At 41.0% G+C, this 105,176-nt stretch overlaps 3 protein-coding genes across 8 annotated transcripts; 2 read left to right on the top strand and 1 right to left on the bottom strand.

Moving 5' to 3' along the window:
• Positions 1-14,355: 14,355 nt before the first annotated feature.
• Positions 14,356-16,087, bottom strand: TIGD4 (tigger transposable element derived 4). Its single transcript, XM_088526483.1, has one exon. It carries the CDS (start codon positions 16,085-16,087, stop codon positions 14,570-14,572), a length of 1,518 nt encoding a protein of 505 aa, XP_088382609.1. The 3' UTR covers positions 14,356-14,569.
• Positions 16,088-23,938: 7,851 nt separating this feature from the next.
• Positions 23,939-55,574, top strand: ARFIP1 (ARF interacting protein 1). Of its 6 annotated transcripts, none has more exons than XM_010217634.2 (8): positions 23,939-24,056; positions 32,493-32,607; positions 35,131-35,226; positions 36,707-36,816; positions 40,457-40,678; positions 44,131-44,288; positions 46,856-47,030; positions 53,967-55,574. In XM_010217634.2, exons 1-8 carry the CDS (start codon positions 23,964-23,966, stop codon positions 54,120-54,122), a joined length of 1,125 nt encoding a protein of 374 aa, XP_010215936.1. In that variant the 5' UTR covers positions 23,939-23,963; the 3' UTR covers positions 54,123-55,574. The 6 variants fall into 6 exon arrangements, with proteins under 6 accessions (XP_010215936.1, XP_010215951.1, XP_010215944.1 ...); XM_010217649.2 differs by having other exon boundaries at positions 35,131-35,202; XM_010217642.2 differs by having other exon boundaries at positions 32,493-32,601.
• Positions 55,575-63,126: 7,552 nt separating this feature from the next.
• FHDC1 (FH2 domain containing 1) lies at positions 63,127-95,587 on the top strand. Its single transcript, XM_088526534.1, has 12 exons — positions 63,127-63,144; positions 63,975-64,536; positions 71,536-71,597; positions 72,140-72,242; positions 81,090-81,175; positions 81,256-81,356; positions 83,985-84,055; positions 84,157-84,264; positions 84,755-84,825; positions 87,072-87,189; positions 89,301-89,465; positions 92,302-95,587. Exons 2-12 carry the CDS (start codon positions 64,105-64,107, stop codon positions 94,348-94,350), a joined length of 3,366 nt encoding a protein of 1,121 aa, XP_088382660.1. The 5' UTR covers positions 63,127-63,144; positions 63,975-64,104; the 3' UTR covers positions 94,351-95,587.
• Positions 95,588-105,176: the final 9,589 nt, after the last annotated feature.

Below are 105,176 nucleotides of genomic sequence, written 5' to 3' on the forward strand. Positions count from 1 at the left end.
GCATCAGGGATAACATGATTCAGCCCTCAGAAGCATCTGTGTGGGAAAGGAGGGAGTAAAGCTTTTGCCTGCACTGAAAATGTGGATCTCTAACTACAGCTTCTCAAGGAACAGTTGTCACAGTCCCCGAGATTATGCCTTTGCCTGTTCTAATAAATCACAGTTGAGGTATAATAGTTAAATAATAATTTAATTCATTCTAACTTAAAAAAATCATTGGAAAAAAGAAAAAGAAGGCAGATATTTTGGATGATGAAGAACTAAATTGTCACAGCATAGCAGTTGCCTCACTCTGGCCCCACTAAAGTTTCCCCTCTGAAACACTTTCAGCAAGCTTCCTTTCAGCTATCTGAAAAAAAAGTTTAGTCCAAGTGCTTTGGCTTTCTTCTTCAGCTCCATTCTTATCTTCTCACAGTACAAATATGGAAAACAAAAAATATAGTGATAATCTTGCCACCAAACAAACTTGTGCATTTGGAAACCTGAATGGCTCCATTCAGAGGTGACATGAGAGAGATGGATTATAGCTGATAATTTCAATGGCCTTAGGCTATTTAGTAGATCCACAATGTAGCTTAGCAAAGAGAACTGTGTTTTAAAGATGAGAAAAGTAAGTTTTCTGTGTGCTTGCAGTGTGTGTTACCCAGCTGGAAACATCTGTGTGCGTTTTAGGTAGAGTTTCAAAGACTTCAGTGCCATAAACATTTCTGATTACCCAACTAGGCTCTTTGCTAATGTCCTTCTCTAGTCAGTGAAATGTTTGCATCACTGAAACTACAGGATGTCATTAATGTAACATTGCCAGAAAAACAGAAATGTTTTGTAACACTGCGGCCAGTTGACTCAGGCCCTCCTTGTTCCTTTCCCTCTGAAAATGGCAGCAGCAACAACAACAACAAAACTACATTTTTGAGGGTGATGGAGCAGGTTGCTGGTTGCTTATAGGGCTTGCATCGAAGCTCATGTTCATGCAGCTTGTCTACTGCCAATGTCAGCTGCTAATGTGGCTGCTCCAAAGTGAGAATGTTAGTGTAGCTGTTGCCTATCGATTTCCTGCTGATCCTTTAATGACTGATTTCTGCTCCTGACGTATGTTGGGAAAGGACAGATAAAAAATTATCCCAGGAAAGAACATGCATTGTATTGCAATTCACCAGAAAATAAATAAATAAATAAATAAATAAATAAATAAATAAATAAATAAATAAATAAATAAATAAATAAATAATGTCCCCAAAGCCAAGCACAGTGTTCCACGAATCTCTTGGTGGCTGAAGCCAACACAAGTGCTGGTGGCCATGCTGCCACCGTGAGCTACTGAGATAAACAGGAGTCACAGAATCAAGACTAAAATATGCAGAGTTCTTTTGCAGAAACTTCATGTGTAACTGTGTCTACTATTGCACTCCGTTCAGTGCAAGCTTTGCCTGGGTGAGTTACAGAGAATAAAGACTTCTCTCCAGTGACTGCCTTCAATTCAGGATTGTCTGAAAAGATAAATTACATCTTGTAATTTAAGACACAGCGGCTCAAGAGTAGAGGCTCTCTACTTTTGCCGAACCTGTGGCACCGGTACAGACCAAGACAGCACTTAGAGCAATGGGGCCCTGGCCCAGACTGGCTGCCATAAAATAGCACAATTAAAATGAGGGGGATAATGCAAGTATAAGAACATCTTTAAGATGTATCTGCTCAGCTGGGCTTGTACATTTCTAAATTCTTCTTCCTTCTTCTCTTCTTTACTACAGGCAAAGTAGCAAACCATAAAATCACAGTTAAAAGATTTTGGAGTCTTCAGATAGGGACAGAAAGAAAATACCAAATTATACTTGGAAATATCCAGATGTTTGCGTTTAAGTTCCCTTTCAATAAAATGAAGATTAAAGAAAAGATTTTTCACATCTAGAAACTCATCTGAAAAAAAAGCTGCACATAGTGGAACTAATTGCTGGAGACATGTAGATATCCTGTTACAACAAAAGGAGGAAAAATAGCTAAATAGAGGACACCATAAAAACAAAGATGGGCAAACTTAGCTGCTAGGTTTCATTTTGAGAAACACCATGCTGTACAGTAAACCAACATTCCCCATGTCATTCATATGAACAGGTCAATGGATAAGCACAGACAGCTGCATCAGAATCCAAATGCTTAAAATTAGGGAAAATAGAGCTTAGGAAGGCAAAAAGGGAGGGAAATGGCCTGGCAGTGCATAGCTCTCAATTTCCTTTGACAGCAGCCTTATGTTCTACTCTATTTTCTTATTTTTCAGCTGAAGCGTTTCCCAGTTTCTGTTCCTCTTAATATCAGATCATGTCTGATAAACAAGATGTAACCTATTGAGGACCTCCTAATAAGTGCTGGGAGAAAAAGAGTTGAGCTTAACATTAAAATAGTTTAGCAAGGACAATTCCAAGACAATTTTGTAGAGCTATCTTAATAACTTGTGATATGCAGCACTGAGGTGGGAGCTAAGACAACTGTTCCCTCATTTGCTTTGCCCTTATTGCCACATGTAAGCTCTGAGGCAAATTAAAAGGCAAAGTTTGGAGACAAATTTTAACCTGACTAGTACGCACAGATATCACTGTCATAAGTGTTTATCGCTGAGTTAAAATACAATTTGGAAAAAAAGAAGAAAATACCACACAGGTCTTCCAGCAACAACCGGGTTGCAAACTGTATTTTTCTGTTGGACTCTAAAATGTGTTAGTTCTATGAATGCAGGAAAATGGCTTTGTTATACAGCTGTTAACTGACTCTGTTTCAAGAGCTTCAACATTTATAAATTGACCTAATAGTCTGTTAATGGCCTTATCCTAACAAGGCTTTCACTCAGTTACCAAATCAGGGTTTAAGTTCAATATTACATTTCTGAATCAGGAAGTGCAATCAGGGGCCTGGCAGACTTGCCTCAAAGTGTAGATAAACACTTCATTTCTATTTTTTTTGGTGGGGGGAAGCTGTTTCACATGCCAAAAGCTTCATAAATTATTTGATACATGTGTAAGATCCTAAAAGAGGCAATTCCTCTATTGACTGTAGTACTGATAGTGTTTTGGAATGTGCTTCCTGCTGGGGGCTGAGTTTTACTTCTGGCAAAACTACAGCTGAAGCCTGAATTCCTGAAATAATGAAGACCTTTCATCAAAGTCATCTTCTTACTTGTCTGCTTAAGAAACATATTTCTCTTATGGGAAGCTGGTAGTTACAAAAGTGTCTCCTTCTAACCTGGAGTGGAAAAGGGAAGGGCTTTTCTACCTGGATTTTATTGTAAAACCTATGGAAAGCACTCTGGTGAGTCATTAATTCATCAGCATCTCAGACGGCAACCAGGGTCTGCAAAATGCACTTTTGAGCATTGATTTTCAGGCACCTTTATTAATTCCAGCAATACTGCCACTATGGCAGGAAATCAGTTTATTAAGCTTTTACCTCTGGATCCTTAGGGAACAATGACAGAATGCAACTGAAATAAAATTAATCCATTTAAAAAGGACTCGGGTCAGTCTCCTGATCTTGTATGCATGTATTTGCAGAGTAGCAAAGGATTAGTAGTTAAAGGTTTGTCTCATTCCTTGAAAATAATTATGTAAATAACATTTACAATGCTTAGGGTCTAAGTGGGCATTAGAGACTGAAAGATTTAAACATAAAAATCTCAGAGTTGCTGTGTTTCCTGAACTTTTAAGTGCGCATTTGGCATAATATTGCCTAGATGTCCAGCATAAGTATCATAGGCTTGCCTGTTCACAGGCATTTAATTTAGCAATTCAGTTAATAAAAGTGCATTCAGCAATTCAAGCAGCTGAAAGAACAGGATGACTGTGAATTTTCTTTACATGAAACTTCATTATTGTGTGTCTCACAAGGAGATGCCTACTAATTAGTTGCCCCTTCTGAGTCAATACTAGCCTTAGGTTTGTCTTGGAAATAGAACTATTTCCCTTAAGGAGATCTTAATAAGTGGAATTGATTAAAATAATGATTAAAGTAATGATTGAAAAGCAAATGTAAATCTGCCTCCATTGTAGTCCTTGGTGAATTTAGTAAAACAGAGTAGAGAAGCAAGATATGTGGGGAAAAGTGTACTAGGTTTTTTAAAACCCTTCTTATTTTTACTTCCAGTGTGCTTCAACAGACTGCTGCAAACATTTGATTTCTCAGCTGTGAATGATTAATGAGAAAAGAATAAAATCTATTAAAGACACATTCTTGCAATAATACTCTACCATGTAAAATGCAGCAGTGCTTTACCATGCAAAATGCAGCAGCACATCCAAACTGTAATGTGAGTAGTAGCATATTTTCCAGCCACACCTTAAGCATATAAAGATAAACTTTGATGTCCTAAAATAATATTGCTTAAATGTTGCTTGATACTTTTTTAGGCTTTGTCAGTTCTCATTTGATCCTCCCAAGTGCCTTTATGTATTTTTGAATTCAAATGCGCTTCACTTTTTCCTTTGCATATTTTCATTGTAATTACTGTATTTATTTCATAAATATGGCTAATACAGAGTCCAGACTATAAAGAAACATTAAAGATCAGATTTTTTAAAGGTTCTTAGATGCCTAAAGGTGCAAATAAGTACTTATTTCTTTCTAGACTATGGGCATTGGATCTGGGCTAGGTTGGATTCTTACATTCTTTTGAAAAACGTCTATTTTTCTTGCTTGGTCATTTAAATACCCTTAAAGGATCTAGCTCTAAAAGTCCTCTTCTCTTCTAGTGTTATGAGCAGTCTTTTGAAATCAAGGAGGAAGCTTCCAGTCCAGTCTTAGTCCAGCTTTGCAAAATTTGTGCATATTTGCAAGCATGTAAGTAGTCCCGATTAAATCAAAGAGAGAGAGAGAGAGTGTATCCAGCAGAAAATCAGATATACATTAAAGAAGAAAAAGAAAGGCTAGCATTGTCTATTCTGATATATATACAAACAGGAGGCTAAATTAAGGCTGCATGCACATCTTTTGGTTTGAATTGCAAGTATGTGGTTTTTTTTAAACTTTATGCCTTTACGTAAAAATACCTCCATGTTCCTCATGGCGGTTTTGAACTGTGTTTCAGACCAGTGAAAGCAAGAGGGCTAAGCACGTATTGTTATTCTGAAAGGGGTCTAAACACATTTTGGAAAAGGATTTAAAAGATATATATTTATGGTGCTATAGTGTAAATACTAGCAGGACCATCACAGCTGCTATATATGATAACTGCCTTTGTCAACGTAGTGGTCCAAGCATACAAATTGTTACTTCTGCAAGTGATCATGGTCTTCACAATCTCAGTGACGCTTTCAGCAACTTGTGAACTTCAGTGGTAACCAAAATAATGCAGGTGCCACTCTGAAACCTTCACAGTCATGTTCTTGGCCCTCCTTTTCATTAGACCATTCAAATAGTATCTTGGTTATGATTCTTATTTCTCTGAAAACATTGTCCTGTCCCAGCACATGATATATTTAATCACTGGCCAGAGTGTTCTTGTAGGCGAATAGTATTTTCAGTGATGCTTTACACATCCATAATTAACACTGTCAGTCACAATCCAGGGAGGGCTGTGTTGGGGAGGTGTTATGGCACAACGTACCACTTCTCAGCACCCTGTGTTTAAATCTAACTCATGGCTGAATAGAACTGGCTATAGTGCTACAAGACTACCTGGAAAAAAAGTCCCTTGTGTCTTCTTGCTGCTTCATTTTTGTTTAGTTCTCTATGAAAAGTACTTTTCTTCATGCCTCATGGGGAAAAAGTGCCTATTTATTACATTGTTAAAGTAAGTTTATGTGACCATTCATCTCATCCAAATATACAGAATAGTTTCATAGTTAATTTGCAATATTGCTGTCTCTGCTGTCTCTTTGTAAAACCTTAACACTTTGGTTGTGGTAAGTTGTACAAATGCTGTCCTTACCAAAATGTTTTTTAGTGACACCTGAATAATCTGTATAAACTGTGTAAGTGTTGAGTTTGCTAAATATAAGTACCTGCCTATGTCCTCTTCCCACTTTCAAAACAACTGAGTTAGCTGAGGTGCAGTTCATCTCCAGAAATCTAGGTTTTGGCTGCTGTCTGAGAGAGCAGTGCAAGCAGGCACGCATACCCTGATTAATCTTTTTTTTTGGTTGGTGTAGGGAGCTGAAGTATGTAATACAGATCAGGATGTACTAGGAGCCCAGGAATATATCTCCAGCCTATACAAAGTGAGGTGGAGTGTGTAACCCTCCATTCCAGTTGCTCCCTGAGCTGGAAGTGTGTTCGTATCCACATTGTAATTAGCCCGTGTGGCAAAGTGTGGATACACTGGATGTGCTGTGAAGTGGGAACTTCCTTGGCCTGATATTCTGCTGAATTGCCCCTGTGCTCTTCACTGCAGGCTGCTCTGCTGTCAGTCTCTGTTTCTCTACAGGCACCTTGCGTACAAGGTAAGCAGCAGGAAAATTCTGCAGGCGCTGGCATTCATCCAGTTACAGGCAAATGCATCAAGAGTAAAGGAGGTCAATGTTGATGTGTGGTAATGGGAGCCGTGATGGAAAGAATCGTAGATAGGATTATATAAGGAAATGAAGGCTTACTGGAAGTATGATTTCACAGTTAATCCATTTTGACTCTGAGTGCCTGTAGTGTTTTATGAGTCTCCTACCGAACACACCTAGGTCAGTCCACAGTTAGTCTGAGTCTCAGAGGAGCTGAGATGCCTTGGAAGTCATGGAGGGCAGATCTCTGCCTGGTATAAATTCTTATAATTCTGTACCCACCCAAAGGGGGGAATGCGGAGTTCATGTGAGGTCCACAACTCACTCTTTTCCCATTAGGGCTGTAAATGTCTTCACAGAACGCAAATATCTGCTACTCAAAAAAGCAAAAAGATGTCAGCCAAGTATGGGAGGTATTTAAAGCCCGCACATCAGTTGGGTGGACGGCCTGTGTCTGTCTCAGGTTTCTGAACCAGGAGACCGATCGGATTGGGCTGGCAGCTGCAGGGAGGTTTAATCTCCCAGGAGCTGGAAGGGCAGACAGGAAGCAGAGTGCAGGATAAATATTAAAAGCAAACGAGTACCTGCACTTCTGCTTTTTGTAGATACAATCTCACAGATATGGGCCTTGCCTCAGGAGTTAGCATCCTCCTAAGAGGCCGGCTCAACCCACTTGGGAGGCTGAGCAGCAGCTATACCTCCCACTGGCTGTTTTCCATACATTGCAGCGTTTCCTCCTAGTGCTTGTAGACTAATGCACTTGCCAATACTCGCAGAGTCTCCCAGCGAAAGCAGTTCAAAACGCTCATGCTGCCCACAGCGATGACCACACCAGTTACTAAGTTCTCCGTTCGAGATGAAGTGAGAGGACAAGGAAATACTAAGGATTTTTAAAATGTATAAAACTCCTTAATGTCACTCTAAATAATCCCTTAGGAAGCTTGTATGTGTGCAAATTTCATATAAGCTCATTTTCCAAGATAGTATCTTCCAGCTCAAGAGACCACTATGAATACAAGCATTTGGGCAGGAATACGGGTTTGGAATTGCACATGCGAATCATGGATGCATATAGACAGTGCTGGGTTTTGTTAGGGAATGACCAAGTTCTGCTATTTTCCTAATGCCCCTTGGTTACTATCTAACCATGAATATTTAAGAAGCAATTGCATCCAGCATTAAGTTTGCTGAACACTCTTCTGTTAGCAGCAGTGGGCAAGTTGAGGACATTAAACTAGATTTTGAGAAACCTTTGAAAAGGCTGTAGGATGAGACAGTAGGGGACTGTGCAAAGGCCCCTTCTAGTAAAGCTCCTAATTCCATGTGGGCTGATTTGAAGTCAGGTGAAAATGTGACATAATGTGTCTGCTTCTGCTGCTCTGGATGCTGTACATGCACCGAGCCTCATCATGTTCAGCTCTCACAGGGCGGCCTGCATCTTTGCTAGAATTCGTACTCACCCATACACCCCACGCTGTCTAGCTCTGTAATTTTTGTCTGTGCCATGCACTAAATGCACATCTCATGCTTTTTTCAGAGCTGTAAATGTGGCATCCATCAAGCCTGCTTTTCAGGAACAATTAATTTGTTGTTGGGTACTGCCCTTAATAAGTATCCCCTTGATCAAGAGATCATTAATCTCTGCTACAAAGTGTCTCTCAGTGATGTCTGAAGTGCCACGCCAATTTCCAAGAACACCCAACTCTTCCTGCGAGTTCTAGGTTATACAGAAATATTACATTTACACAGAAATCCTGCTTTAGTCCTGCTTTGTCTCTCAGCAGATTTCTCTTTGTTGACTGAACGTACAGAGCCCTGGGCAGTGCAGTGACATAGCATTTCACATTATCAATTTTTGTGCTTACTTTGGGTTTGGATGTGGACTTTTGGAGGATTTTGAATAAAAAGTTCTGCTCAAACTGAGTTACAGGTTTCCCTCAGTTTCCTGCAGAGGAATCTCGAGTGACCAAGCCTAACCCTTTAGACTCCTTTTTATGATCCACCTGCTTTTCTCCAAGACTGCTAGGCAGCACAGACTGGCTGCAAAGGCATGCAGGACACAAACTGCTAAAGACTTACAAACAGCTGTTGAAATAAAATAAATCACAGAAAGAAAAACAACAGCAAATTTAAACTCAGATTAAAAAACAAACAAACAAACAACTTGATAAAAGCCAGCTAATGTCTGAGTTGGCTTTCAGTCTGATTTATTTATGCAAAAATTGTAACACAGTTAACTATGTAAACAAATGGCCCAAAGCTCTTTCTTTATGCAGGTTTTGTTTGTGAGTTTATATTTTTACAAATGTAGAAAATGAATTGTACTCATGATGGTGGTCAGGAGCACAAAAGAAAGGCTTGAGCAAAGGAAAGTGCTGGGAGTAAAGAATGTGAAAAGCAGTACGCAGCAAGGTGAGTTAATGGAAAATAACCTGTTCTTTAATAACACTTAATCTTTGATCCAAAGGTATCACGAAAATACACTGAGTAGAAAGACAAAGGCAACAACTGGTTGTCTCCAGAAATAATTAAATACTTGGTTTTGGAGAAGAGAAATAAGCATCAAATCACTTAAAGGAGGCAAAGGGAAGGCTTTGAAATATATTTTAAGCAATATATGGGGCCAGTAACAGAGAAGGGAGGAAAGATCCAAAAAACTGATGCTAGATGTGTGATATTTAGAAATAGAAATGTAGCAATGAATTATGGCAAGAATGTTATACAGGCATATAAGATTAAGAGATGAAACAGCAAAAGGGATCGTTTAGATGAAGACATTAAATGTCAAGCTGAGAATCACAAAACTATAGATGTGAAGGAACCACTGACAGAAAGAGAGAAAGAGAGAAAGAGAGAGAGAGAAAGAGAGAGAGAGAGAGAGAGAAAGAAAGAAAGAAAGAAAGAAAGAAAGAAAGAAAGAAAGAGAGAAAGAGAGAAAGAAAGAAAGAAAGAGAGAAAGAAAGAGAGAAAGAAAGAAAGAGAGAAAGAAAGAAAGAGAGAAAGAAAGAGAGAAAGAGAGAAAGAGAGAAAGAGAGAAAGAGAGAAAGAGAGAAAGAGAGAAAGAGAGAAAGAGAGAAAGAGAGAAAGAGAGAAAGAGAGAAAGAGAGAAAGAGAGAAGAGAGAAAGAAAGAAAGAAAGAAAGAAAGAAAGAAAGAAAGAAAGAAAGAAAGAAAGAAAGAAAGAAAGAAAGAAAGAAAGAAAGAAAGAAAGAAAGAAAGAAAAGAAAGAGAGAAAGGGAGGGAGGGAGGGATTAAGGAAAGAAGGACGGAAGGACGGAAGGACGGAAGGACGGAAGGACGGAAGGAAGGAAGGAAGGAAGAAAGGAAGGAAGGAAGGAAGGAAGATTATGTGTTTTATTAGCAATTCTCCTAGGCATCCTGGACAACCACTGGAAAAATCGCAGCTCTCCAGGCCTTCATTTCTTCATCTATAAAATGAAGATAAAACTAATCTAAATCACAAGGTTGCTGACAGGATTAGTTTAGACCTGTTTCAAATGCATTTAGCAGAATGTGATAGAAATACTAGATTTGAAAAATACACTGAATGAAGAGACGAAAATAAATATGGACATGCTAAATGTTCTGGGCTAAATGAGGCAAGGATTTGGGAAGGCCACCAACTTCAGCAATGCAGAAATTAGGACCTGAGATTGTGTGCATGTGTACCAAGGCTGAGATACTGGCTGACACATGAGATGGTTCAAAAATATCACCTACAAAACATAATACTAGAAATAGGGAGACTAGGGAGAAAAGGTGCTTGTCAAAAGATTGTTCTGAAGACCTTAACATTGCTAGTGTTTTCTCAGAAAGATGACAGCAGGTTGATTTCCTGCCTTCACAGTTCTAACTGCTTGCTCAGGCAGGCTTGCAGAGCAAGGCAAGCTCTGTAAGAAGCGGAAGACGCAAAGCAGGGCTGCAGATTACCACCCTGGCCGTGCAGGGGGTGGTTTGTGCACAGGATGGCAATTTGCATGGATATATAGTGATGTACAGGGGGTTTTTCTTCCCTCGGGATTATTCAAACACGGGCTGAAAAGCTGATCGGGACGAAGGATGGTATGAAAGCTTAGGAAGACGCAGCCTACAGCTTACAGTAACACTGTAAGGTGTTACTGGGGTTTTGAATGGTTGTAAATACCATTCTCCCCACACAACAGATCTGAGAATTCAGTGTGGTATTTGCTCACTCTGCTGATCACAGAAATTTATAACTTGTACTTCTCCACTACACTCAGAGAACCATGGTCACAAAGTTCTGAAAAGTTCAACTGCACACTACTTGCTTAAAACTCTGCTTTAACTAGAATGGCACATTTTGTTAACAATGTTGTAGGAGAGAACATACATTTCAAATGGAGTAGCTGTGCCAGCAAAAGAGCAATGAGCTGTGTTAGATTTATTAATCTAATATTTTATATTAGATTTTAGATTTTAAAATGTTTTATATTTTATATTAGATATATTAATCTAATATAAAAATGATGTGGTTATTTCACAGTGTAGTTATATCCGTAAGGGTAATCACATCTCTGCACAACCCAGCTCTAGCAATACAAAAGCTGGGGGTAAAACCAGACTGTCAAATATTAAATAGTTTTCTTTCATTTGTTGCAATGATTTTTCTATTGCTGGTGAAATTATCAACAAAAAGTAAAGTGTCACTCATCATGTTGCAAAACTTCCAGTTACAACAGATTTGTTTGCCTATGAACTGACATAGAATCTCTGGATTTGATTCAGATTATCAAGAAAGAAAATCCCAAGCAAGCCTATTAAAATAATCAGTAAGCGTATTGATGCAATACCATTACTGTGTTCTTAACAAAAAAAAAATCTGGCATGCTCCTTTAACAATTGCTTCCCATAAAGAATATAACAGGTAACAGAATTTTTTTATATTAATAGAAGAAAATAATGTCAAACCATAACTGTATGTCATGGTTGCTCCATCATCACACAGTTTTTATTTAATTGTTGAGTAGACCAGTATTTACTTCTACCATTTCAATGAATGCAACCATAAAAAAAACACTCAAAGGTGTTTTAGTAATATTTTAATGTCACTATTTAAATCAGGTTTATAAAAACCTTATAGAAAAAATGAATAAATTTGTACTAACTGTTCATTAAAAAATTGGTTGGCTACCTGAACCAACATACTTCCCAGAGTTGTAGAGTGAATAAATGAACAGTATCTGAAAATAAGTAAAATTAATACTTATATACAACTGATATTTTCTACTATAAGTATATAACTGAAAGAGTAGTGCAGCTCTTTAAAACTGAAACTAAAAAATGTGCACATTTGAGAATACTATTCTCAAGATTCACCCAACAAATAATGAAAAAATGCCTACTTATTTATTTCCTCCAAATTACTTAGCCATGAAAATGTCCAGATTTGAGTATGCAGGACCATGTGGATTGCTCTTATAAATCATTTACTGCCCCCTTTCTTCTGTTTTTGTTTAAACTCACAAAAACTTCATAAAGTAATTCCCTATGACCCCTTGAGGTGAACAAACTTCTTTTTTAAATGTAAATGCAGTTTGATAGATCAGAAAGGTATCCAGAGCCATATACAACTGCAACACAAAAATAAAATAACAAATAATGTAATTTTTATTAACATTTTCAAATGCAAACATTATTTTGAAATGAATACTTAATTTTACATGTTACTGGTTTCAAGAACCACTCTTTGAGGTTGTTCTCATTGTATCAAGAACACTTTTATTTTTTTCCCTTTTGGCCTTGTTTGGAGGGCTTAATCTTGTTTACATGGCCTCATATTTTTGTTCATAATTCCAGCAATAACATTGAGGTGCAAAAAGTGACCTCCTTGACTGGAAGCTAAAGTATATAATTTCTATCTAAGTGTAGCAGGAAGTCAGAAAGTGTGGAAGAAAAATAATCACAGTTGTCCAAAATAACACCTGAAGCATTAAAGAAAGCCACCACCCTATTAATCTGCCTTTTGTAGAAAAGAATCTTGTTTTAAATATATGTGGTCTAAAGCCGTGTTCCTCATCCTCTCTCCCTAGCAGATGTCACCACAGACGAGAAGAACTAATGTCTTGAAGGTCTACCGAAACAGTGTATATGAATAAAATAGCTCAGATTAAATTGTTAACATTAACACATTCTTTTTCAGTGTTAGCACTTAGGATGTAAGGAGTCTTCATTTTGCCTATGGACAGACATCTGAAGTAGCATCAGTCTTCAAAGATGGCTCTCAAATTCTGCATTTAACAATAAATGTGAACTAAATCCAAGTAAGAAGAACTATTTGGGTTCCTAAATAATTTTGAATGTTATAATGTTAGAATATAAAGTGGATGGCCTAAAAATTGTTTTAGTGAGGGCATTTTAACGGATCTTCTCAGAATGAAATTGAAGGCTAGGAAAAAAAAAGTCTTGTATTCTGTAAAATATAAGTCATCTTGCCAACTTGTGTGTTTGTTTTATAAAGTAAGTTCCACGATTCACCTTGAAAATCCAGACACAGTTAGTATATTCTTCCTTTTATTTCCACAAGAGAGTATTACATCACTCACTAAATATCCAAGAATCAAATCCCTTAGTCATCAGCTAAGTAGGTTATGTCAGATCTCCTGGTCTGGGAAGCTGCACCATGCACAGACTACAGATGTTGGAGATTAAACTCCTGTTTAATCAAGGTTTGCTGCTCACTTAAACAAGCCTTTCTCATCTGATCAGCACTTCACGCTCTGAAATCTCTTAGAAGGAAAAACAGCGTCTCCTCCTTGGGATCACAGGCTGGTCAAGTTCAATCTTAGAGAATACAGGAATTTACTATATGGAACATAGGAACTTTACTTTTCCCTAAATTCAGCTTTAGCAAGAGAAACTGCTGAGTAGAAAAACATGGGCTTTGAATCATAAGATTAGTGGAATAAAAATATCCACATGGTTCCATGGGATTTATACAACTTAAAATAACCTTAAACCCTCCCACCTCACTCCACCCCACCCCAAAAATAAAGAAGGAAAAAAAATCAAAACTCAATCTAAAGTGACGTTTAGTGATTGTTTCCATCAGAACTTCTGAATTTACAGAAGTTCATATTTGTATTTTAACAAAATAGTGAGATAATGGAGAATACCTCTTTCACAGACTCTATGAATCTCTGTGCTCTGTTCACGTAGAGGCATCTACGTAAGCATCAGACAGAAGCATCTCTTCAGAATATGTTTTGGGTGGAATTCACATTAGATATTTTGTAACAGGAAAGCACAAGATAAGTTTTTTAGAGATTCTACTAGAACTTGCCTACCCATTAGCCATAAGAATTTTCTCACATAAAAAGCTTGTATTTTCCTTTTCTTGTAATATTTTGATACAATGTGTTCCAAAAGACACGTTGATAAACTACTCTCCATCAGGAAAGCTAACCAAGCTTTAGCCAGGCCATTTTCTTGAAAACTAAACATTCAAATAATCAAGAGCTCGTTTCTCATGGCTTAGCCCCATAATGGGCACTTTTGTTATATAGATTTCCTAAAAGGCTTCCATAGAACGTTCTATTCTTCCTCTAAATTAGAAAAATGAACATCTCTAACTTCTGAAAAGCTAAAATTGATAGATAATGAAAAAAAATATAAGAAAGGCTAAAATGTATAAGGTTTTGAAAAAAAAATCCTGAACATATGTATGTATTCAGATTTTCATATGTATTCAGATTTTTCGCTATGGTGTCATTCATGGATTGAAACACATACTTGAAGACTTGTACTGTGATTCACTTCACTCCAACTGCATTAATACAAACAACCCCCCTATTAATGGTGCCTATAATAGTGAACTGCATTGGTGTGCGGAATCCTACAGAAAGTCTCCATGCTCTATGGCACTGCACACGTATGAAGATAGGCTTAAGCACTTTGTTTTATTACTAGCTACAGTTCACAGCCCTTTTTGGGTAATTTCAAATGTCATTTATTAAGTACAGCTTGGCAAATGAGTAAGACATACTAGAGAACTTTGCAGCAACACCTGATATAAGGTGCCATATTTGTGTTTGCTGAAGTTAAATTCCTGTTTCCAAATACATGTTTTGTTAACCGCATTTATTTACATGCTACGTGTTGAATAAAATCCTCCAGGAGGGCTACGGAATCACAAAGAGAATCATTCATGTTTTGACTCCTGAGAAACCTTCGGAGGGTATCTAAAGCACTCAGAGCCTCTTCTTTTGATGGCAAAGGTTGCTCGGCTGCCAGAGATCCTTCATAATCACCTTCATCATCACCAAATGTCCCAGCTTTATCTGAAGTGCTGTCTTTGACACTTCGAAACACCCTTTCATAACTTGTGGACATGTCACAGGTTGCCAGACCATCATCCAAAGTTGCATATTCCTCCAAGGATAAACCCTCCGGGAACTCCACTCCTGCTGCCAGCGCATGTGCAATCACATCACAGTCACTTTCAACCTCCATGTCTTTCTTACCACTTTCCTCTGTTTCTAGCTGGAATCCTGCTTCCTTATAACTTTTAATTATAGTCTCTGGAGCGATTTTTCTCCAGCACAGCTGCAACATCTCAACTGCATCAAGAAGAGTTAACACAAACTCTTTATTGCCTACCACGCAGTCAATGAATCTCTTGATCAGGCAGTGCCTGTATTTAACTTTCAGGCTTCTGATGACCCCGTGCTGCATAGCGATACACGAAGAAGCGTCTGGAGGCAACAGCACCAGCTCAACAGCCTTCAGGCCCTTCACCTCTGAGTGAGCCGGCAGAGGATCCACAAAAATGACAACTCGCCGCTGCTGTGCTTGAAATCGCTCATCGAGTTTATGCACCCACTGCTCAAACACCTCTGTGGTCATCCAGGCCATCTCATTCGCTTCATAATCCACCGGGAGTGACTTTGCACCTCTGAAGCAGCGCGGGCTTCTGCTCTTCCCAATAACAAGCAGAGGAAGCTTCTCGGAGCCGTCTGCGTTCGTGCCCACCACAACGGTTACCCTCTCTCGGCTGAGCTCGCCGACAGAGCAGGCTTCCCCTCTGAAGGAGAACGTGCTATGGGGCAGCATCTGGTAGAGCAGCCCGGTCTCCTTGATGTTAAACATGTCTTTCGGCCGGTACTCGTTCAGGTAGCGAGGCAGAGCGCTCCGGTACCAGAGCGCGAGCGCGTCCACGGCGGCGGCAGCGGCCGGCTGCGCCCGCAGTGCGCGCCCGTAGCGCGCCCGGAATCGGTCCAGCCACCCGTTGCTGCACCTGAAGTCGCCGTGGCCGAGCTGCTGGGCCAGCTCGTTGGCTTTGAGGCGCAGCACGGGGCCACTCAGCGGCACGTCCAGGCACCGCGCGACGCGGCACCACCGCACCAGGGCCGCCTCGAGGTCAGTGCGAAACGCCATCCGCAGCCGCTTCCTTTTAGGGTCGAACCCTAAGGATTCGAAGGCTTCCAGAAGCCTCTCCTTGCTCTTCATGATGGCGCACAGTGAGTTCCTCTTGATGCCAAACTTGGCCGCCACCTCCGCCTTTCCCTCGCCGCTCTCCACGGCGCTGATGATGTCGAGTTTCTCCTCGATGGAGACGCTCTTCTTCCTGCGCGCGGCGGGCGCCGCAGCGTGCGCCATGCTGCCCGCCCGCGCCCTGGCTGCTGCCCCACGCCGCTGCCGCTGCCGGTTTTATTTAGCCGGGTGTAGCCATGGCCCCGTGCCAGGACATCCCGCTCGGGAATCTTGGCTCTGTGAGAGCTGCCAAGGAAGGGGCACGGTGGCCGAGCCCGGAGCGGGAGCACCGCCTACGGGGGGACATGTCCCCTTCACATGAGGGCTGGGAAGGGGCAGAATGAGGAGCCACTGCTGCAGTGGCGGGTGCGCCTGTGGGGTCATGGGGCGTTTGGGTGATTTTGAGTTCTTTTTCCCGGGATTTACACCCCGTTTCCCTCCGTGCTCCCTGCGTCCCTGGGAAGGAGCCGGGAGCGGCCCCGCCGGCCTCTCCCCGCCCCGCGGCGCTGGACGCCGCGCGGGGCCCGGACACGAGCGGGCGGGGCGGGCCGGAGCCGCGCGCGGAACGCGGCGCAGAGGGACTCGCTGCCGGGCGGGCGGGGAAGGCGGGCGGACCGGGCGCGGCGGGGGAAGGTGAAGCGCGGCGGCCCCGGATGTTGTTGCCACGGTTACCGGCGCGGCGACCATAGATAGCGGGGGCCGCGGGCTAGAGGGGCAGCCTTGCGGCGCGTCCCAGCGGGCTCAGCGTCGGCCGCGCTTCCGGCCAAGCACTTCCGGCCCAGCTGGTACCGGAGGAGGGAGGAAGTAGAGCTCGGACGGGCCCGCCCCGCGCCTGGTGCTGCCCCTCCCGCCCTCGCCCCCGGCGGGACAGCGGCGCCGGCAGGGCCAGGTGAGCGTGGCCGTTGGGACCGTTGCGGCCGTTGGGGCGCGGTTGCCCGCCCGTGAATGTCGCCGTGGAAGCTGAGGCGGTGTCTCTAGTACGTATGGTGTGTGCGCAGTGTGTGTGTGCAGTGTACGTGTGGTCATTTCAGAAGTGACGCGAGAGGTAACCTCCTTCTATAGAGTGAGTGTTCGCGGCGGTGGTGGTGTCTCTGTGTGTGTGTGTGTCCCCGTTCTCTCTGTCTTCCTGTACCTAAGGACAACCGAAAAAGCCACTTATGTTGATTGCACCTTTCAGCAGCAGGAGCATCAAGAAGAAGCCCTGCTGTGATTTTCAGTGGAAAGTGTGCAATGGAGGCTTTAAAAATACTTGTAAAAAGCACTTAATCTTGATAAGACTTTGAGTTACAGCTTCATGAGAAAACCCTAAATTAAGAAAACATGTATGAAATGGTTATTTTCCATCCATACTTGCAGTGGCTGCAACATTATAGGACTTGTTTGGTTGCTGGCTTTAGTTTATGTCAGTGTAAATCAAGCACTTTCTTCTACATGGGACATCTCTGGGTTGTTTTCTGTAAGTGTGTTAAGTAATCTGCCTTCTTTACAGCCTTGTCAATCGGGGCAGAATTGGGTATTGACTCAGAGGAGTAGTGTGAAAGAGTAGAACTGCTGAGACTTTCCCCAAGCAGCATCTGCTTGGGTCACAGTGCCTTTCTAGGCTTGAAATGCTCTTTCAAGAAGTGTGGTGAAAGAAAGATTAAAATTCCTCTGGGAAAGGAAAAATTCCATCAAAATCCTTTTCAAAAACAGTCCCTACCCCAGCTCTCTGGTCCTGTGTCAGTTGTGGGTGCTGTGTCGAGTTCTTAGAGCCACATAGGACTTGCTCAGTGTTCCTCTTGGTGCCTGTGTTTTGGGCTTGGTGCTGCTGGTTGATGTCTGTAACGCGGACAGATTTGTAATTTACGTTCTTGGTTGTTGCTGGAGAAATCTCCGTCAGATTAGATGAGAAGTTACCCTTTTCTGTCTTCAGGACAGGCCCATCAATCATTTATTTTGAAGTAGGCTCTTCCCCAGAGGGAAGTAACTTATTTTGTTAACTCCTAAGTTAAAATGTTTAGACCTGAATTCTGTCCATGCAGTCTCAGGATGGTCTTAGAAGGTAACGGGTGAAAAGGAAAGTTGTGGTTTTGTGGTTGTGTTCCCCCTGCCCCCCCGCAGTGTTCTGCTCCCTATGAGTATTTGCAAGAATGGCTTTTGGCGTTTAGCTCCATTAGGGTAGTGGAGCAACGTTTGAATGGAAGGAGGAGCCAGATGTGACTGAGATCTTACAGGCTGCTGCAGCCATTTAGCAGAAGGCCTTGGGGTGCTGCTTTACATGATCAGATGCTTTAGTTCTGCTTAAGTGGCTACTGGCTATATTGGAACAAGGAAAGAAAGATCTATATGCATATTAATTGGAAGTTAGAGGAAAAGGAAGCTGGTGGATATGTCTTGTCTTTCATGTGACTGCTCAGACAATCTTGCATGTGTTATGTGTTAAGTCGTTGAGTTCTTGTTTCTGCCTCAGTGGTGATGTAGGGACTGTTTTGTAGGCTTCTTTGGTTACGGCAGTAACACACACACACACAATATATATATATATTTTCCCTGCTGTGAAATTGACATTGTGTAATCTGAAAGTCAAAGTGTGAAAGTTTGGACTTGAAATTAGTGCCTGGAGGAAGAAAAATGCTTTGGGCCAGTGTCAATGGGTAGTTGCAGGTGATGTGCGATAGATGGCAAAGGATGTGCTGAAACAGACTGCTTATGTGAGACAGTAATCAATAGTGCAGCGTTCATACTGTGCTGGAGGTGAGCAAGCTGATGGGAAGTATAGCCCTTTTTCTGATACCTGCAATTGAAAAATACAGTACTATTGGGATATAAATGTCTATATTTCTGTGTTTGAACTTTAAATAATGTGTTTGCTTTGTAAAGGTGATGCTTGTTATAACTTTCATCTGAGCATCTTAACTTTGGAGTGTTCATATGCACATGAGGGGTTTTTGTCCTTAGATTTAGGATCTGATGGTTTGTTTACATCCGAGTTCTGGGTATGGAAACTGTTATTGTGACCCTCTTAAACTCAGATGTACCAACTTTACTGTTTTCTACAAAAGCCTCTTTTGATCCTTGGCCTTCCAATGGTTGTGTTTTAGAATTGGTCAGATTGATCTTACATAAGTATCTTGAAACTGTTCATACAACTTCTAGGAAAAATAATTACAGGAGGGGAGGAAATTAAGGGGATTGTAATTTGGACTTCTAAAAATGCATTTTTTGCCTTTACATAAAGGCTCTGTGTGCTTGTGAGGTGGCTCTCATCTCTAGGTTATTAAGAATTCTTGAGATTACTAAGAATATCAATAATATTTTTGCTGTTTATAGCATTGAAAAATTTTAATTATCATTGCCACTGTATGTATCTGAGGTAAAAATGGAAGTAGGGGATCAATAAGGTCATACAACTGAGTTTTGGATTGTCTTAATCATGACTGTATTAAGAAATGAAGTTAACCTCTTGTGATTTATATCCTATGTGGCTAAACATTATTTTCCTAGTCCATAGTGGTACTTTTTAATATATAACCTCGGAAACCTCTTCAACCAGAAACAGTTTCTGTGCTATGTGAAAGAGCAGCTGCCTCTGCTGCCTGGTCTTTCTTAATCACAGATGATGCTACTTTCTTAACTAATTTAAAGGATTTCTGTATTAGTAGGTAGAATAAAAATCCTGCTTGATTAATTTACCACTGTGAATTGGTTGTACTCAGTCGGGAGAAGTTTCTTGTGTTTTACGTGTTTGCTTTTCCAAACTGCAGCAACAGGTCATCTAGTGCAATGTGATCTAGATGGCTCATTTTATCATCCTTTGTTTCCTTATTTTATTTCCCCATATGAGTTGCTTGCTTTATTAATTACTTGATATCATTACATGAGAAGTTGAAAATCAATATTAAGATAAATAGTGGGCTTTCTTCTTCCTTTTTTTTTTTTTTTCTCTTAGGGCGGTATGTGGCTGAATATACATACAATTGTGTAAGGCTTAATGAAGTCATGTGTGATTATAGTCAACACTGACAGTCCTTGTTTAATTTTTAATGATTGGTTGTCTCCTCTTCACAAATGGATGAGTGAACTGCAGTATCACCTGTCATTCCCAGCCCTTTGAAATCAAATTTCGGTTATGTACCTAATGTAGCTTAAATCTGAAAAAACAGCCACATGACTGCTCACTGACATGTTCTTCTTGTGTGTGTATTCAGCACATTGACTTGCTTTGTCTCCATGGCTGAGTTTTTTCTTAATCTTTCTACTGAGAGTATAAAATTAAAAGAATTTTGTTTTTCATTGTCCATATCAGATTGGACAGTTTGCTAGGTTTCAGTGACTTAGCATGCATTGAAACTCATTGAATATTTGGGTAAATCTCATGTCTTAACAAAATTGCAACCTTTCCTGTGGTAGGATGACAATGTATTGTTGCAGGAGACATAAATAAGGTGAAACTGAAGAACCTCCCAAGTGTGGCTGCCTGTGTAGTGAGGGTTGCTTGGCCGGAGGAGGTGCTGCTGGAGCATGCCTGTAGCCTTAGTCTGTTTTCACAGAGATAAAAGACCTGATGGTCATCCAAGCAGGGAGGTTTCTCTTTGCAGAAACTATGAAAGATTTTTTTTTCCTTCTTTTCCCTGATGCCCTCAGGTGCAATGTCCAGCTCCTAGCATGTGAATTAATGCATGCTCAACCTATTTTGTTTTCAGCTATGTCAGAGCTCAGCACTGAACCCACCTCCCTTGATGAATCCCATCCAGCTGCAGAAGAGGTCCAGTCTGATTGAGGTGACTGGGTGATGGTCCTATCAGTGCTAGATCCACCAGCGGCAGCTTCAGGCTAGCATAAGCACTGATATTCACAGCACACTGAGCTTATTTTATGAAGTTATCTTAAAAGGAGGGGAGGGTAGTTTTGAGATATGATTAAGAGCAATGCAATTATGTCAACTGTAGTAGTCTGCTGCTGCGCTGAGCTATTTAGGTTTTTAAGCTGAACAGGCTTAGGCAGAGTGATAGCTGATGTATAAGTGCTGTAGAAAGACTTGGTACTTAAAAAAGAGCAATTTTTGTGACCTCACTGTAACTAGACTCTCTATCTGCTGCTGAAATGGTGGATCTTTTTTTTGGGGGGGGGGGGGGCAGGGGCAGGAGGCAGTTGCAACTCCATCATGGAGGAGTCTGTGGCTTTTTCTCATTATGAACAAATGCTTAAAAAGGTTTCAGTAATATTCAGCCAGTCAAATGCATTGGGAAGGCAGTTTCAGAAAGGTAAAGAGTGCATGTTTTGGTGACAGCTAGAGAGAGAACTATAAAAAGATTTTAGTTTAGTGCAATAAATTATTTTCTGTTTTTTTTCTATTTAAAAAAATGAATAGCTGGCTCCGTAGACAGTCAGTACATGCAAGCAGTGGTGCACTTAAGAAAGCAGTGATTAAGTTACTGAAGGATCAATAGCTTTCTCTAAACAAAATTTCCAGCTCTAACTTCATTATTTTCTTATTTTCTTTCTTCTTGCTCACTCCATTCATATCTGGTACTTCAATACAAATTTGAGAACTTGTGTAGATTTACTTTAGGTTACATCTGATGGATTTTTTTTTTCTGAGGGTGCATATTCCTTATGTGCTTAGCTGAATGCAACTGTGAGCTGCTGTTGCCAAAGGGGCAACATGCTTTATTTAGCAATTGTAGTCACTGACATAGCAGAAATAAGCAAGCTGATCTGAGAGAAAACTAACCCACCAAAACACAAAATCTTATCATGATTGTGTGAGGTAGCAGAATTTGCACGTAGAGATCAGACAAGGAGAAAGGAAAATCGTCTTGGCAGTAGCCTGCAGTTTAAGCATTTTGAGAGAGAGTGTGCTGGTGCTGTGCCTGAAGACAGTTGCCCTTTCCCAACAGCTTCTGATTTCATTATCATCTCCTCTGTTCTTAGGTCCAAGCATCCTGCAGCAGCGGGATGAACTCTTTTGGAGAGCCAGTTTGAGTAAAGAATATTGCATCCCTTTTCTGGGTGTAGGTGACCTCTTCACCTCCAGTGTTTCCGCAGTCCTGTTTGCTCTGCAAACTTGTGTTGTGAAGCAGGGAGGAGCTGGGGGATGAGGGAAGTGGAGCAGAGAAGAGGTAGGGGCAAAGGGCATAGAAATAGGGTGGCAGAAGAATCTGCTCTTGGGAGCAGTGATGGTTTAGACCCTTCACTGAAACACAGGCTCTAATCTCATGCTACAGCTGAGCCAAATTAAGTTTACTGCTGCTCGGTAAAGGACATACTACTTGCTTTCTCCTGCTGCCTACTTCATGTTATCTTTGGTCTTGTCCGACCACATGGTGGACTGATTCTGCTCACAGAAACTGGTTGGGGGGAGGGAAGAATTAAAATCTGCTGAGAAGGATTCATGCAGGACTAGAGTTGTGTCCATTAGCAACAATCAGATGAGTAGCAGGTGCATGTTGTGATTGAGAGGGGAGCTCTGCATGGCTCTTAGCAAGGACTACAGAAGGGGACTAGTGAAGGTAGTTCAGCTGTAAAACAGCCTTTAGTGGCTCTTTTTATGCTGTGGCTTGCTTTTCTTTTTTTAACGTTTTTATTATAAGGGATACCAAATAATATTGAAGTTTGAATAGTAAGTTCTGCTTCAGAAGACCAATTGAGGTAAAACGTCTTAGTAAATTAGAGTCTTTGTAAGAAATGCTTATTATGTTAACTTAGCTTTGAAAGATCAGGAGTTAGAGCTTGTTTATTGGAGTTCACAAACAGTAGTTTGGAAAAAACCTTGGGAGGCCTCAGGGCTTTAAAAGAAGGTTCCTTGTCAGCTACTCCAGAAACAAGTATGTAAATCACTGATGATGCTTGTATGGCCTTTGGGAAGGAGAGATACCAGGAGCTGAATATGATGGAAGATACTTTGAGAGTGATGCAGGTGATCAAGTGCCACAAAAAAACTTCTGTATGTATATGGATGTTCTGCAAAAGTGAAGAAAACTATTCTTATTAAATACCTCAGTGGTGTATCTTGGGCCAGGTCCAGAGGCTGGTTGACAATTTCAGACATGAATATTAGTACTGCTTTTGCATGTGTGTGTTAACTACACTATTGTTACTAACCAAACTACCCTGTGGAATTAGCAGTACTTTTTTGAGGGGACTGATTTCTTTGAGGGGAAAAAATAGCTTTTTATGATGATAAATTCTTGGGTTCTCTGTCTTAATTTGGAGAGTACTGGAGTAATGTTTCCTTTTCAGATGCTCATAAATATCACACATTTTTCTTTTGAAAATGTGTCTTCTAGGTTGGACGTAAGCTGTGGCTTCACAGCTGCTTCTGCTGTTCATAAAACTGCTGTGTTTTAAAGCTAACTTTGGCTCTTATATTGCAATCATACAGTCAAGAGCAGGCAAGTTAAATACAGAAACAAGAACTTACAGTATCAGAGTTGCCTTTTTAGTCAGAAGGTGGCACTATGTGATGTTACAAAAGGAAGCATATTAAGCTAATTAAGATTGGAATTGTGATTTTTATTTTTGTAATAAATATTTGAACTCATTGCACTTCTCTGTTTCTTGATTATCATTAGTACTATGTGTAGCCAAGTTCAGTTTTTTTTTTTTTTTTTTTTACAGTTTGAGATAGGTAAACTAGTCTAAGGATGCATGTATGGTAAGTATGTGTCTGACCCCGTGTGCTTTAAGGTTATGAAGATTTCTTTCCTCAAGTTTCTTATTCCTTGATATTTTAAGCTATAAAAATATATATTTAAATATATATATTTAAATGTTTCTTTCTCTCTTGCCTCTTGAAACTTTTAATTACTTCTAAGCTGTGCTGGAATATTAGTTTGATTTGATATGTGATTAAATGAATGTATGCAGACCTAGTATATCAGAGTATTACAGAATGGGACATTGAAATAAAACCGGCTGTTACAAAACCTGTAGATAAATATTTTAATACAGATGATTCATTGTAAATATAAGGCAAATGCTAACCTGTTTTTTTTTTTTTCCTACAATGTAGCAAGGGGCAATGGCTGAAGAGTCTCCCAAAAATTCAGCAGCAGAAATTCCTGTGACTAGTAATGGACAGTTGGAAGATTCTCATGAGCACAACTTCAATAGGGTAAGAATTTTCCTTGGCGCTCAAGAAGGTGCTGTTATTGCACTGCATTTGACACAGTTTTGTAGAGCTTTAAATGTGAATTAATTTCATTTTCAGGAATAGTGAACAAACTCTACTTGAGTATACAGTGTACAAATAACTTCTTACAGATAATTTCTTACAGAATTCCAGCCTATTAGTTGACCAATTTCAGATTTTTTTACGTGAAGTTTCAGTAAATGCTTTAGCTGACTACAGTTGGGTCTTGCTCAATCTGAGTGGCTTGCTACACCAAATTTATTGATCCTTCTAATATAATTAAATTACAGTATTATGTATGTTTTGTGTGTGTGGCATACACATAAGGTATGTATAGAGAAAATAAATTAGGAAGTTTTGGTAGATAGAGCTTATGTAGGTTTGATCACTTTATTGTTATTGCCATTACTTTTAAGAGGAAGACATCTTTTCTGGGTTACTTAAATTACTTTATTTGTATTTGTCACAACTGTAAAAAGTGCAAGACTGGTTTACAAGACAGTGTCTGATAATCTGCCAGAAGAAAAATAAATATTATGTAAAATATACTTAATTTTGGCTGTCTTCTGAGTAAAGCTTTAAGGGGAAAAACTTTGCAGCAGATAATTTAGTGTTCATGTAATTAAAAAAATGAAGGAAATTGCACATTGCAGGAACCTTTCACATCATGAGTATATTAGTACTGGGAAACTTTTCTAGATGTGCAATAATACACACAGTGTCCTCTGTAATGCACAGTTAATGCTGTCAGAACCTACACACTTTAAGCATTGAGGATGTACTATTTTCAATCCCATGATTTTATTCATTTCAAACATGGGACTGTGCAGGTCCTATAAATTCAGACGTCAAAATCCTGCAAATAACTTTTTATTGGAAGTATCGGATTGCACAAAGCAAGCCACTTCTGATGGTGTGAGCTTTGAAGACAGCATGTTTGGGATTTTTGAAAAGCACAAATGCAGTTACTCTTCTTGTGTTGAAATTGAGGGATTACTGCTGTTCTATTGTATGCTGTATAGATAGGCTATATCAAAATGTATCATATTTTTAATATATTGAAAAAGTTATGTAATGACTTGTATGCACTTCTCTTCACTCTTGAATGTCTTTTATTATCAGCCTGCCTTGTGTTTGACTGTGTGTCCAGCAGAGTGTGCTATAGTATAACTTTACAGAATTGGAGTGTTTGAGTTTTTTGTGTATGTGGTAGTTGCTGTTGTTCTGCCCTCTATCCCTCCCCCTCCCCCCCCCAAAAAAAAACATGCTTTTGTTTTCCCCATGGTTGGAAACATAAAGGCTAATTAATTTTCCATATTTATTTGGCATCTGGTGAAGTTTGATTTTTAAGGAAATCTATAATGTTTAACTTTTCTGCGCTTGCAGTGTGCAAGCGTTGAAGGTGCTTGCAGTGTGGTGTTATTTGTGAAACACCGAACAGATCTTCAAATGAAAACTTCGTGCTTTCCGACTGAAATACTGAATGGAGAAAAAATCCATATGTTAAAGGCAATTATGTGCAGTATGCCGAAAACATCGTCTGACACTATTTGACTTGGAGGGAGGAGCTATATAGTGAGTGTGGCAGCAGAACAGGATAAAACTTCATGAGACTGAAATATATCCATGCTAGAGCTCATATTAAAGAAATACTGTTCTTGTTACTGGGCACTATATTCCTACTGAATGGTGTTTGCGCATATGTGTTTTGAAAGCACACTGCACTGAGGGAAAAGCTCATGTTTCTTTAGATTTGTTGCTGGATAGGTCTTTCAGTAATAGAAGAGTAAGAATTAGACTGCTGTATAATAAATTAAAGTTCAAACTAAACTTTGATAAAGATAGAATTATGTTTAGGTGGAATAATGTATCTCAAAGTGCTCAAAGTGAATGAATTTGGGTTTACCTGGAAATTGAAAAGCAGGCTAACTTTTTTCCAAGTCTGATGCTTTTGATGCTGCAAAGACTTGACTACTGTGTGTAATTCTTTTTCCTTTACATAATGATTGCTCACACAGTGTATGTGTGTCCAGGTCATGATTAGTAGCCATAATAAATGGACCTTGCACTCTTGTTGGTTTGGTCAGAGCCATCATTCAGGCTGTGGAGAGCTGAAGTGTTAACCTCAAGTAGTATTTGTCTTTAACCACATATAAAATTTGAGGTAAGTATTTGCAAAATATAATTAACTTCAAGTCAGCAAAATAATTAGTATAGCAACTTCCACTAAATATAAAAATGGGCCAAATATTTTGGTCATATTGCCTAAAATGGATTCTATGTTCACATTACTTGAGATTGCAGCTGTAAGTTCTTTTAATGATATTTATTCTAGAGCCAATAAAGACTAAATGCACTTCAAATACTTGTAACAGTCTTGTACAAGTTTACACTTGCATGTATGACCTAAACTCACAATGTGTTAATAGGGGTTTTTATAAACAAGCGAACTATTTTGGAAGTAATGTCTAGATCTGTTTACTAATATGTTAATCTCAAATTGTAATATTACCCTATTCATCTTGCTTCATGTTTGTTTTTTAGTACTTAAGCTCTACTTTCTCTTTTTCTTTGCCAGTATTTTTGCTAACATTTTTTTAACCTAAAGGAACATGCATTGTACTACAAAATTTTTATGCCAAACTTTCAGGGTGGGAGTGGAAGGATCCTATCAGCTTACCGCTTTAAATTGCACTCTTACCACAGTGCTCAGTTACAGTCTGTGACCACAGCTTTTGGTCTACCCAACTGCCAGTTTTCAGTTATGCTTTTAGGGGAGCTGGGGCATAAGATAATTTTAGTTTCTTAATAGTGTTATGATCAGGAATCTGTTCATCTAGTTTTTATATAATTAAGATGTAAACAAAAAACATGATTTGTCCTGTGTCTTTGATCATGTAGAATTATTTTTCATGAGTACTTGAGCAACCTTGACTCTGTTTTGGATAGACTGAGTAAAAATGTAGTTGTACAACTTTCTTTTTGGGTTGTTTAATTACAAAACCGAACTTTAAACTCATATCCTTTGTAGTGTTAGCCTCAGACTCTAACTATAACCATAAACAGTTCAGGTGTGAGAATTTTCATTTCATTTATTTTCAAATGTTCATTTATATTTTATTTCTATGTACTAATGTATAAGAAGTATTTAATTTTAAAAAACAATATAGTGCAAATACTTGCTCTTTTCAGACAAAGGTAAGGTTGCCAATTCCTTGTAGAAAAATGTGATTAAGTATGCAACATCAGAAAAGATTGCTATAATGCCATTTCAGAAACATTAAGTTACATTACATCATATTCCCACAAAAATTGAGTTAATCTATCTTCAGTATATTGTTGGTTCCTTATATTAAGAAAAAAAGTAATTACAACAATATTTAAGGCTACTTAAGCATTTGTTCAGCAGTAAAATCTTGTTCTGAAATGTGCAGCTATGTTCTCCCTCTGTCCCACTTGTAATGCTAAGAGATACCTAAGGAATTTTGACAGGTTGTGTCCTGCCCATGTGATTTTTTTTAACTAATAAGGATTGTAGCTTCAATCCAGTTGTCATTGGATGAAATGTTTAATGTCCTTTTTTGTGGAAAAAGCTTGACTCGGAGCCTTACAGCTCTCTAAGCACTGATGGAACTTGATTAAGCTTTAAAATTTGTTGTTTAAGAAAATTCTGCTAAGATCTGGATGCTTGTCAGTCTATGCTAATAGAGAATTCCCTCATTTTTTTCATCAAACATTTCTCTTTAGTTGTATAAGAAAACTCACCAGACGAGAACTCCACTGGTTACATGCTTCACTGAGACATTTCACTTGTTCCACTCTCTGCTTTTTTGTTTTGTTCTTTTCTCCCCAAAGGGATAGGGAGTTTAGGATTGGGAGGAGGAGAGTATCAGTTTACTATTCCTCTTTCAGTAATGCTTCTTCTATATTGCTAAATCTGTTCAGGAAAATTATTTGTTGCTTTTTTTTTTTTAAACAGTTTTCTGGGTGTGCTTGTGAAAGTATTCAGGCAACTATAAAGCTACTTGTTATGTGCTAAACTTTGTACAAAAAACAGTATGGAATTCTTATGGCTGCATCTCTGAAATCCTCAATTACATTTATTTCCCTTGAGTTGCAATGTAGACTCTTCTGGTTCTTCTTGTAGTCTTAAGTCTTAGAGACAAAAACATTTGTATAAATTTCTTTGTATAATTCTGGTAATAAACTGAGTCTGCACAAAATGATGAGATTCACTATGAGCCTTCATTATGTCATGTTAAATCGAAAAAGCTTTGGGATCTGTTGAATCAAAATATTCAGTATCTTGTGTTGTAGTTTTGTCAGGGATAACAGACTCCATAAATAGGTAAGATCAATATGTTTTTTTTTCTTTTACTTTCCTATGAAAGTATCCAATGTTGTCTTCCACATTTTACTTGAAATTTCTGAGTTCCTCTCTCTTGGGCTTTGCCTTGGCAACTTGCATAGCTAGATTTGAATTTGAGCAATTATACTTTATTTGATGCAGCCTAATTTATAGCACTTCTCTGGATGTCTGATGGGGAAAACCATTTGTTTTTAGGATATGGAAAGAAAATAGCAACAAACAGGCAGGCTAAACTGGTCAGGTGGTTTGCTTCATTCAATCTCAGCAAAAAATTATGGATGTTATTTTTTCTGTTCACCTCATTGTTAACAAGTAGACTGTAGTATGACATGAAGTCAGCCGAGAGGGGAGCACTAGAATAAAGCGTCTTCTGAGTGACATGCTGGCAGAAGCAAGTAGGAGAAATGCATCAATCCATGTTTATCACTTCATCATAAAGTGTAAGTGCAAAAATAAATAGGATGGGGGCATAACTTTGTATTAATTCAGAGATTAATTGTAGTGGGTTAATTCATGGGAGTAAGAGTTAAGTGAGGAGGCAGCGCTGGAAAGGAAGGAGCAAGGAAAATGCAGCATGAAGGCAGGGAGTTTCACTTGCATGTCGATTTTAGGATAAGATGATGTCAATTCAGGATCTAAATGATGGTTAAGAGCCAGGTGTGTTAATAGGTAGACGTTTGATCTGCTCATCCCATTTTGTTTCATGGGACTCATAGTCTGGGTGAACTTTAAAATGTGTGTTGCATTTTTTTCCCAAGCATAACTTGAATGATTTCATTAAAAATGCACTTTTGATAACTTCCCCTCTTCATGTTAGATTAGTGTGAACAGCAGGGATGGGATTGCTCAGGCTGCCAGTGGTATGTCAGCTAGATAATCTTTGCAATGAATTGTTTAATAGCCCTGTTATTTAGCACTTAAAGCAGATGAAACTTTCTGAAATGTTTAGCTTAATGTAATGATTTACACTAAGTTAAAATGCAATTATAACAAAACTAAAGTGACTTAAATGCCCTATGCCACATAGTTTTGTGCTATAGACTAAATAACTATGTACTCTTTCCTTTTTTCTTCTTTGAGCATTTTTGTCCAAATGGGGTGACTAGTTAGATCTTTTGGATTCACAGGGGCCTTCTGACTTTCAGTTCTTGCCCAGCTAGCTCTGTGCTAGGTCTGTGCCTGTAACCTCAGTGAAGTTACAGGGTTAGAGCAGCTCGGCTGCTGTGCTCAGGCTGGATTCTCTCTGACCATCAGAGGTAGGGGCATAAGCAAGCGGCCTTTTCCCTCTCATACAATTGCAGGCGGTGAGTGAAATATTCTTATTTAAACTAGGGGTTTTTTTCTTTTTTTGAAGTAGGGTTAATTTCTTAAGAAATTGGTTTTGAGATGAACCCATTTGTAGGAATTTTAACAATGTGATGTCCCTATTATAAAGAGGGAGAGGGAGTGGAAGTCACTTAAATTTGAAAGCAGATCGTATCATACCTGCAGATAGCTGTAGCCATAACTAGTTGAAGTGGAATCACCCTGTTGCAGCAGGGGACTTTGACCTCACTTCCTTGTGTTGTAATAGCAAGCTTATGTTTTGGTGGAACGAAAGTGAAAGCTGTTGATGTGCTTGCCACTTGGGAATCTCCCTCACTAGTGCCATACGCTCTCTTAAATGGGAAGTTACTGGCACATTTGTTCTGTACCCTACTTTAAGGCTGTTTCCAGGTTGTCTTTCCTTGTAGAAGTAACAAATTTCTTTCAGAATTACTACAGATTGTTGTGTGGCCTTTTTGTTTAGCTGTGCTTGTCATGAAGTGCAATCAGCTGCAAGAATGACATTCCCCAAACTAAGATTTGCCTTCAGAAATATGTCTCCACTGAATGGTATCTTTTGTGTTAATAGACAACAAAAGAGGTAGTGGCCTGATGATCACTGGCTTTTCGGTCACAATTGTAGTCATGGTATAAATCAGCAAACAATCTTTTTAAAAATTTTTATACAAGACTCTTTACAAAAGTATGTTTCAGTTCATTAATATAGGTGTTAAAAAGATGCTTGACTGCAATTCTTCTTCACTTCAGTAGTGCCTTTTTGCCAGTGAAAAAACTACAGATATCTTTGAACATATGTGTATTTGTAATAATGCATTTTCATGATTTGATCATCAGTTTTTATTTAAGAGGGATATGTTGCAATATTTTGAATAATTTCTTTAACTCTGCATTGTGTTCAGTGTTTGGCTACATTACAAGCAAGTGCAGTTAAGTTGAATGTACAGAGGTAGTACAATTGCTAGTACTAAGAACTTGTACCAAAACTTTATTTGGGAAACATGTTCTGCATTTTAACCTTAAATACAGATGATGCTTAGATTCTTAGTTCAGATGTGCTTTGGCAGGTTAATTGTCTACGTTTCTTTAGCTTCTGATTCAAATATTTTTGAAAATTGCGCCAAGGTGCCTTCAAGGAGGGCAAAAATCATGTCATATCCTTTCTGTAAAAATCAGTTCTTCCTCAGCCATCTGTTTATCTGTTTATCCTTTTGCAATCCAGTGCAACCTTGTTGCTGTCGTTGAATTAAATGGACTGTCCTCTTTTGGTATAATGCTTCAGAAGCATATAGTTTAATTTATTAAGTTCATGTGATGTGACAGTGTGGCAAATTGGTTACTGTGATCAGAATAACTTCTCAAGTTGTTATATACTTGGATTTATAGGTTTGTAGCTTTTTCTTTTTACTCCTCCTGGAAGTTGTCTTAAATTTAAGAGTATAATTTGTGGGCACATGATCTGAAGCCACTTTTTGATAGCTTGAGCCTCTAGGCACTGTCCTCCTTGTGCACTAGCTTGCTTTTGGTTTGTGGATTGAGTGGCTACACTAATATGTCAAACATGTATTCGGTAGCAGCGATTGTATTTTATTGTTAAAATGCAAGCATTCTTGCATCTATTAAATAGTTACAGCATAGGTCCAGGCATAGACACATTCAGAGAAAATCAATATTTAGCTTTAAAATATCTCTATTGCCCATCTAAGCTTTAATGGTTTTTCTTATCTGGATAGAAGCAGAGGGGATGTGAACGAGTACCTAAGTGTATGGCCTGCTAGTTTTCCAATTCCTAACCCACAATCTTTAGTCTTTGTAAATGTATTTTACCTTTTTCCTTTCATTTCCCTAGGAGTTTTTTGTTGCCGCCTTAGTTTAAGAATTAATGTTTTTAAACTGCTCTTTAAAAAAGTACTAAATACACTTTTTAATTCACCATGTGTGCCTAATTCATAATGCTAGAACTATATGCTTGAATAGAAAAATTGTAAACTTAACTCTAATGTCTTTCTGAAATCTAGTTATAGAGGAGACTGATGGCAATAATGTGCCATGCAGTATGTAAATTCATAGTCAGTAATAATCTATGCTGGTTTCTCGTGAAGGCTTTGATTTTGTAAAGTTAGACATACTAGTAAATCTAGCTGTAAAAAGCAAGATTATTTCAAAGAGCACTTGTGATGAAGCATTGCCTGTCTGGATGCTTCTCCCTTGTCAAATAACACTGTAAACGATGCTGCAAATTGTAAAGCTATTTCTTGTGTAAGGAGTGAAAGAACTCCTTGTCCTTAATATCTTGAGACTGTAAAATGTTGGCTGCTTTTATTCTTAACACAAGTGATTTTGTACCTGTGGTGTTTTAACTGGAGACATTAAACTGATATGATTGCCTTGATCATGCTGTTGTTGGCCACTTGGTTGGTAAGCAGTGTGAGTACACTGGGGGGAAGAAGAGCATATTTAATTAACACAGCAGTGTATTCCTACAACAAATACAGAAGTGAACTTAATGTTTCACGGTGATAAGTGTTTGTTATTCGTGCATCGCAATAGAATCCTGTGACACCATAAGGAACATTCCAGGCTAAAGGCTGAACTACCTTTGAGAGCTGCTGAAATTACACTGTAATACCCAAGAGTCACTTTTGTGTTTTTTGTCTTTTGTTTTGTTTTTTTTGTTGTTTATTTTTTTTAACATGAATCTTCCCTTTTTTTCAACTATTTCTAAGGACTTGAAGCGCTCGTTACCAGCTGGACTTGGACTCTCTGAAACCAAAATAACATCTCATGGCTTTGATGGCACCAAAGAGGGAGTTGTTGAGGCAGGGCCATTTCCAGGTAAAGGTATTTGCTTGGTTATTTTTTAAAGTAATCTCTGTAGACATTTTTTACATAGTCAAGAATAAAACTATGTAGCTGCTTTGAGCATTTTGGTGTTAATGCAGAAAGGTGTGCATTTACAAATGTATTCATCCTCTTTGACATTAAAGTAGATACTGCATTTGTAGCTGTCAAGAGATTAGTGAAAAGTATTCATGTTAGCAATATTAAATTGATCTTCATTTGCAGGAAAGAAACTCTTTACCTTGAACCTCTTGAAATCATTTCATAATGAAATATTTCATGGTCACTTACATTAAAAATTGTTTCCATGTGGATACATAAATTGCAACTATTATTCTGAAAAGTATAACTGGAGAGACTGCTTTCATGATACGCAGTTCACTTAGCGGAAACAGATTAAATTAGTGAAATTCACCTTTGTTGCCCCTGAAACTTGTTTCTCCTTTTTTATTGTGCTGTATATGTATTTTGTGGGGCATGATTATGCTTTGCCTACTATATAATGAAAATACGTCTATTCTCATATCTTAATGAGCACGGAGTTTCAACTACTTGTAGCAAGAGGACTTTAGTCAATATTTAATATGCAGTGCAAGTCTTCAGAATATCTTTTTTAAAGACTACAAGCTGATTTAAACATTGAGAAATACAAAGTGATAATAAAGTTGGTAATATCAATGTATACCCTCTCTTAAAATGGAGTGTCACAATATAGGATGTGCAAGTGAGGTTTTCATAAGCCATTATGTTGATTATTTCTTCTAGACAAAATCAGGAATTTGGAAGGTTTGCAAAGATCTCAAATGAGCTGCTGTGAAAATGAGTGTCTTTGTGGTCAGATACTTAATTTACATTTTGCTTCATTTCCTGTTTTGTACAGTGTCATGCCTATAAAAACAATGATTAACATGCTGTATTTTACATATATTACAAAGCTAATACCTGTTTTCTACCATAAGTCTTCGAAATATAGCTAGCAATATAGCTAGCTAAAAAACTGGGCAGATGGAAAACAGCTCACCATGCCAGCCTTTCTGCATTCGATTTGCAATGTGGCTCTGCAGCTGTGTTAGGTGCATTTAGTCTTTAAGAGAAGAAGAAAAAAAAAAAGGCATTGAATGTACAACTTCAACTCTTCCACTATGCTGGCTTCCTTACAAGGATACTTTCTTATTTACTTTTGAATTATTTCTAATCTTGTAGCCAAAATGGAGAGAAGCTCTAGAAGCTCGATCTTTTTATAAAACTGCAGACAAAAAGAGAATGAGAGCTCTAATAGTAATAAATAATAATAAAAAACTCTCTATTTTCTGTTTCCGTTTTCTTATTAGAACTCAGTTTCGGAATGCAGAGTGGACAGAAAATTGGAAGGGAAAAGGAAGGGTTTCCTCAGCCTGGGAGTGTTGAATAATGAAGTGTGCATAAGGCTGCATTAATACTGTTTCAAACGATAAGGACTTTTTTTATTTTCTTTAACTGCTTATCTTAGCTCACTTGTTGAAGCTGTTCAGCCTCTTAGGCCTTTAGCAGCCTCCTGCTAAACTTCTGTGCCAGGATGAATCCAGTTTCAGCTCTTATGTAACTGTCACTATGACAGGACGGAGCAAGTTAATTGTCTTCTGCCTCTTCTTTCTGTGTGATGTTCAAATGCTTTGCTGTTGCACACTGGATTCATGTGCCCCACTTTGCTAGTACTCTGCAAGATGTTTTAAAGGCAGAAGGTGGTTGCCTTTGCTTCAAGGAACATTCTTGGTGTTACTGATAACAAAGTTTTGTGGAAGTGGCTGATGAATAGTGTTCCGTTTGTTTCCTAATGGCACACTGTCAGCCTTGATGAATTGCAGACTTTCTCAGCAAGAAAAAAATAAAAGCCTTTTGAATAAGATGACTACTTATCACAAAGGGAAAAAGCTATTTTTTAACCTGAATTGAAATAAAATTTTCTAAGATTATTGCTTTGCATTTGATATATCTTTTGGAAAGAAAATAACAAATCTTAACTTCTGAAGGGTCTCAATCTTCAATATAGGCTGTTGCTGTGCTTTTTGTATACACATTTAGGAGTAGACATTAATCACATATATCTCAAGTTGGATTTCAGAGCTTAATTTATTGCTTAATGTTGTAGATGCCATTCAGTGACAGTGCAGAATGAAATTTAACTACGACTGAAAAATCAGGTTCCAGTTGAAGCAGCTATATGGAATATTTATATGGAATTTTCTACAGTTCATGCTTTTCTGATGAAGCTGCTTTTCTTTTTTTTTTTTTTGCTTGCTTCCTTGTTGTAAGAGTAATAAAAAGTTTGGCATCATGACTTAAAAAGATTGTCAAGAGAACTTGGAGCAGTTCACATGAACAGCTGCACCTTTTAAAAAGTGTTTCCATCAGAAATTCTAGTGACTTTTCATAAATGCTTCTGTTTGCTGGTGAAGAGAATCTTTGAAAAAACTGTGTGAAAGTGCACTTTGCCTTTTAATGGAAGATAATGAATTTTCATGGCTAAATGTGTCCCCGTTTCAGGTTCCTCAGCATCACCCAAATCATCAGTTATATCTCCTAGCAATGCAGCAGCTAGCAGACTGGCTGGACAAGGTTGTGATTTAATTATTCCCACAGGTATCGCAGCACTGAGCAGATAACGCCCTTGTCTCTGCTGACAATGTACTAACTCCTTCCTCCACACTTCTGCTACTTTGATTTGTTCTTATTTGGAAATAGATTTTTCTGGATTGTTATGGTGGTTCTCACTTCTGGGCTTTTGCAGTTTACAGAGTAATGGCTGTGTTCCTTTCTATCTGCTGCTGCTTATTCTACAGCATTAAAACTAATCTACCAAATCTTAATACTAACAAACAGTAGCTGAAATAAGGAAGTAACAGAAATGCCTTATTTAGGTTAAAGCCAAAACTTCTGCCATTCTTTTTGCCAAAGTGGTCACATATTCCAGCAGAACAGAATATGAGCTTAGGAATTAGGAATTCACAACACCCAAACTAGGCCTTGCCACTGACTCATTCTGCGCCCATGGGCAAATTACTTAACATCTTTGTTTCCTCCTATGTAAAAGGAGAAAAGTTATTCACTTACCTCATAAAGGTGTTGAGAGGATTAATTACTTAATGTTTGCGCAGCATTTTGAAGAAGTAAAGCACTTAGTAGAGCTCCATCATAAAGGAGTATCTTGAGGCATCTGAACACTTTTTTCTTTTTTCTCCTCCAAGCCCTTATTTCCATAAATAGTCTGGAAAGGCTAAGGTGACTTTAACAGGCTGAATTATTCAAAACATGAGAAGCAGGAGGCGTTGAAATTGTGCACATTAAAATATTGCTTAAAGAAAAAGGTGTAATGCTTTGCCAGTCTTGGTGTTTGGAACGCTAGGAATTATTTTTCAAAACAAGAAGTTAGAATCTGTGCAGCATAGCCTACTAGCTTGGATACTTGCTCTGTATTGGCAGTGAGTAAGTGCTGAGTGACTCTAGATATTTCAAGTTGTTCCTTGCAATAGTTTCTTTATTGCCCTTTTACACTGGTGGTTTATAGAATTAATTAGCCCTCATATAATGAGGCAATAAGGTTGAAATGCATAAATGAGCTGAACTTTTGGTAATGATGGCTGAATATCTTTCTAGAAAGCATAAGTTTTATTGGAAAGGATAACAATTTTCTGAAGTTTTGTATGAGCTCTACTCTAACTTGTAGATGCTGATAATGCTGCATTTAATGGTATACAGGATGTAAAAAGACTCTTAAACTGGCTAAATCAGAGAGGATGTTTGACTGTCAGACTCTTAAAACCCAGATTAAGTAATAAATATATCTCAAACTTTAAGGTCCGTTAGTAAAAACTCCACATGTTCAGGTAAGCCTTGTTATTCAGCCCATTACTATGTGAAAGTATCAGTATGTCAGCGCACTTGGTATCAGCTGTAAAATAATTGATGTCTATTTCTTAAGTTGATTTTTGAAAATTTTCATATTCATATTAATTACTACTAGGACTCTTCTGCTTTTTGCATGTACACTTGCACAAATCTTCCACATATACTTAAATACAAAAAAAGAAAGTCTTGAAGACTTGCTTTGTGTCTGACACAGGGGGCAGAACTCAGCAGAAGAGTGGACCTGTTGTATTAGCAGATGAAGTAAAGAATCCAGCAATGGAGAAGTTGGAATTGGTGAGAAAGTGGAGCCTAAACACTTACAAGGTTTGCAGATTATATGTATATATTTATATATGCATGTCTGTGTATCTAGAAATGTTTGCTACTGATTCAGATTAAAGCTTTTAAAGTATTGTACAGCATGCATGTGAAAGAAAATAAGCTGTTGTTGCAGCAAGCATAAGCAAATATGTATACAGAAAGCTTTGTTTTCTGATCAAGTGTAATGACCTTTGTAAGCCTTTTTAAATCCTTGAGAGAGATTTGTAATAAGTATTATTCATTTATCGAGGTAAGGAATGTTGTTTTTATGTCCACTCCAACATACAGGAAGTACAGATTTCAACAGTAATGCTTTTTATTAAATCTCTTTGCTATTTTTCTTGCTTGGTAGCTTATACAGTAGATTTTCAGTAAATAGCAAAAGACCTGCAAGTTCTGAAACTTGTTCATCACTAGTTTACTTCTATTGTGGTCTGAATCTTTTTCTTCATGGTGCAATTGTTGCTTTATATGTGTGTGTGTTGCTTTTTTGTGGCACCTCTTTGTCATTGAGGTTAATCCATTTGAATTTGGTGAAATGGAGAAGATGATAAACAAATAAGAGGTGTTTAAACCACACCAATTTGCCAGAAGTGACTCTCAAAGTCATAAGGAAGCTGAGGAGCAGTTGTCAGGGAATAGATCACTATCAGTAGTTCTAAACAAAGACCAGTTTTGAAAAGTAGCTTTTTGTTGTGCCTGAAACTTAAACAGAGGTGTGGACAGGTAGGTGTGTGTCAGTGGGATCTGCATCAACCCCTAAAGAAATGAAGAATCTGGAAAAATGGTTTCTTGCAAAACAAATCTGAATCCCTAGAGCTCCTCTTCCTAAATCCAGGTGTGGACTTTTTGACCAGTAAGGATGGGAAATAGGAACAGGTATGTTTTGCACGCTCGTAAATGTTCATGCTGCCCTTTGTGATAGGATCAGAAGGAGCTTGCATCTTTTTGTCTAAGTAAATTGCTTGTAGAATATCTTCTTTTCATGTGATCTAAATATTGTAGCAGCTGCAAAAGTCTGTCAGCTGCTCTTCCAAGCTCTTCCGGACTATGGTCCAGTCAGTCAGCATCATGAATTTGCACACTAAACAATTTTTTTGTGCAAGGTAATTTTTGCTCCTCCAAAAGTTCCTGTTGCCCCTGTGAGTTTTGGTAATGATGGAGGTATTGTTTGTTAGCAAGTGACTCATGTGCAGCCTCATCTTGTGGCTAGTAAGAGCCTGAGGGGTGTACATCTTCCTCAGCTGATGTGCAAGGAAAAGTGCCATTTTGTTCTTGGGCACTGGCTCTACAGGGGAAATGAAGTGAAGAACAAGTCTTGCACCATTACATGGCTGCAGTGCCATCAAATATATGTCCTTAAACAATGAGACAGGACAGATCTGTCCTTGCCTATTCCTTTTCTCCAGGCTATTCACTGTAAACCATTTAGAATCACTGTTTGCCCTGTGAAATGGCTGTTCTTAAATGGGGTTTATCAAAAGAGCTATTTCTTGTCCATGAACCTTTTTCTCATTGGCGTGCGGCCTGAAATTGTCTGAAGGTGAGATGACCTATGTCCCTTTGGGTTTTGTCAGGTTGAAGCTCTAGGGATTTGAGTATTCTTGTCAACTATTTTGTCTTCTAGCTTTCTAGTTTCAGGTATTCTCATTGATGCCAGCCAGCTCTTCCAACTTTTGGAGGCATCACTTCTTAATACTTAGACTTTTGCATTCAGAAATTATACCCATCTATAAATAGGTGGCCAAGTAAGTGTTGGAACGTTTTGTGCATTTCTGTCCTCTTGTCCTGTATCTGTTTCTGTGAGACACCACTGCTTTTTCTCCCTCTTTACTTCATATTACTCTTTCAAGCTGCTAGGTCCAGTTGAAAATTACAGGGGATTAAATCTGGTCTTCCCTCTAACCAAACCATGAATTTAATGGACTGTTTTTAACTTCCTCCCTGAAGTCATATCTTGATCTTATTCTGTTGCTTTTGCAACTGTTGTGCCTCTTTACTTTCTCCTGTGTCTTCTTCTAGTAACCGTGAGTTTCCTCCAAAAGGAATTGCCCTTCCTCCAGTTTTATGTAATCCAGTGGCAAGAGCCTTTTGCTTAGTCTTTGCATAGCAACTTGTGCATCTATACTAGTACACTTAGAAGCTGCACTTGTCTATTTTCATTCTTTCTGGTTCTTTCTCAATTGTTTTCATACAAACATGGTGTGTTCAACTTTGGTTTTAGGTACATTTTGTATTTAGGTATAATTTAACAAAGCTTATGTGTTCTCTCTAACTGTTTTTCTCACTTTTCAGGGTTGCTTTTATTTTTGTCAGTTAGAATTTTGTGTCCTTTCTAAATTTAACTGGTTAAAAGAAATACATCTCCTTTGGATATGTCAGGACTGAATAAAGCCAAATTCCTTTAATTATTCAATACCACTCTGGAAAAATCTACTGCTGCTGTAATATGTTTCGAAGATGTGATTTTTAAAATGGGGTTTGATTTCACTTCAGCTGTTAAAATTGAAAATTTGCACCTAGGTTCAATCTCTTCAGAGCAGTTGCTACCTTGACAGTTAAATTAATGTAAATTCTATTTTCACTAGCACATCTTCATCTTTTTAACTTAGTTGTCTTTCACCTTGTGGGACCACAGATTGACTTTGCATTCCTGCTTTACGGAGAGAAACTGTAAGGCTTTTTCCTGCATCTTCCTGCACAGAAGGTCTCTCCTGAGCCTCAGTGGAGGGCAGCCCAGGTGCCCCTCTGGGGACCTAAGTTGGACTCCAATCTCTGGCAGAGAGACTGTCACGGATACCCGGAATGTGCGAGCATCTGGAGTCGCTGTCAGAGCTGTTGGCCAGATGAAAGTGCCCACAGCCTACACCTAAGAGCAGGTTTTGCTGTTCACCACATTAATGAACTATGAATCAGTTAAGAAGTCAAGTTGTGACAGAAGAAACAAAGCCTTTCTGCAGCAATCGGCTCCATTTTATGCAAGGGTGAACAGACAATGAGAAATGCAAGGCAGCTTTATGTACTTATCCATAAGACTTACTAATAGGCTTTAAGCATCCTGAAGACACTTCCCATGCTGTCCATACCCGCCCCCCCCCCCCCCCCCCCAAACAAACAAACAAACAAAAACTGAAAAACTTCAGTTAGGATCATTTAGGATCTCTTTTTGGAAACTCCATAAAATAACATGGGTTATAGCTCTGGAACTGGATGGTTAGTAGATGAAGCCCTAAAGATTACAGAGTAGATAATTTTGTGCAGAACTTGTAATACTCCCAGCAACTCACTTGAAAGTAGTGGGGTAAATAATTGCTTCTTCAGACTTGGTGAGATCCACCAGCCCTTAAAACAGGTAAGCGTTCTTTCACTTGAGAAACAATTAGTTATGCTCTTCATTTACTAACTTGAATATTCATATTGTAGGAGTTGAGACTTGTCCAACTGTTCTTGCTGAGTCCTGATAAACTTCTAAAGAGTGTGATGTTTTTGCAGTTTGTTGTGCAAACTTATATTGGGAGGGGCGATTGTGAAAGAATTGTGTGTAATTATATGTCCCTTGAAGCTGAAAATGGGTGTATGCTGTGCTGTCTTGGATGTATTTGAATCTTTAGAGTGTTTTTTTTTTTTTTTTTTTTCCTCTTAGTGTACACGACAGATCATCTCTGAAAAACTGGGTCGTGGCTCCAGAACAGTTGATTTGGAACTAGAGGCTCAAATAGACATATTGAGAGATAACAAAAAAAAATATGAAAATATCTTGAAGCTGGCACAGACGTTGTCCACACAACTCTTCCAGATGGTACATACCCAAAGGCAACTAGGAGATGCGTTTGCTGACCTGAGTTTGAAATCATTGGAACTTCATGTAAGACTTGCATAGTGTTTAAAAATAAATAAGATGGCAGAGGTGAAGATATGTCTAATTGACTTTTTCAGGGTATATATTAGTTAACCACTAATTTTTCTGGATATTGTAGTTAATTTAACACAAAGAGCATGTAATATTCTTTATGTAATTCACTTCCAACTATAGGAAATGGTTGGAATTATTATAGTTGTAAACTGTTTCTAAACGCCTGTCTTCAATTAAAGATTGGGCTCAAGAAGTGACATACAGCTTTCACTTATATGGTGAACACATTTTTGCTGTTCCTTTTGCATCTAATGAAATGCCATCAGGAGTGTTCCAGAATATTACTTCATGACAATTACAGGATGCCTGTGGGGAATATGCCTGGGAGTAAGTAGAGTAGGGCCCATTACTTCATTTCTGCATACTGAATACGAGTAAAAGGTTTCTCTGTAGTAGGCTTAAGCATTGAGCTTCGATATCAAATTTCTCATTATAAATCAGACCTTTGCAACTGGTAGAACTAAACAGTACTTCTATGCTGCTTGAAGGCTGTCATCAAGAGAGACGATCTTTAGATGCCTGCATTTGGGTTGTTAGTTCTTGCTTTAAATGTTTTTAACACTTGCACTTTCTGCTGTTAATTATGATAAAAATATGTTGTAAAAATGAAAGTTAGATATAGCATGAAAAAATAGTACTTAGTTTACTTCTACGTGGATTGTAGTGTACTTCAAGAGAGTAACTTGCTGCTACTGGATGGTAGGAAAAACTGAAGGCAAAGATTTGTAAAATCATAGTTATGGAAACAATCCCAATCAATTTTGTGGTTATTAAATTTTAAATTTCTGTCTCTTCATTCTTCTCTCTCTTCCTGGTTGCCTATTCCCAGTGAGCTTTTTGGGAGGGACTGGAGCTAGTGTTTGCACAGACTGATTTTTAGCTGTTAGCTAGTTGGAATGATTTCCAGCTCCTGCAGTGGAATATGGAAATCTTTAATATTGCAGTCTGACAGATGGAAATCGGTGGAAAATGTAGCACTTCTAGCAGCTGAGCAATTAAATTATCAGCTAAGAGGGCTTGAAGTTTGTTTTTTAGTAACCGGCATACTCTTGACACAAATACAGGGCATATAGTTTGTGGTAAGATTTACTGACTGTTGTGAAGTATGTACTGAAGCTGGATGTTTTTTCTGAAACTGGGATTAAATCTGGCATCCTTCTCCTGTTTTAAGGAATGCTTTTCCACGAATAGCTTGTAACTGCTAGTGGGAATACTGTTTCTCCAGGTTCTATCAGCACCTAGGAATCTGCTTCAGTCATTCATCTCTTGTGTAGATTATTGAATGGGGCTGTCCATGAAAATCAAATAAAGGTTTCTGCTGCTGTAATAAAATTTATCTAACCTTTGCCTCTTGGAGACTTGCCTGGTGTTTGTCTCTTTCCTCTGTATTTTCTCTTTGTTTAATCTGAACTGTTACTGGCTATTGCTTGGTCTGTTCTTGAGTGTTTGGATAGCATTGTTGCCTCTAAAACTTGTGCAGAAGTATAGGATAATGCCTGGAAAGCTTGTCTTATTGAGCATCAGAAAAAGCTACAAAACTCAAAAATTATGTATGTTAACAAAATGAGATCTTAAAGGGTTATTATTTAGGTGAACGTCTTGCTGTTTCTCTTCTGGATGCGAAGATAACTCCTGGTTCCAGGCTCATGTGCCTCTATAGGCAGATGAATTCCCATTTTATTCGACCTGCACATAAAGTGCACACCCAGTGTAAGCTCTCAATTCAGAGAGGGCTGCCTGTCTCTTTCAGAAGAGACATACATAGGATGTGGACAGAATTTGAGGTCCACAGTTCTTTGAGGCATGATATAGAGCAGTGGAGAGAGTTTTTGATGGCTTCTGTGTCCTAGCTCTGCTCATGGACTGGGAGTGCTGGTTGACATGGGTGAAAGCTGCTGCAGTCCTGGTGCTTGACCCAGATCACTGCAGCCCCAGTGGACCAGCTGGAAAATTAACGTAGTCTTCCCTGCAGGAGGGAGAGGTAGCTGGGAAATGTACGGCTAAATGCTGCTGAAAAGGATATTCCTGCTTCTGCTGTTGCCTTTCCCTCTGTGCTCCCGCTTTCTCCTGCAGTAGTGCTTGTGTTGCTCCGTGGTGACGATATAGTTACTGTAGAGCAAGTAGGCTCTCCCAGAGAGCCAACTCAGCTGCAGTGTAGCTCACTGTTGGGATTTTAGCAGGATCCATAGTGATGTGGCTGCCCACTTCTTGTCACACAAGCAGCTGCTTAGCACCAAGGAGGTTGCGGGAATGTCTTTCAGCAGCGCCTTGCTCATGAAAAGTTGACGCAGGTTCTCTTCCTTTTTATTCCTTTCCCTCAAACTGCTTCTGTTTCCTCTGTACCTCTTTTCTTTTTTCTAGAGGCTTTAGCCCTTACTATGGCCCACTAACCTTAACTTCATGAAGTAATTAATATTAACAAAAAACATTGTTTGGCTTTGGTGTTTGTGTTCTCGACAGATTAAAGGAAACTGGGAGAATACGGCACTTCTGAGTCAGTTGTTGGCAGTGTGCAAGCCTAAAAAGACAAAGTTCCAGATACGACTTGTGTGTTTTACAACCACAAATTGGAACTTTTTAAGTAAAAACTCCATCTGTGGAATGTGAAGATGTCATATGGATGACATAAAATAATAACGCTCATTTGGCATCTATGTATTAAGAAAAATCTCTTCAGCCTTGGTCAGTACTTACTTTCTTTTTAAAGAAGAAAAAAGCATGGACAAATATCCAAATGTAACTGAAGTGCCTTGGAAAAAGTGGGAATCATTTTGCTTTTGCAAATTTATGGCTGATCTATCTTGCCAGTTTTATTTGCTATTCACTAGAGTACTCTACTCTTCAGTTATTTGAAGCTTTTAAAATATTACAGATTGTGTGTGGGTGTATGCCTTGTTTGTTTGTTTTCTGCATTGCTCTTTATGCAGAAAGCAAGAGTAGAACATGCTAACTCATTAATACTGTTTGCCCTTGTGAGTTTAGTTTTACTACTGTGTTTAATATGACAATGTCTCTTTTGGGATTGGAGCATTATCTGGGCAACCACATGGCGATGCTGAGTAAAAACCATGTTGAATCACAATGTAAAATTTGATTAGCACTTATTTTACAGTGAAATTAAAGGGTTTTTGGTTCAGTCTAAAACACATTATAAAATAAGATTTAACAATGCAGTAGCATAAAAATTGGAAACCATGTTTTAGTGATACTAAGGGGCTTTCACAAACTGTGACCTGAATATTGTAGAGAAGTTTTATATATTGAATCACAGTCATGCTTATACAGAAGTGACAAAACTTCGTCTGTGTTGTCATGTGTTTTTTATATAGTTTCTGATGAATGCTATGGTTTGAAATCATCTACAGTTTTGTTCTGTTTTCTTTTCTTTGCTTCTTTGTTTATAGGAGGAGTTTGGCTACAATGCAGATACTCAGAAACTTCTAGCTAAAAATGGAGAAACTCTTCTTGGGGCTATTAACTTTTTTATTGCCAGTGTGAATACACTGGTGAATAAAACAATTGAGGACACGTTATTGACTGTGAAACAATATGAAAGTGCCAGGTAGCTATTCTATGTCTTAATCTTCAAGAAATGAAGTTACCAGTTTTTCATTTGTTTCCTTGTTTTTGAATAGCTAAGAGATTAATAAAATCCCTGTGAATATAATGCAGACTTCCAATAATCGTGATTTGCAGTTAACTTATTCCATGTGTTTTAAAAATGTTTTGTAAATTTTATATTGCAGACTTGATCTTATTTGTTAACTTTATAGGTTTGTCTCTCTTTCTTGTCCCTGCCTGCTAGAGAAGCAGTGCAAAGATGCGCCTTTTAGCTAGAAATATTGTAATAAGTGAAGTAATCTTTTGCACTTCAGTTTTTATGTAGAAGTTGCAGGTCTAGTTTGTGCCAAGGAGAACCAAAAATAAACTTTCTAGTGACTGAATAGTATCTTGTATGGGTTGAGTGTCCTGGAGAAGATTATTTTAGTCACGATATTGCAAAGTGTTCCAAAACCAGGTTCCCTCCTGCTGATGTTTAGATTTGGGATCCTTTCTGGTACTGCTTTGTTCTTGTATTCAGTCCCGCTTAACTGGATACAAATTTCATTATAATTTTCCCAAAGGATAGTTTCTAAATGTTGACTTTTTCCTTTTCTTTAGACTGAAAAATGCAAGTGACTTGTGTGAAGTTCTCCCTGTGTTCTTTGTTCTATTTTAAAGCTTCATTTGTAAGCAAGTGACTCTTAAGCTATTGTCTTGATATTTTGATATATTATAGAAAGGCAAAATTAACCTGGCTTGCAATTACAATTGCTTCAATGTCAAAATACTTAAATGCCAAATCCATACACACTTTCCACTTAGTCCTTTGGGACTGCATGAAAAGTGCATCTCTGAAGAGTTCTTGCCAGTCCTTCTGAGTACGCCATTCTTCCCTCTTGAAATACCTTCATTAGTTTCTATTTGTTTTCAGTAAAATAAGTACCTTGTCATCTTGATATAGCCAATAGAATACAAAGGGTCCTCACTTATCTAGTCATTTTGTTTGTTCCACTGTATGATTCAAATTACTGTCTTATTACTTTTAATTTTTTAACTTGGTTTCTATTGCATGCTGAAAGGGCATGTGATAGGCTGTTGCTTTCAAATGGCAGAGATGTACGGGAGGAAGAGTGAGGTTTTGGCCAGGGCTGCCAACAACCCTGCAGTGATCCCTGCCTCTTGTGTGGTGCTTGGCTTGGCCAAGTGCAAAGGAGCATGAGCTGCTGCATGGAAACGCAGCATTTCTGTCTCATTGTCTCACCCCCTTTCCCTTTTTTCTTAAGTATAAAAATAGCTTAATATCTGGCAAAGATCCAGAGTTTGTTAGACTTGTATGTTATACAAGTAGAAGGTACAAGTGCTGAATTCAGCAATATTGTCTTTGTTGCCCGCATGCCTAGGCCCTTCTCCCCCTTTCACATGCTACCTATGTTTTTTGATAGAAACTAAAAATATTTTTTTCAAATCTTTTTGAGAGCATGACTGGAAATGACTTAAGTATTAGAAAATATAAAAATGAGGATTTATTTCCTAGTAATGGGGGAAAATTTGATTTCCCTCTCTGCTCCTTAGAACTGCAGATGTGACTGGTTTATCTTGAAATAACCTTCTGTATTAGATTGTACTATTTTATCAATGAAGCCTTTTGTATTATTTTTCCCTTAATGGTAGGATGTGAAAGCTATATAGATCAATTAGAATGATGTCAGGTATCTGCAGGAAAGAGGCATTAACATAATTTCGATTTCATTTTTTGCTGGCAGTGTCTAAAGACAGAATTACTTACATCATGATATTTTAGTGTTTGCTTCTCTTTGGTTTCTAATTTTCTGTGATTTTGGTAGCGGAGAGAATAAGAGTTAATTAACAAATACTTTTTGTTGACTTCAAGGCAGAATACGTGTCTTGGCGGCAGTGCTCTCTTACTGCTTACTAGGCTGGAACACTTTGCCCTGTGTCTGTCTCTTCCTTGTCTCCTTCAGTGGTGGTGTCGATCTAGAGTATCTGGCTTTCCTGCCTGCCTAGGCTAGGCTTGCCATCAAGTGTAAGCACCACATCTTTCTGCTGCTTATAGGGTAGCCAGGTTATCCCACAACTATTTGTGGAGCAGCTGTAGAGCAATTGCTGTGGATGTGTGTCAAGAAGCCTAGGATGTGTGGCAGGAACCTTGGAGTGGGGATTGGTGGGTGAGGAGTTGTGCACTGCTGCAGCGAGGGGACACACTTCTCTTGGAGCTTGCTTTGCTCTGCCATCAACTTGTTACTGAGCTGATTCAACAAGCATAAAAAACAGCTTTCGCTCACTTAATAAACGCAGATGGTGAAAGAAAGGCTTTGGCTCTCTGAAGCCAGGATAAAGCAGGATTGGGAGCCCATGGCTGAGATGGGATTAGGAGGGGAGGATAACTGTTGAGGCAGCTTTAAACAATTTATGTAAGGGTATTTTTCCTGGTGAATGGGAAGAGAAAGGTTTTATATTTTTGTTCCACATATGTGACTCTCTTGTTCATCTTCAATTGTTACTGGCCCTGCACATGAGGTCTGTTTTGAGAAACTCTTCAGACTTTTTTCCTTTTTTCCTTCTCAGGATTGAATATGATGCTTATCGGACAGACCTAGAAGAGCTGAATCTTGGCCCTCGTGATGCAAACACTCTGCCAAAGATTGAGCAATCACAACAGCTGTTTCAAGTGCACAAAGAGAAATATGACAAAATGCGTAATGACGTATCTATCAAATTGAAATTTTTGGAGGAAAATAAGGTAAGCTACAAGTTCTGATGTTGTGCTAAGGAATTTTGTATTGTTAGTTTCTGTCTTGATAGTAGTAGTTTATGTATTGGATCTTAAAATATATTTAAATTTAAAAGAGAAATCAAAGAAAAGACAACTTTTCTGAGTTCTTGATGTATCACTGGAGGATAAACTTTTAGAACAGGAAATTTCAAAAGTCACCCATCAAGCTGCTGCAAAAGACAAACATATAATGGAGGTAAGTTTCTTGGTAATATGGGAGGGTTCAAGTGTGGAAGAGCATCATGGCAGCAGTTTATCACACTTAATCGTCAATTAATTGAGTCATAATTGCTGATTCAATACTGAGTAACATTGGCATGTTTGGCAACAGTGCCACAGATAATATGCACAAAGGAAGTGAGTGAGAAAGCAATGATGCTTCTTCAAAATGAAACCTCCAAAATAATAAAATAACCTTCATTGAGAGATACAACATTCTGTAGTCAATGCTACAGTTGCGTAACTGATAATTGTATGAGCTGTCTTTTTTATAGTTGGTTTTGGAATGGGAAGAGTTTGTTTTCTAAACACTTCCCTCCTAACTAGACCTTTCTATCTCCTTTATCACCGATTCCCTTTTCTTACTTTGTCTGCTAAAAAGAAAATAATTATCCTGTAGAATGCATGTTTAAGCTGCACTTTTGTTGCTAAATAAGTCTTTCTATATTGTGTTTCCTTAACTACAAAAACTGATCAAGGCATGAATGTGGGTCATTCTTAGTATGTGAAATCGTTATAATGCTTCTCAGTAGCTGTTTTATGTTCAGAAAATATTAATTTCCTATAGAGTAGTTTATCGTTTTGTCCATGTCTACCAGTGGATTAACACTTTGATCATGAGTTAATTGACATATTGTAAGACCTGTGACTAGGTAATACTGCTTGTTAGAGAATAGGGTCTTGGCCCCAAAACAACAGCAGTAGCATACCATGCTTCCTTGAAAGCCTTTCCTACTTTAAAGGAAAATCATAGGGATAAAGTAAATTAAAAGCAAATATTCTGCATTCATAATACAATCAGTCAGTTGCATCAACAATTTACAGTAAAGATGGAGTAGGGGAAATAATTCTACCAGTGAGAAGGGGTAGCGGGAGGAAGTAGAGGGGAAAAAAGTACTTTCAATGTGCTTGGGTTTCACAAATAGTAAGTACTGAAAACAGGACTGCTGAGCACTGCTACTTTATATAGACATTTGCACTGGGACTAGGGCTCTGAGACCACATAGCATTTACCACATTGAATTGATGATTCATAAAACTCATAAACTGTTATTTTTCTTGTTCATTTATTGTTCTTGTTGAATTTTTAGCCTATTAACTCGCAAATGAAAGAATACATCTTAAGTCATTTTCCTGAAGTGAAATGCGATCTAATACCAATACCTATTTTTAAGCTGATGAATCATAAGAACTGCTTTTTAAAATGTTAGGTTGAAAACAGATATAGTTACAGTCTTTGCTTCTGGGCTTTAGTGTGTGTTTTTTTTTTTTTTTTTTTTTTTTTTTTTTTTTTAAAAAAAACTGTCCTTCTAATACATAATTTGTTACTAATACAGTTTCCTATGTTGAAATAATGCTGGATCATTCCAATTTATCTGTGCTGGAACTCTGATCCTTAAATATAAACTAGTCAGAGAGAGCACTTGCTCTGCTTCTTGTATTGCAAACTGGTCAGCTTTTTGTCTATACAAATGCAAAGGCCTTGAAGTCAAACCGTATTTACATCTTGCTTCACAAAACCCTTTTCTATTTTTTATTAGATACTTTAGGGAGCAATAAGTAGCATTCCTATTTGCCATCTTGAATTTTAGATGCATACAAAAGGTATGCGATGGCCTTAAGGCAGTTGGGTTTTTTATATATTTTAGAAGATTATTATCTGTGTGCTCAATAAGTATAGGAGTTAGATTTTCATTTCAGTTAGATTTGATATTCTCAGTGCTACTTTTTATCAAAGGTATATCATAGCATTTGCTGTGACTCATCATAATTAAAACTTGGTAAATGTAGCGTGTGTATAACTTGCAGGAGGAGCGAAAGCACGGTGGGTAAGGCAGGGTGACTAGCAGGGTCCCAGCCACTTCAGTTCTTGGGTCACAGAGGTGCTTAAACCAGAGAGAGAGTGCTGCCTTCCTGAGGGAACGGCCATCCTGGTATCACTAACAAGGTAGTGCAGTAAGCCCAAGGAGGGCGTTTCACTTAGATATGCTGCATGGAACAGGAACTAGTGTGTGAGTGTGCATGTGCGTCCAGCCCCAGGAACAAATGTGTAGTGGTGCCCATTTAAAGGAATGGGAGATGAAAATAAAGATTGCATTGACAAAATACCGCTTTGCTGAGTGACTTACCAAGACCTTCTTTGTAGCCGCTGTCTTGGAAAGCCCATGTTGTTGCAGGCTTGTTGCATGCAACGCAAATGACAGTATGGGTAGCTGTGTCAAACAAAGCTGGGCCTTAACTACTCAAATTAGTCCATACTCGAGTTTACCAGTCTCTGATCACCAGCTATACTGATGCATGTTGTCATAGTGCTGGGTCCAGACGGGAATTAATATTTGTTCCGAGTTTCCCTAGCAGAGCCTTTTTAAGAAAGAAAATGTTACAAACTGCAATAGAAAATTATGACTACCTGCAAGCCTTTTGGGTTTAGACTCTTATATATTGATACAGAGTATAGTACAGTCTACCCTCAAGCTTAGCTGTTCTTAGACATTTCTGTATTTGAAAACATAATTGTGTAATGAAATCTTGTCACAGCAATGCAATATAACACTTTAGGATATACTTTTGGATTAGTTGGTTCATGAGTGTTTCTAAATAGGTAATTCTAGGCTGACCAATATTAAAAACAGGAAAAATCTGGTTTTTTCCTCATCTGTTTAATTAATGTCACAACAGGATCAGCAATGCTACATGTTTTTAGTGAATTTAGGTCCACTAGGTCTACTGAAGTGTGTACCCTCTCAAAAGCATTGCCCTGTATTTGGTGGTCCATGGCACATGAGGAGAGGGGAGAAGATGGGAAGTGTGTTCTGTCCCTCACTGCAGAGGAGCTGTAAACCCAGTTTAACTGGCTTATGTGCTTTTATGCCTGTCTTGCTTTATATGTCATATGGTGCCACAAGCTACCTAGGCTGAGACGGGGGTAAAGTCACAGGGTTGCAGTCTCTGTGTCTATTGTGCTGGGTTCACATGTTAACGATTCACGGATTGTCTGGGGAAGTTCACAGAATTGTTACAGTGGAGCTGCAGTTGAAAGCTTGCTTCTAACACCAGGGTACCCAGGATCCCCCTTCCTTTCTTTATAATGTTTAATCTTGGAAGTAAACACTGAATTGTCTATGTTTATTATAGAAGAACTCCAAACATGCCATCCAAAGCCATGGTGTTGCTTGGGTTCTAGTAGGAATGAAAGTATCGGGAAATAGGATATCCTTAGAAACTATATAATTCTGAGCTTTTAACTTGTTTTGGGTTCCTGTTGCCTCTGCTGTGCAGTGGTGTTTGGTGCTACAGGGCTGTGTTGGTGCTGTTCCCAGCTGGCAGAGTTCTGCAGAGGTTGGTTGTGGTCTGGAGTGCTGTAATCAAAAGCTGTAGTTTATAAATAGTTACAAGTTGTTGTGTTTTTTTCTTCCCTCTATAAAGGCAGTGGCCTGTTCTTAGCTTCAAGATTTCTACCATTAGAGGAAAAAAAATGAAAATGCCTTATAATGCATCACACAAAAATGCAAAAGAAAGCTATTCATTTATGCTCTTGAGAAATGTCAGATAATCTATATTATTCCATATACTTATGAGTTGTACCTCAGGAGTTTGTTGTTGAAGTGCTTGCTTCGTGCGTTATCTACCTTTGTAAATCTAATGGAAACCCAGATAGGGCAGCTACATCAGGTAACTTCAAAAAAAAACTGCCGAGGGAAAGATTTGTGATAGTTGTGAGAAGGTAGAGACTGCCAGAAAGAAGATGGGAGCAGTCCTGGTGACAGCACTGAAATACTCTAGGCTGCATCTGAAGAATGCAAGGAAGCAAGCAGTTAATTTCTGTACCTAATGTATCACAGAAAATAGTGTGTGGAGATGGACAGGACAGCGTGTATAGAGATGAAATCTCAGAGTATCCAGAGAAAACATGAAAGCTTTGAGCCAACCTACAGTATCTTCTGCATATGAAACTTAACTCTTTGGGGCATGTGTATTTCTCTTGTTTGTTTTCAGAGTTTGGTTTTATTAGACCAAGATACTATTGGAGTGTTTCGTCAATTTATCAGTGGGAGCAAATAGGTACAATTAGCCCATCGGCAAGGTCCAGTATTTTTAAATGATGATCAGCTACAGGAAATATTGGGTACTTTTTTTGACAGCATGTTACTCATCCATTGAAACATGCATTCTAGCAGTGTAGCCTGAGCATTCTTCCAGTGCAAAGTGTTATCTTCAAATACTCATATACTGGAGTAGGTGCTACAGCTCAGCACAGTGCTGTATTCTAGTGTCAGTCTGACTGATTTTAAGACCCAGTTTACTAAGGGGAAAAAGTGTGTGTATGTGGGGAGGTCTTCTCTTCAGTGTGCTTTCCCTCACATTGCTGCCTCTGTGTTTGCAGAAGTGTTTTTGCAGCTGTGCAGAAAATCAGATCAGGGAACCCATCCAGGTTAAAGCAAATATGTAGTTGTCAGGTTGGTTTTAATCTAGATCTGTTCCCTGATCCAACCGACTGCATAACTGTGTTTTGCCAACACAAGTCTAAGGTGAAATGTAGTGTGGAAATAGGAATCAATGGCTGGATGCGGAAGCAGGCAAGGCTGAGTTTTTTTTTTTTTTTTTTTTTTTTTTTTTTTTTTACAGGAAAACTAGTTAGCTTTGAAGTTAGGTTTCAGTGAATACTTGTAGTCCTATCTCTAGCTGAAATCACTGCTTTTATTTTGCAGTAGATGTCAGGTGTTTTGAGTTGTTGCTGCTTCTCCCTTCTCATCTCTTAGCTGTCTGCTCCTCAGAGCTCACAGGAGAAGCTTAAGTAGCATTTCTCATTTCTTAGTGCAATGTCAAACAGGTTAAGTGGTCTTACTGAGAAATTTAATCTTAAAATTGTCTGAAGCCCAGAATAAGAAGATCCCACATTTGCTTCTGGGATTCACTGAGAAAGTCGCCTCTGAAGGAGGAAGACAGTGTCTTGAATCTATACAACACATTTGCTTGGGGATAGATTTTTCATGAAATAGTTCAAAACAAAAACAGAATGGTAGTTTTGAGAGCAAATCATATGACTTCGAAGTATATGCATGTGTGGCTGGGTGACTTTATAAAATTGACAGAATACTTCTGATAAATTCATAAAACTTTGCTATTAGGGCAGCTTTTAAAAGTAAACTTGGTTGCAAGTTGATGAACCACAGTTGTGAGGGCAATTTAATCTGATTATATTTTCCTATAAGCAATATGAATATTTTTTACTGTTTTACAAAATGTGCTAGAGTAGGGGTGTACATCTGTGTAAAGTCCTATCTTGAGCTGTCTGAAATATTGCTGATCTATGATGAAAGGAGTTACCTGAAAAGCAACATAGTTCTGCTTTTTTGTGCTTTTACTTTTTTTAAAAGCAAGCCTTGCACTGTCACTTTTACTTGAATGACCTGCTACAACCTTTGGGATGATAACACATCTATATATAATTGTTACATGTATCCACACAAAGTGAGAATATGGCATCTTTCATGACTGAATCTAAGCTGAACTGTGTTGAATAAGCATATTTAGTTACATTTTAACCTAATGTACAATTAAATGTTCAAAGGTCTACGTGGTGATTTCTGTCAAGTCTTTTATTTGTAAATGAAAATACTTTTCCCAAGATAGTGTGCACTGTAGACTTTTCTAGCCCTACTCACCTTCATGAGGATTTTTGTCTTGGAAAGTTGTCTGGTTGAGGAACCTGCCATTATTCGGGTTTCAGTTGGAGGTGGGTGGTAGGACACCTATTCTTTGATACATGTTAAATTAGCCTGAAATATCAGAGGAGAAAACACAGTAGTACCAGTTTTCAAATTGTCAAAGCAGTTTGGGCTAAAGTGAGTCACCAAAGAGAGCTCATCACTTCAGCAGGATGCCAATGTCTGCAAAGTTATCATTTTGCAGGGAAAAACTTAATTCATAAGATGAGTATTCAGTAAGCAAGCTATTGACTACTCATAAAAACAAATTGGAGTTTTTAGTGCTAAAGCTTCTTTATGTACAACCATATCCATAAGTGTGTACACACATACCCCTGTGCTGCACATGAGAACTTGTATACATCTGGAGTTCCCCACTGATTATAATATGGGATTCTGTTCTCATTTAACAGTCTCATAACGCCTCTGAAGCTAAGCATGGGACACGTGCTTTCAGAAATCCGTACTGCGCTCGCTCGAAGCGGCCGCAGCCTCCCCACGAGGCCTCCCGCGCTCGCTCCCTCGCTGCCGGCAGGGCCGGGGTCGCTCGGGCTGAACCCCTTTTCCTCTGACGTGAGCAAAAGCTGGAAAATCACAGCTCTCTGCAGGGGGCAAATCAGTGACCTATACACTTAGATAATGTACTTGCCATCCATACTGGCCTGGGGAAGCTGAATTGATCTGCCAGTACGTATAGTGAACGGAGGTTTTGTGTACAGCTGCAAGGAATGGGGCACTTCTGCATTTGATATTTGATAACACTTAATATTTAATATTATTTAATATTAAACACTAACAATTAGGGATCATTTTCATTTACAGAATTTTGTATTTGCTTGAAGTTTCCAAACAGTTAAAAAAAACTGTGTGAAGTCTGCATATCTCGAATCACTGTAGCTTGTAGTTCTGTTGTAGCTCACGTGTGACACTATCATTATCTGCCAATTGTACTTCACCTCTCTGTCCTTGTCTGCAGGTCAAGGTGTTGCACAATCAGCTGGTTCTCTTCCACAATGCCATCGCAGCCTACTTTGCTGGGAATCAGAAGCAGCTCGAACAGACACTTAAACAGTTCCACATCAAATTGAAAACTCCTGGAGCAGATGCTCCATCCTGGCTTGAAGAACAGTAATCAGATAAGAGAAGAGGACGCAATGTTAACCGAAAAAATCAGTAAATCTAATAAGAATTAAGGTTTGGGGTTGAAGGACTGTTGTAGTGATTCTTGCACAGACAGCTTTAATTCCCCCCCCCTCCCTTTTATAATACTGTAAAACTGAATTTGGTGGGAAAGTGGGTGGATTTAACCAAACATGATTTCCGTCATTACAAATGTAGAGCACTCCTTTTGTATGTAAAGGCTGATGGTTATTTCTGTAGTAGGGATGAGGGAGGGAGGGGAAAGAAAACTATTATAGATTTGCACTGACAAATTATGTTTGTGATTACTGGTCATTATAGTGGCTAGTCAAAATATTTCCAAAGGGAGGTTTACATGATTTGTACCAACATCTGATATTTTATATATGAATATAGAAAACATCTTTAATAATTTTCGTGTGACTTTTTAAAAGGAACGAGTTAAAAGACTATTTTGCAGATTAATAATATAAGGCCTATGTGCAATATCTGCATAAAGGCAACAGCTGTGGCAGATGGTGCATTGACTAGTGGAATTGCAGCAAATGCTTTTTAAAAAGGTTTCCCTTTCCATTATAGATTTAAAAAAGAAAAACGCTAAAGCAAGAATCACTGTCAGTCTGAGGCTTCTAAGCACACATTTTAGCTTTGCACCAAGCAGTTTGCTGAGTGAGGCCAACCATATGATTTACTAATTTCATTTTAAACTTTACTTTCTGTATGAAACAAATACCGTACTAGCCTTAATTCACAAGTATGTGCCTTTTTATAAGATGCTTTCAACCAGTGTACATAATCCAAGAACCCTTTCGACATGATGGTTTGCCAGTTCCCAGCAAGGGAAACGAGGCTGTGTATGCTGTGTTTCTTTGTACACTTAGAGCAAGTTAAAGCTTTAGTTAATCTTTGTGGACAGATAAAATTTTGAGTGGAAAAAGGGCCAGTATGATTTTTCTTCTTGATTGGAAAGCATACTTCAATGACAGGGGTAACATGGAGGATATATATATTTTTTTAATTTCTCCATCAGTAGTGTAGTCCTTATTAAATGTAAAGTTAGTTCTATATGTCAATTTTATCATAGACATTTTAAATTCAGTATATCAGAGTCCTCATTTGCACATGTTAAATTGCTTTGGGTTCTGTTAAGTAAAATGAAATACTTCAAACGTGTTATTTACAACTGTGTGGATTGTATGATTTATGTACTGTATGTTCAAATGCCTTTCAGCTGACATTCTTCAACTTTCCAGTGCTTAACACAACTATAATGTAATTGTAAATCAAACGTTTTTAATCATTCCTCATTAAATTCATATTCTGACAGCTATCTTTATTTTTTTCTTGATCTGTCTTGATCTGTCAGAGTATAAGAGTTCATTTACATTCCCCTGAATGTATATCCTTTGTGAGTTTTGTATTCATATTAAAGGTGTTTGCTGCAGTCATCCTTTCTTGGCTTTTGATGGTTAAAAGCAGAACTCTGCCCCGGCAGTGAAAGTTCAGCCCTGTTTCTCAGAGTTCCCACCTCTGCCCCCACACTGGCGGGGGCAGTTTATAACACTGGGTTATAAAGCTGATGCTTCCTGTTTTCTTCTGTCCCAGGGTGATTTAATAGTGTGGAAGTCAGAAGCAAATTTAAATGCCTAGCGAAGCAAAGCTTTTAATGTAGGTATGTTCTTTAGCCTTTAGAGTGAAATTAGCTCTAATTTGGAGCTTTGCAGAGTCCTTGGCTTACACTGCCTCTGAACGTTGCCCTGTGCGTGTAGTGGTACCAGTAAGGAGGTAGCTACGTAGCTGTACATGGGACCGGGGCAAGGTTGTGTCGCAGCAGGGCTAAGGAGTGCAGACCTGCTGAGCTCAGCCAAAATCTCAGAGTTCAGAACACTACAGGAGAAGGATGCCTAGGGAATAGGTACTGTTGGTTCCTGTCCGAGGTCTTGGTCCTCTTATTACCAAGGATTTTCCAGTACAGAAGGAAATAGTCTGGAAGTGGGACGAGTGAACTTGAATCTGAAGCTCCCTTATGCAGGAATGACCTGTGTGACTTGTGTAACCCTCAAACTCCTGCACTGGCTTAAAACTCGCAATGCCTCCTCACTTGGAAGAGGAGGTTGGACAGAAGAGGTAACTTGCCAAAATGTCTCTTTGGGGCTGGTATGCAGTGCTCAATATTGGTGAGAAGGAAGAATTGCTTCTGTTTTTCGTCAAGGAACCAATTGTCTAACTGGCCATTTCGTTGAGGATTTGGTGCTCAGATATCAGTAGGGTGTTACAAAAGCACTTGCTTTAACACTTTAACTTCCTTGTTTAGTTCCTTGGTAAAGTCTATGTGCTTACCAAGTTATTTAAATTCATGTTTGATGACCAAAGTTAGCTCCTGAGCAAATTTTAGGAATTTCTGCCTTTGGAGATAAGACTACAGCTGCAGCTTTCACTTGGAAGCAGCTGTGGTTGTCAGACTTCATGACAAAAAGGGGGGAAAAAAAAGTGAGGGGTGCTGGGGGTGCAATCAATCTCAGGGCTGCAGTGCTGGCATTCATCTAGACAGATGTTTGTTTTGGCTCTTTTTTGAGAAGCTCCCTCACTGTCTCTGAGGATCCTTCTGAAAGCCTTCCTTTCCATCACAAGTTGCGGCATTAGTGCTTCTAGTGCTGCGGGAGGCTCCTTGAGAGGAGGAATGAGACGCATTGGTGCCATTTCAGATGTGCGGCTGCAGCAGCTTTGTCACACAGGCGCAGGGACCATGATGCAAGTTACCTGCGCTCCAGGTGTGTTTCAGACTTGTAGCTTTGAGGCTTCTGTTGTTGATGCAGATCGTGGCAGAAGGTTCTTCTGGTCAGTTTGCGAGTAAAATGCCATTTGACATATTTCATACTTTAAGTCCTCACCCACATCTATATTCGTTCTTTGTTCAGTAGTCTTTTCCATGTTTCCTGCTTGATGAGGAGGCCGGGCTAGTCACTTTTTTGGCTATTCATGCTTGCATATTTTGTGATTACCTTCCCTCCTTCCCACCCATCCCAAATTATTCAGCTCTCAGTAGTTGAGTTGTATCAAATTTACTTTAATTTTTAATGAGAAGATCTGTGAAGGTGAGGACTGTTTATACCTCTCGGTGTTGCTCTCTTGATACCTTTTGCTGTTTCTAGTTCTTGGAAATACGATTTCTTTTAGATAGCTTGGGGGTTAGAGCTAGTGATGGAGGTGGAGCACACTCCTGTGCTTTGGCAGCAGCCTTGCTCACTGCACCTGTTTTCAGCCAAGTACCTTCACTGGTATCGATCTCATAGGGAACCGAGTGGTGAGGTACATGGGCTGTGTTCCTTTTTTTTGGGTGTGTATTTCATCACAGTGGTAGTTTGAAGTACTTTTTCTGTAACTTTAAAAGCTAGATGGCTTGTGCCCGCCTTGGAGATGCAGGGCATAAGTGGAGCAAGGCAAGGGAAAGGAAAACCGATCCAGGGAGCGTCTGGATGCGCCTCACAGAGCGGAGCAACAGCCTGGAGTGTAAAAGCTCGTTCTATGGTTTGCAGCTCTTGTGTTTCCTGTGACTCACGGGGGTGGCATAAAAGCATAATTTTGAACACTTGAGGTACCTTTCAAAAATTCTGCTTTTTAAATTATTTTTAAAGAAAGGGCCAGGAAAAGCATTAATTCTCCACTCTGCTACTGGTAGTATATTTTTATTAAAACGCAAATGCATTGTCAACTTCTATTCTAGTTGCTGCATGTGGGTGAGAACGACTTCACTTTGTGATTAAATGCTTGCTGTCTGATTTCTTTGAGAACCTCTTTCAAAGGTTATTGAGCAATGGAAATACTTGATCTTCTAGAAGGAGAAACAGAGATCAGAAGCACTTTTCCTATCCTTCTGCATCATTGCTTGGTGAAACCTCTCCAGGCAGCACCGTGGCAGTGTCACACTCCTTAACTGAAGTGCAGAGATCAGGAACGGCACAAAATTAACATGAAGCAGTTTTTTTAGCTTAGTTTTGCCCTGTTATTCCTGTTTATGCCAGCGTAAATCTATTGGGTCAATTGGGAGCAATTAAAATATCAGCAGTATGTGTTTCTTGTAAATGCTACTTAGTGGTATGTCTTCCTGTGATAATTTTTTTTTAAAATGTATACCTTCTTAAAGCAAACTGAAGGCTGTGAATTCTAGCTCTTCAGAGATAAAATAATGCTGAAGAAGACTGGTGTTGCCTCTTTGCTCTTGATTTGTTTTTCTTACATGCGTACGCATCGTAGTTTCATGTGAAAGTGGTAACTGACTGCAGAGTTTTGTTTCAAGAAGTTAACTACTACGCCATTTAATTTTGGAATCAAATGGCACTTAGTTTTAATGTTTCTGAAGTGTCGCAATTAACTTTCTTTCCTGCCTTTGTCCAAACAGTGCAGAAAAAAGGGCTAATAATAAAGATGACTGCACCTTTTGTTCAGATGGCATACATTGCTTTGTTCACAGAGAGAAATTCATCTGAGTTTCAGCAATTCAGCAAATCTGTGTTCAACCTAAAGCATTAGGAGCCCTTTATGCTTGCAAAAAACCTACATTTACAGAAGACTTTTTTCACTAATGAGGGGAGGGGAAAAAAAAGATAATAAGTTAAATATTTATGCTGGAAACTGTCTTGCGTGTTCCACTAACTAGAAATCTTAAAATATTGCCAGATACTGTTTTGCTACTCTACTAGCCCATCTAAATGCTATCTGTTCCAGGGAGGTGCATTTGTTGCCTATTATAGGTGGGGCTGCTAGACCTACCTATTATTAAGGTTGCTTAATACTTCCTACTGCAAAGACCTGTTTTTGGTTGCCTGCAACTCTGATGAATTTTAACCGTGTGGGCAAAATCTTTGCTTGCTGGGTGATCAGATTTTTTTCTCATTCCTGAAGGAGGATGCAGGGTGAAAAATGCAGTGATTCATGTATGTTATATGAATTTCTAACTCAAGAGAGGTCCCCTGGAAAATAGGTAGCATTCACAGACAAGGTATGTTGGGAGGTGTTGCAATAGGGTGCAAGAATCTGTATGTTTCACCTGGGTTTTGTAATGCTGCTGCACAAAAGCCTGTGTGTGGAAGGTTTAATCTTAATTTATGATGCTCTGACCAAATTTGAATTAAATTCCTCTTGGTTTCAGAACTGCTAACTTTATGCCTAATTAATATATATGCTAACTATTTATATGTGGGAAGAGGCTATACATAAGGCAAATTAGGTGCCTGGTACACTACACTGCTTTTTGAATTGGAGTGAAATGCCTCCAGAACATAATCTAGATTTACTTTGAACAAAACATTTTTTAAAAAAAACAAATATTTACATTTGACTTACGAATTTCAAAGGTCTTGTCTTAATGCATCTTTTGCATCCTGAAATACCACTTTGTGGTTTGGAATCTCCTTTGCTTCTGCATTTTCTCTACAGAAGAGGCTTTGAAGCAGTGGGTGACAACTACCCTAAATGTTGGCAAGCAGTACTTTGTAAGGGGGAAAACCTCATCTGCTAAAATAGTTTTGGAAAGGCTCTGGGGGAGAAAAAAAAAATAACACAAGGTAAGGAAAGAGTTGAGCTTAGCTTCACATGGGGACAAGTGCCCTCCACCTTTCCTACCCTGCTTTTGTGGGTTGGAGGGTTTTTTTTTTTTGCTACAAGGGCATCACAAAAGGCATCACACGAGGGTATCATCTAAGTCTCCTGGCTCTTCTTGGGCCTGACCAGGCATGGCCAGCACCCAAAGTGTGGTAGGGATGTGGTACTGGGGACCCTTTGCTTCAGTACACTTATATATGTACACTTTTTTATATGTACAGAAGGGTGCATATAAATAGATGTGCAATATACAATTTATATATTTCTTTTTAATTCCTCCCGCCTCAGCCTCTTCCTCCCGCGCTGCCGCCGCCACCCTGAGGCCGCGCCGCGGGGGCGGGGCCTGCTCGGGGGCGGGGCCTGCGCGTGGGGGGCGGGGCCGCTGTCACCTGCGGCGCCCCGCCCGCGCCTGCGCGCTGCCCCCGCCCCGCTGCGGGCGGCGCGGCCGCGGCGGCGCGGGGAGAGGCGGCAGCGCGGGGAGAGGCGGCACCGGCACCGGTCCCGTCCTGCTCCGCCGCAGCCCCGGCGCCGAGGTGAGCGGCGGGCCGGGCCGGGGTCGTGCTCGCTGCCGCGCTCGCGGGGACAAAGCGCCGGGGGTCGCGGCGTGGTGGGCGAGCCGGCAGCGGGGTCGCCGTCGCCCCCGTCCCGCTCCGGCGGCCAGGGGGGCGGCAGCGCCCGCTCCAGCCTCGCTGCGGGACCGGGGGACTGTCTCCCGCTCCCCGGACAGCGGCGGCGAGGGGGACGCGGCGAACACTGGCTCCGTGCACGGGGTCGGGGACCAAGGGACCGCGGCGGTGCTAGGGGGGCGGCCGCTGGGGGGCCGGTGGCTGTTGGGCGGGCGGCCGTTGGTGGCCGTGGGGATGGAGTATCCGTTGGTGGCCGTTGGGCGGGCGGCCGTTGGTGGCCGTGGGGATGGAGTATCCGTTGGTGGCCGTTGGGCGGGCGGCCGTTGGGGCCGGCTGGCGGGCAGGGGGCCGGAGCGGCGGGGGTGGTCGCCGCGCTGGAGCCGCCACCTCGGAGCGTGGCGGGGGCAGTGTCTCTTCCCGGCCGGGTCTCTCCGCCTCTCGGCCGGGCCGCGTTAAGCGGCGGCGGGGGCTGCGCCGGTGCCTTTATCTGCGGCGGGCAGCGGCGGGCGCGGGCACCACGCACGGCCCCGGGAAGGGCCGCGCAGCGCGGGCAGGAGCCGCCGGCCCCGGCAGCTTGCGAGGTGCCCTTCAGCGTGCCGGGCCTCTCGCCGGGGGTTTGCGTGTCCAAATATGATGTGTGGCTGTCTCGGGGGCAGTTGCTCTTTTTCTTTTCTCTTTTTGTCTTTTTTTTTTTCCCTGTTTCTCTTTAACCCGGGGAGAAAGTTTTCCCCACCCAATGTCTTGGAAATGCATTTGCAAGGAAGATTAAGTTGACTAAAACAATGTGAAAGACAAAGGAACAAAGTGCTTATTTTATGTCTGATATGGTCACAACTGAAACGTGGGCTGAGGACGTTACTCCGGAGCCCGTTTGCCTCGCAAGCTGATCCCGTAACAGCCACGCAGTGCCGAGGTGCAACCTCCCGCTGGTTTGAAAGCTGCAGCGAGGAGCCTTGAGAATTAAATCCCGCTCGGGTTTGTGCGCATCCCGGTGCTGCCAGTGTCCAGGTGACCTGCAGCCGGGTGGCCGCTGCTCCCCGCTGGGAGCCGCCTGCCCGTGCAGCAAGGCCCTCGCGGCCGCCTGCCTCCCAGCCGCGGCTTCCTGGGGCGCTCCTGGGGCACGCACGGCGAAGGCAGATTTGACCCATCTCCAGCTCTCTGGTAACCTGAGAACGGGGTGTTTCTGCTGCGAGCAAGTGACCTCTGTCACCTGTCCTGATCGTCGCAGCCGCGAGACAAAGCGTTTACGCAGCGCTTTTCCTCCCATGCCTCCGTTGCGCAGGTTGTGTCATCGTCCTTCCTGGTCCTGGGTGGCGGTTACCTCATCTGAGGCACTACAGGGTTCCCGGGATGGCTTGAAAAGAGTTTTTCCTGCCCTGTCTGTATGTGCATCGTGGCTAGGGGCAGGAATTCCTCTTGCATTTTCCACTGCTTTCACTAGGAACATACCCCATCTAACTCTAAAGCATCTTGGGTCTAAGATCAATCATTTTTGGTTCTGGTGTTGGCGCTGGGACTCCAATGATTCATCACCTACAACTTTGTTTCATTGATCTTGCCCTCTTAACACACCTAAATTTGTTGGAAGTTGCTAAATCAGGTGCCCAAGGGTATAGACACTCTTGTTCCTGCTCCATTTATCTTTTTTTTTTTTTTTTAATTTGTGGGAGCAAGAGTTAGGAAACCATAGCTATCAAATACTGCTTTGTGATGGTGGAAGACAAGCTAATGCATTTTTCATTTTCTTAAATAAATGAGAGAGAAGAAAAGGCTTTTTTTTTCCGTGTACAATATCTTTTTAAATTAATGCAATGTTTATTTGTTTTGAATGATTAATCTCTTCCCACCACCTTGCACCTGCTTTTTTAATGCCTTTGCCTTTAATGATCATGAGCTTGGAGGAGAGGATTGAACATACAGAACTTTGTAATAGCAACTGGGTATTAATGCTAATTTAATTTTGAAACTCTCTGTTCTGATCTACTTTCTTTGGAGCTCTTCCCTTTTTTATCCTCCCATTAAAATATTTTCCATCCTATGCCTTGAATCTCCCACAAGTTTTGTATGTTTTCCATTCTCATAAGTACCTTGAGAACGTAACGCGTAAGGTTAGAAGAAAACAAGTTCATTGCTGTTTGTGCAGATTTTTGAGAGAGGGAGGGAGGAAGGTGAAGTGGGTTGTTTTGTGTCACTTTCTGTTGGCTTCAGTGACGCTTTGAGTATGGGAGCCCTTACAGACCAGCAGAGAATTTGCCCTGAGGCTTTTTGCTTCCACTTGGGGCTGTTTTTTCACCAACTCTGTAATGATGGATCCCTGGCAAAAATAAGGAGCCGTTTCATCACTATTACCTGGTGTCAGACAGAGCTGGGTTGGTATCAGGTCTGTGTAAGCCGTGCTGAACAGGCATGCAGCTAAAGTGGTGCCAGATATTTGGTTTGGTGCTGTTCCGGTGCCAGGGCATTGCTTCAGCTTTTTCTGTGAATCTTACTCAGTGGTTGTTTTTCTTCAATTCTGTCTAAATTTTGAAGTGCATTATCATTGATTTTTAATAAATTCCCCAAGTCCCTTTGAGGTAACTTAAAACATGGAACTCTTAATTCGGCTATAATTGAAAAAAAAAATCAATGTGTTTTCACTGATTAATATAAAGACGGACTCTTCTTTGTCAAGGTGGTACTTTTTATAGAAATTGCACTACAGTCAATAACAGTATCTTCTTTTAGCAGGTGACATTACAAGAAGCACTGTTCAAAACCATTGTGATTCCTGTTAAGCAACTTCATGAGGTAATCTAGATATAAAAGCTTTTCTAAATATTTAAAGCTGTGTGTATGCTCACTGCTTAGGATGTGTAGGTTAATGTTCCTGTTTGTTCCTGTCTCCTCTCACTCTGTGCTTACTGAACTGGCTCTGGTAACCTGGATACTGGAGTATATTACAAGAGGCGTCTTAATCAGCCTGCAGTCTGTCTTCCAGTAGTATGTTCGGGCCGGAGCGTAACTGGGCTGGGGATGGCAAAATGTAAATGCTGAACATTCATGCTCGGTGAACATGCAAAGTCCGGGCACTACATGCTGTGTTCTCCCTACCAAGAATCACCTGAAAAACATTACAGGAAAAAAAAAGCAGTGCATTAGGCCAGACTGTTAAATTATCCCACGTATCATTCATGATTCTAATGCAGCTTGGCTTTAAACCGTGAGTTTAAAGGGTTCAAAAAGAATCTTTTTGATCCAGTTAATTAAATCCTGTAATTAATAGTTGTCTTTTCTAACTGCATATGTAAATGTCTTTCAAAAACCTAACATTTAAAAAAAATAAATCCTAAAAAAATTTGAGGAATATTTGTGTGTTTTAATAACTTGGGATAAGTACACTCTTTTATAAAATTACACTGAACAGAGACTAATAGATGGGTTCAGTAGCTACTGTGGGCCATTTAAGAGAGGTTCCTATTTGTATGTATATTATTGAAATCTGTATTTGGAAGAACTCACCCTTTTTCCTGTGAATTAAAAAACTGGTAGCCATTTTACCTTACTTTCAGTGTGTTTTCCACACAAGGAGCAACACTTAGTGTTCGCAGCCTGAGTTCCATTCCTGTTCTTCGTTGCAGGTCGCACACATGGCCCGGTGCCGCCTCGTGCTGCCACTGCACGCGCGCTAGCGTGTGAGGGAGCGCGCCAGCAATTGTTCCCGCCCAATCCCATGTTTCATCCTGCTCTCCTCTGCGGAGAGGCCATAAGATGCATGTTATGAATTGTCTCTCCTTCGTCAACGACAAGGAGAATGGGGCTCTTTCACTTGCGCCAGGATTGATGAGTGAGGGCACAACGACAACGGCGCAGCCACCGGCACCGCCATGTCCCCCGCCGCTGCCCCCGGGCGGGCCGCCCCCGCCGCCCCCACTGCCCGCGCCCAGCCTGCCCCCGCCGCCCCCGCTGCTCAATGGGCACGACAGCCACGGCAGAAAGAAACGAATGCGCAGCTTCTTCTGGAAAACCATCCCCGAAGAGCAAGTCCGGGGCAAGACCAACATCTGGACAATTGCCGCAAGGCCGCAGTATCAGATCGATACGAAGACAATCGAGGAACTCTTTGGGCAGCAGGAAGAAATCAAGCCCCAGGACCTCAGAAGTCGGTCGTTAAGGTCTTCATTTAAAGAGCCTAAAGAAGAGGTAAGAATCTCTCTTGCACAGTGTGGCAGGAACTGGTGTGAATTCTGACTGGCCTTAGCTTGTCCCCCTCTCCCCCACGGTCCATTGTTGCTGCAAATTTGTCTTAACTTGGGGGCAGGGGAACAACAGAGAGGACAAATTCTTACTGGAGCAAACTTGATTTTTGAAGAGCTAGCAGTATTTTATTGTTTTAACTTGGTAAGTGTTGTGATTTGATGATCTGATAAAATTAATATATAGATAAGGGGAGGGAGCTGAAGGCATCTGTACTTATTCTCAGTGGCTAGTCTTGAGTTTTCAGTGTGGAACACAAATGTGCTTAAACTGCAATTTTTTGTGTTTGTCTGCCTTGCCTTTTCTGAACGTTAAAATAGCCTGCTTGACTTTCCGGTGCAATGTGAAGATTGTTATTGATTCCTTTGCTAGTGGGGAGGAGATATATTCCAAGCACTTTTCAGTTTAGGCATTCTCCAGTGAAGTGATAAATAATGCTTCTTGTTCTTAAATCATGATTTATGGGCAGACTCTCTGAGATCTAAACTGCATTGTCTCAGTGATCTGTCTATGTAGAAATGCAAATTTGACCACCCATGTCTCTATGTACCTGCTGGCTTGTAAACAAAATGCAGAGGGCATAGAGTTAAGGGATGTAACTGGATATCAGGTTTTAGTGAGAAAACGGGAACTGAATCTGAGATATCTTGGAGAGTTCAAGATATGTCAAAATAACACAAAAAGCAAAGACAATCTGAGAAATTCACGTACTGATAGTGTTCACTAAGTGTACTATATGTAGACCAAAATAAGGGCTTTGAAACAGGCATGAGTATTAGCAGGCTGAAACCTGCTTCCCTCATTGGGAAGGAGCAGTTGAGGCCAGCTTCATAGGTTGTCATTCATTTCTAAATTATTGTCGGTCTATATTCATCTTGAATCAGGATATCTCTTTGCCGCGAGTGTTCTTCTTGTCCTGCATGTGCATGGAGCCTTTTGAGTATGTTTTCAAAGAAGTCTGCTTCTGGAACTGTCATGTGTTAAAAAACTAGATATAGCAAAAATGATGACAAATCCTCCAGGACAGCAGAGCGTAGTCCCCAGTGTACAGCAGTTAGGGTAGAGAAAACCCCAGTGTTCTCTAAAGTTCATGTGTTTCTGTGCGCTGGCTGAAACCTGGTGCATCCTGGGGAGGTGCAGGGTGATGCTAGAGATTCAAATTAGAGGTTTGCAAAACAAGCAGTCTCCAAGATACAGTCTCTTGGAAACAAAAGTCTGCCTTGCTACAAGTTAAGGTGCCCGTGCACATGCTGGAGCTGGCAAGGTGCTCCAGAGCACCTCTGCTGTTGCTGCCCGTTCCCCCTGCCCCCGAGGCTTCTGCAACGGCAGGGAGCAGGGCTACATGGCTTGCTTGGTGAGTGGCTCAAGTGCCAGAAAGATGTAGCTGGCTGCTGAGCTGTGCCAAGCGTGCTGCAACCATGTGTCAGGCGGTGATGAGCAATTCCTGGGTGCTGATGCACTCTGCTGTGGTGGTTGCTTAGTGAGGAAGAAGGGAGATAGTACTGAAATGCTGTGTCTTAATGGGTATGTAGCACAGGCATGCTAGAGCTTGTATTTTTAAAGTTAGTGTAGCCATCATTCAGCAAACATGTTGAGATTTGAGGCACAGGCAGGGTCTGTGATTTCTGTGGCAGAGGCTGTAAGCCACCACTCACTCACTTGAATGTTGGTTCAGCATGATGGTTATCCCTGGTTCAGTGTAATTAAATGACTGGAAGTTGAGAGGAACCCAGGGCAGACTGAGGAATAGGCAGCATCATGTGACCTTGTGGAGGGAGCATCAGCCTACAGCTGAGGAGGCTGGGCTGGTGATGCTGCTGGCTTCATGGGGAAGGTGTACAAAACACTTGGCTTTCAGTATCCCTCTTACTTTATGTGTGAAACACTATATTAGAAAGTGCTTTATTATCTGTCAGCGAGAATGCTCTTTCAAGTTCAAATAATTGAATTGACCTGGTTGCTTTAGGATGTCAACAGCAATTTTTTTTGTGATAACTTCAAGTGCCTAATTTCAAGTATCACTTAGGTCCAAACCTGAAAACAATCAGGATGTGTCCAAAGTGCTGCTCTTGTTCATGGCCAGAGGCAAGTGCTGTGTTTGCTGTGAGAGCTGTGCACCTCTCCATGCAGAGATGTAGCCTTAGTGGGAGTGGTGAAGTGTTAGCTGACAAGGAGGATGCTCCCCGAGGAGTGTGGAGGAGTTTAATGGGCTCGCTCCTGCTCCACACATTCCTATTGATTATCCACTTATCGCTGGATAAAATACACGAGCTGTTCTGGAAAATAAGTTCTCTGTCCTGGTAGGAACTTGCAGAATCCCATGTCTTTTTATTCCTCACTTTCTAGCGCTCTGAATGGAGAAGGCAGGTCCCCAGCTTACTGAAATCCAGCTCTGGAGTCCTAGTACTGGAACTTCAGCCTCATAACAGAAGTCCCTTTGGACATTTAAGCAAATGCTTTCCTTTTCAAAAACAATCCCTCATTAAAGCCCTAGGAGATTAATTAACGTGTTTCCTTAATGAAGAACTTAATTTGCTCTGTGGTTTCTTGTAGTTTGAGCCTCTGAAAAATAGAGGATGAAGAGGTTAGTTTCTGCAGCAGCTCCAGTTTACACTGAGCATCCTTGGGTGGTGGCACAGTGTGGCACAGCATATGCTGTCTAGGCTGTAGCTGCCCTGGCAGTGGAGGAGGCAGAAGCAGCTTGTCACCAGCCAAGGGAACTGATCTTGCTGTCTCCTATGAGCTTCTCTGCTTCTGTCTCCCACTCCCATCCATCTGTGTGCTGCTGCTGACACTCGTTGGATCCTCCATAAACACATTAAAATCACTAACTCAGGAGAATACCTGGGAAGGAGGTTTTTTTTTAACTAGGCGAGTTCCTGTTATTCTAGTGAGTTGAGATGGCTTATGTAGGGTCATATGAATTGTGAAGGCTGTGCACAGAGTAGGAGAGGAGAAGCAAGAAGGAAGATGGGAAGGGCAAACAAGCTCTCCTCTCTCCTCTCCTGACATGACAGAGAAGTCTCTGTTTCCCTTTGCTGGCTCTGATACTTGTTCCACGTTCCTGAAAGCAGACTCGACCTGTAAATCCAGCAGAGAACCAGCTAATGAGCTGAGCACCGGCAGCAGCGTAAGGGGGAGAGCAGACCAGGAGCGTGGCGGGGAGGAGAGCAGCGGGCTGGCCCGCTCCTGGGGTGGCAGCGAGCTGCTGGGCTCGCTCAGCCGCCCTGTGCAAGTGCGCCTTTCCTGAGCCACAGCAGGGGAAGAGAGCCCAAACTATTCAACTCAACAGCCATGGTTAGCCTTATAAAGTGAATTGCAAAATGAAGCAGGAAGTTGTCTGGATTCTTCCTTGTCTTCGGCATTGAGCCTGCATCTCCAGATAGTTCCATGCTTGCTAAATTTTGTCAACTCAGTCCCACCCAGCGAATACGTCTAATGGTCGGCTTTCACTTAGCTGTCGTAAAGCCACATTCTGATGTACCCGTGCCTTACTGACCATCTCATGACAAGAAATTCTTCTCGCATTTCACCAGACAGTCGGTACAAAGTCAGTTCTGAAACGAGGTTTCCTGGGGCTCCCAGAAATCTCCTCTGAATCTTTCCTAATGATTGCAAATTTATATCAGAGTTTTGGAGCAGATCTCTGAAAATCATCACAACTTCACCATGGTACCCAAGCTAATTTTCCCCTTCCCTTTCTTTCATATAGCTGCATGTAAAGCAGTGCATATTGCACTGGTAGATTAAAATCGCTCAGCTGATGTTATCACTGTGCTTTGCCTGATCCTGCTCCCAGTTTCAGGACTCAATGTATTGAAAAAGGCTGATATCAGCTGGGTTGAATGTGCTATGCTGGTAAGAAACCCATTCATGATTGGACCAGCTGTCCTTGCTTCAAGGTTCGTAGTGTTTATGGAAGAGAGGTGGCAAGCCTGTGGGGCACTAGCACTGGCAAGCATGTGGCGAAATGCAGGTGCTGAGGTGTTAGTAGGTGTTTGAGGGGGTTGCAGTGTAAGCAAAAGTTTGAGTTTCCTCTGGCAGGAGGGTCGAGGAAGATGTGAATGGAGAAAATTATCCTGAACTTACCTAAAATAAATCACAAGGAACTGTGGCAGATTTTCTTTGCTATGGAGGATCCCAGTGAAAGTAGGATGTTCTAGTCTCAGTTCTTAATGATAGCCCAGTGAGCTTCTTGAGACAAGTTGAGAAGACAGAGGCCACTGTTGATGGACAGCACTTTAAAATCTTTTTAGGTGCTGGAGAGAGATTTTGTACCTGCAGTGTTGGCACCAATATTGCATGTGTGTAAGAATATAAGATAGGGATCAGCTTTATTCAATCTAAGGTAGAGTTTAAAAGGTAAAAAGAGAAAGAATAAAAGGTAAAAAGAGAAAAGTTGATAGGAAATGGTATCCAGAGAGCTTCGGGTAGTGAGAAAATCAAAAGAAAGTTCAGTGGGGAGGAAGAGTAGGTGTTAGAAATAGGTGTTAAGACGCAGTTTTTAAATTTCATATGGCACGTGTTAAATGTGACACAGAAGATACCATGTTTTTGTGCAAAGAGAAGGTATTTTTGTACCATCTCCTAGATCCCCTTTCTCCTTACTCTTCCTTCTGGAAGCTCCTCCAACGTAGTTTAGTGACAGATTTTTCAAACACTTTTGATAATCTTAAAGAGGACTCCCAAGCAAAGAACGTCCAAAACCTGAGCCATGTGTTGTGATTGTGTATTTGTATGGGAAAGTAGGAAAATGCAATGTAGAATCATATGCAGAGCAAGAAGAGTGTAAGGTGCTTGTACTTGAAAGAATAAAAACCTTGAGCATTTCGTTTTTGCTACGCTGGTAAGGCCAATGCAGCATTATACATCATCTGCCACCATCTAGTGTTTTTTTTTTGTTTTGTTTTTTCAAGACAAGAATTAAATTTTTTTAAAAAATCAATTGAGATAGTGGAATAAGTCTGAGTTATGCTGTGGAAATCAAGGTTTACCCAAGGATCTTATTGTTGGTCTTACTGACCCAATTATCTTATTGTTGGTCTTGTTGTAAGAGTTTGGGATTATGGCTGAAAATGGTATGTAGAGAAGGTTAAGTGTGAGCATGTTTTTTTAACCAAAAAAAAAAAAAAAAAAGACAAAACTTACAGGCTTGAACCCATCCAGAGAAATGTTTCATCCAAAAAATACCTGAACAAGCTATAAAGCTTGGCCGAGAATGGGTTAGAAGATGCAGCATCCTTTCTTGTAGCACATCTAGATAAGCAGTGAGCGGGGCAATTAGAGAATGGAGCTGCAGTTTGAGAGGTCAGGGAGAGGTCCCTGTAGTGATACATTTGAAAATAGATTAGATAGTGCAGGGGGGCAGATAGTTTAACCTGTCCTATGTTAAGGGATTTGCACTTAATTATCTTTGGGGAGGCCACTCAGCTCCTGACATCAGGGGATGTGCTTACACTCATCTTTGTGTTGGCTGAGACCGAAGGGCTTCAAGCTGGCAATCATCCGATTAAAAATAATAATCTGATATTTCATGTGTTCTCTGATCTTTGGTAGTTTCAGGAGAGAGGCAGTTTCAAAGTTTGTTAAATTTTATCATTTATTTTCTTCTTTTTTTCGGCTGGGAATGAGCCTGTCTCGTGGTATGTGCAAAAGAATGCTGAGGATAGCGTATTAATCATGTCTTTATTTTCCCTCTCACCAGCTTGCTCCAGGCTAGTTCAATTTCTTGACAGTGCCAACATTTTATTTATATTTCTAATTCTTACAGTGTCACAAAGGCTAAGATACCTTTCCAAAACCACAAATATCATGTGAGTCCAGCAGCAGTCTTGAACATCTGTGTGTACTGACTGCTTTTATTATACTACTGTGTGACTCTGTTGCCATGAAACAGTTCTCTTATGCTAGTAAATCTCATGACTTTTGTAGCTGTTATCTCCAAAATAGCTTGTGGTGACATTTTAACCTTAAGGAAATTAAGAGACATGATTCACTAAAGCAGTGGCCAATGTCTCAGGTTTGCAGTTTTATACGGTTACAATAAGGAAAGCTATTTAGCATAAAAAGAATTAACCCTTTTATTTATTTATTTCGTGTGAAGGAAAAGATTCTTTTCTCTGCTTAATCTCCAGAACTGCACCTACGAAGTACTATAGCAAATCTTCTTTAAAATATAATGTGAAGCAAGATTATTATTTTATTAGGGGTTTCCGTTTGCTTCTAGATAAAGCAAAGAGATTTGAGCTTTATCTGTTTCAAGTTCTGACTGGAGAAGGATGTGCTTATCTTTCTGTTTGGTCAGCATGACTGCTAGTTTATGGGAGTGAAATCTGTAGTGCAGGTTGGCCTCTTGTTTATAGAAAACCATCCTGAAATTTGTTACACAACCACTGGCATACATGGAATTTGAAGTGTGATACTCACTAGCTGTGGGGCCTCTAAATGCAGTACAAGATAATACTTGGTAAAGCAAGATTTTGCAGGTACATCATTATGAAATAAGCAATAAAATGTTCTTACTTGGTAATGAAATAGAACTTGCCATAATTCCTCTTTTTTTTTTTTTTTTTTTTTTTTTTTTTTGCTTTGCTTGAAAAAGGTATTGTGGTTGGACTATATAGTTCCCTGGTAAAAATTAATTTTGTAATATATTATCTTTTTTGAATAATAAAAAAGTGACTCTGATTTCATTTGATTGTGATTTACTTGCAAATAATTTTCTGTAGTAATTGAAGGAAATCTGCCTCTCTGGAGATCTTCAAAATCTGCTTGGACACAATCCTGTGCCACGTGCTCTAGGTGACCCTGCGTGTGCAGGAGCGTTGGACTAGATGATCTCTAGAGATCCCTTCCAACCTTAACGATTCTATGATTCTATGAAAGGTATCTGTATGCTTTTCTTTTATGTATTAATAAATTAATATTTCTTCATTTCTCTCTCAGATTTCCATTCTGGATGCAAAAAGAAGTATGAATATTGGGATATTTCTCAAACAATTCAAAAAGTAAGATTTGATTTTTCATACAGCTACAACTGTGTAAAATTATCTTTACTTCTCATCAGATGTGTTGTATATTGTGCAGTGTTCCTTATTGGTTTTACAATTCTGTACAAGTTTGTTGTAATTTATTTTCTAATGCATTTAGTTTAGAGTGCCGTTATGCTTTAGGTTTGCTACTTATAACTAGTTCAAGTAAGCTTTGACTTGCTGGTTAAAGGAAGCTCTTGTATCTCATGTAATACTACGTGAGAGTTGCTTTTCACTGGCTTTCTCTCTGTATAAAGAATGGATAGTAGGGGGCAAAACTTTTTAATATTTTTTTAAGAGCACGTTGTTTCAGTACTATTTTTATTCACTGATAGTGTTACCCTCTAATAAAGACATCACTGAAAGTGGTGTCAGAATAATGCTGCTGTGGACACTGATACAGATAACCTCATTATAATTCCTTTAAGCAGCACAGACTCTTTTTTTCTCAATTTATGCAACTGCATCTATTCACCCTGCAAGTGTTAGAAATGTATATGCTCAATTGTTTTTTCAAGGTCTGCTGAATCCATCATTGAAGATATTTATCATGGAAGAAGTGAGCCCTATGGTTCTGAATTGCTGCATGAATTTCTTAAATTATTACCAGAAGCAGAGGAGGTAAATAATGGTTTTACATGGAGCTTATTTTTGTGCAGTTCTACTGCCTGGGATTCCGAGGTGAAGATCTGAAAGCAAGGAATCCCAAAGCCTTTCCGAGGTCAGGGGATAGGAAACCACAGAGTGCAAAGGTGTAGCATTCATTTTACATATGGTATTGAGGCTGCAGTGTAATCATTCCTTCACAGCAAGTAACTTTCCTTATTTTTAAGTGGCTTCTTAATGAAAGCACTGATAAGTTTTTTTTGTTTCTTTGATGACTTTTGTGAGCTTTTGTGCCATAACTTTTTCACCAGGAATAGAACCCTCCTGGGTGCTGCACAGATACCTCTGCATTGGAGGTCAGAAAACTCGGAGTCAAAGCACATCCTACTGCAGTTAGATCACATTTCACTTCTTTGGCATGTGCCTCGTGCTTCCCCATTGCAGTGCCTGCAAGCTGAGCGTTGTCAGCCCTAAGCTTCTGCCACCTCCCAGCTTCTGGCTAGCTGCCTGCTCAGCTCATCTAGGACTTGCCCACACCCGGGCTCAGCTTGTTGAGTTTCAACAGGACAGAAAAAACGAGCCACTGTGCAGCATGCACAGATTTTGTTAACGTGATTCCTGTTCCTAAAGAGGTCTGTTAGAAGGTGCAGTCACCAGCAGCACCTTGTGCCCCATCCCTGTGTCCATCATGTTCAACATGCAAGCACTGCCCCCCTCCATTCACATGATTAAGTGGGTGAAACTTCAAAGATTGGCTTGAGAGTCCTGCTTAATGGTGCACAGTTCCAGGTCTGCTGCCCTATTCGCACTGACCCATTTATATGTACTTGAAAGAACGGTATGCCACACGCCTGGTGTAATTAGCATCAGAATTGGTTGAGTGCCTCAGATCAAAGTAGTGGCTGAAACCTGGGAAATTGCTAGTTAACGTACGCATATAGATCAGCCTTAGCTCACATGCTTTACTACTTCAAGGTCGTGCTGTCCAAGCACCCTGTTTCCTCTGCAGCAGCAAATCTTACATTCAGTGTGCAGCCAGCAGCAAAACACGTGTTCTATTATTTTCCTGTCAAACATATAAGCCTAAACAGGGTTGCTCTTGCAGGGAATCTTGTAAGAATTACTGTATGTTACTATGCTGTGTTAATAGGGTTTTTAGAGTTGGAGGATATCAGCAACTTTACTGTAATTAATCTTAAAAAATGTTCAACAGAGTTTTGGGTGCTCAGTCTATTCCCTGTCCTTTTTTTTTTTTTTTTCCTTTAACCTTTGGTACATATTTCTATATTTAAATAGAACTTATCTTCTTTCTCTGAAAGAATTAGATAGAGGAAAACAGCAGAAGTACTAGCTTAAGAGAAGCTGATTGCTGGTTAGTTTTGTGAATATCGAGTATTCACAGTATGCTGAGAAAAAGAAAAAAAGGTGTTTTTTTTTCTTCTCTTGCTCTTTCTAGTTTAGATTTTTGGTGTTATTTTAACACAAGTAGAAAAACTTTGAAGTACAGTACTCCCCTGCACAATATAAAACTTGTAAATCAGGTGGAATTGTGACATAAGCTGCTGAATATTATCTTTAGGAACATGACAGTAGTGAAAACATACCCTTCTGCTAGTTATTTGTGGGTGGTGCACGGTCTCTGAATCCACAAGAGGTTGTCTGGAATACTTGGCTGAGCACTTTATCTGTCCAGTTTGTGCCGCTTACATGTAAAGAAGTGGGGTTTTTTTGCAGGGAATCTTGCTGATTTGAACCAGCTCTGAAGTATCAGCTTGATGTGTATCAAACTGAAAGTAGCTGATTTGACAACAGCCCTATCCCCCAAAAGAGGGGGGCAAAGCACTTAAGAAGTGCTTTAGAGCCAGTAGAGAAATTAATTCGATGGATTTTATGGTGGAGAGGAGTGTTAGACCTTAAAGCTTGTGATGTGGGGCTTTAATCATTAGATTTGTTGCTATTCCCAAGGGAGGGCTGGAAAGAGGCTTGTTCCCTTTGTGCAAATATTTGTATTGTATTTAGTCTCATGCTTCAGACATCTCATTACTCACCTTCAAGAAAAGGAAAGATTCCCTTTCCCCTCTATTTTTCTCTCCATAGTTATTTTACTCCTTGCAAAGTAGCTGCTTCCTTGTACCCATCTCCCAGAATTGTGTTTTGCTAAGGGGTGACATCTAAGCTGTACAGTTCCTCTTCCCAAATAAATAATCCAAGATCACTAGAGCGGGCAGATGAAGCAGGGTTGTTTGCCCTGGTGTGCCCTGTTCTGCTTACCAGCTCACAGTTTCCTTTTTTATGGTGGTCATATTGTGTGACACTGCTTTAGAGACCTGTTGTGTCATCCTCTGCTGGCCTGTCATTTGTTCTCAGCATGGACTCTCTATGCAGAGATGTCTTCTGTAGATGCATCCTCCCAATCCTTGCATAGACCTGCTTGGTTGCTGTAGGCATTTAGAAAAACCCTGGGTAGAGACTTAGGCAACCAGATCAAGAAGCTGGTTGTTCCTCAGTTACTCAGTTAGTTGTGTTTGTCCTGCCGAAGCTGTGGGTGGCCTACTGCAGCTCCCCTTTTGTGTACTCTGCATTTCAGCAGCCCAGCTATTTACAATCACATTGCCCTGTTGTCTTGCAAGTCAGAGCAAAGGGCCACCCATGAGGTGTGTGCTCCAGTAGCCGTGACTCCGGAGATGTCTTCTGCACTTCTCCTCACACAGCTGCCAGGAAAAGAAAAAGGAGGGAGGGAGGGAGCAGCACCACTGCTGCTCATAGCTGTGGACAGGGTGACTCCGGACAGTCACGTTTTTGCATTTTGACCAACAACCTTTACAGTTTATCTAGTGCGAATAAACACTGACTTTATACTCTAATCTTATCATGTTCTAGAAGAGTGGTGATATATAGCCATGTTACCTCACTATTCTCCCAGTCACCACTTTGATGTATGGGACACATTTTGCATCATTTCATGCCACATTGTATCAGGTGAATATTATCTCAAAATGGATATTCCAATGTCTTTGAGATGGAACAGTGTTTTGACAAAGGATGTGAAATGCTCAAGCTGGCGAATAAACTGAGCATCTTCTAAAATTGTTCCTTCTTGTTGCAAAATTATGTTGAGGCAACTTTGTTCACAGACAGAAATAGGTGACGGCACAAAGAATTTTCCGGCTGGTAACTGAAAGCTGTAGGGATCCTTGTACATAAGTGGTAAATATTGGCACCTTGCTGAAAGATTTTGTCAAGTTGCAAATTAGAAACCTTGTTTGAAACCTTGCGCTGTTGCAAAGTTTTTGTTTGTTTGGTTGGTTTCTTTTTTGTCAGACTGCAAATATTTGGGTGTTTTCAAACATTTGATTTGAAAACGGGTAAGTTCCTGAAGCTGGCAAACCTGGCACTTGCTGCGAGGTGCCATGTGGTGTTTTGTTCAGGATTGTGGGCGTGGTACCTGGTACCCAGGTAACTACGTTTATAAAAAGGTCCTGGAAAAAATAGAAACATGTCTTGATACTTCCAAAAAGTAAGATGAGTAATTTTGTTTAAGTCATATTTAGAAGTATTGCTCTTGGTGCCTTACTGAGAATGGCAGTTTTTAAGTGGGTAAAATGGCTCTTTGGAATCTCAGCTGCCTTTTCCTGTTACAGCCAGTTGCTTGTCCAGGGGACCTCTGTCTTGACTGCAGCTATAGCCTTTTCTACTTACATCACTTCTGAGAAGATTCCTAGCTGAGTTTCCTAACCATGCCCTGTTAACATTTCTGACAGCCGTGATTCCTGGCATCCTGACCAAAACAAAGAGAACCTTTTTAGCTGCTTTTATGTGCACATCATTGCGCTGTTCGACAGGTCCAGACTGGTAAAGGTTGAGAGACTCCAGTATTTAACAATCTAGAATAGCCAGAATCTGTACTTTGAATATATACTGAGAAAAGCATATCATACTGCTAATCAACTCACCCACACACATGCTCACTCGGGTTATCAACATCTTGTCTTACCTCCTTTATAGTGTCTGAAGCCCACGTTATCAACATCTTGTCCTGCCGCCTTTGTAGTGTCTCAAGCCTGTCCTTTGCTCTTGTACTGTTTTAAAACCCAGTCCTCTTTACCCTGCTTTGCTGGGATGTTTCTGTCAGCTCCGCTCTTTTTAAACCTCTTTCACATATTACTCTGCTCCTGTCTTCCTCCAGTGCTGAATCTGTCTGTCCACCCTCCAGAGTTTTAAGCTCCTGCTTCCTTTCTCAATCCTTATGTTAGCTATGTTTTTCTTCCTCCTTTTCTCCTCATGGTCCGGTGATAGAAGTTTACCAGTGCCCAGGCCTGTGCCTCGTGGTGTCTCTGTACCTAATGCGATAGCTGTTTGTCCATGAGCTCTTGTTTTGGAATGACACTGTAATGATTTTGGAGGGGGCTGATAGTTTTCACTTGGGTTTTTCCTTAGTAACCTGAATGTTTGCAATCATCTGGAGGAAAAAAAGAAGTTTATTTTTCTGAACTGCTGTACTTGTCTATCTTTATTTATTTGTAATGTAGGAAGGATGATCAGGGGCCTGGAACATCTGCCCTATGAGGAGACGTTGAGGGAGCTGGGTCTGTTCAGCCTGGAGAAGAGAAGGCTGAGAGGGAATCTGATCAGTGTCTATAAGTACCTCAAGGGAGGCAGTGAAGAGGATGGTGCTGGCCTCTTTTCAGTGGTGGCCACCGACAGAACTAGAGGAAACAGCCAGAAACTGAAGCACCAAAAGTTCCACAGGAACTTAAGGAAAAAAAATTTTAACAGTGAGGGTGACAGAGCCCTGGAACAGGCTGCCCAGAGAGGTTGTGGAGTCTCCTTCTCTGGAGATCTTCCAAACCCGCTTGGACGCAGTCCTGTGCCACGTGCTCTAGGTGACCCTGCGTGTGCAGGGGGGTTGGACTACATGACCTCTAGAGGTCCCTTCCAACCCTTTCCAACCTTAAGCATTCTATGGTCCTATGATTCTATGAATTACCTGATGCACAAAAGAGCATGAGAGGAACACTGATTTATAATTTCCTTCAAAGATTCTGGATTTTCATTTAAAAGAGCAACATATCTCATTTATGCTATAAAGTAAAATCAAACTACTTATAAAAAAAAGTGCTGCTGACAGCTCAAAAATATCTGAGAAACTGAGTGGCTGAAATGCAGTAGCTTTCCTGTCTGTGAGAAATAATGGTGAGTTTACAACAAGTGTATCTACTCCAATTGTTCACAAATCAAATCAAAGATCGGGCTTCTGATTTTCGGATACTGTTTCAAAACTGCTTTTAAAATGAAACCAACTTACAGATGTGAGAACATTCTGTATCTAAAATCTGATTTTGTTTTCATGGGCATGCATGGAGGTTGCAAATATATATTCTATGTACAAATATAATGAAGAATTTTATTAGTAGCTCTGTGGCCAATTTGAGTAATACAGAACTAAGCCTACAGTGTAATTACGCTTCCTTGCATGTATATGTTACTTAGCTGTATCTCGTTGCATGGTTGTATACTGTTGTGGAAAATTATTTTGTTGTGCTTGGAGAGAGGCAGTCAAGGCCAGTTACTTACTGTGATTTAAAAATAACCCCCATTTTTAGCTCTTTTGTGTTCTCAAGCTAATTATAAACCTGTCTACTATATCTGTTATCATGATTAATAGCGAACCTTTACAGTCTGCATATTTTTTAGCAGTCCTCAGTACATCTGTGTTTGGTGTTTTAGTCAGATTCTCGCGTCTAGGAGCTGCAGGGGCATCTTGGTCCCCTTTGGAGGCATTGGCCAACATGGCTGCAGGAAGAAGAGGCGGCCTTGTGGCATTTGAGTTAGCCTCACTTGGAGCCGAGGGGCAACTCTCCAGGATGGGGTGAGGAGTTTTAGATTTGGGATTCAGAAGGCATTATTTCAGGTTACAGGTAGTATGAATTAAATCGTATAATTTTTCCTTTTCTGTTCATGATGAGATGACTGTTCTCTTTGAATCATGAAATTTGTAATAAGGAGAGAATATACATAAAACTGTTGCCTTAGCTCTGCCTAAGCTGTTCCCTGGACTATTTACAGCTTTAAGATGAAGTTAATAGGAGATTTGGTCTCTGACCTGGAAGATTGAGACATATATGGAGAATCAGGCTATGCAGTGTGAAATTGAAGATTGAAAGGACCTTGCAACTCTTCTCTGTTTGATTTGTGTATTTGTGGCCTGGGTCACTCTGATTTGCCTTTCTTGGGTGTTTTTTAGGCATGAGTCTTTTGCTGCACCTTGGAGAAGTGCAGTTTCAGATATCTAGGGCAAGGATGTTGAGTGTAAGGTGGGCGATATGGGCTGGGAAAGGTGTTACCAGGCTCTTGTGAGCGGCACTTTACATTTCATAACTGACTACACTGTCTTTTGGGTGTATTTTAGTGCCCCACATACTGCACTGTGTCATCCTACCCCATCTTGTCTGCCAGAAGGCTACTTGGTGAGTGTCTTCAGTAGTGTTTGCATAGGGAAACTCCTTCCCTGGTTGAATTTTTGGGATTTAGTACTGTCTTGTACTCCTCTGGGCATTTTTTCTGATATAGCATGGTAGAAGAAAAAGGATTTCATCCAGTGTCCGCAAACAAAGATCACTTTGCAGCACTAACATTCCACCTAGAGAGCAGTGATTACTGCCTACTGTCACAGCTGAGTAGTTAAGGACACGTGGTATGAATAAATTAATGTTCCCGTGAGCTTCTCAGCTCTTGCTGTTTAGCTGTTGTGCATTTGAATCTTAAAATTGCACTTTACTGTGGTTTGGGGAACTCAACTTTTTCTATTTTTTTTTTTTTAGTTTTTCTTAAAATCTGAGTACCTGTCTCCTTTTCAAGCAAGCTTTGAGATCTGCAACATACTATAATAAGATGGAAGAATTTGCAGTATTTGGTGTTTTTTTTTTTTTTTTTTTTTGGTGTAGACCACCATTTTTTGGAAGTTAGGTTAAAAGAACCACCTGCAAAGACTGACTGAGCCAGTAGATATTTCCCACCCCCACTTCATGATATGGGGAAAAAGTGTTTATTTTGGTTTGTTTCTTGCTTGTTTAGCACCTGAGAAGTATCAGGAGTGTCAAGTCTGGTCTTTCCTGTTCTTTGTTGGCAGACTTCTTGGATGACTTTGTAAATTAGGAGTTTTCTCAGGCCATAAAAAAGTGAGCATGCAGTTTGTCTTTAGATGAAGCTCTCCTCCAAATATCTGGAGTTAAATGGGGGGGTTAAGAAATGGAGTTAGATAGTCTAAATAGAAATTGTTCTGTTAATTAGAATTGTCTTTCTATGTCATAATACTTTTGTTTTCAAATAAAAATCTTTAACTTTTAATTTTCTTTGATTTAAAATGTTTTATTTTTAAAACTGGAAGGTGTTGTTCTTCTGGATTTAATCTGCACTTTAGATTTCTCTTTCTTTCTTAAAATGTGCTCTCAACACTTCAATTTTTTATAGTGTGGGGAAAGAATGGGAATAAAGCAGAACAAATCTGTTAAGACTCTCTTTTTTTCTGCTAGATCAGATTCTTTTTTCAGTTCCCAACTTAACAAAGCCTGTATTATCTTCCACTATAAATCAATGTTACTTTTTTTTTTTTTTTTTTTTAACTGCAAATACAGAAAAGTAACTTAAGTGATGAATTTGGAATCTGACGTTTTAAAAGGCTTGTGGATATCTGGTAAATCAGGGTGGCCTGAAAATTGCTGACACTACGATATGAGGTCTCTTTCCAGGACAGCTTCACATACTTTCTAAGGCTGAAGACCAGCTATATAAATGTGCTTATGAATGGGCTCTAAGTGTAACATTGTAGAAGGGGATGATGATGGGCAAGTGTGTAAATCCGTGTTTGGGGAAATGTACAAGTGATGTTGTATGTGAAATTGCTGGTGGAATGAAGAAATAGTGTAATTGGGAGCAGGCTTTGCTTTTGGATGTGATTGCTGTATTGGAAAATGTGGAAGAAATTCCAGTTATGCTTAAACATGTGTGCATATATTTTCCAGTTTTTCCATATAAATAAATAGCAAGTATGTGGGCAGATCAGTGGCTTCAAGGCCATGCAAATATATGGATTTTGGTGGAGCTGGGAAGGGAGATACACAAAACAAATGCAGTGATATTTCCTTTTCATGTAAATGGCATTCTCACAGTACTGGCCACAAATAACTTGAAAATGCCACCTTGCTTTTTTCTTTAAAGTATTTGATATGAGTGAAAATTTTAAACTCAAGATCAAATTTTACCACTTACAAGACATTTAGAGGAAACAGTTGAAGCAAGTTTCTGAAAAAAATGTAAATTAAACTTTAGTGACATTGTGCCAAAGAACTGGAGGAGTCCTATGAAATCCCGAACACAGTTGTACTCTCAGTATAATGCGCTTGTTGAAAAATCGAGTATCATTTTTCTGATCATCACATAAGCAGCCATTGTGCATTGGACAAAAATGTCTAGAGAATGCCAAGTGGAGCAATCAGAAGAGCTAATTCTTCCAGGGAAACTGGAGTAGTGTTTTTTTTTTTTTTTTCTTCACTGGAGGAGGGTGAGCATGAGGGCCTAGTTGGGGAAGTGGAGGAGGTACAGGGTGATGATGCCACCATGTTTTTATCTGGGTTTCCTCACTAGGTTTTTGGGAGCAATGGTGATGTTACCAGTTTTATTTTCTTTCAACGGGGTATATGCAGCTTACAGAAGCTTGGGCAGCAAAACCATTCAGTCAGTCACTGAGCAGCCACTTTAATTCCTCCTGTTAAATTGACTGCTTTGGAAGGTGTTTCCTTCCAAAGTCAGGTTAATCCTGATCTTTGATAAAGTTCTTTGCTAAGTCTTTTTCTTTTTTTCTAGATAAAGAAATTTAAAGCCTTTGATGGAGATGTATCAAAACTGTCTCAAGCAGATTCCTTCATGTATTTACTCATCCAGGTGCCAAAGTAAGAGATAATAGGTTTATTCTGTTCATGAAAAACAATCTGTTTTGGCTCTCAGTTCTAAGCCTGTTTGTGTGCTCCAGTTATACTCTTAGGATCGAAGCCATGGTGCTAGAGAGGGAGTTCTCACCCTCCTGTGCTTCGCTACAAGATGACATGAAAATTATAAGACGGGCAACAAAAGGTAATTAAACATGTTGGGACATGCATAATACTCTTGTTTTTGTTAGCATGTTAATTAGTCTGCATTATGAAGGCTAGAGCTTGAATTTCAGGTACCTAGTATCTATTAAAAGGAAGCTAACTCCCCTCTGACAAATCCCCATCAGGGTGTGCCTGGTGAATCTTTGCTTTGCTTCCACAATCAAAAACCTAGAGGCTTTGGACGCACTGGCAGTGGGTTCATGACCAGAGCCTACAAACTGCGCAGCCCAGTCTGACAAAAGCAAAAGTGTCCATGGCCAAAAGTGGACAAATCTTTGTCTTTCGAGTGCAGTTTGCTCATTCATGCATCACTGCGAGTCTTACTTTGTTATACCATTTTGCTCACCCTTTCAAGGTTCCATGGAGAAAATCCCTGGATACTTTCTGAATTTCCACATGGCTACCTTTTGAGGCTGCAGTATTAGTGAGCTAAAATCTTTATTGTAGAGGCTAGTTCTATTACCATTCCTTTGCCTCTTGAACACCCCTTTTCTCCATTGTCCTAGATTTGAAATGTTGCAGCTGGCTATTCTTAACGTTATCCGATGTCTACTGCTCTGCAGGAAAATAATTAATTTCCTCATTTCATTTAAATATTAATGCTGACCTTTTCAAATCCCTTCAGTGACTATATGTACTGTTTCTCAGTATGAAAACTCCCATTTCATACCAGTAAATTTTATGAACAACTACTGGGGCACTGTCTAGACTGCTTCCAGTGGGATAAAAGGGCACAGTACTAAGAATATTCAGTTATGAGCACTAATGCTTAGGATAGTCATTTTGGTGAAAGTAAAAAGGGAATAAAGCTTGACATGTTCTTCCCAACAGTGAGTTTTGAACTGGCCCTCCCTGACTCAGAAAAATGTCCATCTACTTAAGCTAAGTTTTGAGTTTGGCCTTTTATTGGAGCTCTTCCAAATCGCTGTTCTATGTGTTTCGGGCAATGGATGTAGTGAGTGAATGGGTTGTGTGTAGAAGCAGCCATGCACAGTTGTCCTCCATGCCCTTCACCCAGCACTGGTGACCCGGTGAGCTGGTTGCTTCCAGAGGAGGTGCTTGTGTCTCTAGGTCGTGCATCAGGCCTGTCATGCAAATCAGACTGACTGAACCTCCCTGTTTTCAGTCCACTTGTGCTGGTCTCCATTTGGTCTCTTCAGGGCTTGTTGATTGCCACAAGCTGTTTAGGAATTACGCCTACTTTTCTTTTCCATTCTCCCAGGTTTCTTTCCTTGTAATTAGGCTAAGAGAATATTTACTTAAATCCTGACACTGATAATCGCTAAGGGTTAGGATGGTTTAAATACCATGATGGATCCCATCTAGCCTGCAAATGGATGTATCTCATAGGGATGCTGAGCAGGCTCTTACTGCACAAAGCCTTTAGATGTTGCCTTCTCTTCTTGGCTTTGTGAAATCAGGTACTTTCTTTTGTATTCTCTCCTCTTCCTCCTTGCTTCCTCATCTGTAGCTTATTAGATGAAAGGCTATTTAATTAGATAAAAGTTTTTAGGCCAGTAATACTGAAACCCAAAGGCACAAAGGCTGCTTCTAAAACGATAGATTATTGAATTATACTAACAGTTAAATGGTGGGTAAATTATAGAATGTGGACTTGGAAGCAAAATAATTTTAGAAGTATTTATATTGAAATAAATAACATTTTAAGGAATCCACCTTTTATTTTCATTAGTGTAAAATACAGTACCTTACATTAGAAGCAATTTGTGTTATTTTTCTTTCCATATGGGCTCTTGCAAATTTGCAGTTTAGTAGGCAATGCCACTTGTGCTAAACTTAGCATTTGTATTAATCCTTACAAGTCTAGCTTTCTATATCTCATTGCTAAGGGACTTGTCCTGGTAACTTTCAACCATGTGTATTGTTTTGTACTCATGAATGACAGACTGAAAAGGCGTATGGATTCAGACAAAGTATTGTTGGGCATTTTGCAAAAACAGAATATGTAGGAAAGAGGTTTCTGTGGTAGAAAAACTTTAAGGGCAACTTTATTCCATCTAACTCTTTGCAGCACACCAAATACAGTTTTGTGCTAAATCATCTATGTTGTGACCGAGGTAAATGCCACTCTGAGGTGATAACTATATAGAAATAAAATGTTGATTTACAGAGGGAATGGGATAAGCAAGGAAAATTTAAACATTGCATGATATCTTTTCAGGCCTGATGGCTAAGTCTCCCTATAAAAGTTATTGTTAAAAAGTGCAATTGTGGAAGATGAGAAAGGGATCCTGCCAAGTGCAGAACATTTGCTTCTCATGGGAATTTATAGGTAGTGAGGATGCTTGACCACTTACCTGAGACATTTTCAGTATTGCAGGATTAGACCCCAAGTGTTTCATGAGCTATTGGGAGTTGCCTTGGAAATACTGTGATTGCCATGCTCAAGTCTGAACATATGCCTGGGGTTTGCTAGCTGTGTTTGTGACTTCAAATTATGTAGTACTATTTTTTCCCCATGATCTTTCAGTTTATTGTATTTTCCTGTTAAAATAAAAATCCTCACCATTAAAAGCTTGAGGTGAAATGGGAATTTGGTAACTACTGTTTATTCCTAAACCAACCAGCAATTTTCTGTTCCTTACAGAGTTAATGACTTGTGAGGAACTGCATTCCATATTACACTTGGTCCTCCAGGCTGGGAATATTATGAATGCGGTAAGTGCCCAAAGCGGAGGTGGCCGATGGACCAAATTTCATTCTTAGCACGGAGGTGCGCTGGTGTCATGTGCCTTAGCTGTTTGCTTGTTCCTTTTTAGGGAGGTTACGCTGGCAATGCTGTCGGATTTAAACTGTCATCACTGCTCAAACTGGCGGACACAAAAGCAAACAAACCTGGGATGAGTCTGCTGCATTTTGTTGCTCTGGTATATAAGAACTGTTTATAAAAATGCATGCAGATTTTTGAGTTAATTTTTCACTCCTTTCAATCTTCTTGATTTAAGGAGGGAGAAGATTTAAATACTTCCCTATGTGACTTGGGTTATCTGTGTACAAACTGGCTTAAGGGATTTCCAGTCAGCGAACAATGGGGTTGGGTGGGAAAGCCTGGATTTGCCCAAACAACAGCCATCAGTAAATTGTTCCAAACCAGCCCTATTAATACATGTGGCTTTTGTTCACTGGCCGCTATTGTGCACTGTAAAATGGAAGCTGTTGCTTCAAGTTGCTACTTCTGATCCCTGTCTTTTGTTAAGGGGAGGTATCAGGATTGAACTGAAAGAAAAACAGTGCAAGAGAGAAAATTTTAAGTGCCCTCTCAAAAGCTTTAGAGCTGCTTGACCTACATGCTTTACCAAGGTAATGGAATGTTAATGGTTTGTGTTTGGTTTTTGTTTGTTGTTCTGTTTGTTTCAGGAAGCCCACAAGAAAGATGCTGCTCTTCTCAACTTTTCAGAGAAAATTAAAGATGTTCATGATGCTGCCAGGTAAGCCAGGAAAACAGATCTTATAATTGGACTATGATTTGGTAATTTCTTACTTGTGAAGTTTTGTAGTTCATTCACAGAAGTCTTGGCATGAAAACTGAGATCATTACAAATGTTTACTGTAGCTTTGAGGACTTCATTTTCATTTGCGAGCAGAAGTATGCCTGCAATGTGCCTTTGGGTATGAAGGTTTTTATGATATGATCTCCATAGTGTTTTTCTTTTGTTGTTTTTTTTTTTAATTTTACTTCTGCCAACTATATATGTTGCTTTTAAGAGGTCAAATGAAAAGCACGTTACTAGTTTTCCTTAAAACAAATTTCAGGTATGTCTGAACTGGCTGCAATACTTTTTCCATGTGTGGTACCAGATACAGGTGCTGACCTGGGCTCTGTTAGGTGCTTCTTGACATTTGGTTTGCCTCTCTGTTTCTGTCGTGGAGAGCACCTCACTTGTAGCACTTCTCTTTCCTGGATATAATGTTATGAGCCATTCAAAATAGTGGACTTCAGCATTCTGTGTCAGGTGAACTTATCACAGACCTGAGTGAACACTTCTGCATCCTGCGAATGAATGTTCTGGTTCTGGCATGTTTATTCAACTAAAAGGAAAGCCTGAGGGGTTTGGGGTTCTGTGATGTTTTTATCTTAAGGTCTTCAGCTACATAATTTTAAACAGAACCTGGTTCATACCTTGATAACTTTACTTGTTCCTTTGAGATGGGGCAGTCTGAAGCATGGAACTGGAAGCTGGTGATCCTGCAGTTCTGATGCCAGTTCTGCTACTTCCTTGTTCTTGAGCTTTGGGCAACCGATTTACATTGTTTTCCATGCTGTAAAATGGATCCAATCTCTTAGATCTGATGCAGGATTAAGTAATGTCTGCAAAGGGCTCTGAAATCTTCAGAGGGAAGGAGTGGTCATAGAGTTAATCAGAACATTTTTGATGGACCACCTGTGTGGCTTTCTGCCACGCAACCCACACAGCTCCCTGGCTGTTGGCCTACACAGCTTCCTTCGGCATCCAAGCCCCCTGGCAAACAGCAGGGAAGCAGGCACAATCTCTAGTCCTGTGAAGTTTTTTTTCTAGCCACTTTGTTCTTTGATCTCATTTGTTAAGACAGAAAAATTTGAACTGAACTCAGACTGAAATCTATATGGACAGTGTACTCTGAGATTTTGTAGGAAAGAGACAGTTTTCTACACCTGCTGAGTTCACAGCGCAACCTTTTCAGCATGCTTGAAGGGGAAAATGAAACACAACCACGTACCTGTATTACTTTGGGGCATGAGGAAGATCTTTATTAGAGAAAACTGTCATGTACAAGTTGCTCATAAATTTTTCCATGTTAGAGCATTAGAGCATGTTAGAACAACTGCTGTTATGTTCTTTTTTTTTTATCACCTTGCCTTCTTTTCTTGTAGTCCATCCTCCTCCAGGCAGGAAAATATAGCCTATAGCATGTGCCGCTTTCTTCATTTGTGAAAACATTTATGATCTGCTCAGAAAAGGGAATTGACTTTGGAGGTGAAGTAAGCAGGCAAAGTGCAGCATACTTTTTATTCACTTGTGCTTTCACTGGCACACACATGCACTGACCCCATCCTCGACCATATGCACCTCAGTTGATCTCCTGCAAATTCTGCAGCTTTCCTGGTTTAAAGCCATGCTGCTGATGAAATGTTCCTCTATAGAGAACATGTGTAGTTGTTACCTGCTTAGGCTACTTAGAAGCAGTTTTGCAGTGCCGAATGCTACTGCTGATATGGGCAATCCTAGCTGGCTCCCTTCTGTGCTAGCTCTGAGCTGGACCAACCAAACGATCCAAAAATAAAAATTTGGCAGCAAATTCTTTTGTTGTTGTTGTCTTTTCCCCTTTTGCTGGGTTATTGCTCAGTTCCCAAATGTGGCTCACATTTAGAACATGTATGCGAGCACGGGCACCGAGGGAAGAAAGGGAACACGTGGTCAGAGACAAGATGGTGTTAAGGCTGAGTAAGGCTGGCTTGAGTTAATTGTGAAACCGCACCCCGTGGGAATCTTTTCAGGTTGCAAATAAGGAGAAATGTGCTTATCTCTCTGCTCGCTTCCAGTTTCTACTCTGGGAAGATTTCCTCAACAGGCAGGTCTTGTTTGATAGCCAGCTTGCACCTCACATTAAACGTATATTTCTGAAGGATATTGTGGCTAACCTATAGGCAACTCCTTCCCCTCAACAAACATTCTCTGTATATGCTGTCTTTTAGGTTGTCCATTGATAATATCGAAGCAGAACTCCACTCGTTGTCTTTCAAGGCAAGATCTGTTAAGGACAGCATTCGTCGAGATGCCAGGCTTTTTCACCAGATGGAAAGCTTTCTCCAGGTTTGTACAGTATCCGAGCTATGGGGTTCCTGTCACCTGAATCCAGGAGCATTCCTCAGCTGGATGCAATATGTGTGGACACGTTACTAAGCAGAGGCATTGTGTTAATGTGTCTACGCTATCAATTGTACAAGGCATTTCAGCTACATGCTGTTTGTCAAGTAAGAGTGTTGGAAAGACTGTTTTTACAGGGAGGGATATTGAGTGTACATTGCCTGAGGGTTGTTAGGCAAGCATGCTTAATGTCTGCAAAATGACTGATGAAGATTAGTAGTTAAAATACAAGATTATTTGGACTGGTCTCTGGTTTTGTACTTAACATGCAGATAACATATTTTGGGCAGCTGTGCTGTTGCAGTGGAGCATGTCAGCTTTAGCTGTGACTATGCTATGCATATAAATCCTGATTGCTGGGTGGCTGGAGAGGTATTGTTAGAGTGTCATGCATTAAGGAATGGCTTTCTGTACTAATTTACCCTTAGCACAGACGATATTATTTTGAGAGTGTGTTATTTTGTATTATTGCTGGTGGGTGGGTTCTCCTGGTGGGTATTCTAGGTGGGTTCTCCTTTTCCTTTGTCATATTCCAGCAGCTTTTATAGATACTGATGTGATGTGAATGCTTAGCTTTGAAGCGGAGTCCTTAATGTTCTCTGCGTATGCAGTGATACCTGGAGAAATAAGTATCATACTCCAATTAAATGATTTTTTCTGTTTCACACTATAGATAATTACCAAAAGTAAAAAAGCAGATGTTGATCTGAAAATTCACCTGCCCTGATTTTCAACTTACATAATTAATAGTCCCTGCAGTTTTTCAGAAGATGTGAAGCTAATGAAGAAAGGGGCAGACTATGGTTGAAATAGCTGTCCTCATTCACTCTGAGTTATTGGCTTTTATCCTTTGCATCCAGACTCCTTAGTGTCATGTTTTCACATGTTCAGAATTCTTTTTTCTTTAATTTAATAGATGGTTTTATGTAACTTTACAACCTTGTTTAGGCCACATTCCAAAAGAAATGTTTGAAAAAAATCATTTTACAAATACATACCTTACATAAACACTTCCGGTTTTTGTTTTTAAATTACAAGTGATAGCCAAGCTGATTAAAAGTCAGTTCCATTATCTCATCCTCATGAATAAATTACTGAAATATGTGGGAGGAACTAATTTTCCGTGTGTTTTGTCAATTGTCCAGTTTATCGCACTTCATCTTTAACCCATCCTCTTTTTTATGGCTAACAGGTAAAGATTTTTGCCTACTCTACTGGCATAACTTAACAAGTAACTTAATTGCAGCAAGGTTGGCTTAAATAATTGTCAGTGCCTCCAACTGCCTTTTTCCCACCCTTGCGCTGTGTAGCAAAAGTATTTAGGTGTCTGTTGGACAGAGAACAGATTTTTCTGGAAGTAACTCTTCTCTCCAGATTATTTTCGGCCAGATGTGTTCCGAGGTGTGGACTAGTGCTAGGATTGGAGCGAATGGCTGGACATGCAGATAGAGGGGCAATTGCTGAAACTGTTTTAAGCAGTTGTGTTTCTGAAAGTCTAACTACAGCCTTACCCTCTTCCTCTTGAATCTTTTTCCACAAACCTGCTCCAGTCCTCCTTGGGCTGCACTTATTATTCAAAGTACTATTCTATAGGGATATTTTCTGGATGTTTTAAGAAGAATATATTTTTAACATTTCCTTATCTGGCATGAAAACCTTCCTTGTCATGGTCTAGGGTAAACTGAGGAAGGAGTTGGTTGTGTTATGTTTATCCATGATTTTTTTTCCATATTTCTTTTTTTTTTCTCTCATTTTATTCATCTAAAGGTTAAAATTTAAGTCTCATCAAGTTTGGTTTTATTTGTTTGGTTGGTTTTGTTTTCCCAGTTTGCATCCCAGTCACTAGAATTTAAATTTAGATCAATCTGTTTTTCATGACCTTCCTTTCTCACTTTCTGAAATGACAAGAGCTTCCTTCTGCCTTCCAAGTCCTGAGGTCCCTGTTCTGTAGCAGGTTCTAGGCTGGAACGTGGATTTCATTGGTTCCTAACATATGTAATATTTACTCAGGTCTTTAAATTGTATGTCTGAGTCGTAGCATATATGTTTTCCTGCAGTTTGCTCTAAGACATCTAAAGGAGCTTGAACACCAGAAACGAGAATTACAGAAAGAAGGGAATGCTCTTATTGACTTCTTCTGTGAAGACAAAGAAACGATGAAGTTGGATGAATGTTTTCAGATATTTAGGGACTTCTGCATAAGGTTCGACAAGGCTGTTAAGGTAAGAGCAGTGAATGAGTTTCTATTTATTTGAAATAAATACTGACTCATCTTGTAATTAAGTTATTGTTTCCTGCTTACTGGCCATTTTACTTGTTACAATATTTGCTGAAATGGACAAGCTGGCCTCCTACAGGCACTTCTTGTCACAAACCAACTATGAAATGGTCTTTCCACCCAGCGCCATGTGCCAGTCATCAACTTTCCCCACAGCCCTGGGCTGCTGCTGCAGGCCAACACGCTGTTGTGGGGACATGCCAGGCTGGGCCGCAGCAGCTGGGGCTCCCTAACGCCCTATGACTAGGTGCTTTTGACAAGTTAAGAAATAATTGTAGCTTTCACTTTGCCCTTTCAAATCTTTTTTTTTTTTTTTTTTTTTTTGTGGGCTAAGAACTCACAAGAGATAATAGGCCTATAGTACAGAGATACCTCATCCCTGGTGTGACCGCTCTGTTACTAAGTACCCTGAAGTGACCCCAAATCATTCTGAAAATGTCATGCTAGAGATGATCGTAGGCCAGGAGCACTTTCAGCATCAACAGGAGACTGGTTTCAGGGAAGTTTGCCTATGGTTATGTAATTTTAAGGCCTTTATCAATGAATTAGATGGACCCACAGATTTCTTTCTGCCTTTTGCGTTTGGCAGCACTGTTATGTAAAAGCCTTAGCTAGGCAAAGAGAGAACAGTGTTGCTGGGCAGCAGGCTACAGGCTATTCAGCTGGCACACTGTAGTGCCCCTGGCTTGTCTAAGCTTTGCACCCAAGGCATAATGTAGGTAGGCATGTATGTCAGTGTCAGCAAACACATGCAACCACCTGGTGAGAACTACTGCAAATACTGTAATGCGAGGTGACTTGGTGTGTGTGTGAAGTGTATGTTGAGTTATTTGTTTATATTCTGCAATTACTCTGAAGCGCAGTAGACATCTTCCTTCCTCTCTCAGTCTAACAATCATAAATTAGACTCTCACTTGCTAATATTAACACCTTCTTATTGCATACTTTTTATGGACTTACCTCTGTCCCCATAACAGTAACAGAACAATTCAGAATAAAGATTGTGACAAAGGTAACATATTAACAGTCAGCAATCTAAAAAGCTACCTATACCACAATGGTGACTTTATATAATTCAAATATTTAAACCTTTTTTTTTTCAATTTTTAGCATGTTTGTGTATTTAAAATAGTTTTTTTCCTTTAATCAAAATCTCCAGAAAAATGTTTGGGTAAAGTTAGAATATTCAGTCTCTAATACAGTGATTAGTAATATCTACAGCTATTTTTAACTGGGTCTTTTTACGGAGGAGTATTTAAAGTTGAGCTTTGGCATTTGGTGAGAATAGATTCTGTAGTTCCATTCTGGTAGGGAAAAACAAGCAAAGAAAAAAGACAAACAAAAAACACTGCAGCTCTGAACTTTTTTTTCCCGGAGTGTGAGATTTTCTTCTTTTTTTTTTTTTTTCTTCTCTGTTCAGGTCTGGAGGTCTCTAATGCTTCTTAAATTTCACAGCCCAATATAGTCTGGAAACCTCTCTCAGAGGTATAGATTAACTCGTTCTTCAAAGAGAGTAGTGGCATTAGGCTGTTTTGCTAACTGAAAGCTTTCAGGAGACACTTCTAGTTGTGCAGCTCTACTGTTGTCACAACAACAGGAGGATCAAACTACACAAAGCTGGAGACAAATGGAGGTTTTTTTCTCTTAGGTGTGTGTCGTATAGGCTTGCTGGGAACAGAATTAACAAGGCTGAAGGAATATTATGTAATTTCTCAATCCTCTGTCAAGACTACCCCTCCCCTTCTTTCTTTTTCTGCAGCTGTACTGATTCTAGAAAACCAGGTTCTGCATTTCAGAAAATAACCTGGAAAGTTCAACTGAAGGTTCAGCTAGATTAAATCTGAAGCCTAGAGGTGACAGTTGAAATGTTGATGTTCTTAGTAATTCATTGCCAATGGCTTTAATAGAAATGTATTATTGTGTTGTTTTTCAAACACAAACTATCTCTTTCTATGGCTTCCTGAATCAAAACCCCTCAACCCAGCTGCCAAAATCTCAGCCTGCCCTGGGCAACTCTTATGGAGTAGTTGCCAGTTTTTGAGGCCAACAACAAATAAGAAATCCAAAACTTGAATTGAGGTATCGATTAACGGTCCTTGTAAGGTGGCAGATGATGACAAATTGTTCATGAGGCATTGTGCCAACTTCTGTTACTTGCTTTCATGTCCAATTAAGTGGTATATTTTCCTCAGTTTGCCAATCCCCCGTGTTCGAGTTGAAGGCAGGTATCTCCCTGCAGCAGCTCAGCTTGCTAAGGAGCAGGTGCAATTATTGCAGTAATGGAGGATGGAATGACTATATTGGCTGTATGCTCATCAAGCAGGTTTGCCTTAAAGGATGAATGTAGTATTCAGTGGAAGTTTGCTCACCAGAGAAAACTGCTCGTTTTAAACCTGTTGGGGAGGGTGACTTGAAACTCTGCATCTTGCTGCAAGGACTCCTTGAATGGACTTGAAATCTAAGTGTGTTCCAAAGGTCATGTCCTTGCTCTCTGCAAGGACTTGTGTATATTTTTCAGTACTTCTTATGTTGACCAGATTTACATCCCTGCTGTATTAGTTGTGCAGGGAGCTGCTTTCCATATAGTTAATGGTTGCGGAATATATGTTGCCATGGTGATTCGTGATTCTGTGTGTGTGTGTATGTATTTTTCGGAGGGATGATGAAATGACAGGATGGCCTGGGAGGCAAAAAAAATGGGAAAGAAAGCTTTATGTAAGATTGTTTTCGTGCATAGGGCACTGTCGACTGAAATACATATTTACGCTTTTCCACCTTAGGAAAACAGGGAACGAGAGATCCAGGAGCTTCATCACCTGCAAAGACGGAAGGAGCTGGAGGAGAAGCGTCGATCCTGGGCAGCTGGAGAGCTTGGGAGCTTTGGACGAAGCAGCAGTGAAAATGATGTCGAGATGTTGGCCAAAAAAGGACTTGAAGAATTTCTTCCTTTCTTGCAGCAGAGGCCTCAAAGTCCTTCATACAGAAACCCCAACTCCAGACGCTCTCGACTTTCTCTAGGGATTACTGCAGACAGGGAACTGCAGAGTTTCCTGGAGATCTCAAAGGATGAGGATCCAAACAAGTTTAACAGCCTTCCCCGTGCAAACACTCGACAACCAAGACCCAGCGTAGCCTGGACTGAATCCAAAGAAAGTACAGATCTCAATTTAAATACTTTGCACTTAAACCAGCAGTCAGAAACCAAAGTGCAAAGTGGTGACCTACTGCATTTGCCTTCAGCTCAGTCTAGTCACTTTGGTGGTTTGGCTGGTCCTGGTGCCCGATACTCACAAAGGAGCCCCAGCTACAGCGTGCGTGCTTCCAGTGCCTCTTGTGAGGAATCCCCAGATATAAATGCTCTGGCCCTTGCGATTGAGGAACATGAGCTTGTTAAAGGATTGCATAAGTTCAATATTCAAGGCACTAAGCCTGCAGAAGACACACCTTTAATTTATTTAGAGGATGCTGGTGGAGCAGATTTGGAGACCCTGGATGACCTAAGCTTGCATTCCGTTAGCACAGCTGATGAGGAGTTGCCTCCAACTTGCAGAAGTTCCAGGGAGGCCCATGACCAGAAAGGCAAGGCAGGGGGCTGCAAGAGTGAAGCTTCAGAGCCCAGCAGCAGCAGCCCCATGTCTGTGGATACCAGTGTTTCTGGAAGTAGAGAAGATGGGCCCATGTTCTATGTGTCAGATACTACCACTGACTGTTCTTTGACCCTGGATTCTTCAGAGGGAAATGATTTTAAATTGACAGGCAATGAAATAAAGAATAAGACTGGCAAAGCACGTTCTTCTATGAACGATGCTCAGTATGGGTCTAGAACACCCTTCTCAAACTTGAATTCTGCCTCTGTGAGGGATCTGTCTCTTGACACTTCTGCAAACGATAAGGATGATGCCAATAGCAAGCACACCCTCTCAAAAGAAAAGCCTTTAAGAAACAAAGATACAGTAGGACCAAAGAGAAACTCTCTAAAAGACAGATCTCCAAGTTCCTCAAAATCTAGTGGCACTCGCCCTAGCCACACAGGATCTTCTAGATCTGTGAGAACTTTGAATGCCTCTGAGAACGAAAGCATGAGGAAAGTAGTGCCTATTTCCCGGTCAAACAAAGCGCCGAGCAGCGTGAGAAAGCCGGAAGCCAAGCCGGCCCCTCGCGAAGCCAGTGCTGTGGAAAGCCGACTGTCGCGGCGCAGCTCTGTCCGAGGCACGACAGATACTCTGCCAAGAAGCCCCTACAGGCACAGCGTATCCGTAGAAGAGCCAAAGCTGCAGAGGGGGACCTTCACCTCAAGCAGTGCCCATTTTGAGAGGGACAGAGTCTCTCTCAAGAAGCCAAGCTCTAAGCCTGTCAGGAGTACTGTCAAATCAAAGACAGATGAAACAAAGATGTGTCGCTCCACTGTAAAATCCCAGGCCCTCCCCGAGGACACCAAGGTTGCCACGGTCAGCGTTCCCAAGGCACCATCCTCTGTCCCAAACTTTGCGAGGAACACGGTGGCTTCTTCTTCAAAACGTGCAAAAGTGGATCTAGCCAGCTCATCCAGACCTCCCCCCTTCACCAGATCTGTGTCCCAGAGGCTGCCAAAAACGAAGCTGCCGGTGACAACTCCAGATGATGTGAATCCCAAGGAGAATGGTGGGAGTACATTAAAGAGAGCAAGCAGCGCCAGGGTTGTTGGAAGGGGCGTCCTTCACGGAGACACCGTGAGCACTACAGTGGAGCCTGAATCCAAGGAACAGGGTGCAGTGGAGAAGCCTTCTCTTAAACTCAAGGATGCAAACCGGACCGCGATAGGTAAAATACTGAAGCCATTGCTGAAATAAGAGTGTGGAAGAGGGGCTTTCTTGTGTTTTGGAATGTGAACACTTGTTTAAGCACTGGATGCCTGTATCATGAAATACCTTAAAACAGTTATATTGCTGATAAGCAGCATCATGTGTTCATCAAAGTACCGCACACCACTGGAAAAGGGCAACATTCTGGTCTAAATCCTTTTGTACAAATTTGAATGTATTTGAAGCTACTGTGATGGAATACAAGTGTAGCAACGCATCTTTGCCCATCTGTGATGTGGTAGGTCACCAAAAGCCAAAAAACTTTCAAGAAGTTCAACTGCAAGATGAAAGGCGTTGTGACAGAAAAATGTGGGTTAAGGCCAGTTTTTGTGTATATAAAATTCTTCCTAAGACTTCCTAAGCGTTTATGCTAGTTGGTTCCTTTCTTGATGTCAAAGTGAATCCTGTGGAACAGTATCAAAAATGAACTTAGGTGATTGTGCTTTTTGTTGCTCTTAATTCCTCGGACTCAGGAACTCTTTTTGCCTGTTGCAAAGTCCATTGCTGGCAATTGGACAAAGTGGGAGCTGCTGGCCAAAAAATAGTGAAATGGGACATTTGCTGTTTGTGGCTGTCTCTACGTTTAACGAGGAATTTACAGCATGTTTTATGAATGTACGTGTGTCTGAAGGAAACTTTCTGCTGGGCAGGAAGCTTCTTTTCCAAGAACGTGGCAGCACTGTCTTGCATGCACAAGTAGGTCTGGGTGGTGCTGCCGCGAGCAGCGCGGCCGGAGGCCGTGCCTGCTGGAAGGGCTGCCGGTAACCGTTGGGATGATGACTACTCCTCCTCTGACTTGCTTCGGTCACGAGCAGGTTTATCAGCTTTTCGTCATACAGAAGTGCCATATATTTATGATACATATCAAGGATGTTTGCAGTTCAGCTCTTGAAGGCTGCAGTATAGTGCAGAGCACTTTCTTACCATTCCATGTTTCCACTGTTTTATCTACTACCAGATTACTTGAATGTTGCAATGGCTCAGAGCAAGCCATCAGTTTCCCTGTTTCCTCCTCCTCCTCTTCCTCCTCTTCTTGTCAACATGAATATTTAGCATGACACACATAGCTTACGCATGGCAATGTTTTTGTGGACTTCCTTGGTTGCTTCAAATGTGGTTTTTAATGTTTAAAGACTCTAAAGTATGAGTGAAACGAGTATTTGATAAGCTTTTTATGAAATAAGAACACTTCTTTTTCCTGCAGATACAAATTTTAACATCCTCTCAGACTAAGGTAAAGGGAATGAGGGAAAACTTGTTCAGCATGCTGTGCACCTCCCCAGGAGAAATGCGTGTAGGTGGGGGAACGGATTGCTGGGCTCCTAAACATCTTATTTAAAGATTTGCCTTTTTAATCACTCAGCCTCATTTAAGAATGAAATAGAGAAATAAAGGGAAAATGAATTTGGATGAGCGGTATTGGCTTGCTAGTAACAGAGCTCTTGCCTGCTCTATCCCTCCGTGCTGGGGGTGCACAGCTCGCTGCGAACGAGTCCCTTCCCTGCTCCCGCGTTGCTTCTCCTGGGCTGCTCGCCGGGGCCGCCGGCCTCCTGTCTGGAATCGGCACTGGGCCCTTCGCTCTTCCTACGTAGCAGCCAACCTCCGTGGGGACATCGCACCCAGCACCACGAAGTATTACACAGGGTTCCTGACTGAGTCTGTCTCACGGGGACAATTCCTGTGGGCCACTGCCAGGCGAGGGGGCATTTTGCTACCCAGCTTACAAACTTTTGGGTACTGCCTCCCTTGTGGGTTAAATACAAAAGCGTCTCCTTTATCCCTATTTGTATCTGTGTGTATGCACATCTGCGAGAGCAGGTGATTGTCTTTTCTTCCTTTTTAAAAAACAAGAATAAAAAACTTTTATTGGTATCAAGCTTGAAAAAATAATTTAAATGTGTTTGGAATATGTAAATACATTTCTATAAATCTGTGTAAAAGAAAACATTGTATTTAATGGAGCATTTATACATTTCGGAGTACCTTGGTAGTTTAATAAACTTCCCATTTACTGGGTACGAGGTTTATACTTCTCTTTCTTCTTGTAGTTTTGATTTTGGCCCTGGAGGTCGTGGGCAGCTGAGGTCTAGATGTAGGTGACTGTGGAAAAGCCCCAGATTCTGCAGCAGCCATTTGGGCAGTTAAAATGCTGGGTTTCTTGTTGTTGGAAGACAGGGTGACAGGAGCTCAGCTCGTGAGGCAGGGCTCCCTGCGCAGGTTGGGTCCAAGGCAAAGGGCGTTAGACAGTAGCGGCAGCACTTTCTGTACGTGCTGTACGTTATGGCCAAGACAAACGTTCATGGCACTGACAGGTCTGGATCTGTCACCATCTTCATGCCTTTCAGCTTAGCACACTTTATTGAGAAATCCTGGTTTACAGCTCCCAGGGCTGCGAAAATAAAGAATAGCCTATTTTGCAGGAGCTAGTGGCGACTTTGATACTGAGGTCTGAATTTTAACATTTCATCCCTCATCTTTTTTTTTTTTTTTCTTTTTTTTTTTAACTGTATGGAAAACATCTATCCAGCAGAAAACCTCGAACCCAGCCAGCCTGCTTGTCCTCAGGGAGCACCTCCTCCCCTCTGCTATGGAAATGATTTTTAGCCTGGAATTGCTGCTATTTTCAGACTCGTTTGGGCCCTGACTCTTCCCATTTGGCGAGAGCTGCCCAGGCAGCCGGGGTGGTGAGCACCCGTCTGCCCATGCCGAGTGAAGGCTGCTGAGGGGATCTACGTGGGAAAGCCCTTGGCCGTCAAAAGGTGTGTCTCAAAAGTTTGTTTTTTTTTAGGCCTCATTTTTGTTTCAAAAGATCTATAATTACCAATTCATTATTTAAACTACCAGCTGTCAGAGACAACGATGCCCTGTAGGTTTAACTTCCCATGTCATGAAATTTTCCCAAATGCTACCAGGCCACGAGGCTGGCTGGACTGCAGTCACTTGTGCAGAAACAAGGCCTTTTCACAGCTTTGTTTTGGCAAACGGCTGCTGGTCTTGGTCGTGGAGCTGAACCCGCCTCCCTGGATGGCTTTTGGGGTGGGAAGAGGTGACAGTGATGTGGGGGAGCGCGAGGGGCTGTGGAGCAGGTAGAGATTGAGATGCAGAGGAACGAGCTGTGGGAGGAAGGGAAAGGTGCTGATTCACCCTAAGAAGAATTTAATTTCCACGTTTCATGTGGGAACTGCATACAGAGCAGGGGCTCAGTGGATCCCTCATTACAGCAGCTCATTAAACTATCAGGAAAGGCACAGAGTTCCCATCACACCTCCCACAGCCTACAAGTCCGGACTGTGTCATTCAAAATAACCCCCGGTATCTTTCCAATCGCAGGGTACGTCGGAGCAGCCGGATGCAGACGGTCACGCGCCTGTTCCCACCTCCTTGGCCAGCGCCGACCCCGTCTCCGCACTGTGGCTCCCGCCGTGCTCCGGCCCTGCCACGTGGCCCCGCAGGCCCAGGAGGGGCTCCCTGCTGGAAGTCATTGCTGCTGCTCCAGGTGGGAGTGCAATCCCTGTGAAAGAGGCCCAGCTGAGCGCCGCTCCTTTCAGATTTGGCCGCTCGATGTTTTCCATTAACTTGATACACGCTGTTTACATCCTCCTGCCGCCAGCGCCAGAGATAACTGCCTTGGGAACAGCTCCCGACAGGTATTGTTAACAGCTGCCTGAAACAAAGGAGTCTCTTTTAGCCACGTCACCCTCTCAATAGCCAGGAACGCATTGCTTTTTCATTAGCAGTAAACTAATAAAAAAATCTGTGTCGTGCTCTTGGCTGCAAGATGCATTCTGGAGATCTTGCCTGCTATTGAAGCTGGCGTTCGAGCAAACAACTTTGCAACTAGGAAAGAAAGGGAGGTTGAAGCAAAGCGTGCATGAAGCCTCCTGGTTGCAGACGCGTGTTCGTTTCCCAGCGCGCGACTGCAAGAGCCCAACCACCAGCACCAACCAGCTGCACTCGGACAAGTCACGTCCAGGCTGCTGCTGTTGCCTGCCGGGGTGCAGGCTGCGGTGCCCAAGCTGAGGTGTGACCTGCCGCTTGCAGGGAGCAGCTTGCTCCTCTGCAGAGGGCAAAAAGCTCCTTAGCTCCTGCTGCCTGTTTGCCCCTTTCTGCCCCGAGCTGCCGGGGAGCACGGGGGCCGGCTGCCGCCATGGTTGGGGCGCCGATGTTGGGGCTGAGGTGCCCAGCAGCGAGGCAATGCCCTGGCTTCCGCGGCCTGGTCTGGGAAGAAGGGCCAGGGGCACGAGCGGTTTGGGGAGAGTTTGCCCCAGCCGAAGCAGAGACCAGGGCAAGATTCCCTTTGAACAGGGATGTGTCTTCCCTGCTTTTGATCATGTCTGAACAAAAGCTTCTCTTCTTTCCTTTTTCATCTTTATTTATTAAAAAAAATTCTTTGAGGTCTCATCTTAGGGCAAGTGGATGGAAGATATGAACTCCACCTACTTTTTTTTTTTTTTCTTTTTTTAACAATGACACTTTGACCATTAAATGGAGCTAGAGAGAGCTTCAAACAGCTCCCTTCCTGCACAGGGGCACCAGCTATTTTCAATGGATGTAGTGACTGGGCAGTCAAACAGACATAAAAGCAGAATCCCTGTTTAGCCCTAGAGCACATCCAAGTGCCTGTTCCCTCTTTTTCCCGAAATATCAATCCTAGCAACGGAACAAAGACAACCTTCATTTAGGCACCCAAAGGGAGCTGCCTAGCAATGCTTTGATACCCCTGCTAAATAATGGTTTAGGGGGGATTTTACTTTACATTTCTCGCCCATTTCATTGTCAATAGAAACAGAGAGGGTACCCAAAGTGCAACTGAGAGCAGTGTACCAGGGCTGTAAAGTCGCCATCCCTCTCTGCCTAGGTTTTTTTCATTTTGTAATTTAAACAGAGCAGTTGTTTGGTGCTTACACCAGATGTTCCTTTTCTGTAGGTTTAGGGCAATTAATGGATTGTCTAGGTGCACTTCTGGTAATTTATTAAAAATAAAGTAAGATTTTATGTCTTTTCAGGGGACTACCCCAAGTTCTGAGACTTCAGGATTATTTCTGTTTCCAAGCTGGGCACATGTGACTGGTAATTACCAATTCCTGCAGTTCAGTAATTGGCGTGTGAGCTATGGAAATAGGTCTGTACACAGGGAAAATGTGGTAATGACAGATCAGTGAGCATAGCTGCAGTCAAGTCTTCCAAACCGTAATGGATCCTTTCCTTTATATCATTAGCATCCTTGTGTTTTTCTATATGATCTGCTGCTTCAGGCAAATTCAGGTATAAACCACAGCCTCCAGGAGAAAGGGGCACTCTCTTGAGCCTGCCTCCACTGAGTCATTGTAGAAAATATTGGATTGAGCACTATTTGAGTCACTTGAGTTCTGGTGCTGAAAATATGATATGTTGCTAGCCCGGGTTTTGTTTCTGGTATTTTTCCTGCGGTATTCAAAACTGATTCCAACATATTCCCTATGTAAATCTCTAATCTCCCATTTTAGGATGAAAAATTGGCACAATTGTATTTTTATTTCCCCCCACCCTTTTACAGCTGTATTTGCCCTCTTTACATTTCACAACTGTTTCCTCCCACTCCTATTTCCTCTATTATTGAATTTTCCGTCCTCCGCTAACTCATTCCCTGTCTTTAGTTTATCTTCCTCTCACATTTCACTATTCTGTAATCTCCTGCTCACCTTATTTTGCTCTCTCCTTCTTTCCTGACTCTTCAGCAGCTGCTTTACTTCCTCCCCTCCCTCCTCTTTCTGCCAGTGCCGGGTCTTTCCCCTACCTGCCAGGATCATCTGCAAGCTGAGATTTTTCCTTGCCAGCTTCCAGCAGGATGTAGGAATAGAAAAACAAAAATAGACGGTATTTTTAAGGGTACCTGTTTCTGTTCTGTAATTTTGTCACTGTGAGTGAGTAGCTGCAGGTAGCTCTAAATCCTCTCCCTGTTGGCATCGCTCAGCCCCGCAGAGGGCAGCGGGGCCAGGGGAAGCCTGAGGAGCTGCGCGCACGGGTGGGCTCCTGCAGCTGGGGCAGGACAGTCTCTGCAGACAAAGGTGGCATCTGGCTTTGTGGCTCAGGTCTGAAAAGCTGCACGAGAGAACACCAATGACTGAGCTTAAATCGGAGCTCTGCTAAGTGATCACTCAACCCCAAGCATAACTCTGGTGGCATGAGTTAATGGATTCAGTACAACTGCTTTGATACTGCTTGCCTGTGTTCCTCAGGAAAAAAAATAAAGTAGGACATATCTTTTTGTGGTATGGGTTAGGGCTCTGAAAGATTGGAGTCTGAGACTGTTAATCTTGATTTTCTCTCATGTGATGAAGACTAAGACCTTTCTACAGCAAGAGCTGGCACTGAGAAGCCCAAGGATGCCTCCTGGAGAGTATCTATTCTTTCTATTCTTTTTTTTTTTTTTTCTTTTGAGGAAGTGACTAATCACTGCATAAAGCAGAGAGCACTTTGAATGTATGCACAGCATATTTATGTAGTGCGTGCACCCATTATTGCTATGAGTACTTGGTACTCACAGGCATTCCTTTCAAAAATAACTGAACGCTGTTTAAGACACTCTTCCCTCTGAAGAGGGTACAGTCTAAGCCATAGAATAATTTAGCTGAGAAAGCCCCTCTAGGGCTCCTCATCTTGCCCAACCTCCTCCTCAAAGTGGGGCTCGTTTCAAAGTTAGGTCAGTTGGCTGAGGGCCTCAGGGTGCTATTCTCACTGCAAGATGGTATAAAGGAGGCATATGGTTGTCATGGCAGAAATGCTGCTGAAAGAAGTGCTGAAGGAGGCAAAGTACAAAGGGAAACACTGGTCTTTTGTGGGGCAAGGCTTGGAACATGCTTGCCACCCAGCCCAGTGAATGTACTGCAGTTGTGGTGCTAGGCCACCTCGGATACCCGAGGATGCCGTGGAGTTGTGAGGTAAAAGCAAGAGTGAGGAAATAGATATGGGAAAATTCTGAAAGCAGAAGGGAACATACTGGGTGCAAGAAATAAATAAGTTTGGGACTGAGAAGAAATTAGAAGAGAAATAGCACTGGAGGTTACCAAGGCTTGTGGGAAAGGGTGAACATTTGTGGTTTGGGCAAACAGGGGAGCAGAGAGATGTCTCCAGTAACCAAGCTAAGAACTGGCTGCAAAAGGAGGCACCGGTGTGGCTCACCTCAGCATGGGTTAACGCGGCCACGTGATGATGGTGCCGTGATCGATCCAGAGCAAATGGAGGCGGAAGAGCCCAGGCAACTGAGGGAGGCTGTTGCTCTGCCCCGGGGCAACAGCAGCTACAGCTAAATCCTGGCAGATGTTTGCCTAACCTGTTCTTAAAGGACCTAAGGGCCAAAGAAGAACAGTAAGTTGCAATAAATATTCCCAATGACAAATCTATGTCCTCCAGGATAGGCTGTATGTTGATGCCTATGGAGCTCAGCAGCGAGTCTCTTGATAAATTTGAGGCTTCAGATAGCAACATGTCCTTTCTTGTAATGTGGCTTTCCTAATGAAACCAGCATACCGCCACCAGTGATCTAACCGCCGTGTTCACCCCAGATAGTGTAATAATCATGTGCAGGGTATAAAGCAGCAGCTAGCTGATATGCCTAGAAATCTAATATTTTTTTTGCTGCAGGAAAGTGCTGCCTTTGTTCCCTAGGAGAACACTCTACTGCCAGGGACTTGTAACTTGGCCAGATGGAACGTGGGCTGGATCCCATGGCAGCTTCTGCTAGTGCTTTTAGTGACCTCTCTAGTCTACAAGACGAGTTCACATAGCAGCAGAGATGGTCCAAGATGGACCAAGATGGTTCAGACTGTGGGGGAACCTCCTCCCACCCCAGATGCCCAGGACTTTGTCTCAAGCTGTATCTCCACTCCTGCCGTGCCCGTATGTGCCTTGCAGAAGGCGCTTAGGCAATTCTGAAGGAGCACTTGGTCCCACTCCATGAAGGAGCCAATATCACTGGGTCCCAGGGGCTGCAGCATCACCCGCCCAGGCCAAGCGGCACTTGCGGGAACATGAAACGCAGCAGGAGCCCCAGGTGGGAGAGGAGCCGTGGGTGAACCTGGTGGCGATCTGTGCCCCCTGCAGCAAGCCACGCTGTTCTGCAGGACACAGAGACTTGCCAGAACCCCTAACTTTAAAGTTTAGCACAAATCGGCAAAGCAGGCACGTGATTAATTGCGGAGGCCCAATGTATTTATCAAGTGTAATTTCTTGTTTAATGAAAACACTTATTTGAATAATTCCCGTTTAAACGACAATAAATATCCCCGATTGAAATGTCCAGCCTTAATATAAAACATTTTCAGTGACATAGCAGCCACCCCAGCCTTTGGTAAATAGTTATAATAGATAATCAGGCTCTCTGTTTGAAGCTGTCACAGTGTTTCCAACACAAATGTACCGGGGCGTAGTGTCTAATTGCTGGTAACTGGATCTGTTGCGGTGCTGCATGCCAGGCCGGCAGGCTCTCGCTGTCAGCCCTCTGTTTCTCAGGTGAAGTCTCTGCAAGAGAGAAACTGCGATTTCCCACGGCAAAGACCCTCTCCAGGTTTGGAGTCTGGCTCCACATGCACAGGGCTGGGGCCTTTTGGGCATCCATGGGTTCTCACTGCTTGTGCTGGCTCCCAACCTCCCTCCTCTTCTCTCTGCGGGGCCTGAGGTTGCCTGGGCAGAGCACATGTGGTCACAGGCTTTTCTGCCCTTGCCCTGAAGTCGGGAAAGGCCTGAAGTAACTATTTAAAAACCTGTTCAGCAGAGTTTATTTTGACACAGGGTGGAAGCTCTCAAAGGCCGGACCTGTGTTTATTGGGCTGGTTTCCCAAACCACTCTCGGTAAACACACTTTAGTCTCTATCGCATTAAAAATGTGACTAACAACAGAGACTTGTTCCAGAATTTAATGATAGTTGTGTTTAAACATTTATTTTTAACAAGGCATTCACTGTGTGACCACTCATGGCGCTTGAGTGTTGCTGGAAGTCTCCACAGCTGCCTTTTTGTCAGACCTGTTCTGGCAACTAGGTCCTTTTCTCCCCGATGGGGGACAAGGTTTATGTTGATAAACCCCTTGCCCCTTCATCCTCTGCTGTGTTCACAGCCACCCTGCCACTTGCTTTCGTTTTCCTGCCGCAAAACCAGGATGATGTATTTTTTTCAAAAAAACTCTTTTTCTCTCTCCGTTGAGATTCCTGCTGAGCATTGGGTAATTAAAGAGAGAGCGATAACATCTAATGATTAATTTACTGACATGCTTTAAAAAGGGAGTTCTGAGTCTCTCCCCTCTCTCAGGTTTCCTTTCCTCCTTGCCTTACGCTAGGCCTAGCAGGGTGCCTGGAGCTACTCTGATGCACGAGCAGATAAAACGGCAGATATGCCAGCTGCTTCTAAACCAATATTTGTTGACTGTTTTCTCCAGTTTAAGAAGAAATGGAAACTATAAGAGGGATTGGACTCACTTTCCCCATCTTTCTCATTTTCCAGGCCCACATGAGCTGTGCTACTCCCCGGTTGTCCCTCTTGCAGTGCTGGGTGCCGCAGCCTGCCCAGGTCTAACATGACACCCTGCTGCTGAGCCCCGAGGGGACTATTGAAAAGGCAGCCCCATCCCAGGGCCTTTTCCTTATTGCTGTTGTTGCGGAGCGCTGTGCTATGGCAACGAGCCTCGTGCTCCTCCTCAGGGCCAGGCGTCGGCGCAGGGCGGAGGGCCTCGGGAATTGCTGTGTGGCACTGCGGGCCAGCTGGGGCCCCATGTGCCGCCAGCGCCGCCGTGGGCCGTGTGTCGCTGCAGCGTGCGGTGAGTCATGGCGCGGTCTCACATGGCCGCCAGCGCCGCAGCCCGCGGAGCCTTGTGGCATTTCCTGGGCCACCGAGCGGATGCTCTAATTGCCAACCCCAAGTAATGAGGGTAAACCCACGTGGAGTGTTGTTGCTCCAGCAGCCAGGAGACAGTATCCCAGCACAGAGCTTGAAGATGAGCTACCTGAGCACATGGTTCAGCCCTATGGGACCAAAGAGCTTTCAGGAAAAGCAAGCAGGAGACTTCAGGCTGCAGGCAAATAATGCTAGGCGCTTCTCTGGAACAAAAACTGGGGGGAAAGGAGGAATAATATGGCACAGGGTCCATAAAGGAGTTGATTTTTAGAACTGCTTTTCATCTTTCCCATTTTCATTCATGTTTATGATTCTCCTAGCAATCATGGATCAACAAGTATGAGGTCTGGTGGCGTAAGACTTGTATGTGTGTCCTGTTACGGGATCGGAGTTACGGTGACATTGCTTCGAGCTGACTTGCTGCGCCCAGGAGCAGCCCTTCTCAGGTTTCCTCTCAGCTGGAAGCAAGTGCTTTTGCCTCATCTGAAAAATTAAGTCATGGTGGTCACACCTTTCCATTGGACTTACCACTGCTTCAAGGACTTGGCGATTTCTGAGCAAGCATCAAGTAGCCTTTACTGATTTCACATATAATAAATAATAATAACCTGTTTCTCCTACACCTACATGTGGATCCCCTGAAATGTGCTAGTTATTTTTTTTTTAAGACGTGTTGGCTTTTAATTTCAAAACAAGTGCAGAATTAAAATGTCACAGGCAGAGCAAGTCTGCAGCAGCAAGAAAGCAGCTAGTGCTTTGCCGTGGAAGGCTGGCAGGGCTGGCTTTGGCAGAAGCAGGAATCTGTGTCGGCGGCGACGCAGCAGCTCGGAGCTGCCACCGTCTCGCGCGCGGAGGCGAGTGGCGCTGCTCCCACCATGGCAGAGCAAGGAAGAATCCTCCATGCAAAGAGCTGAGGTGCTTTGAACTGCCGGGGTGCGAGCAGCGCC

This window comes from Tinamus guttatus, unplaced genomic scaffold (assembly GCF_059628265.1).
Source record: "Tinamus guttatus ecotype Peru unplaced genomic scaffold, ASM5962826v1 Tinamus_guttatus_pri_ptg000247l, whole genome shotgun sequence".
Lineage (NCBI taxonomy): Eukaryota > Metazoa > Chordata > Aves > Tinamiformes > Tinamidae > Tinamus > Tinamus guttatus.

Coding starts and splice junctions, on each gene's coding strand:
- TIGD4 (XM_088526483.1), bottom strand. CDS start 16,087: ATGGCGCACGCTGCGGCGCCCGCCGCGCGCAGGAAGAAGAGCGTCTCC.
- ARFIP1 (XM_010217634.2), top strand. CDS start 23,964: ATGGCTGAAGAGTCTCCCAAAAATTCAGCAGCAGAAATTCCTGTGACT. Junction 35,227..36,706: donor TGATTTAATTATTCCCACAG/GTATCGCAGCAC, acceptor TGTCTGACACAG/GGGGCAGAACTCAGCAGAAG. Junction 44,289..46,855: donor AAACAATATGAAAGTGCCAG/GTAGCTATTCTA, acceptor TTTCCTTCTCAG/GATTGAATATGATGCTTATC.
- FHDC1 (XM_088526534.1), top strand. CDS start 64,105: ATGCATGTTATGAATTGTCTCTCCTTCGTCAACGACAAGGAGAATGGG. Junction 71,598..72,139: donor TTTCTCAAACAATTCAAAAA/GTAAGATTTGAT, acceptor TGTTTTTTCAAG/GTCTGCTGAATCCATCATTG. Junction 81,357..83,984: donor TATAAGACGGGCAACAAAAG/GTAATTAAACAT, acceptor TGTTCCTTACAG/AGTTAATGACTTGTGAGGAA.